The 144,179-nt window shown below is 38.9% G+C and overlaps 1 protein-coding gene and 2 pseudogenes across 4 annotated transcripts; 1 reads left to right on the forward strand and 2 right to left on the reverse strand.

Moving 5' to 3' along the window:
- Positions 1-54,934: 54,934 nt before the first annotated feature.
- SLC16A1 (solute carrier family 16 member 1) lies at positions 54,935-90,951 on the forward strand. Of its 4 annotated transcripts, XM_036923420.2 has the most exons (8): positions 54,935-55,222; positions 60,626-60,663; positions 61,490-61,582; positions 62,364-62,521; positions 77,409-77,669; positions 81,036-81,179; positions 83,454-84,323; positions 86,156-90,951. In XM_036923420.2, the coding sequence occupies exons 5-8, from the start codon at positions 77,453-77,455 to the stop codon at positions 86,431-86,433; spliced, it is 1,509 nt and encodes a 502-aa protein (XP_036779315.1). In that variant the 5' UTR covers positions 54,935-55,222; positions 60,626-60,663; positions 61,490-61,582; positions 62,364-62,521; positions 77,409-77,452; the 3' UTR covers positions 86,434-90,951. The 4 variants fall into 4 exon arrangements, with proteins under 4 accessions (XP_036779315.1, XP_036779313.1, XP_036779316.1 ...); XM_036923418.2 differs by lacking the exon at positions 61,490-61,582; XM_036923421.2 differs by lacking the exons at positions 60,626-60,663; positions 61,490-61,582.
- A 21,578-nt stretch (positions 90,952-112,529) lies between these two features.
- On the reverse strand, positions 112,530-115,099 carry LOC118931193 (WD repeat-containing protein 75-like; annotated as a pseudogene).
- Positions 114,687-115,003, reverse strand: LOC118931194 (60S ribosomal protein L36-like; annotated as a pseudogene).
- Positions 115,100-144,179: the final 29,080 nt, after the last annotated feature.

The raw sequence follows: 144,179 nt of genomic DNA on the forward strand, positions 1-144,179 counted from the left end.
CATAAAAAAGGGCTTCTTTTTAAAGGTAGAGGATTGACCAAACCTGTTTAGTTTAAAGTACCTGCCTATCTAGAGAGCAAGACTGGGGAGCAGAGCAGGATTTCTTTTTAAATTATAAATATTTTATATTACTTTAAGATTACATTCATAAATAAACTTTATCCTCACCCTCCAAATGTTTTTCATGTGGAAAAAATAAGATCTTAAAAACTACAGTCTGAAATCTTCAATGATCCTTAGAAAATTTTGGCATGGATTATTAAGAGATGTTATATAAGCACCTAATGGAATTGACCTTAGTGGCCAACATGGATCCACTAAGGGCAAGTTCATTCGCCCTGTCACACAGCCACTAACTAATGTTATTTCCTTTTTTGAAATGATTGCTAGACAGGTAGATTAAAGAAATACAAAGGCACACTAAATTTGTTTTCACAAGACAACTGATCAAAATGCTTGGGATGAACCATAGTTACCAGTTTCACAACCAATCCAAAATTCACCAACTGCTCCCTATCTTCTGTATCCTCCGTAGATCAGGCCACCATCATCTCTCCCTGGGCCACTGTTCTCACTTATACCTCTTACAATCCATTCCCTATACAGCAGCTGGCATGATCTAAAAATTAAATCATACCATTTGAATTTTTTAAAATCTTTCAGTGGTTTCTCCTTTGTCATGAGTTGGGTTCTTTTCCACAAATATGGAGGCCAAATTTGAGACCTAACACATTTCTTGGGTTCTGACACCTATGAAAGGAAAAGGGAGGAAGTAGGATTGGGCAGAGGAAGAAATCCGTGATGCACATCCTTGGCCGACCTATCGGGGTGCTCTGAAATGAGTACTGTTGGTCAGAATTGTCCAGTACCAGATCAGAATGGTGGACCCTTTATACCTCTGCTCACTTAGTCACAGATGTCTGCCCTAGGAAGGGTGTGTCCTCAGGCAGTAAAGCTCTGCAATTGAGCTCAACCCTGAAAGAGCTGTCAGCTCTAGGCTGTTTGCTGACAATACTCTTCACATCTGAGCATCAAGTCCTTCCTTAGGGGAGATCGGGGTGCTGCATCTCCTTACCCATCTCATTGTTGCATTTAGAATTTTAGGACTTCAAGACCCTAAATAATCTAGCTCCTGTACCTCTCTTCCACTTCCTTCTGCTCACAATTTGCTCTAGGTACACTAGCCTTTCTGTTTCTTGAAGCTTATTCCCTCCTCAGGGCCTTTGCACTTTCTGTTCCCCTGCCTGGAAATGTAATTCTCCCAGTCTTCATGTGGCTAGCTCCTTCTAAAGTTGGCCGCCCCCTCCTCATTACTCCGTATCGTGTTGTCCTGTTTCACTTCCCTCATACACTTAAATGAGTTATTTAAATTATTTAGTTTTTGTTTAAATTTCTCTCATCAACTAGAATGTAAAATCCATCAAGGTGTGGATCTGACCTCTTTTTTTCACTGCTCTATCCCCTGTCAGAACCTGGAACACAGCAGACCGTCAATAAGTGTTTCTTAAATTGAATTGTATGAGGCGAAGAAATTATGTTAAATGATAGCTATAGTTTTAGCTAACTGAATAACTTGCCCAAATAATATTTATTAGTATCAAAGCTCACCTGAAGGGAGATTTCTAGTCACCTGACACAAGTCAGTCTGGTCTTGTTAAATGGGTGAAAGTCAATGATTTGTGTAGACAGAAATAGTGTAATAATCCAAATGTCTAATGACACAAAGCTGGAAGTATTGGTGGCTAATACACTGGATGATGGGTTTCAGATTCAAAAGGACCTGAAAGTCCATAAAAAAATAGAATGGATAATTAATTATGGTATATTATTCATACAATGAGCTGATGTGCAGCAGTGAAATGAGTGTGAACTACTACCACCTGCAACATGAAGAAAATCTATAAAGGTAATGCTGAGGAAAGCAAGCCACATATTCTATTTCCATATATTTCAAAACTAGGCAAACTATTCTGTGGTTCTCTTGAGAAGGAGGAAGGGGGAAGTGGTTGGGAGGGGACATGAGGAAGTCTTTTGAGGTGCTGGTGAAGTCTATTTCTTGACCTGGGTGGTGGTTATATGGATGATTTTACTTTGAATAATTCATTGATCTGTGCACTTAAAATTTGTGCACATCTTTTTATGTGTATTATACATCAGTTTTAAAGTTAAGGGTAAACTAGACCTGGGAGATATATTTAATTAAAAGCTCAATGTATAGTTTCTGATTTTTGAATGAAAGAGTTCTAATATTTTGCCAGTCAGGATTATAATTGCTGTTGATTTGCAGTAAATAATCTTTACTATATTTAAGTAGTTTCTTTTGATCTGTTTCACAGGGGTTTTATTAGAATGGCTGCTGTAATACCTGTTGCTACAGGGATATGGAATAAAGGGTATTTTCATGTGCTGTTGAAATATAGAGTGTTACAGGCTTTTTGGAAGGCAATCGGGCAGCAGCTTGGCCTAGCAATCGCAGTTCTGAGAACCTATCTTACTGAGGAAAAAGCCATTATTTTCAATAAAACTATTGAAGAAAAATAAATCATAGTACATATGCACATGGATATTTGTTAGAGCAGTGTTTTAACTAGCAACACACACACACATGCAAACATATGCACATGCACAAATTGTAAATACTATGCCTGCCCACTGATATGGAAATGGTTGCAAAAATTATAATCCAGTCACATTTTTTTTTTATTTTACTGAATTCATTTATTGTAATATATATGTATTTTTTGGTAGATTCTTTAGGGTCTTCTATATATACTGTTATGTCATATGCACATAATGACTTCCTCACCAATTTGGATTCCTTTTTTTTTCTCCTTTTTATTTTTATTTTATTTTTTAAAATTTATTTATTTATTTATTTTGTTGTCATTAATCTACAATTACATGAAGAATATTATGTTTATTAGGGTCCCCCCCTTCACCAAATCCCCCCCACAAACCCCATTACAGTCACTGTCCATCAGCGTAGTAAGATGCTGTAGAATCACTACTTGTCTTCTCTGTGTTACACAGCCCTCCCCGTGCCCCCTCCACATTATACGTGCTAATCGTAATGTCCCCTTTCTTTTTCCCCACCTTTATTCCTCCCTTCCCTCCCTTTCTCCCCAGTCCCTTTCCCTTTGGCAACTGTTAGTCCATTCTTATGTTCTATGATTCTGTTGCTGTTTTGTTCCTTCAGTCTTTCTTTGTTCCTGTAGTCTTTGGGTTTGAGGTGAGTCTCTTGTAAGCAGCATAGAGATGGGTCTTGCTTTTTTTATCCATTCTATTATTCTGTGTCTTTTGATTGGTGCATTCAGTCCATTTATATTTAGGGATTATTGAAAGATATGTACTTATTGTCATTGCAGGCTTTAGATTCGTGGTTGCCAAAGGTTCAAGGTTAGCTTCTTTAGTATCTTACTGTCTAACTTAACTCACTTATTGAGCTATTTTAAACACTGTCTGGTCATTCTTTATTTTTCTCCCTTCTTATTCCTCCTCCTCTGTTCTTTATATGTTGGTTGTTTTATTCTGTGCTCTTTTGTGCTTCCTTTAACTGCTTTCGTGGGTAGTTGATTTTATTTTTTGCCTTTAGTTAATATTTGGTTGGTCTGCTTTCTTTGCTGTGATTTTATTTTCTCTGGTGACATCTATTTAGTCTTAGAAGTGCTCCCATCTAGAGCAGTCCCTCTAAAATACCCTGTAGAGGTGGTTTGTGGGAGGCAAATTCCCTCAGCTTTTGCTTGTCTAGGAATTGTTTAATCCCTCCTTCACATTTAAATGATAATCGTGCTGGATACAGTATTCTCAGTTCAAGGCCCTTCTCTTTCATAGCATTAATTATATCATGCCATTCTCTTCTGGCCTGTAAGGTTTCTGTTGAGAAGTCTAATGATAGCCTGCCTGATGGGTTTTCCTTTGTAGGTGACCTTTTTCCTCTCTCTAGCTGCCTTTAAAACACTGTCCTTGTCCTTGATCTTTGCCATTTTAATTATTATGTGTCTTGGTATTGTCCTCCTTGGGTCCCTTCTGTGGGGAGTTCTGTGGGCCTCCATGGTCTGAGAGACTATTTCCTCCCCCAGTTTGGGGAAGTTTTCAGCAATTATTTCTTCAAATACTCTTTCTATTCCTTTTTCTCTCTTCTTCTTCTTCTGGTACCCCTATAATGCGGATATTGTTCCTTTTGGATTGGTCACACAGTTCTCTTAATATTGTTTCATTCCTGGAGATCCTTTTATCTCTCTCTGCGTCAGCTTCTATGTGTTCCTGTTCTCTGGTTTCTATTCCATCAATGTCCTCTTGCATCTTAATCCATTCTGTTTATAAATCCTTCCAGAGATTGTTTCATTTCTGTAATCTCCCTCTGGACATCTGTAATCTCCCTTCAGACTTCATCCCTTAGCTCTTGCATATTTCTCTGCAGCTCTATCAACATGGTTATGAGCTTTATTTTTAATTCTTTTTCAGGAAGACTGGTTAGGTCTATCTCCTTCTCAGGGTTTGCCTCTGTGATCTTGGTCTGTATCAATTTCTTCTGCCTTTTCATGGCGATAGATATATTTGTGGGGAGCTGGTGTGTGCATTGGGTAAGAGAAAGTCCCTTCTTGCCAGTTTGTGGCCTTCCTCTCCTGGGAGAACAGTGGCCTCTAGTGGCTTGTGCTGGGCAGCTGCATGCAGACGGGGCTTCTGATCTTGCCCGGTCACTATGGAGTTTAGCTCTGCAGTTGCTGTGGGCGTGGCCTGCCTCAGGCTGCTTCTCCAATATGGCGGAGCCGCATCGGAAGGGGAACAGGCGGGAGGCTGTTTATTATGGTGAGGGGCCTCTGAGCTGCGCTGTGGGGGTTCGGGCACCCAGAGTTCCCCGGGATTCGCAGCTGCTGGGCTAAGTGTCCCAGGGCGCTTCCATCCAGCTGTGGGGTCCCTGTTCCTTTAAGACTTTCAAAAAGCACTCGCTGTTCTTTGTCCCAGGGGCACCGGCTGCAGGGACCCGCTCACAGGTCTTACTGTCCTGTTTTCTAGTTTCCAGCACCCCACGCATGCACTGTGTCTGCGCTCTGGTGCAGATGGCCAGGGCTGGGTGATTAGCAGTCCTGGGCTCCCTCTCCCTCCCCGCTCCGACTCCTCTCCTCCCGCCGGGAGCTGGGTGAGGAGTGCTCGGGTCCCGCCAGGCCGGGGCTTGTATCTTACCCCCTTCGTGAGGCACTGGGTTCTCGTGGGTGTGGATGTAGTCTGGCTGTTGTCCTGTGTCTTCTAATTTCTTTTAGGATTAGTTGTATTTGTTGTATCTTCAAAAATATATATGGTTTTGGGAGGAGATTTCTGCTGCTCTACTCACACCGCCATCTTGGTTCTCTCTCAATCCAGTCACATTTTGAACATCCATTAAAAGGAATGAATTTGTAATCTACCAGTTGATTTTGAAGGATTTTACACAAGAAATTGTTTTAAGTAAAAGTAAGATGTAAAAATGCAGTCCCTTTTTGATGGCAAAAAAAGCTATATTGAATATGAGAATGTTTGTATTTGTCTATACATGGTTATATGAGCATGGAGAAAAATGTTAACAAGGTTGATATAATGATTATGGAAGAGTAAGAGCTGATGAGGTGGTAGAGAAGGAAGGGGACAAGAGATAGTCAAGGGAAAAAGAAAAATAAATTAAGAGCCATAGGGTTTTTTGAAAGCTCTATGAGCCAATAATCTCATATCACAGCTGAAAAATCAAATGCAATCTTAGGGACATTAGTAGATTGTACTGAGTCTGAATCAAAGGATGTAATATCACAGTGTGATTTATGCTTTTCAGATCAAACCTAGCATATTGTATTAATATCTGGACACCACACTAAACACAAAACAAATATTCTCCTCCCCGCAAAAAGAAATAAATTGTTTTTCTTGTTATAAGAGGAATGGTTAAGAATCAGGCAAACCTGGGAACCTGGGTTCTGGTTTCTTTTCCGCCACTTCTTTAGCTGTGTATCCTTGGCAAATGACTTAATCCCTTTATGCCTTAGTTTTTCATCTGTGCAGTGGGGATAATTATAATCCCTATATCTCAGTGTTATTGTAGGATCATTATATATGCATGCCAAGACTGACATCTAGAATAAACCCAATAAAAATAATGGCTGTCACTGCTATAAAAGAAAATATTTATTGTGAAAATTAGAATTTATATATAAATAAGAAAATAAAAACACAGTCATAATCATACCTTCCAGAGTTAACTCTTGTTAACTTGTGAAAGTTTATGCATTACTCAGTGTGATCCGAAAAATCATTATGAGACCTGGTGATAGCTTGGTTGGCCAAATTAGCAGCCACCGAATGTGTGAAGAGTTGTCAAATGGAAAAGAGCGAGACATATTCTGTGAGACTGCAAAGAACCATAGCCAGAAGCAAGAATTATGATGAGAGTTGTATGGCAACAGAATGGACTGTCCTATACCATGGGGAGCTCCTTGTTATAATAAATAACTGAGTCTTGGCTGGCAACCATTTGTCAGAAAAGTTATGGAAGAAATGCCTGTGTTGGAGGAGAGGTCAAGCTAAATGACTTCTAAAAATCTTCCTAACTCTAACATTGTATGTCAAGAAATGCTTGCTGGATGGATACATACACTAGATTCACAGTCCTCATGAGACAATTCATGTAGTTCTTATCAAATACTGGGTGGTTCCAGTTCCCAGTTCATCCCATGACATTTAGTAGGAAATTCCTAGCATAGGCAGTAAAGGATGTGCAATTCCACCAATTAAATTCCATTCAGTATGGAGAAAGAAATCAAAGGGAGGGGTAGGCCTGGAAAAAGTTAAGATCTTATCTTCAGGTACTATTTGTCTGCTTTCTTAATACTCAGGGCCTCTTCCTGGGAAAAAATCCTGATCTGGCAAAAACTCAGTTATTACTCAGGGAAAGGGACAAAGGAAACAGACAAACAAAAAATACATTAATGTGGTTGGGAAAAAGGCCTAAGAACATGGTGTTGAGGGGAGAGAAGACCAAAGGTCTATGTAAGACCCACCCAAAGGCCTTTTGATGTTTGACCAATTATTATCTTATTACTCTTCCTGCTACAGATGCAGCTGCAATTTATGTAACAGGATGTTTAAAAAGATTAAAGAGAAACTGTAGTAGGGTTCTGGAGGTGATAAGAGTCCCTAGAATATGTATTTATGGCCGTTTAGAATATAAGTTCCTGTATATTCTTAGAATAAACCATCTATTTGTTTTGTTTTTTTTAAGAAACAAGTAAAATTTGTATTTCAATATGGCTGCTTCCTGACCACAAGTGATACAGAAATAATAAAGCAAAAAGAGAAAACAAATAACAGAGTGAAGTGGTAGTGGCTCACCTGTGATCCCTCCTGTTTCTTAATCAGCTTTGACTTTTAGCCCCCAATAATTTATCTTTATATTAAGATAAGTGTTGGGAATTTATTTGGATTAAATCTGTTCATCAGAAAATAGATTATTCTTTTGTTCCAGCAGGAGAGTTGTGTGGAATTTTTGACTGCAATGACTCAATCTGAAGATGAAAGTTAAACAATTTTTGGTAGAAGGTTTATGGAATTGAAGTTGAGCTGGGCTGAATTGACTTTGGGTTGGAAGAGTGTTCTATAGGTGTCTCAAACACAGGAAATGACTCACTGGTATTCAAGATCTCTGCTGTGTGGGCTGCTACATTCTTACATCATAAATTGGCATTGGGCACCCAAAAGGGCTTTGAGGCATATTCTCAGAATTTCTGGCATCAACCATGTACAGATCATTCGTTAATTCCAATTATTTCTCCTAGCAACCTAGGCCAATACCTAGTGTGTGTGTTTGTGCATTCCCTCTTTGTATAAAAGATTTATAGCCTTTCCTGAACTTTATCCTGTTTGAGAATAAGTTGTAAATATGATGCCCCTTTCCCTTAAGTGCTTCAGTATGTAGTTCCTAAACACAAGGACACTCTCTTTCATAACCACAGTATAATTATGCACACTAAGAAATTAACATGTATTCAATAATATTACAGAATCTACAGACCTCATAATAATTCCCATTATATAAAAGAAAATTCCAGATCATATATTGCATTCAGTTGCCAAGTATCTTTAGTCTCCTTTAATCTGGACTACATCTTCTACACTTTGCTTTTCATGACCTTGACATATCTGAAGAATTACAGGCCAATTGTTTTGTACAGTGTTTCTTAGGATTAGATTCAAGTTATGCATTCATAGCAGGAATACCACAAAAGTAATGTTGTGACTTTCTCAGTACATAATACTAGGAGTTGCTTTATTCCGTTACTGTTGCAGTTACCATTGATGACTTGGTTAAGGTAGTATCTGCAAGGTTTTCCCACTTTAAAATTACTATTTTTCCTTTTGTCAATACCAGATATCTTGTAGGGACATACTTTGAGACTTAAATATTCTGTCCCTCATCAAATTTTACCCACTAATTTTAGCATCCATTGAAGACTGTTGCCTGAGTCATTATTATTGTGATGACTGCCAAATGGTGTTTTTATAATTCTGACGTTCCTTCTATATTTTTTAGATGGCCTTCTACTGTCAGGAAAAGTTTTCTCTTCTCCCTGGTTTGTTTGGCTATGTATTTACACCAGTATAGACTCATAGATTACTACTTATTAAATGAGTTATAATGTTAACTTTATTATGATACTCAAATTGTCCCTGATTTGGCTAGTGCGAGTCCCTTCAAACTGTCCTGCTGACATGTCCCCCAAATTCTTTGCACTTCCTAACTTTATGACACCACGATATCCCAGGTTTTTCTTGTATTTTTCTAGCACCAGCCCTAAAATCAGCCACTTCTCTAAGAAGCCCTGGTTCCTTTAGTGGAGAATAGTATTTAGAAAGATTTGGGTTGTAGGTGTGCTGATTTGTACATCTGTGTAATTGCCTGTAGGTTCTCTCAGAGGATGGGCACTCTCCCTCATCCTTTCACACACACACACACACACACACACATACACACAGAAAAACAATGTGCTCATATCGATATTTCCCATTCCAGTCTAGCTTTGGTAATCCTTTCTCTTTCCATATTTATTACTCCCTTCTCCAACAATGAGAAATCTATGGAACCACAGTCCACTATATGTAACCACCCCTACATGCACTCTCTTTCCTCTCTGAGTCACTTCAGTGCAATCTGTTATCCTTAAGCCAACCTGTATGGATGGATACCAGGGCTAACGGCCCCTCAAACCAATGATGTCTGTGCTACATCACCAGTGTCCACTGAGGCGCGGTGCACCCCTCCCTGCTTCTTTCAGCCTTCTTTGGCCATTTCAGCCTGTTATACCTGCAAGAGAAATTCCAACCAGCAAAAGAACTCTTCACCCAACTTTTGCTCTACACAGAGGCACAGCCAGTCTGGAAGGGCTGCTATAAGGTCCTGGTGGCCCACAGAGTTTATGGGAAGTACTCTTTGGGGTTTTACATGCTCCCTTTCCCTAGGATTCAAAATGAATCTGGTCTGTGCCTGCAATTACTTCTCTTTCAACCCATGTCTTGTGGTCCTCTCTTCCATTAGAATGAGTTCTTTCTTAATCCTTCACATATATGAAACCTTGGCAGACAGGTCTTCCAGACATGTCTGAATACCAGAATGTGTCAGCTTAAGTTCTCAAAAACACATCACATCATTTGTTCTTCTCTTAAATTATCTGTATTGATTGTTTAATTCAGGAACTCTATGATAGAGGACTATACTATGGAAGCAGCACAGACATGAAAGGACTGCAACCCCATCCCAGGGATCTCATCCAAGGTAAAGAACTCCCTCATGACCCTGGCTAGTGGAGACAGAGGAAGCCTGGAGAGCTTTCAGTTTGAAGACTGCAGTTGCCACATTTGATCACGATGACGTTATTGTCCGGCATGCTTCTTAGAATACCATCAACAGGATGTGGATGTTAAGTTGCATTTCCAACAGTGCTAATAGACACCTAATCAATCATTCCCTGATTTCTCTTGTTTCCAACTGCATGCCTGTGGAGGACTGGCTAGGTTGGCAAAGTATTATGTGGCTGAGACTGAAGGGTAGTAACTAATTTGTGCAAAGAATAAGCCTGAATTGATGACTTTGACATCATTACATCCTTCCCCATCTATTAAGCTAACTAGTCACAGACTGGTTAATTTGAATATTTTATTACTAAACTTGTGTTTAATAACATGCAATTATTTTAACTTGTGTTGAGATAAAATCTCTTGATTATATGAAAGATGTACATGCAAGACAAATAATTCTGAATTAAAGCCAGAGTATATTAAATCTTCAGAATCACAGACATTAACAATAAGATCTCTACTGTGGTTACTGAACTTGTTTCCTTTACCATATATAATGTAAGCTTCAAGAGGGCAGGGAGCTTGGTTTTGTTCATTGTTTTATTCCCAGTATGCCTGACTTATATTAGGGGCTTAGTAAATATTTGTTGAACAAATGGAAGTGTTTGGTCACATAATAGGAGGAAATTACAAATTATCAGACTAAATCTGGAAGGAATTATTGCTCAATTATCAGTATTCCAAACAGTATCAGTAAGAATGCTAAAGCATGGCTACTACTTATGTGGTCTGAGGAATCCATCTGCCCCTCCATCTCCAGTTCAAAGGCTGGATGAGAGTCTTGTCAAGAATTTACCTAAATCCTAAAGGAACATTTAAAAACTTCACATGGTATGGGAGTTGATAGGGGAGTGGCCTATTATGACTTGAAGATACAAGGGGCAAAGTTTAAAAAGAAAGGACACGTTCATGTATCATAGGGTAATTAGGAAAATTTATATCTTCCTCCTTATGGGTTTACTGGTAACTCAAATCCAAATGCTTTCCAAGGACAGGCCAGTATAAGAATGGGTGATGCAGGTGGATGTGTAACAGGGAGAAGTAGAGACCAGGAGAAAATGGGAATTGAAAGCCCCTCCTAAAGACATTAAAAATCACTGGAAGACAGAGGCAACGATACCTGGCTGATCAGACTTGTCTGTGGGGTGAATTAACTTTATAGGCAGTTTGAGAGCTTTAGTTTAGGTTTTAAATTATCTCTGCACTTAACATTTGCCCTTAAAAAGAGTGTATGTGTGTGCGCACTTGTGTTTTAAGAGTTACTGGCTACATAATTTTAAGAACAAAGGCATATTGGCTACTCACAGGGGTGAAAAGGCAAACAGGGATCACACTTATAGGGTCCATGTGCCCACGTGGACAGTTCTGTGGGGCTGAAGCACCAAAGGCCACCATGACTGGTTTGTGGGAGTTGTCTGAAGCATTTGGGCTTTTTTGCCTGATAACTCAACACTTGGAGAATGAACTACTGGGAGCAGCAAGGGACAGTTCTTGGGATGAGACCAACTCCATGGTAATGACAAGAACTTCCCAGAGATAGGTGGGCAGCCACACGGCAGAGGTTAGCAAATTCAGGGCTCTCAGATTTGGTGGTAGGGTAGAAAGATTATAGATTGGTTATCTTACAAGGCAATCTCCTGGGAAAGATATAATGTCTTATTAGATTTCCAGGGACTATCGGAAAGGTTATTTAGCTGGGCTACCATTGAGACACTAAAACTAGGATGTACAAAAAAATACATAACTTGATCAATTAGTGTCACATTTCATTTTGTCCTCCAACTCCTGACTTTCTCTTGTAGTAAGTGGTGGGGAGTAAGGTTACTTAACTTTGCTGGCCTCCCTTCTGTAGTCTTTTGCAGGTTCACTAGGCTGAAATTACAGTGACATGAGAGACTTAAGAGAAGAATATGCATTTCACTCTTGAAGCAGCACATCTATATGGCCATGAGTCAGTCTAAGTTTCTAATTAATGAGATTAATTGGAAGTCTTGATAGAATTTCCAGGAAGGCAACTTAGAGCTTCTACCTATCAAACGCACTGAGTTGTGTAGTTATAGCAGATTTTGAGTTCAGTTCAAATTTTTTTGCCTTGCTACACTGTGATTTCCTTAAGTTACTCCAACTATTCACTAAGTCTAATAGAACTACACTACCTTGTGTGTTGGAGGTATGGCAAATAAAGGGATGAAATTGTAAAGAGAAGTGTGCCCTGCCTCACATTTACTCTTATGCTGCACCCATCATGGGAAACAACATCCCACAAGACAGCTTTGTCCAGGAGTTTGGGGCAAGTGATCTGTAATTGAGTGGTGACCCACGATGGAGCAAATGGCTGGTGAAGAGCCTGCCATTTAGTGGGAACCTGGGAAGAACATCTAATTTCCAACAGTAAAAGGACACTCAGAGGGACATAAACCAATACCCCTCTGTTTTCTCCACTTACACTACATTGAGGAGGTCAGGATGATTCCAGCAGTAATTGTGATAAGCCCTGTTCTTTTGGTGTACCTTAAAATCATACAGGAGATACAATTTATTACCCTGGTAAGCAGCAGTAAGGGGGTGGATGAATGTATGTTCTTCAACAGCCTTCCCTCAGTCTAAAACAGCATATTTTTGATAACAGAGCTTATGAAGCCATAGCAAAAATAATCATATCTTACAAACTGAAAAATTTCTTCATGATCTAAGGAGTAAAAGAGTTCTGAGATAGAATATGTAAAACTTGGGACTTTCCCAGATAATTTAGGACACATGACTGCCACAACTGAACACATAGGTAAACTCATGGATATGTAATTACCTTCACACGCTTGAAATAGTAATTAACTTCTGCCTCTTCTAACTTAGAGGCTTTTTAATGAAGGATTAAGTTTGTTTTTATCTTAGAGGTTAAAAAGTAAGGTTTAAATCAGAGCATGGCTCAGACTGGCTATCTTCTCTTTTTCAGTTCTGGATGGTTTTTATCTGCAGTTTAAGAAAATATAGTGAGATTGATACAGAGCCATGGGAGTGGGAAAGTTCTTGCTACTTTGTTCCATTTGCTTTTTAATCATTAAAGATGACTCAGGAGGTCGTTTGCCAAGTGAAGACCAAGCTGGCTGAAATTTTTTCCCAGCTTCTCCTATACCTAGATAAATGTCCAAGTGAACATAGCATCTTCTAGTTGACTCTCCTAAAGTCAGAGATCAACTTGCAAAATATTCTGAGAGGTGAAGGAGGCTAGCAAGGGTGAACTAAGCCCCTTTCGTTTAAGAGTGCAGGCCATATTCCACTCTCAAATGTTTCTATTGTTTCAGCCTAGTGAACTTTTACCCACAAAAGGCTTTCTTTGAACAGTCTCATCAAAAACAAGGTCTTTAAATTTTTTTTAGTTTGTTTACTTACAGCTAAACCTTTAGACAGGAGGCCAACTCCCAGTGGTCAGTTTCAAATAGGTTAACTTTGTACTGGACTGAAGAGATTCTTTAAAATTCCACAATTTTCAAACAGACATGTGAATGACGCTCGTGTGTTTGACTTTATTTGCTCTTCTGAAGTATTTCCTCTCTCCCAGGGAATACCTCAGGGGAGTACTATGGATTTAAGACAACAATTTAATGGGTAATCTTTGTCTAGTCCTGGCATGAGGAATGCAGTTGATTAAGCCGTGACTCACAGATTTGGGTTAGGTCTGCAGGTAGGAGGAGAAAGAGAAAGGTAGGGAAAGTCAGTACCGCCATGTTACGTGTGCATCCCTGTTCCTTTATTGATATAGAGCCTTCTCCTTATGGATCTTCATGCGAGTTTCATTTATATAGGATCAAGGGTTAGCTAATAAGGGAAAAACAATTACTGACTTAAAAGTCTCATTCTTGTGCTTTAGGAATGTTCCTTTCCTGGGCTTCTTTGAGAAAAGTAATAAAGCTCAGATGTACATTTTGTCCAAGTAGTTCTTCAGTATTTGAGGAACCATAATAGAAGAAAGGGATCTTTTTTAGACAAAATGGGTGGTAGAACAAAAGGAAGAGCCTTTGTAAAATTACTTTTGAAAATAATCATTTTAACTTCAAAGTGCTGGTAAAATTGGCAGATTAACTGATTCTTCTATTTTTATAATGCCACACTTACAGGTAGGTAATGTTTCCAAAACTCCCAAGTATTTGGAACAAAGTCCAGAGACTAGATATAAATGAGTAAATAACCATCAAAAAGCACATGCACTTTGCTCCGTAGGAGGTTTAAGTGCCCTCACACAGTCATTCAATTGTGCATAAAATAAAGGAATCAAATATACAGACCAGAGATACTGACAGCTGACAGCAGTCTGTTCAGATGTTCTAGAAGACTGCAACTGGCTGGATCTATTTAGACTAGACAAAAACCTTGGGGATTATTAACACCAATGATAAAATACCTACCATTTATTGAGTGCTTATTATGGTCTACTGGGTACTAGTACATGTAGTAGGCACACACATTATCCCCACTTACAGTTGAAAAAATGATGACACAAATTAAGTAACTTGATGTGTTGTAATGGACCGAAACAAGTTCAAACTCACCTCTGCCGACTTCAAAACTGAAGTCTTACCTATTTTGTTTTATTGCCCTATATTCCCATCCTGCTTGTTTCCTGATACACTTTTTAAAAGACATCTATATTCCATATTGTCTGATAAAAAGCACAGGGAACTACATAGTAGGTTTTAGGACATTTAAAATCTAGTATGTATAAATTTGTTGGTATTTAAAGAGTAAGGTTCTATTTCTACAAATCTCATTTATATAGAAGAGAAAAAAAAAACCTTCATTTATTCATTAATTGGTTCAATAAAGGCTTAATTGCGTATATTTTGTATCTATCCAATGCCTCAAAGTTTTATTTAAAACTCCCAGGGGGATCAACTCCTTGTGGTTTGCATGGGACTCTTCATAGTTTTAGCATTCTAAGTCCTGCACCCCAAGAAACTCCTCAGTCTTGGGAAAATCAGGATGGTTGGTCACTCTAATTTCAGAACATGTATGGGTACTTTGAGGTTGCTCTTGGATGACAGTGATGATTTTAAGTAAGATCTGATAAGCGTGAATCCTCTTACAGAGGAGAGAAGTTGTTCAGTGTCCATTTCAGCAGGAACACCTCAAGTGATGGGGAAACTTTTTCCTGAAACCTCATTTCGTTTTTTGTCACATACATTTTTTTTTTTTTGCTTTCTGAACTAAAAATCTCTCTCAATGAAGCTTCCAGCCATTTTTCTTATCCTATTCCTGAGTACCATATGGAATGAACTGAATCCTTTCCCCATGTGATCGTACATTAAATATTTAAGGAAATCAGTCATGCCCCACAATGTTATCACCTTCAAACAACACACTTAACCATTCATTTCTCAAATTATTTTACCATCATTTACCCTTTTCTATTTAACCATATCCCTCTTAAATTGTAGTTTCTAGAAATCTACTCAGCAGAGTGAACATGTCACTTCTTTTATCTATGATCTATGCTTTCCTTTAATTCAGCTTAATATCTTAAAATTTTTCTTGACAGTTATTAACTTAGATTAAGTTCCTAGCTACTAAAACTTCCAAGCATTTTTCTCATGTGTTTCTGCTAGGCCATATTGCTTATCCTGTTCATATAGTTATTTTTTTCTAGCTTAAAGTACATGGCCTTACATTTAACTCTGTTAAACTTAATTTTTAATCCCCTTTCATGTTTTTTTAAATCACCAATTCCCAACTTTGTTTGATGAGCATACTTTCACGTCAAGGATAGAATTGTTAAAAAGACAAGGCCTTCATTGACAATCTTTCTTTATGTTTATATTCATCCACAAATTAGTTTTCAATTACAATTATTCAACCCATTTGTAGTTAACCCAATTTACTTGTAACAATATATATTTCCTTTCTTCATCCCATACAAGATCAATATGATAGCAAAGTGACATCAGCAGCAATGCTGACATTGCAATAATGAAGTATTTGCTACTTACATCAAAAAGTAAGTTTTGCTTACTGGAAGATCAAATCTTCTCTTTTTTTTTTTTTTTGAGAGGGCATCTCTCATATTTATTGATCAAATGGTTGGTAACAACAATAAAATTCTGTATAGGGGACTCAATGCACAATCATTAATCAACCCCAAGCCTAATTCTCAACAGTCTCCAATCTTCTGAAGCATAATGAACAAGTTCTTACATGGTGAACAAGTTCTTACATAGTGAATAAGTTCTTACATGGTGAACAGTGCAAGGGCAGTCATATCACAGAAACTTTCGGTTTTGATCATGCATCATGAACTATAAACAATCAAGTCAGATATGATTATTCGTTTGATTTTTATACTTGATTTATATGTGAATCCCACATTTCTCCCTTATTATTATTATTTTTTTAAATATAATGCTGAAGTGGTAGGTAGATGTAAGATAAAGGAAGAAAACATAATTTAGTGCTATAAGAGGGCAAATGTAGATGATCAGGTCTGTGCCTATAGACTAAGTATTAATCCAAGCTAGACATGGGCAACAAAGATCAAATCTTCTCTTAAAGAACAAATATTTGCCCTTGTTGAGGTTCAAAAAGTATCACAGATTTCTAAGGTAAATCCAAAAGAAAAATTCTGAATAGGCTTAGGAAAGAAAAAGTATTCAGTTTTCCAAATTCATTCCTTTAAAGGAGATGATACTTTTTGGAAGTGTATGTTTTGCTGTGTTTGTTAACACATCAGGGACAGTCTAACGTAGTAGTCACACATTAGCTTTGGCCTGGTTCAACTCCCAGGTCTGCCACTTGCCAGCTGTTTGACTTTGGGCAACTATATCAATGCTCAGCATAGTTTCTGGCATCTAGGGAGAGTTCTAAAAATATGAATAACTACTCTCTATCACGCATTTTGTTAGATACAACATGAAGTTCTTAACATGCTGTCTCAATTTTTCCTAACAAGTCTTTGAAGTAGATAATTTTGTTATCCCCAAATCACAGATAAGAAAATTGAGGCACAGAAAGATTATACAATTTGCTGAAGTTAAAAATAGAAGAAAGAGATAGATCAGAGCCAAGGTGGTGGCATGAGTAGGGCAGCAGAAATCTCCTCCCAAAACCATATATATTTTTGAAAATACAACAAACAAAACTAATCCTAAAAGAGAGACTAGAAGATACAGTACAACAGCCAGGCTACATCTACATCTGCGAGAACTCAGCACCTCACGAAGGGGGTAAGATACAAGCCACAGCCCGGTGTAATCCGAGCACTCCCCTCACCCCAGCTCCCCGGCGGGAGGAGAGGAGTTGGAGTGGGGAGGGAGTGGAAGCCCAGGACTGCTAAATACCCAGCCCTAGTCATCCACGCCAGGAGGGCAGACACACATTGCATGGTGTGCTGGATATTAGGGAAATGGAACAGTAAAATCTGCAAGAAGCTCCTCACAGCTGGTGCCCCTGGGACAGAAGAAAAGGAAGTGCTTTTTGAAAGTCTTAAAGGGACAGGGACCCCACAGCTGGACAGAAGCATCCCGGCACACTCAGCCCAGCAGCTGGGAATCCTGGGGAACTCCAGGTGTCCTAACACCCTGGGCAACAGCACAGCTCTGAAGCCCCTCACAGCAATAAACAGCCTCCTATCCATTCCCCCTGTGGCACGGCCCCGTCATAGCAGGGGAGCAGCCTGAGAGTGGCTGTGCCAACCGCAACTGCCCAGAGCCTCCTCCGCAGCTGCCTGGGCCAGACTCAGAGGCACTGCAGGCGCGCAGCAGCCCAGCAGACACAGGAAGCTGGAACAGGGTGCGAAAGGTCACTGTTCTCAGAGAAGAGCATACCGGGCACGCCTGCCTCTCCCCATGGGGCTCTGGGCTGCCCAAACAGCTGCTCCACCCACGGCGGCTCAGGAAAAAAGACTGGAAGCTGCTCCCCATGTGCAGGACGTTGTTCTCCAAGCCGACACACACACACCAACTGCCTACGACAACCTCTATCGCCATGAAAAGGCAGAAAAATTTGATCCAGTCCAGACTTACCCAGACAACCCCTGAGAGGAAGCCTGGAGAGACAGATTTAACCAATCTTCCTGAAAAAGAATTCAAAATAAAGGTCATAACCATGCTGATGCACCTGCAGAGAAATATGCAAGAGCTAAAGGATCAAGTCAGGAGGGAGAATACAGAAATAAAACCATCTCCAGAAGGACTTAAGAGTAGACTGGATGAGGTGCAGGAGGCTGTTAATGGAACAGAAATCAGAAAACAGGAACACAAAGAAGCTGAGACAGAGAGAGACAAAATGATCTCTAGGAATGAAAGAATATTAAGATAACTGTGTGACCAATCCAAATGGAACAATATTCATATTATAGAGGTACCAGAAGAAGAAGAGAGAGAAAAAGGGATAGAAAGTGTCTTTGAAGAAATAATTGCTGAAAATTTCCCCAAACTGGGGGAGGAAATAGTCTCTCAGACCATGGAGGCCCACAGAACTCCCCACAGAAGGGACCCAAGGAGGACAACACCAAGACACATAATAATTAAAATGGCAAAGATCAAGGACAAGGACAGAGTATTAAAGGCAGCCAGAGAGAGGAAAAAGGTCACCTACAAAGGAAAACCCATCAGGCTACCATCAGACTTCTCAACAGAAACCTTACAGGCCAGAACAGAATGGCATGATATATTTAATGCAATGAAACAGAAAGGCCTAGAACCAAGCATACTGTATTGCATGATTATCATTTAAATATGAAGGAGGGATTAAATAATTCCCAGACAAGCAAAAGCTGAGGGAATTTGCCTCCCACAAACCACCCCTACAGGATATTTTAAAGGGACTGCTCTAGATGGAAGCACTCCTAAGGATAAATAGATGTCACCAGAGAAAATAAAATCACAGCAAAGAAAGCAGGCCAACCAAATACTAACTAAAGGCAAAAAATAAAATAAACTACTCACAAAAGCAGTCAAAGGAAACACAAAAGACTACAGAATAAAATACCTAACATATAAAGAATGGAGGAGGAGGAATAAGAGGGGAGAGAAATAAAGAATCATCAGACTGTGTTTATAATAGCTTAATAAGCGAGTTAAATTAGTTAGATAGTAAAGAAGCTACCCTTGAACCTTTGGTAACCATGAATCTAAAGGCTGCAATGGCAATAAGTACATATCTTTCAATAATCACCCTAAATGTAAATGGACTGAATGCACCAATCAAAAGACACAGACTAATAGAATGGATAAAAAAGCAAGACCCATCTATATGCTGCTTACAAGGACGCACCTCAAACCCAAAAACATACACAGACTAAAAGTCAAGAGATGGAAAAAGATATTTCATGCAAACAATAGGGAGAAAAAAGCAGGTGTTGCAGTACTAGTGTCAGACAAAATAGACATCAAAACAAAGAAAGTAATAAGAGATAAAGAAGGGCATTAGATAATGATAAAGGGGTCAGTCCAACAAGAGGATATAACCATTATAAATATATATATGCACCCAATACAGGAGCACCAACATATGTGAAAGAAATACTAACAGAATTAAAGGAGGAAATAGAATGCAATGCATTCATTTTAGGAGACTTCAACACACCACTCACCCCAAAGGACAGATCCACCAGACAGTAAGGACACAGAGGCACTGAACAACACACTCAAACATATGGACCTAATAGTCATCTATAGAACTCTACACCCAAAAGCAACAGGATACACATTCTTCTCAAGTGCGCATGGAACATTCTCCAGAATAGAACGCACACTAGGCCACAAAAACAGCCTCAGTAAATTTAAGAAGATTGAAATCCTACCAACCAACTTCTCAGACCACAAAGGTATAAAAATAGAAACAAATTGTACACAGAAAGCAAAAACGCTCACAAACACATGGAGGCTTAACAACATGCTCCTAAATAATCAATGGATCAATGACCAAATTAAAATGGAGATCAAGCAATATATGGAAACAAATGACAACAACAACAAAAAGTCCCAACTTCTCTGGGACACAGCGAAGGCAGTTCTAAGAGGAAAGTAGATAGCAATCCAGGCCTATTTAAAGAAGGAAGAACAATCACAAATGAATAGTCTAAAGTCACAATTATTAAAATTGGAAAAAGAAGAATAAATGAGGCCCAAAGTCAGTAGAAGGAGGGACATAATAAAGATCAGAGAAGAAATAAATAAAATTGAGAAGACTGAAACAATAGAAAAAAAATCAATGAAACCAAAAGCTGGTACTTTGAGAAAATAAACAAAATAGATAAGCCTCTAGCCAGACTTATTAAGAGAAAAAGAGAATCAACACACATCAACAGAATCAGAAACGAGAAAGGAAAAATCATGACAGATCCCACAGAAATACAAAGAATTATTAGAGAATACTAAGAGAATCTATATGCTGACAAGCTGGAACACCTAGAAGAAATGAACAACTTCCTAGAAAAATACAACCTTCCAAGACTAACCAAGGAAGAAACAGAAAATCTAAACAGACCAATTACCAGCAACAAAATTGAATCAGTAATCAAAAAACTACCCAAGAGGAAAACTCCCAGGCCAGATGGATTTACCGCAGAATTTTATCAGACATACAGAGAAGACGTAATATCCATTCTCTTTAAAGTTTACCAAAAAATAGAAGAGGAGGGAATACTTCCAAACTCATTCTATGAAGCCAGCATCACTCTAATACCAAAACCAGGCAAAGACACCACAAAAAAATTACAGACCAATATCCCTGATGAACACAGATGCAAAAATACTCACCAAAATATTAGCAAAACAAATTCAAAAATACATCAAGAGGATCATACACCATGACCAAGTGGGAATCATCCCAGGGGTGCAAGGATGGTACAACATTAGAAAATCCATCAACATCATCCACCACATCAACAAAAAGAAAGACAAAAATCACATGATCATCTCCATAGATGCTGAAAAAGCATTCGACAAAATTCAACATCCATTCATGATAAAAATTCTCAACAAAATGGGTATACAGCGCAAGTACCTCAACATAATAAAGGCCACATATGATAAACCCACAGCCAACGTCATGCTTAACAGCAAGAAGCTGAAAGCTTTTCCTCTAAGATCGGGAACAATACAGGTGTGCCCACTCTCCCCACTGTTATTCAACATAGTACTGGAGGTCCTAGCCACAACAATCAGACAAAACAAATAAATACAAGGAATCCAGATTGGTAAAGAAGAAGTCAAACTGTCGCTATTTGCAGATGACATGACATTGTACATAAAAAACCCTAAAGACTCCACTCCAAAACTACTAGGACTAATATCTGAATTCAGCAAAGTTGCAGGATAGAAAATTAATACACAGATATCTGTTGCTTTCCTATACACTAATGATGAGCTAAGAGAAAGAAAATCAGAAAAACAATTCCATTCAAAACTGCATCAAAACGAATAAAATACCTAGGAATAAACCTAACCAAGGAAGTGAAAGACCTATACCCTGAAAACTACAAGACACTCTTAAGAGAAATTAAAGAGGACACTAACAAATGGAAACCCATCCTATGTCCATGGCTAGGAAGAATTAATATTGTCAAAATGGCCATCCTGCCTAAAGCTATTTATAGATTCAATGCAATCCCTATCAAAATACCAACAGCATTCTTCAACGAACTGGAACAAATAATTCTAAAATTAATATTGAACCACCAAAGACCCCGAATAGCCAAAGCAATCCTGAGAAGGAAAAATAAAGTGGGGGGGATCTCACTCCCCAACTTCGAGATCTACTTCAAAAGCCACAGTAATCAAGACCATTTGGTACTGGCACAAGAACAGAGCCACAGACCAGTGGAACAGAACAGAGACTCCAGATATTAACCCAAACATATATGGTCAATTAATATATGATAAAGGAGCCATGGACACACAGTGAAAGAAATGACAGCCTCTTCAACAGCTGGTGTTGGCAAAACTGGACAGCTACATGTTAAGAGAATGAAACTGGATCATTGTCTAACCCCATACACAAAAGCAAACTCAAAATGGATTAAAGACTTGAATGTAAGTCATGAAACCATAAAACTCTTAGAAAAAAACATAGGCAAAAATCTCTTGGATATAAACATGAGTGACTTCTTCATGAACGTATCTCCCTGGGCAAGGGAAACAAACCAAAAATGAACACGTGGGACTACGTCAAACTGAAAGGCTTCTGAACTGCAAAGGACACCATCAATAGAACAAAAAGGCATCCTACAGTATGGGAGAATATATTCATAAATGACAGATCCGATAAAGGGTTGACATCCAAAATATATAAAGAGCTCATGCACCTCAACAAACAAAAAGCAAATAATCCAATTAAAAAATGGGCAGAGGATCTGAACTGACACTTCTCCAAAGAAGAAATTCAGATGGCCAACAGACACATGAAAAGATGCTCCACATCGCTAGTCATCAGAGAAATGCAAATTAAACCACAATGAGTTATCACCTCAAACCAGTAAGGATCACCACCATCCAAAAGACAAACAATGACAAATGTTGGTGAGGTTGTAGAGAACGGGGAGCCCTCCTACACTGCTGTTGGGAATGTAAATTAGTTCAACCATTGTGGAAAGCAGTATGGAGATCCCTCAAAAAGCTCAAAATAGAAATACCATTTGACCCAGGAATTCCACTCCTAGGAATTTACCCTAAGAATGTAGCAGCCCAGTTTGAAAAAGATGTATGCACTCCTATATTTATCGCAGCACTATTTACAATAGCCAAGAAATGGAAGCAACCTAAGTGTCCATCAGTAGATGAATGGATAAAGAAGATGTGGTACATATACACAATGGAATATTATTATTCAGCCATAAGAAGAAAACAAATCCTACCATTTGCAACAACATGGATGGAGCTAGAGGGTATTATGCTCAGTGAAATAAGCCAGACAGAGAAAGACAAGTACCAAATGATTTCACTCATATGTGGAGTATAAGAACAAAGAAAAAAACTGAAGGAACAAAACAGCAGCAGACTCACAGAACCCAAGAATAGACTAACAGTTACCAAAGGGAAAGGGACTGGGGAGGATGGGTGGGAAGGGAGGGATAAGGGGGTGTGGGGAAAGAAATTGGGCATTATGATTAGCATGTATAATGGGGGGAGGGCACGGGGAAGGCTGTGCAACACAGAGAAGACTAGTAGTGATTCTACAGCATCTTACTACACTGAAGGACAGTGACTGTAGTGGGGTTTGTGGAGGGGGGTACTTGGTGATGGGGTGAGTCTAGTAAACATAATGTTCCTCATGTAATTGTAGATTAATGATACCAAAATTTTTAAAAAATTGAAGAAAGGATATTTATACCAAGTCCATGGATCCCAAACACAATTCTCTCCTGCCAGTTCCTGAATACAGACAAAACCCCCACTAGTCCTGATAGCTTGAAAAGTCTGAGTATGAAGGATATTGGCCACCAGCCAGCCAGGGAGATTTCAGAGATCCAGAAACACCCTCCATGGCATGGTTCTTACCCTGGTGATTCACCAGCATGAGGTTCTGGTCCTCAGCCCTATAGGCTTGGAAATCCAATCTGTTAACACATAACTTATGGATTCATCTCCTAAAGCAGTCTCAAGCTCCCATACTCAAAACAAGTACATCAGCTTATTCATGATGAAAATTATGAGTAGAAATAGTTAGAAATACAACAGCCACGGGCCAAAGAATTCCTGCCCTGTGACCAGGACTCAGGAATCAGGTGGTAGTAGATTGCTTGCAGAGCCTGGAATCAGAAACAAGGGAGTCTGTTTTATGTACCAATGCGTGATAGACCCAAATTCATCCAACTCTGAAGCAACAATTTACCTGCCTCCAGAACTGAACAGCCCAGTGTAACCTCTCACCTAAAAACACTTTGGATAAACACTACCAGCATTTGCCTCTTAGATATTCCTTCTTCCTAAGTTTTCAGGGCTGACCAGCCCTAACTCTGGTATGTTATTTCTTGAATTTAGGTTAAATTTTTTTTTCAGGTTGCAGCATAATTTTTCTTTTAGTAAGATTTTGAACAACTCTACTTTTACCCATTATGCATCAATTTGAAGGTTTAAATCTAAAAGGGCAATATTAGTTTCAGGTTCTTTGTGGAGAGTCTTCTCACTAAGGCTGGAAAGTACTAACATTGGCAATAGGAGACAAGACCCCTCTGGTTTAAGCTTCCTTCACCTTTCTGAAGGTTTTGCTGGTTGGCTCTCCACCTTCAGAAACAGAGACTGTTGCCATCAATTTTAGCTTATCTACTAAAACCTAAAAGGTAGTAAACTGTTTCTGTAGCTACTGAAGAGACAGACTGCTTGTAGGATATACCTGGCTCTGCAGGCCCTCTGGCTGTGCCTGCTCTGGGGGTGTTAGTGCACATGATGTAAAGTGATATTTTTCTTGGCTCTTTGTTATAGGTCTAGGCAGCACAACAGCAGCAGTTTCTACTACTCTCCTGCAGAGCTTCCAGAATGCCTGGGAGTCTCCTGCTGATAACAGCATGGAATGCCTGGAAGTAGGCAAACAGAAGTCTGGAATCCCTACCAAGCTAGAGACTTAAACTTAAAGGGAGTTTAGGATTACCAGAAGATTAAAGATGGCAGCATGAGAGGTGAGACAGAGGCTAACTCCTAAAACTGCATATAATATGGAAAAATAATTAATACAATTAATCCTGAAAGAGCAACAGGAAAGAGGACTGCACCAAACTGCATACACCTGGAGAAAAGAATAAACCTCATGGAACAGGATTGGGAGCTTTCATGATATTCAGGTCCTCCAGCTCCCTGACTGGCCACACAGCTCCAAGGACCCCCTCCGTGATACAGAGCCTACTGCGCCTTTATCCGGGCCAGTCCCACCTGGCTCGCAAACCAGCAAACCTTACCCTGGCATTAGGCCAGCCAGAGGGAAGACCTGTCTACAACAATTACAAATGCAAAGCATAGAGGCTTATACCTGTGTGGTCAGCCCTCTGGCTCAGGTAGTGGAAACAGGTATGGCAGCTGGAGGGGGTGGGAAACAGCTCTTTCCTCCCCCCAAGCACCAGCACCACTCCCCAGCAACCCCCAACATCACTCTAGGGGCTGAGAAGCTCCAGAGAGTAGAGCTTCTGGGCACTAAAGGGTGCCATATACAAATATGAAATGCCAAAGGAACCTGGTTCAAAGAAAAATTATGAATACAACTCTTGAGAAATATTTAAATGAAATCGACCTCATGAATGTACCCGAAAGAGATTTCAAAATAAATATCATTAACATGCTCATGGAGGTACAGAAAAATATTCAAGAACTCAGGAATGAATTCCAGTTGGAGATCCAGTCGTTGAAGAGCATAATGGAGTTTATTAAAAGCAGATTAGATACAGGGGAGGAAATGATAAATGAAACAGAAACTAGAGAAGAGGAATACAAAGAAGCTGAGGCACAGAGAGGAAATAGGATCTTTAAGAATGTAAGAATATTGAGAGAACTGTGTGACCAATCCAAACGGAAAAATATTCACATTATAGGGGTACCAGAAGAAGAAGAGAGAGAAAAAGGGACAGAAAGTGTCTTTGAAGAAATAATTGCTGAAAATTTCCCCAAACTGGGGGAGGAAATAGTCTCTCAGACCATGGAGGCCCACAGAACTCCCCACAGAAGGGACCCAAGGAAGACAACACCAAGACACATAATAATTAAAATGGCAAAGATCAAGGACAAGGACAGAGTATTAAAGGCAGCCAGAGAGAGGAAAAAGGTCACCTACAAAGGAAAACCCATCAGGCTACCATCAGACTTCTCAACAGAAACCTTACAGGCCAGAACAGAATGGCATGATATATTTAATGCAATGAAACAGAAAGGCCTAGAACCAAGCATACTGTATCGCATGATTATCATTTAAATATGAAGGAGGGATTAAACAATTCCCAGATAAGCAAAAGCTGAGGGAATCTGCCTCCCACAAACCACCCCTACAGGATATTTTAAAGGGACTGCTCTAGATGGAAGCACTCCTAAGGATAAATAGACGTCACCAGAGAAAATAAAATCACAGTAAAGAAAGTAGAACTGCTAATTACTAAGCAAATGCAAAATTAAATGAACTACCCCAAAGTCAATCAAGGGATAGACAAAGAGTACAGAATATGATACCTAATATACAAAGAATGGAGGAGGAAGAAAAAGGAGGAGAAAAAAAAGAACCTTTAGATTGTTTGTAATAGCATATTAGGTGAGTTAAGTTAGACTCCTAGACAGTAAGGAAGTTAACCTTGAACCTTTGGTAACCACGAATCTAAAGCCTGTAATGGCAATAAGTACATACCTATCGATAATCACTCTAAATGTAAATGGACTGAATGTACCAATCAAAAGACACAGAGTCACTTAATGGATGAAAAAACAAGACCCATCTATATGCTGCCTACAAGAGATTCACTTTAAACCCAAATACATACAAAGACTAAAAGTGAAGGGATGGAAAAAGATATTTTGTGCAATTAACCGGGGGTAAAAGCAGGAGGTGCAGTATTCGTATTAGACAAAATAGACTTCAAAACAAAGAAAGTCACAAGAGACAAAGAAGGACATTACACAATGATTAAGGGGCAATCCAACAAGAAGATATAACTGTTATAAATATCTATGTGCCCAACACAGGAGCACTTACATACATGAAGCAAATACTAACAGAATTAAAAGAGGAAATAGAATGCAATGCATTCATTCTAGGAGACTTTAACACTCCACTCACTCTGAAGGACAGATAAAGCAGACAGAAAATAAGTAAGGAGGCAGAGGCACTGAACAACACATTAGAATAGATGGACCTAACAGATATCTACAGAACTCTACACCCAAAAGCAGAAGAAAACACATTCTTCCTAAGTGCACATGGAACATTTTCAAGAATAAATCACATACTAGACCACAAAAAGAGTCTTGGTAAATTAAAAAAGATTGAAATTGTACCAACCAGTTTCTCAGACCACAAAGGTAGGAAACAATAAATAAATTACACAAAGAAAATGAAAAATCCCACAAACACATGGAGGCTACACAACGTGCTCCTAAATAACCAATGGATCAATGACCAAATAAAGACAGAGATCAAGCAATATATGGAGACAAATGACAACAATAATTCAACATTGCAAAATCTGTGGGTCGCAGTGAAGGCCATGCTCAGAGGAAAGTATATTGCAATACAGGCCTACCTCAGGAAAGAAGAACAATCCCATATAAGCAGTCTAAACTCACAATTAATGAAACCAGAAAAAGAAGAACAAATGAGGCCCAATGTCAGTAGAAGGAGGGACATAATGAAGATTAGAGCAGAAATAAATAAAATCCAGAAGAATGAAACAATAGAAAGAATCAATGAAAGCAAGAGCTGGTTCTTTGAGAAAATAAACAAAATAGATAAACCCCTAGCCAGACTTATCAAGAAAAAAAGAGTCTACTTACATAAACAGAATCAGAAATGAGAAAGGAAAAATCACTATGGACATCACAGAAATACAAATAATTATTAGAGAATACTATGAAAAATTATATGTTAACAAACTGGATAAACTAGAAGAAATGGACAACTTTCTAGAAAAATACAACCTTCCAAGGCTGACCCAGGAAGAAACAGAAAATCTGAACAGACCAATTACCAGCAAAGAAATTGAACTGGTAATCAAAAACTACCTAAGAACAAAACCCCTGTACCAGATGGCTTCACCACTGAATTTTATCAAACATTTAGTGAAGACCTAATACCCATCCTCCTTAAAGTTTTCCAAAGAGTAGAAGAGGAAGGAATACTTCCAAGCTCATTCTATGAGGCCAGCATCACTCATATCAAAACCAGGCAAAGACACCACAAAGAAAGAAAATTTCAGACCAATATCACTGATGAATATAGATGCAAAAATACTCACCAAAATATTAGCAAACCAAATTCAAAAATACGTCAAGAGGATCATCCATCATGATCAAGTAGGAATTATTCAAAGGATGCAAGGATGGTACAACATTTGAAAATCCATCAATGTCATCCACCACATCAACAAAAAGGACAAAGACCACATGATCATCTCCATAGATGCTGAAAAAGCATTTGACAAAATTCAACATCCATTCATGATAAAAACTCTCAACAAAATGTGTATAGAGAGCAAGTACCTCAACATAAAAAAGGCCATATATAATAAACCCACAGCCAACATTGTACTTAACAGCCAGAAGCTGAAAGCTTTTCCTTTAAGATCGGAAACAAGACAAGGATGCCCACTTTCCCCACTTCTATTCAACATAGTACTGGAGGTCCTAGTCACGGCAATGAGACAACACAGAGAAATAAAAGGCATCCAAATTGGCAAGGAAGAAGTTAAACTATCCCTGTTTGCAGATGACATGACATTGTACATAAAAAACTCTAAAGAATCCACTCCAAAACTACTAGATCTAATATCTGAATTCAGCAAAGTTGCAGGATACAAAATTAATATGCAGAACTCTATTGCATTCCTATACACTAACAGAGAACTAGCAGAAAGAGAAATCAGGAAAACAATTCCATTCAAAGTTGCATCAAAAGGAATAAAATACCTAGGACTAAACCTAACAAAGGAAGTGAAAGACCTATACTCTGAAAACTACAAGACACTCATGAGAGAAATTAAAGAAGATAACAATAAATGGAAACACATCCCGTGCTCATGGATAGGAAGAATTAATATTGTCAAATGGCCATCCTGCCTAAAGCAATCTATAGATTCAATGAATCCCTATCAAAATACCAATAGCATTCTTCAACGAACTAGAGAAAATCATTCTAAATTTCATATGAAACCACAAAAGACCCTGAATAGCCAAAGCAATCCTGAGAAGGAAGAATAAAGCTGGGGGGATTATGCTCCCCAACTTCAAGCTCTACTACAAAGCCACAGTAATCAAGACAATTTGGTACTGGCACAAGAACAGACCCATAGACCAATGAAACAAACTAGAGAGCCCTAATATAAACCCAACCATATATGGTCCATTAATATATGATAAAGGAGCCATGGACATACAATGGGAAATGACAGCCTCTTCAACACTGGTGTTGGCAAAACTGGACAGCTACGTGCAAGAGAATGAAACTGGATTGTTGTTTAACCCCATACACAAATGTAAACTCAAAATGGATCAAAGACCTGAATGCAAGTCATGAAACAATAAAACTCTTAGAAGACAACATAGGCAAAAATCTCCTGAATATAAGCATGAGCACCTTCTTCCTGAACGCATCTGCTCGAGCAAGGGAAACAAGAGCAAAAATGAACACATGGGACTATATCAAACTAAGAAGTTTATGTACGGCAAAGGACACCATCAACAGAACAAAAAGGCATCCTACAGTATGGGACAATATATTTGTAAATGACATATCCAACAAGGGGTTAACATTCAAAATATATAAAGAACTCACCTGCCTCAACACCCAAAAAGCAAGTAACCCAGTCAAAAAATGGGCGGAGGACATGAAGAGACAGTTATCCACAGAAAAAATTCAGAAGGCCAATAGACACATGAAAAGATACTCCACATCACTAACCATTAGGGAAATGCAAATTAAAACCACAATGAGATATCCAGTAAGGATGGCCAGTATCAAAAACACTAAGAATAACAAATGCCGGCGAGGATGTGGAGAAAGGGGAACCTTCCTACATTGTGGTGGGAATGTAAGCTAGTTCAACCATTGTGGAAAGCAATATGGAGGTTCCTCAAAAAATTAAAAAGAGAAATACCATTTGACCCAGGAATCCCACTCCTTGGAATTTACCCAAAGAATACAGCTTCTCAGATTCAAAAAGAGATATGCACTCCCATGTTTATTGCAGCACTATTTACAATAGCCAAGATATGGAAGCAACCTAAGGGCTCATCAGTAGATGAATGGATAAAGAAGATGTGGTACATATACACAATGGAATATCATTCAGCCATAAGAAAGAAACAAATCCTACCATTTGCAACAACATGGATGGAGCTGGAGGATATTATGCTCAGTGAAATAAGCCAGGCGGAGAAAGACAAGTGCCAAATGATTTCCCTCATTTGTGGAGTATAACAATGAAGCAAAACTGAAGGAACAAAATAGCAGCAGATTCAGAGACTCCAAGAAGGGACTAGTGGTTACCAAAGGGGAGGTGTGTGGGATGGCGGGTGGGAAGGGATGGAGAAGCGGATGGAGGGGTATTATGTTTAGTACACATGGTGTGGGGGATCACGGGGAAAACAGTGTAGCACAGAGAAGGCACATAGTGAATCTGTGACATCTTACTACACTGATGGACAGTGACTGCAATGCAGTATGGGTGGGGACTTGATAATATGGGTAAATGCAGTAACCACATTCTTTTTTCATGTGAAACCTTCATAAGAGTGTACATCAATAATACCTTAATAAAAAATTAAAAAAAAAACTTAAAGGGAGTTTAAACTTAAAGCCTATAGCCAAGACTTAAATGGAGGGCCGTCACCCCCTGAACCTTCAGGCACAGACTAACTACAGAACTTAAAGTGAAGGAACAGGTGCCTCACTGCCTACATGTGATACATGACAGACTCACACAGATAGTAAGGAAAGAATAGTGTAGACAAACTCCTTTCCTCTCCTTCTGCAGGTGAGGGTTTTACACACTTTCAGATACAAAGAAAAGGAGGTGGGTCCTTGGGAAGCAGACTTTTTCTGGCATTATTGGGCTGCCACACTGGGAAAGCACAGAATGAAGCCCCTGCCTTTCAAGGCCTACCATTCCCACTTTCTTTCTGCAGGATGGAAAGAATCTCAGGTGGACCCAGAGCTCATAGTGTCTACGCACAGAACACTGGGTAGACTCACTTATATACAGTCTCTCCCTGGAGTGGTCTCTAAATGAAACTAGGAGACAGGGATGGGGCTGATCAGGGCAGCCAAGTGGCAGTTACTGATTCTCTTCATTTAAGGCCAACCAGGGAATGAGACTGTTAAGGCCACTCACTCAAGATATTGTGATTCATACCATATTCCACTGCTCTTCAACATTCAGACAAAACAAAAAAAACGCTCTCATCAGCATTCAAAGGGTAACTGAGTAGGAAAACTTGGCCCCTTGATTACAGGTTCTTGCAAGAAGTTTGTTTTCTGAACACAGCCCTCTGTGCACTCCCCTGTTGTCTTAATTGGCTCTACCCACTGAGGTAGGTTCCACATCTTCCCCCTGTATCTTTAGATTGGCTCAAACCTCTGACCCATCCACTGTGAAGTCTAAAAGCAGGGAGATGGCCAAAATAGGCAGTCAGGGAAGAGCACAGGCATTCCTATTGCATCTGCTCAGTCTCTCAGCAATCCTCCGTTAAGGGAACCTCTCAGGTTTACAGGCTGGGGCCAGAGAGTCTCCCCTTCCTCACTCACCATGAGAGACATGGTGCAAGGTCTCTGAGGCTGTCTGCTGAGTGCTGAAAGCCATAAATACTCCTGTTGAACGCAGGTGTTCTCCAGCAGCCCTGTTCTGGATGTTATTCCTCAGAGCTGTTCGATGGGTCTGTTTGAGCTAGGGTCTAGATGACTATGCTCCCAGCATGACTCTGCCTCTTCTCTTATTGTCATTGGCTCTCATGAAAGTTGATGTTCATGATTACTATAGGTAACTCCTATTACTATTGTTCTCGTTATTTTTAACATTTAAGCGAGCTGGCACACAAAGCTGAAAGACTTCCACAAAGCCAGGCAATAGTGACAGGCTACCACTTTAGTATGGCTTGTTTTACTGATTAACTCAGAAACATTTGCTGAGTATTGGCATATGCAGTGTACTACATGATGATGTGGAGGAGAACAAAGATGAAAAAGAAAATGGATCCTCTTGGCAAACAGGCTATATTCTAATGGAGACACACAAATTACTATAATAAAAGGTAAGCATAGAAAGGCAGGTCACAGTTACATTCTCCACCCCTGGAAAAGCTGAAGGACAGCATTTTCACCTGCCAGGCCACCAGGCAGACAGATAGCTGTTAACTTCCTGTGGTACTTTGATTCTGTTTTGCCTAAGAAGCCAACACCAAGGTTAATAGTAACACCTTAAGCACCATCAAATAAATACTTTGAAACATTTTATGTGTGTATAACAGGGGCTCAGTATGTTATCACTTTCTTTTATACAGAACTCTTTTAAATTAATGAAGTGGATTGACCACCATTCATTTCCTTTTAATAGCAAGAGAAATAGAAGCTGTACTTCCCTTCCCTGTTCCTCAGGGAACAAACAGGGTTCAGTACCAGGAATAAAGTTGACTCATACTCTTAGGCTCTCTCTCCTTTTAGAACACATTGATTGAAGACTTGGAATGGGATAACATTCATTCTCAAAGGGAAACACATGAAGTCGCCCAGCTAGAAAGGGTAGGAAGAGAACAGGGAAAATGAGGTGAAGGAATGAGAAGACAGTGGCTTTACATGGCTTTTGACAAAGTCTCTTCATCTCAGAAGAAAAGGCTGTTCCAGGAAGATTATATTTCAGACAGAATGATGAGGATGAGTAGAAATAATATATATTCTGGCCCAACATCCTAGTGGAAGAGAGTAAGTCTGTGATAATATGAATAAACACATTTTGTAGCTTGGTACTAGTATAAGGTCCTCAGATCTAGTAACTTAAAAATAAAACCAACAAGAGTATAGGCTCTAACATACAACTAATAGTAAAGGAGATGGACCTTTCCAATGGCAGGAATCTTAGTGGGTACCAGTGAGTAACCACAGATCAAGAGGTGAGAACCTAAAACCTAGGAGGTGGCTCAAGCTACACAAAAATTTGTATGGGCCAAGGACATCCTATCTTTTCTGTAAGCACACTTCAAAATAGTGACATGAAGGAAAACAGGACATGGGGAACTCCTACCCTGAGTTCTTGGCTTTCTAGATACAAAGGAGTAGAAGAAATGATGTCTCATCCTCCAGTGAATTCTTACAGTCATTCTATTATCATTGTCTTTGCTATCTGTTCCACTGTTCATAACTGTCACTTAAGTCTTTACCTGATACTTAAATATCCATGTGTTTGTTTTTACAGAAACTACTTGGGAACATATCTTTACACCTTCAATGGCAACCAGCTCAGTGCCTATTCTTATTAGGTCATTAAGAAATGTTGCTGGATTTGATGTTATAAGAGAACTGAACTTCAAGGGTCAACAGAGGCAAGGGTTGGCAATCCATAGGTCTGGCCAAGAATTTCCATGAGGCAAGGAAACATTTGGCAACTACAAAGGCATTCCAATGAAGCGGAGTGTCAGATTTTGCAATAGCACTGCAAATAAGACAGATTTTCTGGAATGGCTGGGTTCACAGGAAAACATGTGCTGAAAGGCAAAAAGTAATCTGGGTTCTTACATTTATGGAGATCATGCAAGATTTAATTTCTGCCAGATTCAAATAGGAAGGGGTGACATTAGTAAGTTTTCTTAGCACTACAGAGAAATTATGCTAGGTATTGTACATGTAGAATGTTTCTTAAGAGATGTCATTACTACCCTTAAGCTTAAATTCTTAATGAGAAGTCAATGTGTATATACATAAACTAATCAGGAACAGTACAAACACTGAGTTACAAATCAAACATTACAGCTGCTGCTGGAGGTGTCCTAAAAAAGGTGGCCTTTTAAGATGGATCTTGGGAGTTCATTTTTTTTGTAGGTCTTTGTTCCTCTGGAGTTTCACAAAGTCCTCTATCCTGTGGACATTTGAAATATAATAGTTTATTGTTTTAACTATCTCCTCCCTTACTCCACCTCACCCCCACCTATTAGTATTTCAAGATAGCATTTCATATAACTGTGTAATAATAAGCTGTAGCTCTGGGAAGTGGGGGTTCCTAGTTCCATGAAAGTTCACTATGGATTTGGTGAGACCGAATAACGACAACGGAACATTGCGGGCAAAGTGGGGCTCATACCAAGCTTTATACTCACGGCAGTAGGTCAAACGTTGGAATCCGTCTGCCTTGTCTCTCTGCCCCAGCTCAGCCTCTGCTTCCCTCTCTCCTGCATCCCTCTGCCCCTAGCACTGGGCAGAACTCTTCTTATATCAATACTGGCAGTAAGGGCTTATTGCCAATGGGTATACAAGTATGCACCTGTGCAGTGGGCTTACCTCATCACATTTATACAATGGGCAAAATTAGAATCAGGTGAGAATCCTGGCCATGGAATTTCCATTTTCCCTACACATGCTTAGTTCGTAACTTCATATCCCTCTAGGCTTTGCGCTTAAATCTATAACCCTAACTTGTAGATTAGCCTTCACTCCAATTCAAGGACTGCAATTCTTCCTGCAAGAGAACATGAGGAGACTAAGTCATTAGTTCAAAGAGTCAATCTCAAACGTATTAGGTTTTGGGGAGTTCCTGCCTTACATTTCTATTCCCCTGTACTGGATTTCTTGCTGGTAACTTTTCCTCCGATGAATAGAGCTACAGCCTGCAAAACTATCTCCTTGTCACTGAGGCCTCTGGTTTCTATGGCCAGATTTTTTAGATGCCAACTTTTTGCACACCTGAATCTATATGAATTGTCTAATGCATGTTTAGAACGCTGAATCTTGGGTTCATTTCAGCCTTTTAAACCATAAACAACAACTTTCTAGTTTTGGCACTGGAGTCACAGAGAAGGCAACTAGTAGCCTAAGGGTCTTGTATTTCAAATGTCTGCAAGGCAAGAACAGATAGGCTGTGGCTCTGTAGTGGGTTCATGATCATTAACTTGTTTGTCATCCAAACAATAGCCATAGAAGATTTCTGCTTCAAGGTGTGATTTAACAAAAGGGGTATTTCACGAAAAAAAAATTAATACAATATAAAGTGAAATAAATGGAAAGGTGACCATCAAGATACTATATGCCTTAGTATTTACATCAGATCAAATGAGATAAATGCCTGCAAAGTACCCTGCACGGTTCCTGGCACTCAACAAATGTTAGTTCTCTTTCCTCTGCATACAAAGTGCTTTTACATACATTAAATCTCCCCTGGTCAATTAAATATTTCCCCCAGAACAATGACTTGACCCCAAAAGTAGCACATCTGAGAAACTGTAGGGCTGAAGGTCAGACTCAGGTCTGACACCTATACTCCAGATTCTTTTCCCTACATCCTAGACTCTTCTTATTGCACTGTCCCAGACATAAGACTGTGAAGGCTTGGATTAGAGTGCTAACAATGTGATGGAGAACAAAGAGTGATCTGTGAGTTCCTGGGTAGCTGAGTTTCTTGGGGCCTTATTATATATCCCTATTTGTAAAATACCAATATTTCATTTTATTTATTTTAAGACACATACATTTCACATTTTAACATCTCTGAAATAGAGAAAATTGATGGCATTGTTTCCAACTGCTCAGCATTTTCAATGTAGTTGTTATTGTCTGCTCATCCACAAATGTGGTTGTTATTCTGGTAGCATGACTGGACCACTTAAACCCAGACATTTTATCAACAAACCATTTAAGCAACATTTGCATAAAAAATATGAAACCTAGTTTTTCCTGAAAACCTTCCATTGACACCTTTTGGTAAGATCAAGAAAGCTCCAGCATAAAAATTTGCAGAACAGATGTCAAAATCTTGGAAGAAAAATCTCAGGAAAAAATGGTGGAGCCATGCCTAAGGAATGCTGTATCACTTGATGGCCCAGAAGGTAATACTGTATTGAAAAACACAGACATCAATGGTTCAGAGTTGAAAAGTGATTCAGAAGACAGTTTGGACTACCCTAACTGATTTATTTCCCTTTTAATGTGCAAGTGTGATATATGATAAAAATCAATTTAAATAAGCCTAAATGAGCCCTTTAATTTAAAGGGCTGAGGGGTGAGATACCATTGTGCCATAGGTTAACTTGCAGCATTATTTTCTTTCTTAGTGGTATATAAAATAATGGTGTGCCCTATAATCAGTGGTGTCTTAGATTCAATGAGAATGGTCATATTGTATTTGTACAAATGCTTCACAGTTTATACATTAACTCATTTTGGTCATCATAATAACTTTGTGATATTAGGAGCAAATACCAGCCCAATTTTATCTATGCGAAAGATAAGGCAGATTAAATAACTTACTCAAACAGCCATAGAATCAGGATAAGGAATCATCCTAGTTTAGTCCTCTAGAATAAGCCTAAAATCCCTTTTCCCTCTAAAGTTTCAAGGCTTGTAAGAATCTTAGCACTGTTGCTTTTAGGAAAAAAAATCTGGTGAGAATGAATATTGTAGTTCAGGATAAATATTGAACACACCTCCCTTTTGGCAAGGAAAATGAATTGTAAGGGTTTTAACAACAATACATCATTATTACAAATAACCTAGTACTGTGCCTACTTCAAAGTGTGAGGCAACAAAAGGGGTATTTCACGAAAAAACAATTAATACAATATAAAGTGAAATAAATGGAAAGGTGACCATCAAGATACTATATGCCTTAGTATTTACATCAGATCAAATGAGATAAATGCGTGCAAAGTACCCTGCACAGTTCCTGGCACTCAACAAATGTTAGTTCTCTTCCCTCTGCATACAGATTTTATAGTGTACAAAGTGCTTTTACATACATTCTCTTACATGTAGCTGTCTTTACATGAAGAGAAAGGTGTTCAACAAATAATAGATGTTTTATTACTCAGAGTAGTTAATGCTGGCTGTCCCATAGTCAAACTCTGATTTCTTAGTGGCTTAACTAACAAAAATTTCCCTCTCACAGGTCGTACATGTAGCACAGATTGGCAGACCGTAAAGGTTGTATGTTGCTCTACTCCACGCTTTCACTCAGTAGCCAAGATGACTCAGGTTCTTCCATCTTACAGCTGTACCATGTGGAACATGTAACCTCTGAGGTTGCTGTGACAGGGGGAAAATGGGTTAGTGAAGGCTCATCAGCCTATAACTTCCTCAGCTTGAGAGTGATATAAGTCACTTCTTTCACAATCCATTAGCCAGAAGTAAATCATATGATCCCAACCTAACCGAAGGGAAGCTAGGAAAAGCAGAGGAACAATGGAATATTTGTTAAGTACTGTCTATACCACAGTAGTCCTATAATTATTTCCTTGAGGACCAGAATCTTTTATTTACTGATATTTCAAATATCTAGAATAGTGTCTGTTACAGTGCTCACTAATAATCACCAAATGAATAAATGGCATCTGCATCTGGTTTTCCTCATTTCAACTATGAGTTTACTCTAAAAAGTCTCTAGATAGAATTAGATACTCAAGCTCAGATTAATATTTCAGAAACATCTAGTATTAACAAGAAGGTATTTTGGGAAATATTTATTTGAAGTTAACAAACTCATTCTCAAATGTAATTACAGATTATATGAAATATTTTCTATGGGAGTTTAATGATTCTTTAAATTGACTAAAATGTGAGGAAGCACAACACTCAATTCTAAAAACCAGTTTGGATTCTTGGTTTCATTTAGAAATGAACACAGACTCAATATTCCTAGAAATGATTGCTTAGGGAGTTGGGAACAATTTGCCATGATGCTAAAAATTTAGATTGTGGAGATATGAGAAGGCAAGTAGTAGTCAGGCATGGGGAACTGTACACTAAATAGCAGTACTTTTGGCTCTAATTCAATACCTGTTCTTTATATTACCTGCATGATTAGAAAAGCACGGTGAGTTCAATATTGGATTTTCACAAAAGAACCTCAAAGTAATTATAAGATGTAATTTATCAAATACCTAGGAATAAACCTAACCAAGGAAGTGAAAAACCTATACCCTGAAAACTATGGGACACCCTTAATAGAAATTCAAGAGGACACTTATAAATGGAACTTCATCCCATGCTCTTGGCTAGGAAGAATTAACATTGTCAAAATGGCCATCCTGCCTAAAGCAGTCTACAGATTCAATGCAATCCCTATCAAAGCATTCTTCAATGAACTAGAGAAAATAGTTCTAAAATTCATATGGAACCACAAAAGACCCTGAATAGCCAAAGCAATCCTGAGAAGGAAGAATAAAGCTGGGGGGATTACGCTCCCTGACTTCAAGCTCTACTACAAAGCCACAGTAATCAAGACAATTTGGTACTGGCACAAGAACCCAAAGACCAGTGGAATAGACTAGAGAGTCCAGATATAAACCCAAGCATATATGGTCAATTAATATATGATAATGGAGCCATGGATATACAATGGGGAAATGACAGCCTCTTCTACAGCTGGTGTTGGCAAAACTGGACAGCTACATGTAAGAGAATGAAACTGGATTATTGTCTAACCTGATACACAAATGTAAACTCAAAATGAATCAAAGACCTGAATGTAAGTCATAAAACCATAAAACTCTTAGAAAAAAATATAGGCAAAAATCTCTTGGACATAAATATGAGTGACTTCTTCCTGAACATATCTCTCCAGGCAAGGGAAACAAAAGCAAAAATGAACAAGTGAGACTATATCACACTAAAAAGCTTCTGTACAGCAAAGGATACCATCAGCAGAACAAAAAGACATCCTACAGTACGGGAGAATATATTCATAAATGACAGATCCAATAAAGTGTTGACATCCAAAATATATAAAGAGCTTACACACTCAACAAACAAAAAGCAAATAATCCAATTAAAAAATGGGCACAGGATCTGAAAAGACACTTCTCCAAAGAAGAAAGTCACATGGCCAACAGACACATGAAAAGACGCTCCACATCGCTAATCATCAGGGAAATGCACATTAAAACCACAATGAGAAATCATCTCACACCAGTTAGGGTGGCCAACATCCAAAAGACAAACAACAACAAATGTTGGTGAGGATGTGGAGAAAGGGGAACCCTCCTACACTGCTGTTGGGAATGTAAACTAGTTCAACCATTGTGGAGAGCAGTATGGAGGTTCCTAAAAAAACTCAAAATAGAAATACCATTTGACCCAGGAATTCCATTCCTAGGAATTTACCCTAAGAATGTAGCAGCCCAGTTTGAAAAAGACATATGCACTACTATGTTTATTGCAGCACTATTTACAGTAGCCAAGAAATGGAAGCAACCTAAGTGTCCATCAGTAGATGAATGGATAAAGAATATGTGGAATATATACAATGGAATATTATTCAGCCATAAGAAGAAAACAAATCCTACCACTTGCAACAACATGGATGGAGCTAGAGGGTATTATGCTCAGTGAAATAAGCCAGGCGGAAAAAGACAAGTATCAAATGATTTCATTCATCTGTGGAGTATAAGAACAAAGAAAAAACTGAAGGAACAAAACAGAAGCAGACTCACAGAACCCAAGAATGGACTAACAGTTACCAAAGGGAAAGGGACTGGGGAGGATGGGTGGGAAGGGAGGGATGAGGGGGAAAACGGGGCATTACGATTAGCACACGTAATGTAGGGGGGTGGGATATGGGGAAGGCAGTATATACAGAGAAAACAAGTAATGATTCTATAGCATCTTACTACACTGACGGACAGTGACTGTAATGGGGTATGTGGGGGGAACTTGATAATAGGGGAGTCTAGTAACCATAATGTTGCTCAAGTAATTGTACATTGATATCAAAATAAAAAAATTAAAAAATAAAAGATGTAATTCATCATTCATTCAACAAATGTTTATTAAGCACCAAATATGTGCACAGCCTTATGCCTGGTGCTGGAGATTCAGATGCAAAACAATAAGGAGGATTTGGCAATGGAAAAGTGAGGCGAAGAGAATGCCAGATGGAGGGAATAGCTTGTCCTTACAACCTCACTATGAAGTCACACAGGATTATATGCTTAATCTTACAGCTGGGAAAGTAAAATAAAATGACTTGTTCAAAGGACATTGTTTAACAAGTAGCTTAATTAGGACCACAGGCCACATTCCTTACTTGACAGTGCATGGCACACAACTGTCTCTTTAGCAAGTCTCTTGCTAGAAAGTGACAAAACATAGGCTACAATGGAGATTCAAAGAGATTCTTTTCAGACCCAAACAGAAGCTGAGCCAGTCACTCCTGCAGACCATCAGACACATCAATCAGCCATGACCTGGACTAATGTAACAGATACACATTTACAACCTGTTTCACAGCATGCAGGATGAGAACGGAAGAGCCCTAAATGGCTTTCATTCAGGAAGAGGGTGGGGTGTAGCAGCAGAGGAGGAAGCTTGATCTGTGAGAGCCAAGCGCTAAAAGCAGCTGTGTGTGTGACATTTCCGTCAACAGCCTCCCTCCCTCATTGTGTAGGAGATACACATCAGATGTTCTGGTTTATGATTTCAGCTTCAGAGTACATACCTGTGAGATCCAAGTTCATGCATCTCTTCCTGGTATGGTGTCTGCTCACTAACTGGTCTCTAAAGCCTATCTCAGAGTGATAACCAAAGGCTGAGAATATTTGGACCCCTTCTTCGATCCTCAAGGTCTGGAATCTTGTGGAGTGGTTGAGTTATAGGCCCAGGTACCCAGTTACTATACTTGCTAGAACGTGACAAAGAACAGGCTAGCAAAAAGAATCTGTCCAGATGCCAGAACTATATCAGAACACAAGGTCACCTACAGCTGCTGTCTTCTCCTGTTTACATGAGCCCAGAAGACAATCTGTTCTTTTTCCTTTGGAAGATACAGTAGAGGCTAACTCTTGGAGGTCCAAGGTAAGCACCACTTTATCTTTTAGTTACATCAGACCAAGAGAGGACCAAGTCTTTGCCTTTTCATATTGTGTTTACCTCCCCAGGTAAATTAAATAGAAAAGCCTATTATTTACAGGAGATAACAGGAAAGCCCTTATATTTATAGGCTGTTGCTTCTTTGATTCAAGAGCACAGATCTTGATTCACTGAGATGTCAGCAAATGAAAAGATAAGCTTGCATACCAAGTAATGATCTCCAAAAATTTATACGTTTCTGATATTCTGATCTTTTAAAAATATATTAAAGACTTCTGTTAAATATCAATGTTGAAATTTGTTACTTGCTTCCAAAAATGCTGTATCAGATTACCTCTCAGATTACTTTACCAAATTACCTCATGCAACTATGAAAACAACTATAAAATAGACGTCAAAAGGTTTTACTTTCAAAGAACAAAAGTATGATCACAACGTTAGAAACCTGTTCTTGTCTAAATGACAGCAGTCTCTGATTACCAAAGGCTGCTTGCTTTGTCACTGGGTGACATCTAGGTGAGTTTTACATCAGAAATCTTTTCATAACTAGGTGCTAGACTTAATTTTGGGTCATTTGAAAGATGGGTTGGCTTTGGAAGGAGCATGCTAAAATTAATAGTGAGGTTATATCAGGGTTTTTCAGTCTGCATCAATTCTCAACTCCCCTGTGCATGTCTGAGGTAACTACTTAATTTAGGGCAAAGTAGCCCCTAGTAAATTTATTCATTTAGTCTACAAATATTACAAGAAAATCTACTATATTCATTGTAATGATAAGAAATGACTCCTGCCTTATAACATGTAATTTAGCAGAGACCATTATACACTAGTCTGTAAGCTCCAAGGTCAAGGTTTGGGTCTCTTCCAATTACCACTTTATATCCAGGTAGACAGCGTAGCGTTTGTCTTATAGTAGGAGCTCTATAAATATGGCTGATTGTATAAACATATTAACAAACAGATACATGATATTGCCTTTCTAATACAAGTGTGTGTTACATTGGCAACCATACTTTACTTGTTGCTTAAATCTGCATCAAATGTTTCAACATCAACCTTTAATAACTCAGATTTTATCAGGGCCTATGGGAAGTTGATTTTAATTTTTACTTCTTGTGATCAGTCTGTAGCCCTGAGGAAGATTAATAGCACTAGGTGGGAAAAAAGGAGGATGTGATAAAGACGGGGTTATTTAAATCACCAGCATCATGAAGTTGTATTTAGAAGTTTTATTTCAAATAGGCTATTCTGAAGATAACTACAAAGTGTATGTGTATTTCTCTTTTTTTTGGCAAATGATAATTACCATGTTATTTAAGATAGGATTTTTATCTTTATCCTAAAATTTTTCCATTTCTTTTTTCAGACTCAAACAGTTGCCAACTGCAGCATTATATGTAAGTAGAAAGGAAGATTGAGATAAAAATTCTAGAAATAAGAGAATCAAGTTATTGTTTGAATCTTAAACATTATCAGTGTGGCCTTGGGTAAGCCTGGACTTTGTTTTTTCATCTGTACAATAAAGGGAGTTGGACTACAGTATTTCTAACCCATCCTCCAGTTTAAATATTCTCATTTCATCTGACAAGCAACTTCTTCTTTGAAGTATTTGTTGTATGTGGAATACAAAATCTTTTCCAGTTAAAAAAAAAATCACTTACCACAGATACCTAAAATAATTCATTCTCTCTATAGAATGCCTGCCTTTTCTTCCAGGTAGTCATGGCACCATTGAAAAATTTTTAAAAATCCAAATCAAGACATAAAAAAAATAAATACCACCTTGTAATCCCACCACTGAGGATAAACATTATTATCATTTTGAGTTGTAATCTTCTAATACTACTTTTGTGCCCATACTTTTATGCATATTTACTTTAAATAAAAAATTGTGATCACTTTGTATTTAGTGTTTCAAAAACTGCATTCTTTATTTAACACATCATAAGCCTTTCCCCATATTCTTCTAAAGTATGCTTGCTTTTCATGGCTGCATTTGTAACCCATCATTTAGAAATACTACAATTTAACTCATCTATTATTGTTAGACATCTAGATTAGACATCTAGATTACTTATTGCAAACATTGAACAACTTTGCACAAGAACATCCAATTATTTCCTAAGAATAAATTCTCCTAACTAGAATTACTCCTACTAGCAATGTATAAGTGTGCTGGTTTCCAGACATCCCTGAGGGTTATAAAACTGGTTTTATAATTTAAAGAAATCTTTGACAGTATGCCATGTGAAAAACCATTGAGGTCACCAGCTTTATAATTTAGAGAAACTACTCAATATCCATGTCTGATTATTATTGAAGACTTTTTTGTTTTTCTTTGGTCATTTGCTTTTTCTTTTTGGTTAAATGTCTATTCCATTTTTCTACTTGTTCACTTTTCTTTTTGAGACATCTCAAATGCCTCATTATTTTGAATGGGGTAGACTATAAGTTACCCTGTAGATTCAAGAAGACTGGAAAATTATTTAAGATCCAAATCACCATAAACTATGGTCCTAGACCAAAACTTCAATTAATGTCCTTTCTTTTACAGTTTTCCTCTGACTTATAAATTATAACTTTGTTTTGCATTTTGAATCCCAAACCTACCAGTATATCATTTTAGGGCTCTATTCTGGAGCACTTTTTCTATCAATATTTTAATAATGAAATATTTTGAATAAAATTTTAAGACTTCATTAATTTTATACATTGAAACAATAGTAGGCCAATACTGCATAAATTGGCAGAGTGTTATCACATTGTTAAGTATTCAATTTTTGAATGTACAACCTCCTAGAGTATATCAAACTTAGGGCAGCAAAACAAAGGATTTACATTCACATATGTCCTTACAAATTCATCAGATTCTGTGGGTGGACTAGGTAGGTAGATAAAAAGGCAATACCCTGGAAGTGGCTACTTTCACTGGAACTTTTTGAAAAATAAAACAAAAACGCTTTTAGTGGTCCTGACATGCCCCTTAGAGCCTTTAGAAGAAATACTAAGCTAAAAACACTGGAACCCACAGAATCTTTGCTGGGCTCTGACTTAGCAGTAAGTCAGGTAACCTACTCAGGTTATTTTGATTGTCGATCATTCCAAGGAACAATTTGTAGCTGGCCACATATGAAATAGCAAGCACGTCTTCACGTAACTTATTGTCCCTTTTTTCCCCCAAGTCTGGATGTCAAATCTTTTCTGAGCATGTGTTATTACTTGTTTTTCTCTTTTTTAGGGGGAGGCTTGTTGTGTTATGTGTATAACTCTTCTTAGAATTTGTTTTCTAGAAAAGGTAAAAGTTTGTGATGACTTTTTGATTCTGTAACAAACCATTGTCCTTATTGATTTTAAGGAAATCACTTCAGGGTCTTTTCCAAGGCATCCTTTAAGTAACATTTTAATACTGAAATGTGGTTATGATATTGATGTTAATCTAATGTACCAAGAAGGCAGTAAACCTTAGACATTAAGTGAGAAAAGGTGCAGAATACTATATGCAGTGTGCTACCACTGCATACAAAAAATTATGTATTTATCTATATATACACAGGATTTCTACAGAAGGATGTAAAAATAACACATTTTACTGGTAATATTGTTCGAGTCTGGGGAGGTGAGATGAATGGCTGGGGAACTGGGATGCAAGATTTCCTTTTCACTGTATATTCCTTTATACCTTAAAATTCTGTTCCATGCAAAGGATTTAACAATTTAAAAACAGAATTTAATTATAAAAATCTTACACATAGTAGGTATTCAATAAACATGAAATTAATGGATGTTTAAGTAAAATGAATGTCTTAAACCTGCACTTTACTAGAACCTTGTGAAATCCACACTGTACAGCAGTGGTGGTATTATGAATGTGCCAAAACTATAGCAATCTTTAAGGCTCTAAATGGTTAATATTTGTAAATGTCTACAGAAATGGCAGATGTGTGATACAGCTAAGAGATTTGATTTAAAAAATTTATAATTGGTTCTAGCCTGGTGCTTTAAAAATCTTCAGCAAATAAAACCAGATTATCCTCCATTCCCTAAATCTGAGGAAGAATTACTACATTTTGGCAAAACAATTGTGGTCTTAAAGAAAATGCATTAACTATTATTAGAAAAGTCAGGGGTCCCAACCTGGTCTAATGGCAGTTTTATCAACCTTCCTTTCACTGCTAAATAGTAAAATTTCGTAATTGCATGAAACTAGCGGCTTTTTAAGAACAGAAATAAAGTGTGAACTGGGGAAAAAACTATGTAGGATCACTTTGTTAGATTTCTAAATTGAACCAATCCATTACTCCTTATTACATTTTAAGGGATAAGTTTCTCATTTAGATGGTCCCCAACTAACAATGTTAGACTTTGAATTTTTTTTAATGGTGCAGAAGCAATATGCCTTCAGTAGAAATTGTACTTTGAATTTTTATCTTTTCCTGGGCTAGCGATATGTGATCCAATACTCTCTTGTGATGGGGGCAGCAATAGCAAACCATTGCCCCGTCAGCCTCAAAACCACAGCGGTATAACCAACCTGTAAACTTACAACTGGTTTTCATTTTTAGCGGAGTATCCAATTACATGAGATATGCAACACTTTATTATCAAATAGGGTTTGTGTTAGATGATTTTGCCCCAATGTAGGCTAACCTAGGTGTCCTGAGCACATTTAAGGTAGGCTAGGCTATGATTTTCGGTAGGTTTGGTGTATTAAATGTACTTTCAACCTACGATATTTTCAACTTACAATGGACTTATCAGGACGTAACCCTATTTTAAATTGAGGAAGATCTGTATATGTATGTGGCTACATTTTCTGAAAAATGATGAAAGGTAAAGCAAGCAGACTCCAAATCAACATTTTTATTGTATCTCTTATTAGTTTTACTAGTAATCAAGGGTTTACACTAGGTGCAAGCTTTAGGTTTTGTTTACTGCCTTATGTCCTAAGATAAGCAAAGCAGCTCTACCTGTTGTGTGTTCAGGTGAAGCCTCAGGGTAAGTGTGGATGTAAAAGTGAAGTTTCTTGGAGTCAAAATAATAGAAGACACTGGAATTCTAGTTATTCTTGTTAGGGAGGTGAAGGCTGAATTGTGGAATTTACTGTTGCACAGATTCTCAAAGAGTTTTGCCAGAAAAATAGACAACCAGATTAGTGACTTTACACTGAGCAACTCTATGTAAAATGTGTGTAGCAGTGCCTGGCACAGGGACATGCTGTATAAATGCTAGCTGCCATTTATCATCATTACATTGACACTCAGCATTTTGAAATAATCAACAATTTTTTATTAGCCATAAGTAGGTCTATACAAAGCAGTATATGTAATACCAAGAGAAGAAATAGCCCCTGTACATAAGAAGTTTATAGTGATAGATTTTGAAGAAGACAAGATAGAAAGTTTCCTTGAGGCAATGTCCTTTGCTAGTTCAGCTCGAGTCTTGCATCAAAGGTTAAGAAAAGTTCATAACCTATTCTCCAAATAAAGTAAAAACAGAGATGACAAATACTTAAAATAAATAGGAACAGATTACATGGCAATAATTTATTGCTTTTTAACAATTCTGGTGTCATAAAATTTAACTAAACTCATTGAATATCTTAAATACAAGAATCAAAATTCCCAGAGAAGTTAAGGTACTTGAGTGGGGGCCTATGGAGTAATTTTTTTTTTTTCCTGATAAGGGTAGTATGCCAAGAGCAAAAGACCAGGAGGAAAACTGCCTAGAAATCTGGACATAGGGAATGTCCTTCATCTATATATGCCTCCATTTCTGAACACTTATATGTATTTTTGGATGTTTGTCTATGAAAACAAAGGAAGGATAAAAGAAACTACTACTATTGTATTGGATACTCAAAAAGTGGAAAATGTTCTTCAGTGAGTTAGAATTGTCTTGTAATCTCTTTGAAAAGGAGTAGGCAAAAATGTTTTTGAAAAGTCTAATTTCTAGCAGACATTATCTTAGATAGGTTAACTTTTCAAGTTGACAAGATGTCAAACTAAACACTAACACATAATTTAAACTCCAATTTACAGACAGAAAATCTACCCTTGGGGTATTAGGCCTTTCTTATATACCTTAAAATATACCCCTTCTGTCCCTCAGCTTTCTCTCCTTATATGCAAATAAAGGAGAAATTTAATCTGCTTTGCTTTTGCTAACCTGAGAAAAACTTTTCTATATGAAGAATGTATAAATTAGATCAGAAAATGCTGATATGGCTATCCAATACTCTTTTAGGAAAATTTCTGAATTCTATGAATAGGAATTTAGAGTGCCTGCATTTTAAAGTACAAAACTGCATGCATTTTTGCATGAGGTCCTTAATACTTCAGGAGATACACTGACAGCCTGGAAGAGCCCTTCTAAGAGATTAGTAAGTCTTTTGCATATGCAATGTTAAGAGAAAGAGAGATCTAGGTCTTCCAGAGGAGGTAGAGCCAGATATGGAATTTAATTTTCAAACCAATGTTTTTCCCAAAATAACATCTTCCTCCATTAAATAGGAAATGAAACATATTAAATTTGTATATGGTGAAGGCTTTCCTAAGCAATTTATTGAAGTATAAACAACAGTTATATAGAAAGAACCTGGTTAGTTAATATGACAATCATGAAACCTTATTAATTCACATTAATTAGTAGGGAAGCTAAATTGCATTATGAAGAGGCTTTAATTATATGAGAATTACTAAATACTGCTCCCTTGTTAAGTCTGTCTCCCTTTCATTTCCATGTTATTCTGTACACCAGGCAAAAGGAAGAAGTGCTTTCTGTGAAGATACAGCATGTACAAAGGTTGGAGGCTCAGGGTTGGGACTATGAAACAGCCTTTATTTCCTGCCTCTTACCCTCCTCACCCCCTCCTTCTGCATCTCAGGATTTTGAACAAAATAAATGAATAAAAATAGCCCAGTATTTAGGAGCATAGGCTCCAAGTTAAGCAGGACTTAGTTTAAATCTGTTTTATAGTACTTACAAGCTAAGTATTATATAATTCATGACCAAGTATAAGAATAACTTAGTGAATACCTATAAGTTTGGGAAGCAGAGTGGGACTTCTTTGGGTTCTTGGTGCAAAGGCCTTTGTTTAGGAGCATGTTCGCAGTAACTGGGAGTTCCTCCAGTAATTCCTGGAAACCATACCTCAGCCCACTGGATTCTGTATGTGGGTTCGGTCACTCAACACAGCTGGAATTATGTACTCCCGTGTTACAGTTGAAGCCCATTTGGGCTGTTTCATTGATGATGTGGCCTCACTTGGGTTGGTCAAAGGAATGAATAGATATACAGAGGGGATATACATAATGGAGTTAGGGTCTCTCAGATTACCTTTTCATTGTAAACAGGAGCAAAAACCCACCATCTAGCCTGTCTGGGCCTGAAGGAACATGAGACAAAGGTCAAGTGTAATCCTCTAGTTAGGTGGCTATCTGGATGTGTGTTGCCTGTTGGCAGTTTATGGTTTTGTGCCTCTTGTATGGCAGATAACCTCTCCAGATTCTAGTTCCCACTGATGTGGCTATGGCAAGTATACATGAGGTAAAATAATGAGGTATGTGTGCATGGCAGGAGAAGGTTGCTGATGAAAACAATGGCTGCAGTGGAATGATATATTCTGAGCTTGGTAAGTTACTATACTTTTTGGCTTTGGGACACTGAGTAGACCAGCTGTCTTGGAAGTAGGTAACATAGAACCAAGGGTATTCTTCTACTGTAAGATTTTCCTGTTTCTTTCTTACTACTAGATTAGAGGTGATGAACAGTGAGAGGTACATGTACATGTAGAAAATTTAGAGGGCTCTCCCAAAGCAGGATAAGATTAAAGCCGTTAGTCTGAGCCCATGATCTTAAAGACACTAGAAAGAGCTTGTCTGTAAGCAACTGGCTTGGAGTCTTGAAGGCTGTCCATTGCCAAGGATGAAGTGAGCCATTTCAGTCACTAAGGCCACATTTACCAAAATGGAACGATGGACCCAGGTTAAGAAAATTGGGGATAAAGTTGTAAAAAAAATCTACTGGGTCTCTACTGGAATCCTGATTTGCTAAAGGTGACAATGGAAGAATCTTCATATAGGGAAGGAACTGCCAAATTTTGTTACTAAGACCCATGTTTTGACATTCAACTTCTCAGGGATCTTTCATAAATCACTACTGACACCATGAAGAGGACTTGGGGAGGAAGCACTCCCCTTTTTGCCTGCTTCTTAAATATCTCAGCAGAGACTAAGGTAGAATAGACTAGCCTGCTGTAATATTTGCTTGCTCCACCTCCTATCTGCCTACCCATTCATTTTCTAACCCATACTATTTTCTGTCATTGTTGTTTTTCCCTTTATGTTGATTAAAAATAAAGAGCTTAAAGAATTCAATTTTCTTTTGAATTAATGACTAATATGTAGAAATATCAAGCAAACTTACATGTAGTTAGTGCTATTGGGAAGTTCTTAAGATACAGTACATTTGAACTTGGATCCCTTTTACCATACTCATCATTCCTTATTATCTTATACTGGGCTTATTAACTTTTCTTAGTCCTTGAAGGCTTTTCTAAATCCTTGATTTAAGCTTCACTAAAGTTCAGGGATAAGTAGGGTGATGAACTAATAAAGAAATTTACAAAACATGAATATTTATCTTCAGTTTTGGGATTCCAGGGAAGCCTCTCTGCCTGGCTCCTATCAGGCAATTTTGTGGCACAGGCCATTTTCTCCATACAGGGAGAATTCATTGATTCTAAATTCAAACCTAAATTCAAACCCTAAAAGGGTAAATCCAGAAGTGCTACCTTCCACCTCTTCCATGTTATAAGTTTTTCTGCACGAGGATTCTCTTCTTTGAATGTTTGATAATGAGAACATCTACCTCATTTAGGGAAACCTTTATATCCTACCCAAAGTGATATGGCCTTATTCTATGAAACCAATAATCAATATATCAATCAAAAAATAATCCAGATTACAATAGGCTTAACTCATGAACTCATGATTTGTGCAAAAAGGTAAAGTGTGGGTGTGGGTATGGGAGGCTCCACACTATAATACACAGCTCAGAAGTGGGTTTGGTGCTCCCTGGACCTTACTTAGGTAAGGGTGTCACAGGTACTGAGTGGCACAGGGCATTGTGGCAGATTCAGGGTTCTCAGAAGTCACTACAGATTGAGTTCTGTTTTAAGCTCCTGTTCACCAGTGCAGCGGCATGAAGGTCCAGTTAGAACTGGCTGGCTCCTCAGGCATTTGGATATACAAAACTAGTCATTAATATCTTAAGAAGTCTCCTTCACTGCAGGCACCCCTCTCCTGAGTCACCCCAGGCTTGAGGTGCAGCTGTTCCAGAGTTCTAACTGCCTGCTGCTGCTACTGGGTAAGGGCCATAAGATCCAAGTTCTCACACTGAAAGATCTCAGAGCATGGAATACAGGTGCCAGGACAGCCAGAACTCCCTAGGGTATAGGCGATCTTAAAATCAAGCTGTTGAAAAAAAACATGTCCCAGTATCTCCACTCCAATTAAGCTGCCTAAAGGCAGCTGATCCCAAATAGAAGCAATTATCCCAAATTCAGGTAAGTAGGGAGTAGTTCCCTGCAGTGCACTTTCTGGTTTCAAAGGCAGCTTTCATGGCCAACAGCTTTCATAATGATTGCTTAGCTCTATCAGGGGTAGAGGGAATCCAGAACAGGGTCTTCCTAAGTTAAGATGGCCTTAGTCTCCTATGGTATTAATAGTTATAAATGACAATTTCTACTCATGCATTTTGGTGACTACTTCCTGATAATTGCAGAGAATATGGATTATGTGACCTTGGGTAAGTTATTTAACCCCTCTGTATTTGTATCTACCTATAAAATGGGGATTATAATAGTGCCTAGTTTATGGCAATTTTATTAGTAAATGAGTTCATGCAAGTGCTCAGATCAATGCCTCACATACAGTAGGTACTCCCTAAATCCTAGCATTCATCAATTTAACATTATTATTTCCAACCCCCACACTACCTGTCTAGAATATTTTACTAAAAACAGGAAAATGAGGGAGGAAAAAAGAGAGTAAGGGAGTTAAAAAAAAAAGGAAGGAGCTCAAGGTTAGCTAGGGTCAGGGAGGTAGGTATATCTGGTGAACACTCAGGACCACTCCCAGAAGGAATGCTTGCTATAAAGGTTTCTAAACAGTGATGTAGGCTACAAAGAGCATTAAGCCAAAACTGACCCTATGCTGGCAGAGACAAAGAGCCGGAGACCAGCCATATCAGATAAATGGAGTGAGGTGTATAGGAATTGCAGCCACAGATAATGAGGAGCCTCACGGAATTTGATTGAAAACAAATTGAATTAGGGGCTAAACAGGTCAAAAAGGAATATTCTTGTTACCCATATGGACTGTGCTGCAACCTTTAAGTAATCTTAATTCTTAAGATTACTGCTAGTTTATCATAATTTTTTAGGGCTCCTCCCCAGACTTTTGTGCTTCTTAATCTAACTTAATTTCACACTATTAAAAAAACAGTATGAACATTCCTTACTATCAAAACATTTGCAGATATTTAAAAATGTTAAACAGTATGCACAATATGATTCCTTGAAAAACAGATATTTGTGTACAAAAAAATTCTCAAAGACCAAAAGTTAATCAAACCCTTGGCCACCAAAATTAAGAAACACACAGAAAGCTAGTGACTAGGAACAGTTTTTAATTATCTGTTGTGTTGAGGAAATTTTTATTGCAACCAGTTTGTGTCCTACCAAACTGTTTTGACTAAATCATCTCCTGCCAGCAGAGAGCCAGAGAAGCCAGCTGATTAGGATGCCAGACTGCAGGCTGGTGAGATAGATAAGTGAAGGGTCAAAACAGAGCAAGAGCCAAGAAGAAATGAGGAGAAGTTGGAGTGCATCTTATCAACACAGAGTTAGCCTTCCTTCAAAAGTGTGGTAATTTCATCTTAGACCTAGACTCAGCCCTTGGGAAGCACCAGGACTACACTCGACATAGAACATACAACTAGAGGAAGAAGATGCTCTGAATGACAGAGTTCTCTTTTTAATGAAAGAATGTTTAGGACTAGCATTATCTCCTTTACACTAGGTATTTGCTTAACATGCCTTTTTTCATACATGGTAGAAAAAGCAAATTTGATTTTCCATATTCCTGAATGAATTACTATATATAAAACAAATGGGGGAGTGTTCTTAATCAGCTAAGTAGTATTGTGTTTTAAAAGAATCTTTTCCCGCTTTGTTTGGTACTGGTGAGATGGGGATAATGGCACCTTCCTAATTCACAGAAATGATGGAATATTTGAAGGAATGTAAGTGAAGTCGTTGAATTCCAGAGAACACACACTGTAACTTTATTCTTCCTTCTCAGATAAAGCAACTGAAAACACTTACTTAGCTTAAACAGTAACTGTTAGGAATTTTCAGATTTTGTATTTCCATTTCTCATCCCATTACTAATTTCTGAAATTATAACTCTTTTGCCTTGAAATCTTCAGTTTTGCTCATTTAACAAATTTGCAAACAGACTACCCATGAATCACCCAGTCTATTATGCTTTAAAAAAGAAAAGTCAATCTGGGGAATTTTGTGATAAAGTCAAAGGTACTAGTAACATCGTGTCTTCTTTGGTTTTGATCGAATGATTGTAAAAGACACCACTGATGAAATGCTTTTGTTTTAAAGATTATACTTGGTACAGTAAGAACCTGGAGCCTGGAGAGCTGGTTCTGCTGGTGATGCCATGTATTAGATGGGTGGCTTTGGAAAAGTCTTTTAGCTTCTCTGGGCCTTAATTTCCATTTCTATAAAATAGGGAGTTGGGGTTGTGCAAGGTGATCTTCAACCTCCCCTCAGCTCTAAATTTCTAATCCTACACTTACTAGTTATTTTGCTCAGTGTCTCATGGATTAATCAGGAAGAAAACCTGGCAGAAAATTAAGAATTTTACCTGAATCATTTCATCATCTTTGCCAGCTCACAGTTTTTCTACTTTTTCAGCTAAGAACCCTGGAGTTGCTTTTGCTCTTTCCCTCTTATGCACTTCACAAACTAAAATATTAATTCATACACACTTGTAGAGAGTTCTTTCCAAGTTTTATCAATCACTTTTGCAAATACTCTCTTGATTATCACAGCAGCTCAGGCTGGCAGATATTATCTTCAATTTACCTAGTAAGGAAAGAGTAAGGCCTAGAAGTTTGGTGAGTTAACTGCCCAACACAGATAGTCAGTTAGGAGAACAGGCCTGATTCCAAAGTCAATACTCTTTTCACAACACTACAGTTCCTACTAGGGGCTGACCCAGGCTCTGTGGGGCCTGAGGTATATACGATTTTGGTGGGTATCTTCAAGAAAAACAATGAAAAGTTACAATTAAACACTCACTCTGATCCTGTGAACACATTGTTAGGGCCCCTCTCAGGGCCTTGGAAAGGATCAGTTCAACCTCAGGGTTATCATTTAGGATGCAATTTCATGGTTTTCCACAGCTATACATTTATTTAGTGCTTACTATATGCCAGACACTTAAGTAAATACGAATTTTATTATCATAACAACTCTATGAAGTAGGTACTATCCTTGTTTTACAGAGCAGAGAATGAGGCTTGGAGAGGAAAAGTGATTTGCCTAAGTGAACAGAGCTAGTAAGCGCCAAGGACCAAAACTGGAACTCAGATCTGACTCCAAGGTCCATATTGTGAACCTATGACTCTCTGTTCCTCTATAAGCCTTCTTTTGAAATTTCCTGAGAACCATCTTACTCTACCACTTCCCATTACATTACATAGTTTGGGCCCTCATAAGTTCGTGTTTGAACCAGTCCTATTCTTCCTCCCTAATCCAACTCTAGCATCTACCCTGAATGCTATCAGCCTAACAATCCCAAAGCACTGCTGTTCTAAAATCCTGGCAACCCCAATGACCGGGTGTGTCTTCCTTTTCTGCATTTACCAAAGGTAAAAAGCAGTTATTACTCATAAGCAGTTCTTGACCATGGATTCTATGCTGTCTTCTACTAATACGTATAACTATTATTGAAAACTGCTGTGAAAGAGGCAGAGTGAGTGACAGGTAAACACACAGGGCCTGTGTCTCTCAATCCTGATCCCTCAATCCCCACTCCCATCAGTCTCAGGTTCTTCATTTGCAAAACAAAACCTAAGGCCAACCTCACTGGGTAGTGAGAAGAGGGGGAGGGCAGGGTTGGGTTGTGCAGAAAATGCTCATCAAATGTTGGTGGATTTCTGCCTGAGGGAATCTCTCCAAAGAACTGCTAAGCTCTTTGAAGGCAAGGGCCTTGACCTCATGCATTTTTGGTATTTCTCAAAAGTCAACAGAGACATTTCATGATTATTCAATTTGATCAGTTCAACAGATACACTTCAGTATCTGGACTTTCTCAAGAACCTACAAGGGCTCTTAAAACAAAATCAGGCTCTGGAGTCAGGCTTCACATTTTGGCCACTGCTTCTGTGACTTCTGGAAAGCTATTTAACCTCTCTGTGCCTGAGGTCCCGTATTTGTAAAATGTTAATAATAGGACCTACTTCATAGGGTTGTGAGGATAATTAAGGTGAACTGCTAAGTATATAATCAGCCGTTCAAAACTGTTAGCTATAATTATGATGTCCTGTCCCGAATATAAAGTGTCCACAAAAATTTGGCCTCTGCGTTCTCATTTTTCCATGTTTCCGACATACATACCCTCCCTCTTGGGAACCGTCTCGCTACCCTCTGACCTGCTCTTCTTTCCCGACTTCTGTGTTTAGTATCCACCATTCTTCAAATGCCACAGGCCAGGCTCCGTAGCGAGAAAGTTCCGTAAATTCTCTCATCAGAACCACCAAAGCGCCTGTGAGGTCGGTTCTATTACCGTTGCCATTTTAGAAAACAGGAAACAGGCCCTGAAGGTTTGAGTGCCTTCCCCGAGGTCACTGAACTCAAGTGGCGGGGCCACAGCGCGCGCTCCTAACCGCCAGCCCCGGGGCCCCTTCCCCTCTGCCCGGGCCCGAGGCGCGCCCGCGTCCGTTCAAACCCTGCCCAGTGCCTCCTCTTCCAGTCGCTTCCCGGCTGCTCCGCGCGCCCAAAGCCCCGACACCTGAGTCCGGCCCCTGGGGCGCGCCCTGCCGCACTCGGCGACTTCTCCCTTTTCTCCGCCAGAGGCTGAGGGTGAGGCCCACGTTGGTGTCCCGCGCGCGTGTAGGTCACCGCGAGCTCCTCGCACAGCGGGGCCGAGGCGCGAGTTCCGCAGAGAAGCGCTGCGGCTCCTTCGGCGCCGCGTGGCGGGGCAGCAGAGCGCGGGTCTTGCCGGGCTGCCGGTCACGTGGCGGGGAGGGGGCGCCGGTGCGCGCGAGCAGGAGAGCGGGGGCGCGCGCCTGAGAGCGTGTGGAGGCGCAAGTCGCTGTTCGGGTGTCTGTTTGGGGGGGAGGGGGCGGCGGCCGGGAAGGCCGACTCCGTCCCCTGTGCGCATGCTCCGGCGTCGGCGGGTTATAAGGCAGCCCCGCGGCCACGGCTCGACAAAGTGCTGGCGAGCTGCGACGTGAGTATCCTGGCGCGTGGGTGCCCTAGCGAGCAAACAAGGCAGCCGGAGGAGGACGCGACCGGGACCCTGAGCCCCGCGGAACTCCAGCCGTGCCGCCGCGTCACGCACACGCTCGGCGCCGCGAGCCGCGCATAACGGTTAGTTGGGTAACGGCCGGAGGCTGCTCTCGGCGCGGACCCCGCGGTGCCCTAGTTTCCTTGGTGGGTCCAAGGGAGCCCCGGGGGAGCGGAGACCTTGGTCTCCGCGGGAGGGAGGCGGCCCGGCAGGGACCTCGTGGCCGCCGGCAGCCGCGTGGCTCCGGAGCGCAGCGTTGGTGAAGGAGACCTTGAGACGCGGGGACAGCGCCTCTCCCAGCCTAGCTGCGGCCCCGTGGTCAGGTGCTGGCCACCGGCCTGGCTGAGGAGTTGGGTGCTGGTGCCGGTGACCTTGGGGAAGTCTCTTCTCCCCTAAATAATGAAGAGATGCTTTTGGTCTGGAAAAGGGACGACGTGTGGCTGATTAACGTGGTTCCTGCGGACTCTCCTGGCCGCCCTCTGCTGCGCGTTAAGGGACCTCGGGGCGGGAGTTATTTTGGATTCGTGGCATGCCCGCCCCGATCTTCTCAGCCAGGCAGTCCTGGTCCCACCTGGTGACTTGCCGTAGTGGTTTGGGGAGCTGCAGGGTTCGAATAGACTTTGCCGAAGTGACATGCCGCTTGGCCGACTCCCGGGACTGGTGCTGACGGGAACTCTTTGTCATTCAACCTGTGGCTGCAAAACGTACGCCGCAGCGCCCTGGCGCTCTGGGTCTTTACGGCAGCCCTGTTGAGAGGAATCTGAAGGATAGCGTTACACTTGGTCAGATGCACGCTTTAAGTACATCCTTTTTTTCCACGTGCGTTTTAACATTTCATTTCTTTGTCATTATTTAATTGGTGCGAGAAGTATTTGTCAAAATTAGTTTGTAATTCGTCTTGACCAAGAAACAAACGTATTACTCCTTAGCTTAGTTTCCAGTTGTCTTCTTATAAACTCGGCGTCTACTGATAACAGTAAATGTTTACAAGCTACTTTGCTTGCCATAACTGGTTTTGAATATTTTTTTTCAAAAGTTCTGGTTTTGAAGTAAAATGTGTACACGTCATTGCCCTGCTAAAGCAAATGTACCGGAATGTCGTGATAGGGTGAACTCTAAATTGTGAGAGAGCTTGGAGAGTGTGAGTAGGAATTAAGCCATTAGTAAACAATTTCCATGTCAGCTACCAGCCCAGTGGAGTGAAGCAGAGACGTATCTTTAGCCTTTTAGTAAAGCATTAAATAGTACCCATAAATCCAAGTCTCCTACTTTGGTGTATAACTTTGCCTTCAAGTTGTCATAGAAATGATACAAGAATTCAAGACACCTAGCTTTTAAAAAATATTAAACAAAAGTTGAACGTTCTTCAGTAATTCAGAGTTTAGATAGATGTTTCATCATATTGCAGTGACCCTTGTTAAATATGCACATTAATGATCTGGGGAGCATTTTGTGAGGTTTTTATAGCTGAATGGATTTAAAGGTTTAGTTGTGAGTTTAACATAATAGGCTATAACATCCTGAAACAGATTAAAAAGGAAAAAAGGTCATCCACCATACAATGAAACCAACTGATTAGTATTGAAATAATTTACGTATCTTTTGACTTTTAAATCTCAATTGACCAGCTAGTCAGGTTCCCTTATATTAAGGATTAGGAAACTGAGGAGAGGTTAAGTGTATCATTTTAGGTCTGAAAACTTATTAATGGTTGGGTGAAAATGATGTGTTTCACTCTTTGAGCTTTCTTTAAAATTGCAACTATGGACATGAATTATCTCATACTGAAAGTAGATATTTTGAATAATAACTTTTCCCAACTTACTGTGTTTTCAGTCTACTTCATAATATGTATTCCTATGCAGGGTTTAGGTCACTGTAAATGCCTACATGGCCATTCTGTTTTTGTTGCACCTGAGAACTGGGAAGGTGGGACTTGGATATGAGAAAAACAGTTGAGAAATTTGTGAATTTTATTTGTTAAGCAATTTGTTATCGGCTATACAAGGCATTTCGAGAGACTTGGGATTCAGCAGTGAACAAATTTCAGCCCTATCCCTCAGGAGTTTATGGTCTTAACTAGAAAACGGATAAATACACAATAGTCACAGTAAGTATTGTGTGTTATGATAAAGGAACAACAGGTTCCTATGGAAACTATATTATGTAGATGTGAAAAGACAACCAGTTTAGAATAGAAGCATTCTGGGTAGGCTTCTCTGAGTAAATGCTATTTAACTTTTAGACTTGAAGGTTAGGACCTAGTAGGAGCAAAGTAGTCTCCTACTTTGGTGTATAACTTTGCCTTCAAGTTGTCATAGAAATGGTACAAGAATTCAAGACACCTAGCTTTTAAAAAATATAAAACAAAAGTTGAACGTTCTTCAGTAATTCAGTTTGCTAAGCCAGGGAATCATAGTGGGAAGAGCATTCCAGACAAGAGTACTGAAGCCACAGGAACAGGGTGGATGGGTAAAACTGAAAAATTTTCACCAAAGCTATAGCATAAAGAGGAAGAGAGGGAGAAATGGAAGTTGAGAGAGGTAAATAATAGAAGGCCTTAGAAGTCACTTAAGGAGTGAGGGAAGGGACTAGGTAAAAAAGTTTAGGGAGGCACTCTTGTCTGGAAGCTAACTGAAAGCAGTTTTAAGAGTTTTAAGTGGGCTAGGGATAGCATGATCAGATTTTGCATTTTAGAAACATCACTCTGGATACAACGTGGAGAACAGGGAGGCTATTGGTTAATGGTATCTCCCAGGTGTCTAACTTAGCAAATACGAGTTTATAAAAGTAATATTTGTCTCCATGTAACCAGTGGGGACATTAAGAGGTTGTGTGACTAGCCCAGGGCTGCTCAGGTTATAAGACTTAGAAACAAAACTTCAAATCCATTCCTGTCTTCTCTGTGCTTTTGTTTGTGTTATCAATAGTGATCTTTTTATTTTTTCCCTTCTAAACAATTTATTATGGAACATTTCAAACACCACCGAGAGCCATTACTGTTTCATCTGTATGTTCCCCCACTTAACCCACCCACCCATCACCACTAGATTATTAAGAAGCAAATCCTAGATATATTATTTCATCTGTAACCAGTTAAGTGAATCTCTAAAAGAGATGCCTCTTAAAAAATCATAACCATCATACCATTATCCCACTTTAAAAAAATTAACCAAATAACCAAGAAATATTCAAAATTTCCTGTATTGTTTCAAAATAATTGGTTTGTTTGATTTGGGATCCAAATAAAGTCACATGTTACATTTGGTTGGTATGTCTTTTAATCTACTGTTTCCCCAGTCCTCATTTTCCTTGTAATTTTATTGAAGGAACCAGGTTTTCTTCATTCTGTGTTTTGTTGAATGTGTCCTGCTGGTATAGTTTTAGCATGTCCTAGTTCAACTTGTCCCTGTATTCCCTGTAAATTGGTAGCTAGATTGAAGATTTTGCACAATGTCTATTAGTTCAGGTTTGACTTCTGAGAGTAGGGATGGTGTGGGGGAGAGGGCAAATATAATTCATAGGTGGTGATAATGTATGGAGGCATATGATGTTTGATTGTCCCTCATTCTGCTATATTAACAGCCTAGTTCTATTATTGCATTAGTGGTTTGCAAATGGCAGTATTTTAACTGTGCATTTAACATTCCTTCTTAATTGAGAACTAGAATATCTGTATTAAAGAGAAATACGTTTTTTTCAGTTTTGCTGAGATAAAATTAACATACATCACTGTTTAAGGTGTGCAACATAATGGTTTGACTGAAATATACTGTGAGATGCTTACTGCAGTAAGTTTAGTTAGCATCCATCATCTCATATAAATATAATAAAAGTAAAAATGAGAAAAATTTCCTTATGATGAGAACTCTTAGTATTTACTCTATAATCCTAAGTGTTAACTATAGTCATCATGTTGTACATTACACCCCTAGTACTTATTTATCTCATACCTGAAGTTTGTACCTTTGACCACTTTCCTTCAAATAGTTTGAATAGGAAGGGAAAATTTAAGTTTGTGTGTTTAATACAGTATCACATATGATTGAGACACTATCTTTTTGGAGGAGTACATTTAATATGTCCATCTATGTCCTCTTTAAAAGCCAGTATTTTGTTAAAATGTTTTTAGTGCCATGTTAATGTTTCAAATGGCTTTTAGTATTTGGAATGTTTAGAATTTCTGTTCTTAAGCTGCTGGGGTTTGGTCTTCTCTGTTCTTTCTTGAAGATTTTGTATATTCCTATAACTTTTGAAGAATTTCTGATAGAATCACTACCAAATCTGAACCTCTAGTTGTAACCAAATTACAGATTGTAAATTCCTTGAGAATGGGGATTGATTACTTTTAATCAATCATCTACTATTCCAGTTACCTTTTATGCATTTCAAACTTAATGTGTTGCTTAAAATTTATTATCTCTGCCTGTTTCTCAAATTTCCTTCTTTCTCCAAACCTAGTCTTTTCTTTTGACTACCAAAATCTCCAAGTTTAAAACTCTGAGTCATCTTAATATTTCTCTGTGGATCCCTGCCCTACCAAATGCAATTAAATGCCAAACCCTTATCCCATTTGTTATCTCTTGTGCCCATCCTTCCTCCACTGACTCATTCTTAACTACTGCTACCTAATTTAGGCTGCTGCTATGATTGGTGCTCTCACTGCATTCCTCTTCAATCTGTCCTATGATGTGTTGCCAATTCTGGTTATGTCATTTCCCTAATCAACCTTCTCATGGTTTTCTCTAGTACCTAGCAGATTTAGGATTTGGATAGATGTAAGTCTTCTACAGTATCTGGCTCCAGTTTGCCTTTTAAATTGTGTATGTTCTTTAATTTTCCCTGATGAACTGAAATTTTCCTCTATGCTTTTTTCCCTGTAAATTTTTTTTTCTCCTTTTTTTTTTGGTTGTAGGATCTATTTTGTAATGGATCTGTATGGCAGGAAGACTAGCACTGGTGACCCTGCATCATATAGAGAAGTAATTAAAACAGCAATAAGTATCTTAAGAAAATGGTGATTTTTCTTCTAGGGTCACAGTGTATACAGTGACACTGAGTTCACATCCGCCACGAGAGTGAGACACTGCAAGGGCTGAGCCACTGAGGAGTGACATTGACTATTTATGCAGAAGCAGCAGAACCCAGCTCTGTTGGTTGTCCCACTACCCTTTTGCTAATCACAACTCATATTGTTGAATCTGATTTGATTATAATGACTTAGCCTTTGCATAAATCAAAATATATGAGCATGTAAGCTGCTTATGATACATGATATTTGATTAAAAAATATTTCTTCCTTATGTTTTTGTTCTTCCTATCTAAATCCTCTGAATATTATTGAATGAATGGAAGCCTCAAGATTCTGCTCTGGTGTGTTGGACTGTTTTGGATAATAACAGGGCTTTTGTACATTGTCTGATTGAATTTTAAGAACCAAAACTAAGCTTTTACTTTAATAGCTTTTTCTTCTGTTCTTCTATTAGGGGTGTTTAACCTGGGATCTGCAGATTGATCCTCCATGGTGAGTGGAATCCAGGGAGTCTGTGAACTTAGTTGGAAAAAAAAATTAACATCTTTTCATTACTCTTTAAGTAAAATTTAGAATTTATTTCAACTATGAATGTAGGCAACAAACCATAAGAGCATTAGTAGTACCAGTGACTTTGTCACCAGTAGAAATCACATATTTTCATGTCATAATACTGTGGTTGCAGCCTTCTTAAAATTGTTTAAATGTATCACTACTTTAAAATTACTGTGGTTACTAGACCCATTAATCTTACCTAATTTGTAATTTTAAAGGCACATTATTATACCCAGTTAAAAATATTTTGACAAGTACATCTTTGTATTTTATTTTATGCACTTAAAAACATTATTCTGACAAGGACTCCATAGGTTTTACCAAACTGTCAAAGGAATCTGTTGCACCAGTCTCCTGGCTCTTAACTCCTGTACTTCTGTCAGATGAGAGTGGTTAGCCAGAACCTGATACAACACAACTCACAAATCATGATGTCACAGATTCTGTACATTCTTTGACCATTGACTTTTGTGTATTAAATCATCATAAATTCTGATCACACAGATGTGAAGGAACAAAATGCTTGTGTGTATACTAAAGGTGAATAAATGATTTTCACAAATTCAGGAAGGATAATTTTCCTCTGTGTTCAGAAAGTGTATGTTTTTTTAATAACTTAAAATTACTGTTCCCAGAGGCATTCTATTTTAAGTGCCGTTAGTTAAATGGAACTTTAGGTGTCTTCATTGACTTGGATTTTCTTGCTCTCTTTGCAAGCATCAGCAAATGTGCTTGAAATTGCTTCAAATCTTATCTTTGACAGCTCACTGTATAAGATGAAGGCTTTTATTTTGCTCAACTCGGGGAACACCTACAGAGATCAGTGAACCTCAGGTTTGAAATACCTGCTTAGTAGGTTAGAAATATATATCCTTATGGCATTCTATTGTTACTGTATAATATGTTTGTGTTTCCTCTATCACCTTGAAAACTTCTTGATGGAGTGTATAGAATGAAGAGGAGTGGTTTAATTACTGTAGTTTCCAGGAAAATAAAACACTTATTTGGGAATTGTATATTTCTAATAAAGAAACTGTTATTATCTTAATAACAGTATAAGATTTCTTTTGTCTGCAATTAAAAAGTCTATTTAACTGTAGTGTGTCTTAAGGTAACACTGACTTCTTTTTGGTGTATCTTTAGTAGCTGTGAACATCTAAAAAAGCTGTTGCAAATATTTGAGGATGGTGGCTATTGCTTTAATGCCAAGCAGTTTTCAATTTTAATGCTTTTTTGTGGCTTGTCAATAATAAAACAAGAAAACAAAACAACTTAGTTCTTTATTTCAGCTGATGAGGGTCAAAGGTAGCACAAAAATTAAGTTCAGATTTATTCAAGGGAAGTTTATTAAACAATTACATGTGTAAGAAATTAATAGAAATGGATGAAGAAATATGTATTTTAAAATACGATTTGAGAACTTTTAGAATGAGACTAATGATTTAAAATGAAATGTTACTGTATCACTATGTTGTCTCCAGTCCTCAAAACTTAAGATATTTTTTATGGGAAACTAAGTGCAGTGTTAATTATTTCTGTGAGTGAATAGTTCAACTCAGTTTTTTGCAAGAAATGGGAAAGCTTTCTTTGTTGCTTATCTTTTAATGAATTTTAATCCACTTATTCTCCCCATTTAGTCTTCAGAATACTGGAGGTGAAGTAGATTCCAGCAAAAATGCCAGCTTTTATGCTCAGATACTCATTTATATTCAAAGTAATAAAGTGACACAAGCCTGACAACACATCTATTTATAATTTTAATCCAGCCAGAAATTTCTTCATATTCTGGAACAAGGTAGGTCATTAGTAAATTGAAATGGCCACTTAGATGTTGATTTCTTGAATATGTTTTTGGGTCATTGAAGAAAACAAAACACATACAGGTATTCCAGAATATAACCTGGAATTTTGCCAAGCAGAATCTGCTGTTGAAAGATATAGCCTCCAACTTCCCTTTTTTTACTACTGCTTACATTCTTATATTTTATAAAATGTGAAATGGGTCTATATTTAGAAACTCTTGCTCAAGCAAGAAATAAATTAACATGAGAAAGGAACAGCACAGAGAAGACAAGTAGTGATTTTACAGCATCTTATTACGCTGATGGACAGTGACTGTGAAGGGGTATGTGGGGGGGGGACTTGGTGAAGGGGGGAGCCTAGTAAACATAATGTCCTTCATGTAATTGTAGATTAATTATACCAAATAAATACATAAATAAAAAAGGCGCCCCTGGGACAAAGAAAAGCCAGAGAAAGGAACAGGACTTGGTCTCAACATGGACAAATGGCCAGTTTTTCAGTCTGTGAGAAGCAGGTAAAAATGAAGCTTAAAGAAGGCAAAATCTGCTGGTGTAGTAATAACCCAGAAAGTGAGACCAATAAGTTGTGTGTGCCAAAAGTTGTATTCAGTAATTTTTTTCTTTATTTAAAAAAAAAAAGTTTTCTGTCTCTTTGACTGTAGAGGGCACTAGGCCCAGAAAGCATGACATTGTTGGAGGGGTTTTTTTGTTTGAGAGGGCATCTCATATTTATTGATCAAATGGTTGTTAACAACAATAAAATTCTGTATAGGGGACTCAATGCACAATCATTAATCAACCCCAAGCCTAATTCTCAACAGTCTCCAATCTTCTGAAGCATAACGAACAAGTTCTTACATGGTGAACAAGTTCTTATATAGTGAATAAGTTCTTACATGGTGAACAGTGCAAGGGCAGTCATATCACAGAAACTTTCGGTTTTGATCACACATTGTGAACTATAAACAATCAAGTCAGATATGATTATTCATTGGATTTTTATACTTGACTTATATGTGAATCCCACATTTCTCCCTTATTTTTTTTTATTTTTTTAATAAAATGCTGAAGTGGTAGGTAGATGCAAGATAAAGGTAGAAAACATAATTTAGTGCTATAAGAGGGCAACTGTAGATGATCAGGTCTATGCCTATAGACTAAGTATTAATCCAAGCTAGACAAGGGCAACAAAACATCCACAGATGTAGAAGATTTCTCTCAAAACAGAGGGGGTGAGGTTCTAAGCCTCACCTCTGTTGATCCCCAATTTCTCACCTGATGGACCCCCTGCGTGTTGGAGGGGTTTTTATGGTTTCATATTTTCCCAACTCAAAAACTGGGAAAATCAGATTCCTTGAAGTTCATCTAATGCTAACATTTGGTCATAGGGGAGGTTTTAATTTTTTTTAAGTGGAAAGAATAATTTCTACTGTCCTTCATAATTTATGATCTCAAAGCATACACCCAAATTAACTAGGGAAACAGTTACTTAGTTTTAGTTTTTAGAATTCAGAATTAATTTAGTTTTAGTTTCAGAATGTTATCCAAGAAGCACTGAGTAAGATATAGTGGAGGAAATTAACTTCATGTGGCAAGGTGTATTCAGAAAAACAATAAGGAGGTATTGGTAGCTGGAGTAAAATTTTAGTGCTCAATAAAATTAGAATGGTGGAAATTGTTAGTTAATGAAAACTAATTTCACTTTTGCAAATTACTAAATGCTGTATCACATCAATATGTGAATGTGTAACAAAACTATCTTGTTGTCTTTTTATGTTTCTGACTTGGTCTTTAAGACTAAGGTATCCTAAAGCACTGGTGCCACTTGATGGTCGGCATGTCCTTTTCTCCCTGGGGAATCATGTAGTTGACTGTCTCTTCCCTTCTTGCTCATTCACAACTTAGATTGCCTGAAGCATGATTCCATAATGGACTATGAACACAAACTTTAAAGTCCCTTAACCTACCCTCCTCTACTTGTAACTCACTTGTAAGCCTTATCAAAGTCTCTCTTATTTTTCCCTTTCCTCCTTTCCTCTCTGGTTTATGAGACAAAAGAACCTCTATCTTTGCTAATAGGTGTGAGAAGTACTAATCATACAACAGTATCAAGACAAGGAAACTTGTAAGTATGTATTTTAATTATGGCTGATGTAATAAAGAAGCAGTTCTACTAACTTCTCTTTAACTTTGAAATATCCAAAGAAGTTATTTCCTAGTCTTTGGATATCCTCATCCCTAAAGAGGGCTACTGTAAATTGATCTCATGGTTTTTGTTTTAGTTAATTATGCTTTTGTTTTCTAAAATATATTACAGACATACAGTACTTTAGCTTTTCTATGATGTGACTCTGAGAAGGAGTCTAGGTGCCTAACTACATTGAGGTGGGAAAGTACTGTGGAAGTTAGGAATTTGCAGTGAAAAATAAAAATGAATTTTGTACTTTTTTTGACTAGATGGCCAACTTTTATCCAAGAATCTTAATGCTCAGCCCTAAATAACCCACAGACCTGTTACATTGGAGAGCCAGCTGCTTTTTATTCATCTGATACTAAATACCCCATGAACTTTTAATGTAGAAAAAATGTAGGTGGTGGTTATTGTCTGTCTTGAAATAAACTTTACCACTGTTGGCAAATACTAACAATATTGGTGCTCTTAAGTTTTAAAGTATGGTACATCTGTAGAGTACAATACCACTATTCAAAAATAATAATGTAGAATTAGACACATATCAACAAGAGTTTCTGATATTGAATGAAAAGAGCAGGCTATAAAGCAGCATACAAATACAATCCCATGCTTGTATGCTCTTGTATGACTCTCCTGGAAGTACGTTTAAGATAATGTACATCAAAATGTGAATAACTTAAATGAGGGTAGTAGAATAACAGGTAAATTCTGTTTTCTCTTCACAGTTGTATCTTTTAATTTTTAAATAATGAGCACATAGAACTTGTCATCTTTTATTTTTTTAATTTAGAATCTTTAAATTCTTTTTTAATTAAAAACTTTTATTGAAATATAGTTGATATACAGTATTATATTGGTTTCAAGTATACAACATAGTGATTTGGCAGTTATCTACATTATTAGATGCTCACTCCAACTAGTATAGTTACTATCTGTCAACAAAGAAAGGTGTTAGAGAATTATTGACGATTCTCTATGCTGTGCTTTCATCCCCATATCTAGTTTATATGATGATTGAGATTTGTGCCTCTTTATCACTAATTTGTCGTCTTTCAAACCTTTGCTACTTTGTGTTTCTTTAATATGTCTTTGAAACAAATGAAACAACACAGGTGTATGGAAAGAGGATAGTGTCTCCCTAACCTCCAAACAATGTTGTTTTATACTTAACAAAATATATTTATGTAGTTTACTTAATTTGTTTACATGTTTGCTTGCTTTCTTCCCTAGAATCTAAGCTCCATGAGGGCAGGGACCATGTCTGTTTTGTTTACTGCTTTCGCTCCAGGAACTCAAATTTTGTGTGAATGGCAAAAAAGTTTGGTGTGTATTCTGATACAGTGTTTTAAATGATTATACAGTTCTATGATGTGTAATATTTAAACTCTTAATTATAAAAACAATCATGGAATTTAGGACATTCACAATTGATCCTCTCTGGGTCTCATGACCCTAAAAGTCTGCCTTCGTATGAAGGCATTATTAGTTAACAAAATATGCCTCTTTTTTTATTGCACTGATAAAAACTAACCCTTATTCTTTGGTATTGTAGAGTTAGTAAAGAAAGTTACACCGCAGTTTGTGCTTAGATAGTAGAAAGGAAGAGTGAAGTGTCCAAGTAATACAGTTAGGAAATTGTTTATAGACAAGTAGAGAATTAATCTGCTACTATAAAAGTACTACTTTTTACCTTGGATGGGGTATTTAATAGCTAATGGGCTTCATTTTTTTCTTTTTGAAGTAGTAACTCAGAGCTTTATGTTTTTCATGCCATGTCTGCTTAAGAGAAGTCTACTTTTAAAATTGGGAGCCAGAAACCTAGTAATGAAAGATGCTAAGTTGGATCTCATTGAACTTTGTTCTCATGTTCTGCTATTTATCAGCTAAAGTAAAAATAGTTTTTAGTTTCTTGAAACCTTTTTATAATAAACATTTTAACTATTTCACGATATTTCATGAGTCCTTAAAGTTGAACTACTAAAGGGAGAAATATTTTTATTGGAATTAGTTTATAGTTTGCAAATCAGACTTAAAACTTAAAAAGTAAGTCATTTTTCTTTCCCTTATTTTGAAAACTATTTTCAAATTAAAATGCATACTAATTAATGTATACCAATACTATCTATTCTGTAAGTCTATAAATAGATTACTTACTTTTGAAAGAAGTTGAACTGGTGTTGAGAGAAGAAAGAAATAAAATTAACCTTCAACAGGGACACTGGAACCCAAGTTGAGTTTATACATGTTTTCGGGACCATATTTCTTCCACCTAGCTCCTTGGATAAAATCATGCTTATTTGGATGAATAGATGCTCAATATTATCTTACAAGGATAATTAAAAATGTTTGTTACACATTCAGATTATTGAACCTGACATTGGCTGAGGCTAATAAAAGGATTAAATAAATAAGTACACCATATTAGTTTTCCCACTTGTAGATATGATCACCTTTATTAGTTCTCTATACTACTTCCAAAAAGTCAATCCTCATTTTTAAAACAGCTACAAGAAAATTAGGATTGACAGTTTTTAAATGGGGATCACTGTAACAATGTCATAAGACTCTTCCAGAGTATTAAAGTCAAGATAAGTTAATTGGAATTGTGAATCAATATAGGCACAGTCAAGCAGACATACAGATGAAGTTGATTTTTATTACTATTAAGTAAATATTGGGCATTCGGTATTTTCTTAGGAAATTTGGTTGAAGTTGAAAATAGCCAAAATTTCCCATGTGTATCATTCTTTGAATAGTTTGCCCAGCTTTGTTCATGGTATAACAAAAGTATTTCTAATTGCTGCTGTATAGAATATTGATATAAAAGGTGATACACTAATTGGCAGAAGGACTTGTAGGAACACTTAAATAGAATTCATTAAACAAGTCCAGAATATTTACAATGCATGTCATTTGGTGGTGGCACTAAATTCCATTCTCTGGAAATCTTCCTCAGTGCTGGGTCTTTAAGTCCCACTGGCTGGGACTTCATGGCAAATTTGCGTTTCTGCCTTTTCAAAAAATTTCAGACTTGAAGCTTTGCTCAGCTGAGCAAAAGGTAGCTGACTAACATTTGCTGAAGATCCTTCAGAGAAAACTATCATTCACAAGGTCATACTTGAACAATATGTACATAAGATTCCAGTGGACAGAGAGGTGGCAAAAGGCTGGAAATTAAAGGTGTTCATTTTTTATGTTGGAGAAACCTCTCTCCCTCACCCTCTGACACCCCCTTCTGTCTTATTAAGAAAGAAAATTCTGAGTTATTTTGCCATATAATAACAAGAATGATTGCATGTTTTTCTCTTTGACTAAAAATTTGATATCCTTGATCAAAATTATTTTAATAAGAGAGTATATAAATGTTTACAATTTTTATCAAGACATTCAATACACATATAGTTTAAATAGACTTATGACTTAAAACAACCATTCTCAAAGTGTTCATGGATCCCTAAAGGACCTCATGACTCAAGGGTAGAGTCCTTAGATTTCACATTATAATTAGTCATTAAGAAACTATCACTTACTAAGCTTTGGTGTAGTACCACGAAAGAATATCCGCAGTTACCTGAAAAGGCTATTAAAATATTTGCTTTATCCAGCGCATTTGCATAAGTTTGCTTTAGATCAAGAACTTTGAGATCTGTTGTCTGAAATACACTTTATATTTATTGGATGGTAGGGTGGTCTGACCATGTCAGTAATCAAAAATCTGAAGATTATTAGTAGCTAAAATATTGATATTTTTAGAGTTATAAATAAGAGTTAAATAAAAGCAATACCTAGAATCAATTTTCATATATTCTGAAAGATAGACCCCAAATCCTTCTTTAAGCATTCTAATTAGCAAATTGTTCATTTATCTTCAAGGAGATCATATTTAACTCTAATGTGGGTTGGATTTGCCTTGAATGATAAAGATCAGGAATGATAAAGATACTGAAAGTTTGCAGAGCCAGATTTACATTTTCTTTATATGTGCATTGATTAAAATCATGCTTTTCACAACTGCTGAGTGTGCAGCTACCCAGCTGCCGTAGTTCTATTCGTCCTCTCATCAGAGATTTCCATTTGTTTTTTTTTTATTGTTTTGTTTTCTTCATTCTATTCAGTTTCAAACAGAAAAGGAAGCAAAAGAAGATGAGGTTTCTTAGATCTTGAATCTTGGGATTTACCTTGGGACAGGTGGTTCTGTAAACTCAAACTCTAGACTAGGGCCACTTATAAGGAGCAGTAAATTAGCTACTTAGCAGCAGTAGCTTCAGTAAATCAGCCTTCTTGATTGAATGTTTCCATGTGAATTTGAAGCCTAATACTGGTCTCCACTTAATAACAAATTCTTTTAAGATTATTGATTTTAGATATTTTCTGCCTCTTGTAAATTCACAAACTGGCCATTGTCATTTTAGGAAATGACAGTGGCTTTGTTTTCAGTGTTGATGGAGAAAGTGTAGAGAACATAGTGATATTTCCAAGGGCTTTTGTAATTCTTCTCTCCTGGAGTGGAGGCAGAGTGTGTTTGTGTTGTGGGGGTATGGGGCACAACTTTGGTTTTCCAGCCTAGTTTGCTTGCACATTCCTGAGAGTTCTGAGAAAAGGGGAGAGATCAGAAAACCTAGGAAGTAGTTCTTGTCACCACCATCATTGCCAAGAAAAGTTAAGAGTTATTAATTCCCACTGTCCTTTACAAGGCAAATTGTTGAACTTTCTCATCATTATATCACTTTTTTAAAGAACTGCCATTTGTCAAATGCTGGTAGAATTATGTACAATCCAAGTCTGTGTTTTTTGAAGTGTTCTTTTTTTGAAAATTTGGATACTGATACTTATTTCCTTCTGAATCTTTTTAAAGCTTGAAGTTTTAAATTTAATCTTGACACTATGGAATAAGGTCTTATTAACTTGATGAGACAAGTCTTAGTGACTAAAAATCATAACTGCTTTAAATAAGTGAGACAAATCATAGCTGGCAGCTAAGCTCAAAGTTTAATCACGCCCAGCACGTATTAGTTGTTCGAGTCAGAGCTTGATGTGTTAAATAGCTTTACCGTCTGTGTGTAAACATTCTGAGGTGAATTAATCTTTTTAGTAGTTCTTTGATTTAGAAATTTTAAGTGCTTTTCTCTTTTTTCATACTTAGATGAAGGAAAAAACTCATAAAATTAATGCCTGGAGCAGTTCTATATAACATATTTTAGAATTGAGACTTTTTTTAGTAGAACTGGGCTGTTAAATAGCTCTTCATTATATTCATTCCAGTAGAAATTTTAGGAAGCTTCGGCTTGTAAATATTTTTATCCCATCTGAATTATAGGTAAGTGAAATGCCCTAGGACAAAGATCTTTAATCTTTAAACTGGGTTATAGTTTTAGGGGAGTTACTCTTCAGATTCTCAGATTAAGTTGTACCCTTAACTAAAAATCTCTCCTGAGAGTGGATGCCTAAGGTCTTCTACTTCTCCTCTTTTGGTTTGCTTTATCTAACAGTCGTTACCCCCACTGCAAAAGAAAGGTATAGCTGTCATTTATCCTAGTTCTTATTGTGGTTCATTACCCCAGGCTAGAAAGTTCTCTGGGACCTCCACAGAAGAGAAAATTTCAGAATGCATAGTCCCAGAGAGAATCCCATTACAGAAATCTGAAGAGGGGTTAGGTCAGAAATATTGGAGGAGGCAGGACCTTATTGCATCAGGACAACAAATTCTGTCCTCTATTTTCTAAGCTAGAATTGATTTAGAAACCAATAGATATCACAGGGGTTTGTATCAACACATTTCAATTAAAAGGAGGTATGACTCTGACAAATCTGTTTTGCTTGATTGGTTTAGTAAATGGACTGGCCAATTAGATTATATGGTGAGTATTCTCTGTAAATTGGGCTAAATCTTTAGTGCCCAAGTTTTGATTTACTTAAGTCATGTACAACACAACATATAGTATGCCAGAAATTACATTCTTTGTAACTATTAAGCTTAATAACAAATTTTAGATGTCAAATTAATATATAAGAGGGTACATTTTCTGTCTATGCAAAAACCTACACATGGAAGTTTATAGCAGCTTCATTCATAATTGCCAAAACTTGGAACAACGAAGATGTCCTTCACTAGGTGAATGGATAAATAAGCTGTGGTACATCCAGGCAATGAAATGTTATGTAGCATTAAAAATAAATGTTATCAAGCCGTAAAAAGACATGGAGGAAACTTAATGCATATTAAGCCAATCTGAAAAGGCTATATACTGTATGATTCCAACTATATGACATTCTGGAAAAAGGCAAATCTATGGAGACATGAAAAAGATCATTGGTTGCCAGGGGTTAAAAAGGAGAGAGGGATAAATAGCGAGAGCACAAAGGATTATTTTTAGGGCTGTGAACCTACTCATTATGATACTATAATGGTGGATACATGTCATTATATATTTGTCCAGACCCATAGAATGTACAACGCCAGAATGAACCCTAAGGTTAACTGTGGACTCTGGGTAATGATGTGTCATATAATGATGTGCATACTAAGGGTAAAACTTAAAGACTACAGTTCCAAGGAAAAGAATATTATTTTGGGATCTGAAACTTTTCACATAGCCTACATGCTAGGGATTCTCAGGCCAAGTGCCTGAAATCAGGATAAGCCAGTAATTCCGGCTGTGCAAACAGTATTCTTTGACAAAGGAGAATTATGCTTCAGGAGATTAGGACCTATCTGCAACTCTGCTGAGATTGGCAATAACTGGAAAATGACTCCTCATACTGACTAAACTGTAAAGGAAATGAGAGTGTGTTCTCTGTTCCCCTGAGGACTTTATCTTTTCAGCAACCATGTGTGCCCCATCAATGAACAAGAATAGATTAAGAATTAAGTTTCTATATGGAACAGTCTGACCCATCTTGATGAGATAATCAAGGGAACTACGGACAGGAACAAATTTATAGCTGCTCTGATGGCCTCCAGTCCACATTTGATCCCATCAGTCTTGGCTAGAACGTCCTCTTGGGAAGTTCCATTTCCAGAGGATATGGGGAGATGCTCTTGCCTAGCATTCTTTACCCATTTCTCCCAGATACTTCTAAAGGAGCACTACTTAGTATGGCCCATGGATCAGTGCTGGTCGTCTGAGTATTACTAGTCTTGATCAGATAAGTACAAACACTGACAGCATTTAGAAACTAGCAATTTATTTTTCATTTTATATATATCCAGTATAACTCTTGTCATAGTATCAATATATACTCTTGATAAAGGTGTGTGTGTGTGTGTGTGTGTGTGGTAAACAATGCACTATTTTGCATGATTTAAAACTATATAAATTGTATACTGCATGTACCTGGTAGATTTTGGAAGTGGTGTTCAACATCCATTACATCCTCTTTTCTAATGTATTTTGCTGTATTGTGGAGGCTTTAAAGCTAAAAAAAAACACTTTCCCAGGGTCCTGGCACTGTTATTTATGGATTTGATTTAAATTCTGCCAGTCAGATGCATTCATGTGGCATTTGTAAGGCAGAGTTACAACCAAAGTGACTGGCTTTGAGATTTTGAGAAGCAGGACCTGTGGGATCCATTTTGATGGTGCTGTCATAGGTGCATATTGTTTTGGAGCTAATAGCCTCTAATTATGTTGATTACCTGATTTTTCAGCTTCTTTCATGCTGGCTTCCTATTGGTGGCAGGAGTGCTATACTTATGGAGTCTGGCTTTCTGGTTATAGGAGCAGCAACTCTCCTGATGGTCTAAATGGTGCTTTGGAAAGCCTCAAGTGTCCAAGTAAACTAAAGTTGGAGTCTAGGACCCACTAAGAGTGAGAGCTCTGGTAAAATCCTGCTCTTTTGGGTTGGAATCCTAAAGGGGTTGCAACGTAGAATGGATTGGATGGTGAATTGGAGGTAAACCAGTCTTCAGATGAATTGCAGCCTAATTTGAAGTTATCTGGTTGGATAAAACATCTCAATCATGGAAATAATTCTTAAAAGAGATTTTGGATATATATAGTCTTATGTAAATGAAAATCTTCTCTGAGAAAGATAATATTCTAGGACTCAAATTCTTAGTACAGAGAGACAAAAGTATGGAAAACACAGAAGAGAGAAGAGAGTATATACCATGGGAAGGTCCAGCCCCCATCCAGTTGTACTCTCAGGAGTCTAAGGAGGGAATGGGAAGGAACCATAATTTGAAGACATAGTGGCTAAGAGTTTTTCAAAACTGAAGAGAATTCTGTTTTGTCAATGTGATTATCTCTTAGTTGTGTAATCTGTATTTTTTCAATAGTTTTTTAAAGATTTTTCTCTTACTGGGTTTCCTTAAAATTTGGGTTCGTATCAACTCTGGAATATTTTTGGCCAATTAACCTTGAAAAAAGACCTCTTTCCCACTCTCTATTCTCTTCAAAAGTCCTATTAGATGTATGCCAGATCCTCCCATTCTAAATTCCATGTTTCTAAACCATTCTGTCATAGCTTTAGAAAAAAGTTTTCCCCTGAGTTCTCTTTTCTTCAAACCTGTTCTCTGTGTTCACTGTCTCTCTTTCCAGCTATGTTCAGTCTGTTGGCTAGCCTGTTACTAATTTCATTGAGTATAATTTTCATTTCTAAAAGTTCTGTTTCAAATCAACTAGTCTTTTTATAGTATTTTGTGTTTTATTTTTTAGAGTTTTTAATGCATTATTTCATGCTTTTAATCATTTTAAATATCCATATCCAGTGTCTATAGTTTTTGAATGTCTAATTGGATTAACTTTACTACACCCAATTGATTCTTCATGGGTTTTGAAATTTATATTGTTAGCTCTGTTGGGCAGGGCATTGTCTCTGGGAAACCTTTGCCAGCAAAATCAAATATAACATATCTGTAAAAGGACAACAGAGGTTTCCCACAGACATTGCCCTGCCAAGCATAAGCTCACCAGGCCTGTAACTGAATTCTCTCTTCTATTCTTTCTCCTCTTTCTTTTCCACTTCTTTCTTTTAACTACTCAGATAGCCAAGACAGAGAAATTTGTCATTTCCTTTTGCTCATCTGTATTGTCTCCCTGTGCCACTTAACAGATTTCATCCTCCTCTTCACTGTCCCTGATCTTTTTGGTTTTGGTCAGCTTTACTGAGGTATGATTTACATTCAAAAAGATTTGCCAGTGTTTAATATGAGTAATGAGATCCCTCAGTAACGCCTTTCCAGTTCCAGGATCTTATTACAGTGTTCATGTGTGGTGTGGTGTGGTGCTGTCTGGTGGTGTGGTGTGGTGTTGTGTTGTGTGACTTCCCAGGCATGTCTTGAACACTAACTAGCAGGGTGTACGAGAATTCAACTTAATTCTGACACTGTCTGCCTGAAGACAGTACCAAATTCCCCAGGTTAAGGACTCTGTCCTACAAGACTGTCATCTTCCCCCCACCTACCCCTAGACACCTGTCACAAGCCCCAGGCTGTTACCTGTCATTCTGACCAACTGGCTACAGACTAGAGGTTCCTACAACCTCCCTTAGGTTCATTTAATTTGCTGGAGTAGGTCATGGAACTCAGGAAAACACTGACACCAGTTTTAATAAGGGATACCATAAAGGATAAAGTTAACCATCAGATGGAGAGGTATATAGGGCAAGGTCCCAAATAAAGGAGCTTCTTTCCTTGTGGAGCTTGGGGCTGGTTGAGTAGCACATGGAAGCATTCTTGTTTTCCAAACGTGGAAGCTCTCCAAAAGAGAAGCAGGATGCAGAAAGAGAGGTATGCTCTCATGGGTTTTTGGGGCCTTCATTGCATAGTCATGATTGACTAAATCAGTTGTCATTAGATTCAACCTCTAGCCTTCCCCCTTGGGTGGGTCCAAAAGTCTCATTAACATGACAAGACACCCATTTCACCTTTAAGTCTCTGAAGTGTTTTCAGGAACTGGCAGATGCAGACCAAATATATACTTGGGAAATCTATATTTGGTTATCTGAATGACCAAATATGTATTTCTTATAACCCACTATATAGCAAGTAACTACTGCCACAATCATAATAATAGAGCATTTCCATGACCCAAAACAGTTCTCTCATGCCCTTTCCAATCATCCTCCTCTCCCCAACTACTGACTGTTGTCTATTACTAGAATTTTTACTTTTCTAGAACTTAATATAAATGTAATTGTTCAGAATACAGTCTCACATCTTGCTTTTTTTTCATTTACCATAATGCTTTTACAATTCACCCATGTTGCTGTATGCATCAGTAGTTTGTTCCTTTTCATTGCTGAGTAGTATTCCATTATATGGCCATCCCATAATTTATCCATTCACTTGTTGATAAACATTTAGGTTTTCAGTTTGTGGCTATTACATATAAAGCTACTAGAGGACTCTTAAGTCTTTGTGAAGGTGTATGTTTCCATTTTGCTTGGTGTAATGGCTGTGTCATATGTTAAATGTATGTTTAACTTTATAAGGAACTGCCAAAATGTTTTTCAGTATGGCTGTACCATTTTGCTTTACCACAAGTAATAGGAGAGTTCTGTTTGCTTCATATCCTCACCAACTCTTGGAACCATCAGTCTTAATTTTAGTCATGATAGTAGGTAGGTATTAGTATCTCATTGTGATTTCAATTTGCATTTCATAAATGACTGAAGAATTCTGAGCACTTTTTCATGTACTTCTTTGTCATCCGTGTCTCTCTGATAAAAGTATCTATTCAAATCTTTTGCCAGTTTTTTAATTGGTTTGTTTGTCTTCTTGATATTGAGCCATAAAAGTTCTGTGCATTTGGTTATGTGTTTTATATATTTTTTCTCCCTATCTGTAGCTTGAAATCCAAGTTATACGTTTTTTAATAAAAGTGCTATTATGTGCCTTCAAAAGTTTTTGCCTAATTTAAATATTGAGTCTTTCAAACCATGAACATGTCATCTGTTTTTTTTCATTTGCATGTTTTTTTTTTATTCAAGCATCATTGATATACAATTTATATTGGTTTCAAATATACAACACTGGTTCAACAGTTACCATATTATTAAATTCCTACCCCCACTAATGCAGTTACTATCTGTCAACATAGGAAGATTTACAGAATCATTGGGTATATTCTCCATGCTTACTGCTACCCCTATGGGGGTCATCTATGTAGTTTAATTTCCTTGTAATATTTGTAGTTTTCAGTGTATACGTCTTATTCATTTGTCAGATTTATTCCTAATCAGTTGTTTGATGCTATTATAAGTGCTGTTTTTAAACTTTACAATTCTAATTGTTTATTGCTGGTTTATAGAAAGTGTTGATTTCTGTTTATTGATCTTACATCCTGAGACCTAGGTAAATTCACTTTTAGTTCTAGTACCTTTTTTGTGTATTCTTAAGCATTGCCTATATAGACAGTTAAGTCATCCTGTGAATAAAGGCAACTTCATTTCTTCCTTTCTAGTCTTTATGCCTTTTCTTTTTCTTGACTGCATGCACTGCACTGGCTAGAACCTCTAGTACAAAGTTGAGCAGAAGTGATGAAACCTGTATCCTTGCTTTAAAGAAAGCTTCCCTTTTTGGTTATTTTCTTCCTACCCCTACAATGTCCATTGTCTTAAACTATATTTGAAGTGTTCAGGTAGGTTGGAAGGAACAATATTTAGGGGTTGACTGCTACTACACTATAAAGCTAGGATTTATGTTGTAGATCAAATAATGTTGTAGCCAAGAGTAAGTTTGTCATCTATTACCTGTATTTATTGCTGTAATATGGTCTCAGTAGAAATAATTTGAAATGGACATGCTAGCATACTATTGCAGGATGAGTTAGAATATAAGGTGGCAGTTGGCTTTAAATTAATTAAAGGAGAACTTCCTGAGAAAACAGGCAAGCCTACCATCAAACACTCACTCTTATTTTCTTGTTATTCATAATCTAATAGAAGTTTCATTTTCTAACAATGCTACTCATTAGTACTAGGTGACTTCAAGAAAAAGGCGTAATCTTTGTAGCTACCATCTTTTGACATAGTTCAATTTGTGAGTTTAACTTTTGACTAGCTTGTTTAGGAGTTTTTCTTGTCCTATAATGGGGAAAAAAATACCTTGAGTCAAAGCAATAAATAGATGAAAAGAAACTTCTGAGATACTATTCTAGCCCATTAAATGAAGTTCTTGTGAGTGAGTTCAGAATGATCTTCGAGTTTGTAAATTGCTACATATCTAGTGAGTCAGGTACCCACTTCCTAATATTTTGTCAGCATATAAATAAGAGAAAGTAAAAAAAGTAAGTATGAAAATGTATTTTAGGAAATGGGAAAACTTATAAAGCCTATATATTTAAACCTGTAATTTTTGTAGTTATGTGTTATTTGCAGACAGAAAAGTTAAACAAGGCATATAGTTATTACCAATAATTTGAGGAATTACATTAACTGCTAAAACAAGTAGGATTATTTCAAGTGCAAAGTCTACATGTATTGAAAAAGATACATTTCAATTATGGTTTCTTAATGGTGAAGGGCTATTTTCCTTTAAGCTACTACTAAAAACTGGGCAAAACCATGGCTCTCAGATTCTTTTTCTGATAATATCCTTAGCAAATAATGTATTGAACAAGTAGCAATGAAAAACAATTCAGTTACTTGAGAGCTAGGTGTAAAGGGTGAAAGTGCTTTGTTTTGGGGGGTTCAGCTGGGAGTGTCTCCTTACTAACAGACTATTTTAATTTTGTGTCCTTCAGATATTTGGATTTGAACTGCATTTTGGAATTTATCTACATTTAAAATGCCACCAGCAATTGGAGGTCCAGTTGGATACACTCCCCCAGATGGAGGCTGGGGGTGGGCGGTGGTAGTTGGAGCTTTCATTTCCATTGGCTTCTCTTATGCATTTCCCAAATCCATTACTGTGTTCTTCAAAGAAATTGAAGGTATATTCAATGCCACCACCAGTGAAGTTTCATGGATATCCTCCATCATGTTGGCTGTCATGTATGGTGGAGGTAAGTACCCACTAAGGCCTGCTGTTTTAATTTTCATTAAGCAGCCAAAGGTTCTCTTTTAGGTAATATATTTTTTTAGGTTTTATTCAGTGTTGTGTTTTGAAATGTTATTTCTTGAAACTTTGTATTTAGAGTCCTACTTTTCATTCCTATTAACAATGACAACTCTTGCTGTGTTTATTTCACGGTGGTATTCTGCAGCAGAAATGCCAAATTGTGAAGAGCCCTAATTTATTCCAACTCGGTATCATTGAGCTTAAAAAAACTCTCAGAAGAATGAAATGTGCACAAATGATTGTTCTTACTGCTCTCTGCTGGACTCTTGAAATGCAAACAAAGATTTTTTTTTTAATGATGTTGGGAGAATTAAAGTAAATCAGGCTAAGCTGAATAACACAGTTCATAGTCTCAAGTAAAATCTGTTAATGGTATTAGAATTAAAGAACTAAATCTCCCCCTTGTTTCTTGTTATGCTATTAGTACTAAAAACTTTTCAGCTGCACTTCAATCTCAAGTTTTATCATTATTTTATTTTCCCCTTCTGTTTTTTTTTTGGCATGCTGTGAAGAGTAAGTTGCTCAGTTAACATAATTTAAAATGCCATTTGTTTCACCTTGGAATATCAAATCCCCATTTAACTTGTAAAAGTCAAAACTACCATAATACTTAAAATCTCTATAGTTGCTTAGTAAAGATTCTGAAGCCACGTGTATTTATTTACTAGAATTGACAGTGTCTCCTGTTGCTTATTTATATAGCCAAGCTTTCTCTTCTGTTAATCTTACTTTATGGTGGCACTTTAGTACCTCAGATTATTTTCACCTGTACCTCTTTAATAGCCCATAGAAAGATTCTTTATTTCAATTGTAAAATCTTAGCCTTAGGCTTCTAACCTGGTGGCACAGTCAACCAATATTTATTAAGTCTTATGCACATATATAGCCCAGGGTGGAATGAGTAATAGAGAACTGTTGATCCTGATCCCTGACTTTGTGAAGTTTGTAATCCTATTGAGACAATAACATGATGAACTCATTTAATAAGGAGAAGCAGTTGAAGTCATTAAGCACATAATTCATTGCACAGAAAACACAGGTAACCTGGTTGCCTTAGAGAGAGATTTGGGTGATTGGGTACACAGGACTGGGGAAGACTTATTTTTTCTGTGTCTTTTTTTGTGCCTTTTAATTTTTGAGTGTATGCTTGTTTTGTCTATTAAGTACTTTTTGAAAGAACATAAATGCTAAATTGTAGTACTTAGTTTTTTTCATAAGTTTGGAAATTAAAAGGGACTTTGGACATTTCCTAGCTTCTGAGAGCAAATCGTTTTTGGAGGCTTTGAACTCCATCTGCCAGGATTTCTAATCAGGTTTTGACTATGATGGCTTGAAAAAATTGGTATAAGTATTATTCAGAGATACTCCACTCAACGTTATCATTGAGCTGACTGCAGACCAGGGAGAGGCTCCCATTTACAGTTCCGAGCTGCCAGAGAGCTTGAGCCGCTTGAATTTTGCATCAAAACTAAGTCATGTCAGTTGTGCTAATTGCACGTGACACTTTTTTGGGGGGAAACAGTTCCTCCTTTGTCTTCACTCAGAAATAACTAGCACATTTCTCTGAATTTGTGTAATAATAGGCCTATAAACTGTAACCCTATTTTTAATAACAGCTAATTGGGGCCATCCTTCCTGAAATAACTCTGAAAGACAAATTGCCTATTTATGAGCGTTGTGTCAGAATTTTTACTAAATGGGTTATTTTGTTTTGATTGGCTCCTAATAAGAATTATCATCACTTTGACAACTGTAATTCTTTAACTTATGCATTTGGGCCACACCCACCACACTAATAGGTTTTGAGCTGTGAGTGGTTTAGTGTTCTTTTTTTATTAGTGCTTCGGTTCAAAGGTACATACTGAGGCTTCTTACTATGTAAGTGTATTTTTTAGGGGGGACATCTTAGTTGCCTACTGGTTATTTGAGCTTTTCTTTATAAACATTAAAATGTAAATTTATATATTTTCAGTTCCACTGTCAAGTCATCTTAATATCCCTAGCTTAGAATTTATAATACTGCAAACTTAAAAAAGACTTCAAACTACTATGAAGTATTAACTTCAACTTCACCGAGTTAACAGTGGCAATATTTTAATCATTACAATTCTTCCTGTACAAAATCTGTTACATGACTAATTTATGTGGACATATTTCATGAATATTCTTTCAGTATTTAATTCTTTCATCTTATATAGGCTATAAATAAAATTATTTCCAAACCAGCAGTGGTCAGATATTTTTATGAAGTGACTTAGAAGGTCAATGGAAGCTTCTTTATACATATCCTTGGTTGAGCCTGAAGTCTCACCTGGCAGCCAGTCCTTGATCCAGCCCCTTAGAGAGACTCTGTTATATGTGTGTATATATATGCATACATACCATAGTTTGAATTTGGGTTCCCAGAATATATGTAAAAGGGAGAATATGGACTGCTTTTGAAACTTCTCACTGGCTTTGTGACTTTGCAAGTTCATCAGGTTGTTTCCTTGTGTCCTCTTTCCTTCTGACACATTGCAGTGACCCTTTCCTGTTGGCAGTCATCTGCCTTAACCAGGCAGACAAGTTGTGGTATCATTTAAACAAAGTTGGCATTTCCACAAGTCCATATCCATGAAGTGGAGACATAAGTATTCTTATAAATACACGAAATTCAAGTAATGTCATTCAGTTTGTAATCAGCAACTATTGTTAGTCTACTTAAGAGTTTTGTTACATCTTTGAAAACATTGCTTGCTTTGGATAAGACTTTCTTATAATTAAGACTTTAAAATTTGGAATGGGGAAATTACAGATTATACCTGTTTGAAGTAAGTAAGGAGAGGCCATTTGACATTATTATTAAAAAGCCATTACATGAAATACATAAAATCTTTCTTCCTGATCCTTATACTTCACTTATTTGGTTCCTTCTCATTTGGTGCTTGTCCAAAAATTAAAACAGAGCAAACTTGCTAAATATATGTTGATTGTATCCTAGATGTATCAGGAAGCCTGTGACCATCTACTACCCAAGTATTTTCAGCCCGTTCTGCCTTATAAGAGCAAGATTGAGGATAGACTAGAGTCTTTTACATCTTATTAAAATTCCATCCAATATTTCTAGATATAGAAGATACACAATGATTTTTAACATCTTTATTTTCCAATACACATACTTAGGCTCTGAAATAATATAGAAAACAATATTCTTACCATTGCCTTTTGTTGTATTTTAGAGGTCTTGTCATTTAGTGTCATTAATGCCTGTGTAGATGTGAGGGGGTAGGTTCCTTTTTTCTCTACATCTAAATTTTTTGTTCTTTCCTAGGTCCTATCAGCAGTATCCTGGTGAATAAATATGGCAGTCGTCCAATCATGATTATTGGCGGCTGCCTGTCAGGCTGTGGCTTGATTGCAGCTTCTTTCTGTAACACTGTGCAGGAACTTTACTTGTGTGTTGGGTTCATAGGAGGTGAGTTGCTGTTGATTGATTTTCAAGCATTAATTAATTACTGACTAATTGGTATTCATCTGTATTTGTCTTTCAGGTCTTTTGAGTGAAATTCCTTCCTTATAGAAATTACTTCATTATCATTTTTAAGAACTATATGTACATTGAGTACTACAAAAGCAAACTCAAGAAATTGCTATCATACATTAGACTTTAATTGTTGAATGAAGAAAGAATGAATTGAAAGAGATGATTACATCCCTTATCCTAAGAATAGTTGGTGGTTGTAGATAAAATGTGCAGGAGTAGTCATTAGTTATTATTTTCTCATATTGCCTCTTCCTTCCATGGACATTAGTCTTCTGTTGGTGCATGAGAGGGCATTAAACACAAAGCCCGAATTATCCAGCAGAATGTCCAGACACATTTCTGAGGTATAAAGAATCTACTTGATAATCCCTCATCCCTTTTTTTGGCCGAATTAAGATAATGAACTGCTGATGAGTGTAATTAATAAAAATTATTCATAATTTCACAACCCAGAAAATATGACTAATTACCATTTTGATGTATATCCTTTCAAACTTTTTTCTGTGCACAAATATGTAACTTTTTTTAGAAGAATAAAGGATCAGGTTACAGAGGTTTTGTAACCAGTTTCTTAACGATACGTCATGAACATCTTTCCATGTCATTAAATATTCTGATAATCTTTATTATTCTGTTAAGTAGACATATACCATAATTTTATTTGATCAGTCTTTTTGTTTCATTTTTACAGTTTTTTAGTATTAGTAAACAGTACTGTGTTACAGTCCTGTGAGAATATAAATGTTTTTTTAGGATTAACTTGTAAAAGTAGGACTGCTGTGTTTTTTTAAATATATAAAAGCTAAATTGCCCTCCAGAAAGGTTATACTCATTTACAGTTCCACCACAATATATGAGAGAGGATATACCTTTGACAACAAAGGTATATTATCTTTTTAAATCATTGCCAGTTAAACAGGTAAGCAGTATCTCCTGGTTTTAATTTGTATCGCTTTATTAGGAAAGTAAATGTTTTTTATGTTTGTGACTATGCATTTTTTTTTTTTTTTACAAAATGCCACTTTTGTGTATTATTTAAGAATAATGTGTAATAATTTTACACATTAAGTTTTTATCTCTTTGCATGAGACACCATTATTTTTCCAAATTAATTTTTAAAGTATTTAATTGTGGCAAAATATACATGACTTAAAATTTATCTTCTTAACCATTTTTTAAGTGTTCAGCTCAGTGGTATTCAGTGTGTTCACATTATTGCATATTTATATATAAACAAGTGTGTATATATTGTGTATATATTTCAGGTATGTTCCTGGACTTTCCGTTTTATTGATTAGTTTTTATCTATTCCTGAGTCAGAGCCATACTGTTCCAATGATTGTGGCTTTTATAAGTCCATTTAAATATTTGTTGAGTGTTTAGTCCCACTCCTTCAACCTGCACGCCAAAAATTTCCTAGTTGACTCACATACATTCTCTAAGTATGTTTTAGAGTTATTTTACCTCACTCCAAAATGACATTTTCATTGAAATCACATTAAATTAATGCATTCATTTGGGGATTACTGACATCTTGACAATGTTGTGTTCTGTTATCCAAAAACTTTGTATATGTGTGTGTGATTTTTAAATTAACTGACCCTTGAGGAAAGTTACACAATTGTAGCCATTATATATTGAATTTATTTTTGGTGCTATTGTAAAAGGAATAATTTTGTGTTGTATTTTCTATTGTAAAACTATTCTGTCTCTATTTGCTAACTGTCTACTTAATGAACTTCCGTGGTTACAATGATCCTTCAGATAGATGATTTTGTTAGATTTGATAAGTAGACAGTTATTCACCTTCAAATAATATAAACAATAATAAAAGTAACTGACATTTAAGAAAACAACAACAAAAACAAAAAGTAACATTTATTGAGTGCTTACTACATGCCGGGCAATGTTCTATCATACCTATGTTGTATGCCTGATTTACATATTAGTAATCAGTTGTAGGAGGAGCAACATGTCTGACCTTACACAGCCAGTTAGTGTTGATGCTGAGATTTTCACTCATGTAGACTTAATTTTAGAGCCCAACTTTAAACCACTATCTAATATGTCCTCTAATACTGAGGATTTTTGTTTCCTTACCATTACTTATACCTCTTCTTTTAATTTCTCTTCCTGGTTAAGCAATTCCAGGTATGTTTTGACACTTTTTTAGGGTATGTGATTCTCTTTTCACTTCGTCCCTAGGTCTTGGGCTTGCCTTCAACTTGAATCCTGCTCTGACCATGATTGGCAAGTATTTCTACAAGAGGCGACCATTGGCAAATGGACTGGCCATGGCAGGCAGCCCTGTGTTTCTGTCTACCCTGGCCCCTCTCAATCAGGCTTTCTTTGGTATCTTTGGCTGGAGAGGAAGCTTCCTAATTCTTGGGGGCTTCCTGCTAAACTGCTGCGTAGCTGGAGCTTTAATGCGACCAATAGGGCCCAAGCCAACCAAAGCAGGGAAGAAAGATAGGTCTAAAGAATCCCTTCAGGTAGCTGGAAAATCTGATGCAATAAAAGGGGCCAGTGATGCAAATACAGATCTTATTGGAGGAAACCCCAAAGAAAAAAAACGATCAGTCTTCCAAACAGTAAATAAATTTCTGGACTTAACTCTGTTCACACACAGAGGCTTTTTGCTATACCTCTCCGGAAATGTGCTCATGTTTTTTGGACTATTTACTCCTCTGGTCTTTCTTAGTAATTATGGCAAGAGTCAGCATTATTCTAGTGAGAAGTCTGCCTTCCTTCTTTCCATTCTGGCTTTTGTTGACATGGTAGCCAGACCTTCTATGGGACTTGTAGCCAACACAAAGTGGATAAGACCTCGAGTGCAGTATTTTTTTGCTGCTTCTATTATTGCAAATGGAGTGTGTCATCTGCTAGCACCTTTGTCCTCCAGCTATGTTGGGTTCTGTGTCTATGCGGGAGTCTTTGGATTTGCATTTGGGTGGCTCAGCTCTGTATTGTTTGAAACACTGATGGACCTCGTTGGACCCCAGAGGTTCTCCAGCGCTGTGGGACTGGTGACCATTGTGGAATGCTGTCCTGTCCTCCTGGGGCCACCTCTCTTAGGTATAGTATGTCACCCTATTTCCATGTTTCTGTTAACATAAAACAGACGCAGAAGATTGGGAAGGTGATAGAAAAGAAAGCAGGGTTCAGTGAATTGCTTGATGGCGGAGACCAAGTCTTTATTTCTGAGCCCTCAGTGCTGGAGCAATGGTTGGCACATCGTAATTAGCTGATATACCTAACAGAAATTCAAGTAAAAGTGAACCATCAAGCTGAAAGAGTCAAATATTTTTATGAAATATATTTTCTCTTCAAAAAACTTACATGTGAATTACAGCTCCGCCTCTAATACATTGGTGGTGATTGCATTTTAATGATGGAGTTTATTCAGTAGTGATAATTAACAATAATAGTTACCACTTAAGCTCATAGTGCACCAGGGACTGTCCTAACCATTTTCCCTATCTTATATTTCACAAGCCTATGAGATAGGACTAGTATAGTTTCTACTTCATAATAAGGCTTTGAAGAAAAATAGAGGTTTTGAAAGGTGAAATCGTTTGCCTTACATTACACAGCTAGTAGGTGAGTATATATAGTGGGAACTATTTCTAAGTTACTAAATGCTTCATCTTTTAAATCAGTACCTCAATAGGTAATACATAGTGAAAAAATAGTTTGGCCCTCCTTTTGGATGTTACTCTTAGTTTTGGAGAAGTATGATTTGGAGAGGGAGTGAGTGAGGATACATAAAAGAAGATCTACAGTTGTCTCTTGATACTGCTTTTGCTCTATCCAGTGAGTTGCCAATTCTTGTCAATATTCACTTTTGAAATCTCTTAATCGACCCACTTTCCCATCACAACACCACCCTTAGCCACATCTCCTGTCTCCCCATATGGGCTCTTCTACTAGCCTCCTAATTGGTCTACCCATATCAGCTCTACTAGGCTTCAATCTGTTTGTTACTCTTCAGGCAAAATTATCTTTGCAAATGCAGATCTGATATTCCAGCTAATTAGAACTTGCCAATTACTTCCCACTCTTCTTGTGAAGATCAAATTCCCTAGCATGGCTAGGCTAGCATAGGCTACAAGGCCCACGTGGCCTGGCACATCCATCTCCCAGCCCCATGGCCTGTCTCTTGCCTTTCACTCTCTGTTCCAGCAGCCCTGTTCCTTCGTCCCCTCACCTCACACCCTATGCTTCCTACCCACCACCTGTGTTTGCTCTTGCTGTCCTCCACCTGGACCCTTTCCCATCCCCTTTCTCCTAGATAACACCTTTCCTCCTGGAAGTCTCAGCTTAGTTTACACTTTAGGAGACACCTTCCTGACCCTTCTTGCTGGTGCGAATCCTGTTCTCTGCGTCCATCCCTCCTTGGAGCCCTTGTCACGGTCCATGTAGCTATTTGATTAACATTTCTCCTCTGCTGAGCTGTGGATGTTCTGTCCTTTGCTTACCCTTATCCTCAGGGCCTGGCAGACCCCAGTGCCTGGTTCGTGTGTAGAGGCTCAACAAATACTGCTGAGCAAGTGCTGCCCTGAGTTAGAAAGGCAGATGGAGTCATATTTGAATTAGTTGTATTAAGTCCTTCACAGGTTTAGGGTTTTCATAGTTCAGTTCTTTGAATAACACATTTTCCATCATGTGCTGAGAGAACAGATTCTAGATGATCTCCAGGCCTCTCCCCAATTTGCCAAGATTTAGAATTATTTTCACATTGCTCAGAGTAACATGCAAAGCCATCCAGAATCAGGTATGACATCATAAACAAAGGATCAGATCATTTTTAGCAGCTCCTTTTCAGACATCTTTGTCCTGTGGTGGTGGGGAAAGGGTAACCTTGTTTACTTCTACCCATGGAACTTATTTGTTTGGCACATCTTTAGGTCGTCTCAACGATGTATATGGAGACTACAAATACACGTACTGGGCCTGTGGCATAATCCTTATTATTGCGGGTATCTATCTCTTCATCGGCATGGGCATTAATTATCGACTTGTGGCAAAAGAACAGAAAGCGGAGAAGCAGCAGAAAAAGGAAAGTAAAGAGGAGGAGACCAGTGTAGATGTTGCAGAGATGCCAAAAGAAGTTGCAGATGCAGCGGAATCTTCAGAGCAGAAAGGCACAGAGGGAAGCCCCAAAGAGGAGGAGAGTCCAGTCTAAACTCATGAAGCTGAAGAGTAAATGGAGCAGGTCATGACCCAAGATATCTGAAAATATTCTGCAGGCCTGTAATCTATCAGTGGTGCTTGATGCAAATTAGTGGACATTTGTGTGGACACCATACCAGGTATTCATTGATGGAATTTTTGTTTCACTCCTTACAAGTGGCCTGAATTTAAAATGCCATACTTTTGGAGAGGGAGTAAGTGGCAAAGAATGAGGGAAGGAAGTTGTTTTTCTGTTTGTTTTTTTAATCTTAGCCTTTACAGTGTCATGAAGATTATAACATGTGCCTTAAGTTTTAGTCTTTAGAACTCTTTAGATAGCCTTAACTTTTAAAACCATTCTCCTGAATTCATATATTTTAGGTGTTGTGTTACAAGGAAAAATGACTAGTTTTAGACATCTAAAATTTTTAATTAATTTTGCTTCGTTATTATTTGTAATATGTCAGACATTGTCACTAGAAGATTTATGAATAGAAATATTGGTTCAAGGTTGGGGGTTTTATAAAATCCTGACTAAATTATTTTCTTAACATCAATAGTTGCCTGGTATATGTGCCTGCTAGTTATATATTTAGGAAACTTAAGGCATAAAACTTTGGAAATATCTTGGCTGTTCTAGACACATTGTACCATCAACACCCCTCTGGTATCTTTTTTCTTGGAATGCTTAGCAGAAACCCAGTGCTTGAGAGTTGATTTCATTATATTACTATTTTTTGTTCCCCTTTTCAATGACACAGTTTGGTTATAGGTCTTTGCCCCTTTTGAGATCATTTAGTGTTATTTTCACTGTATAAGTTAATATTAAAATATACAAAACTATATACTTGTGCCTCCTTAGTAAATACAACATATCTAATTAAATGTAGGCATATATCAAACAGCAGCTGAATTCAGCTTAGGTTTTTCCAAAACCTCAGCTAAAGTATAAGACTTAGAATTTTTTTTGTTGTTTTTTTCTGGAATTTTCCCCCATTGATCCATACTGGTTCCATTAATATCTGCTCTAACTTAGAGCTGTATATGAGATAGTCACTCTTTGTTTAGTTTTTTTTTTTTAATGTTTGCTCATTAGAGCAAGCCAGAGAGAGTTGGCCCCAAGCAAACCAATAATGATAAGATTGGGAGGAACCTTGCTAAGTGCGCTTAGTTTCGATAAATAACATCTTTTCTTTTTTCTGAGAAGGACTTAAAATTATGTTTTGCTTAGAATTATTGGACATATTCTTACTCTCCACACAAACTTAAAAATTTTATGATTCTACTTACTTACCTGAAAAGTAAAGAAATGGGTTTAGTATAGGATAAGAGAATGGACCAGAATGAAAACTGTAAATATTTTTTAACCTAATATCTTTTAAATTGAGGCAGGAAGATAATAGACATTCAATGAATTATATTCAATGCATTAAAAAATGAAGTTGTAATTGACACAGTGAAAGTATAGATACAAACCTTGTGTAAAAGGCTGACTTTTCCAAATAAACTTTTTTTTTCTTAATGTTTCAGCCTCCAAATGTTTATTTTCTTGAGGAAAATCTTTTCTGTCTTCATTCTCATTATCAAGATACAATTTGGCCCTTGCTAATATTAAATCATTCAGCTTATATGCTTTGCGAGTTGTGTATATGGCTTATTTTATTTTGATTTTTCTTCCTAAGATAAGCAGGAGGGGAATTTTGAAACCACCTCTGAAAGCAGAGAAATTAACTTTTAGAATGAAACTCCCTTCCTTTCTATGCCCGAGTGTCACAATAAATGGAGGAATTTTAGGGGAGAAGCCTTCTGTGATTGTTGGCAGGCTTGGCTTCATTTTGGACTCTGTTATTTTCCATGTACTCAAGTCTTTAACTTGTATGTGCCTCTGTCTTGCCAATGGGTTTCAGCCCCAGGCAATTTCACTATGGATTCAATGAGACCAGGGAATGACAATGGAACGTTCTTGGGGTGAAAGTGTTTATACCAACTTTATTCTTATGGTGGCGGGTCAATCACTAGAATCCCGTCCACTCAGAGCGAGTCTGCATGCAGCAAGCTGGTGTCTGCCTCTCGGCCTCTCTGTCCCCGCAGCCATCTCAGTTTCTATCCTCGACACTGCCACCACTCCAGTCAGCTCTCCTGCAGCCATGCAGCTGAGCAGCTATGCCACCATGTCACCCAGAGCACTGGGCAGAGCTCTTTATATAGAGTCTATAACAACGTATTGCCCACATGTATGTAGTGAGCTAGCCAACCAGGGCCAGGTAAGAATCCTGGCCATAGGAACCTTCACTTTATCCACAGCTTCTTTCACTGTCAGTGAGGTAATATAGGTAAAGGAAATGTAGGGAGAAGGGGCCAAAAGTAGAGCTGATACATGGGATTATTTTCCCCTATGGGGAGACCTTTTCCCTTCTTCCCTTCCAGGTTCTTTGGATGACCAAATAATTAAGCTGATGTAACAGGAGGAAAAACAGGATTACCTACATCTGGGAGCCTCCTCACATAGACATGAGAGGGTCAAAGATGTCAGACAGTTGAGGCTTATATGGAGAAAGGGAGTTGGGGTCTGAGGCTTCAAAAGGAGAATTCATAGGAAGATGGAAGGAGCAATGTTTGCCATCCCTTGTAGAAAAGTTTTCCTTATGTAAAAGAAGTTATCTTTGGCAATAATTCTCTTGCTGGTATAGGCTCCCTATCTAAATTCCTTTAGGCAGTTAAGGGGGTGGGGAAAAAAGCTTCTTGCATCAGTAGATTGCCTTTAGCTCAAATAATTAACATGCCAAAATGACGCCTTCTGGGGTGGCCTGTCCTTGTGGGGAAGTTGGGTTCCTATGGCCAGGATCCTCACTGAACTGAAACCACTTGATGATGTTAACTGGCCTGTTGCTAGGCTACTGCTTCCACACCCATAGGCAATAAGCAATTATTGCACTATATAGAAAGCTAGGCCCAGTACTTGGGCGGAGGCAGGGATGGTAGTGCGCGACCTACTGCCAGGAGGACAAGCCGGGTAATAAACCCTTTCACCCCAAGAACCTGCTACTCTCATTTCTTTGGTCACATTGAGTCCATAGTGAATTTGCCTGAGGCTGAAACACATTGGCAAGGCAGTCCTGAGCCCCATCACCTCACCCCAATTGTTCAGCTCATCCACAGAGAAGACCCTGTTTAGTCTTGGTTCAATTGTTCAGTCTTGTTAGAGAAGTTAGGGGTATGTAGTACAGATTCCTCACCACTTAGGAGGGGTTCTAAAACTGCTGCATTCAGAGGCAAGGGTTAACTGGTTCAGATCTGAAACAGCCTTTAATCACTCAGTCCAAACCTTTTTCCCACTGAAGAGACAGGTTTAAGGTATTTAGTCAAGATGAATTTTGTTACTAGCCAACACTAATATCCAATTTAGGCCTACCCTGTGCCTTCTATTCCTTGTTAACAATCAGCTAATCCTCTTTGTGTTGCAGTGTTGTGTTCAATACTGGAAGCAGCTGGTCTTTCTAATCCAGTCTGTTGTCCCTTAATCCATGTGAAGACTAAGTTTTATTTCAGCTCACAGTTTCAATGGCTCTTTAGGAAAAATAGATGTGTGTCCATAGTACCTGCCTATCTTTGCTTTTCTCTGTCCCACACTATTAAGTCACAGCACATGTTGAGGTCTCAGGTAGTTTTAGTGCCCAAAGAAGTCACTGTTCAAGGGTACACCCTGAAACAAGTCAAAGCTGGAAAACTATTTTACAAGCTGATAGATCGGACTTTTACAGATGATTATGGTAATAAACAAGACCATATTATGTTATACTCAAGTCTATTGAGAATTTGAATTAACTAGCCAGGTATGGGGAAAATGGAAGCTCCTTTGGCCAGGATCCTCACCTGACCCTGAACTGCTTATGTAATTGGCCTACTGCTGGGCTACTGCTTCCGCATCTGTAGGCAATAAACTTAGTGACTGAGTCACCATATAAAGAGCTCCACCCAGTGCTCTTGGTGGAGGCAGAGATGAGGTGGGTTGTGGATCTGCAGATTGCTGAATGCAGATGTGATTCTAGTGCTCAACCTACATAAGAATAAAGCTGGGTATAGACCCTTTTACCCCAAGGACATTAAGTTGTCATTTCTTGGTCTCACCTAATCCATAGTGAACTTGCCTGAGGCTGAAACCCTGGGCAAGATACCAAAATAAATGAGTAATTTCTACAAAAAGTATTCAGGAATGGATGATGGTAAAACAAATTATGGAAAATTCAAGGTATTTATCCCTGGCTTAATCACATTTATGAATGAACCTCTGGATTCTTGGGTCATCGGAATTTAGTAGTTTCCGTTTTCACCGTACATGAATATGTCAATGTTAATCCTGTATCTTAAAAAGGAAAAAAATGTTAAAATCTGTTTAATATTTTTGTATGAACCAGTATTTTATTGTATTGAATGTCAGATTGATACATTTGTTATTGTTTATATGAAAAACCTAAATGGGTTTTACCTTCCCTGGCAAAAGATTAAGAGTATAATAAACTTAATAATTAGATGTGCCCCTCCCCTGACACTTTTGTTTGGAAAGATTAGGAAGTAAAATGTTCCACCTTTGGAAACTGGATTTTTTAATAATCAGGTGGGGCACTTGCCTAGAAGACATGGAGAAAGGTTAATGATAGACTTACGTCGCTATTGAAAACTCTTTCAGTATTTGGCAGGAAGTGGTAGTCCAGACTTGCCTGGATTGCCCAAATGTGAGCAATTAAGCCAGGTTGCTTCAGAATTTAGAAGCATTGAGACAGGGACCATGGGCTTAAGAGTAGAGTGAGGGCCTGCGGAAAAAGCAAGGCAAGATATTTACAGTCAAAACAATGTAACAATGTAAAGTCCGTATTGAAACTCTGTGTTCAGCATTATGCAAAGGCAAGGTTACACTTATTCTCTAGGGTAAAGATACCAGACTAGGAATATAGACATCTTCAGTGAGATCAGTTAGAGGTCAAAAGGCCAGGAGCAACTTGGCCTGGAATGTTTGAGTGTTCTGCAAGGGTGTCTCAGCATAACCTGTGACTTCACTGTAAACAGCACTAGCAAACAGACAATAACCCAGCCCACCTTGAGGGCAGGGCAAATGGTACAAGGCCACACCCTAAGCCCTCAGTTCCCAAAAATCCTCAAATGCTGATAAATCCCCTGGACAAACGCACCACCCTGGGTTCTCTTGTCCCCTCCTGGCTTGAGCCAGGAGTTCTTTCCTCTCACTTTATCTCTAAATAAAAGCCTGTATGTACCTTGCTCTCCTACCTTGAGTGTTTGTGAAGCTCATTCTTCAACTTCGTGAACAAGAACCCCAGCTGGCATCAGCATCTAAGGTGATTTCAAATACATTGTTCCTAAAATGTGTTCTAACTTTAGGGTTTTAGTCAGTCAACCTTTCCTCCTTCAGTCTGGTGCATAGTGACAAAATTATTCATTCAAATGAGTGATTGGAAAGAGTAGTATGTATATAAGTATCTTTTTCCTCAGCTGAACAGTACTCGTTTACTTATATTTTGTTGGATTTTACTATAGCTTGCCTAGAGGAGGCTGGGATAGCCAGCAAAGGAATCACTGCCTACTGGTTGCTTAACATTATAGGCTGTCTGGGTTCAAATGGAGGCTGTGTGACCTTGAACAGTTCCTTAGTCCCCCTAAGCATCAGGCTTTTTCTTCTGTAAAGTGTTAATACTAATTAATACCAGCCCCCCAGAGATGTCATAAGGTTAGTTGGTATGTAACAGCTCATGGTAAGCTCATGTTAATAAGTGTTACCACCTGACTATTAAAAAAAAAAATCAAAGAAAATTAATACTTAGGAAAAAAATTGAGCTCTTCTGCTTTCTGGTGGATCCTTACCTGCGAAGAATAGTTTGGGAGTAACTCTTACGGATATTCTCTAAGTGCTCAAATAATCCTTTTTGATCAGATCCTCCTTTTAGTCTTAACAAATGTAACAAAATAGTCTTTCTTTGGTAAATGAATGGATGAAACTAACAACTCAAGAGGTTGGTGTGTATATGTATGTCCAGCTCTCTAAGGTGAATTTGAATCCCAAAGCCTTTGCTCCTTTTCCAACAGTACACTATCTCCACAAGATTAGTAGCCCATAAACTTTACCCCCAGTATTTGTAATGATTTTTAAGAAGAAATTTAAGTCAATCATGATTAAAATTCTCTGTCCTTAACAATGTTTTTAAGTGCAAAATGAAAGATTGATGAGGCTTTAATTTTCCCTACTACATCTATAACGTGATTGAAATGGTGTAACATTGGCAAAACAGTTTCATAATATATGTTAAGTACCATGAGTTCACATCTTTTCCCTAAGAATTTCAGTTTGAAATTTATGTAAGAAAATTGTCTGAAATTATCGATATCTTTAAGAAATCCTTAAAACATATATCAAATGGGTAGTTATGAAGTCCTTCTGACATAAATATGGCACAATGTTAAACAAAAAGGCAGAGAATACAATTACCATGACACATCTATATATAAACATGTTCACATGCATGGGGGGAAGGACACACAAACATGCTAATCATTTTGTGAGCATGGTAAAATAGGTGACTTTTTCCTCTTTTTTCCATATTCTAAATTCTTTTAATGTGATTACTTTTATACTAAAAACATTTAATGTAGCACATACTGACAGTTTACATTTGATCTGGAAGGGTTCTGGCAAGAGGCACATGACTCCTAAGAACATGAAGCTGATGATTACTTCAAGCAGGTTATGTTTCTCTGCTTCAAGAGCTGCACCTGCTGAAAGGGAGGTGAATGAGACATTGAAGTCAAGAGCATAATGGTCTCAAGTTATGATTTTGGCTGGTGCTGGACCAAAGCTGTGGAGTGCTACACCAGCCACCATGCCTCCTTCCTGGAGACTGTGTTCTTGGAGATAGCCTGAAGTTTCCTTTCTGACCATTATCCAGCTGCAAGTGACTGCTTAACTCAGAAAGTCAGAACATTCAGCACTTACCCAAGTCATAGTGTTGCAGTCTTAAACAGTCCACTGAAATCAGCATCAGAAAAAAATACACTGATGTCACAAAAAGACAGGAGTAGAATTTGTCTACACATTTATTTATCAACAGGTGGAATTCATTGGAACTTCAGTATGTCCCAACCATTGTTCTAGGCTTTGAGAACCCAGACATGAACAAAACATATTTTCCTATGCATCTTACATTCTACTAGGGAAAGATAGACTGTGAACAGTAAGTTGTAAGGAAAAGAGCAGTTCTTAGAGCAATGGATAGGTCAGCCTTCATTCATTCATATAAACAGCATTATTTGGAGCAACTGCTATGTGCCTATTTGCTGGTAGAGGGGATATAATAGTGGACAAAATCCAGTTTCTGGAACCCACAGCTTCTAGTCCAGTGGGGAAGACAAAGCAGTAAGTGTGGTGGAACAGTAGACGGAGAAGTCCCTAACCCAATCTCAGAAGGGTCTAAAAAGGACAAAAAGTACATTTGTGAGCAAGTACATTTCCCTAAGCCTCTTTGGTAAAATAAACATGAAAATATTGAGACAATTAAGTTTGAAAGTACACAGCATACTGTTGAGTGCATAGTAATATATTAAGTACATAGTGTTAAATAGCAAATATCGGTTGTCATGAACAAAAACAGCTGATAATACTTGCATAGTTCATCATAGTTTACAAAGGCCTTTCAAGTACATTCTATCATCTGATTCTTGCAAAATCATGGGGAAGTGGATTAATGAAATATACTGACCCTTTAGCTGGGCCTTTATCCTAGCAGGGCATCTCTCCTGCTGTGTGAAGGACACACAGTAAGATTGCCGACAGCTTAGCAGCTAAAGCAAAGGTTGTATTGGAGGGAAGTTTGGAAGCAAGCACAAAAGAATGGAAGAGGCCAAACACTGGGTAATTTTTTTTATTAAGGTATTATTAATATACACTCTTATGGAGGTTTCACATGAAAAAACAATGTGGTTACTACATTTACCCATATTATCAAGTCCCCACCCATACCCCAATGCAGTCACTGTACATCAGTGTAGTAAGATGTCACAGATTCACTGTTTGCCTTCTCTGTGCTACACTGTTTACTCCTTGACCCCCCACCATGTGTACTAAACATAATACTCCTCCATCCACTTCTCCCTCCCTCCCCACCCGCCATCCCACACCCCTCCCCTTTGGTAACCACTAGTCCCTTCTTGGAGTCTGTGAGTCTGCAACTATTTTGTTCCTTCAGTTTGGCTTCGTTGTTATACTTCACAAATGAGGGAAATCATTTGACACTTGTCTTTCTCCACCTGGCTTATTTCACTGAGCATAATATCCTCCACCTCCATCCATGTTGTTGCAAATGGTAGGATTTGTTTCTTTCTATGGTGAGTAGTATTCCATTGTGGATATGTACCACATTTTCTTTATCCATTCATCTACTGATGGACACTTAGGCTGCTTCCATATCTTGGCTATTGTAAATAGTGCTGCAATAATCATAGATGTGCATATGTCTTTTTGAGTCTGAGAAGTTGTGTTCTTTGGGTAAATTCCAAGGAGTGGGATTTCCGGGTCAAATGGTATTTCTATTTTTAGTTTTTTGAGGAACCTCCATATTGCTTTCCACAATGGTTGAACTAGCTTACATTCCCACCAGCAGCATAGGAGGGTTCCCCTTTCTCCACATCCTCACCAGCATTTGTTCTTAGTCTTTTCGATGCTAGCCATCCTTACTGGTGTGAGGTGATATTGTGGTTTTAATTTGCAATTCCCTGATGATTAGTGATGTGGAGAATCTTTTCATGTGTCTGTTGGCCATCTAAATTTCTTCTTTGGAGAATTGTCTTTTCATATCCTCTGTCCATTTTTTAATTGGTTTATTTGCTTTTTGGGTGTTGAGGCAGGTGAGTTCTTTATATATTTTGGATGTTAACCCCTTGTCAGATATGTCATTTACAAATATATTCTCCCATACTATAGGATGTCTTTTTGTTCTGTTGATGGTGTCCTTTGCCGCACAGAAACTTTTTAATTTTATGTAGTCCCATATGTTCATTTTTGCTTTTGTTTCCCTTGCTCAAGCAGATGTGTTCAGGAAGAAGGTGCTCATGCTTATATTCAGGAGATTTTTTGCCTATGTTGTCTTCTAAGAGTTTTATGGTTTCATGACTTACATTCAGGTCATTGATCCATTTCGAGTTTACTTTGTGTATGGGGTTAAACAATAATCCAGTTTCATTCTCTTGCATGTAGCTGTCCAGTTTTGCTAACACCAGTTCTTGAAGAGGCTGTCATTTCCCCATTGTATATCCATGACTCCTTTATCATATATTAATTGATCATATATAGTTGGGTTTATATCAGGGCTCTCTAGTCTGTTCCATTGGACTATGGGTCTGTTCTTGTGCCAGTACCAAATTGTCTTGATTACTGTGGCTTTGTAGTAGAGCTTGAAGTTGGGGAGCATAATCCCCCCAGCTTTATTCTTCCTTCTCAGGATTGCTTTGCCTATTCAGAGTCTTTTGTGGTTCCATAGGAATTTTAGGAGGATTTGCTATAGTTCATTGAAGAATGCTGTTGGTATTTTGATAGGAATTGCATTGAATCCATAGATTGCTTTAGGTAAGATGGCCATTTTGACAATATTAATTCTTCCTATCCATGAGCACGGGTTGTGTTTCCATTTATTGGTATCTTCTTTAATTTCTCTCATGAGTGTCTTGTAGTTTTCAGTGTATAGGTCTTTCACTTCCTTGGTTAGGTTTATACCTAACTATTTTATTGTGTTTGATGCAACTGTGCATGGAATTGTTTTCCTGATTTCTCTTTCCGCTAGTTCATCATTAGTGTATAGGAATGCAACAGATTTCTGTGTATTAATTTTGTATCCTGCAACTTTGCTGAATTCAGATATTATATCTTGTAGTTCTGGAGTGGATTCTTTAGGGTTTTTTATGTACAATATTGTCATCTGCAAGCAGGGACAGTTTAACTTCTTCCTTGCCAATCTGGATGCCTTTTACTTCTTTGTGTTGTCTGCCATGGCTAGGACCTCTGGTATTATGTTGAATAGCAGTGGGGAGAGTAGGCATCCTTGTCTTGTTTCAGATCTTAAAGGAAAGGGTTTCAGCTTCTCGCTGTTAAGTATAATGTTGGCTGTGGGTTTGTCATATATGGCCTTTATTATGTTGAGGTACTTGCCCTCTATACCCATTTTGTTGAGAGTTTTTATCATGAATGGATGTTGAATTTTGTCAAATGCTTTTTCAGCATCTATGGAGATGATCATGTGGTTTTTGTCTTTCTTTTTGTTGATGTGGTGGATGATGTTGATGGATATTTGAATGTTGTACCATCCTTGCATCCCTGGAATAAATCCTGCTTGATCGTGATGGATGATCTTTTTAATGTATATTTGAATTCAGTTTGCTAATATTTTGTTGAGTATTTTTGCATCTATGTTCATCAGAGATATTGGTCTTTAATATTCTTTGTGGTGTCTTTGCCTGGTTTTTGTATTAGAATGATGCTGGCCTCATAGAATGAGTTTGGAAGTATTTCCTCTTCTTCTACTCTTTGGAAAACTTTAAGGAGGATGGGAGTTATGTCTTCACTAAATGTTTAATAAAATTCACCGGTGAAGCCATCTGGTTCAGGCGTTTTGTTCTTAGGTTGTTTTTTGATTACCAATTCAATTTCGTTGCTGATAATTGGTCTGTTCAGATTTTCTGTTTCTGGGTCAGCCTTGGAAGGTTGTATTTTTCTAGAAAGTTGTCCATTTCTTCTAGGTTATCCAGTTTGTTGGTATATAATTTTTCATAGTATTCTCTAATAATTCTTTGTATTTCTGTGATGTCTGTAGTGATTTTTCCTTTCTCATTACTGATTCTGTTTATGTGCGCAGACTCTCTTTTTTTCTTGGTAAGTCTGGCTAGGGGTTTATCTATTTTGTTTACTTTCTTGAAGAACCAGCTCTTGCTTTCATTGATTCTTTCTACTGCTTTATTCTTCTCGGTTTTATTTATTTATGCTCTAATCTTTATTATGTCCCTCCTTCTACTGACTTTGGGCCTCATTTGTTCTTCTTTTTCTAGTTTTGTTAATTTTGCATTTAGAGTGTTTGTATGGGATTGTTCTTCTTTCCTGAGGTAGGCCTGTATTGCAATATACTTTCCTCTTAGCACGGTCTTGGCTACGTCCCACAGATTTTGCAGTGTTGAATTATTGTTGTCATTTGTCTCCATATATTGCTTGATCTCTGTCTTTATTTGGTCATTGGTCCATTCGTTATTTAGGAGCATGTTGTGAAGCCTCCATGTGTTTGTGAGATTTTTTGTTTTCTTTGTGTAATTTATTTCTAGTTTCATACCCTTGTTGTCTGAGAAACTGGTTGGTACAATTTCAATCATTTTTAATTTACTGAGGCTCTTTTTGTGGCCTAGTATATGATCTATTCTTGAAAATGTTCCATGTGCACTTGAGAAGAATGGTATCCTGCTTCTTTTGCGTGTAGAGTTCCGTAGATGTCTGTTAGGTTAATCTGTTCTAATGTGTTGTTCAGTGCCTCTGTCTTCCTACTTATTTTCTGTCTGGTTGATCTGTCCTTTGGAGTGAGTGGAATGTTGAAGTGTCCTAGAATGAATGCATTGCCTTCTATTTCCTCTTCTAATTCTGTTAGTATTTGTTTCAGATATGTAGATGCTCCTGATTGTTGGGTGCATAGATATTTATAATGGTTATATCTTCTTGATGGATTGACCCCTTAATCATTATGTAATGTCCTTCTTTGTCTCTTGAGACTTTCTTTGTTTTGAAGTCTATTTTGTCTGATATAAGTACTGCAACTCCTGCTTTTTTCTCCCTATTAGTTGTATGAAAAATCTTTTCCATCTCTTCACTTTTAGTCTTTGTATGTATTTGGATTTAAAGTGAGTCTCTTGTAGGTAGCATATAGATGGGTCTTGTTTTTTCATCCATTAAGTGACTCTGTGTCTTTTTGATTGGTGCATTCAGTCCATTTACATTTAGGGTGATTATTGATAGGTATGTACTTATTGCCATTTCAGGCTTTATATTTGTGGTTACCAAGGGTTCAAGGTTAACTTCCTTACTGTCTAAGAGTCTAACATAACTCACTTAATATGCTATTACAAACACATCTAAAGGTTCTTTTTTTCTCCTCCTTTTTCTTCCTCCTCCATTCTTTATATATTAGGTATCATATTGTGTACTCTTTGTCTATCCCTTTATTGACTTTGGGGTAGTTTATTTAATTTTGCATTTTCTTAGTAATTAACTGTTCTACTTTCTTTTCTGTGGTTTTATTGCCTCTGGTGACAGCTATTAAACCTTAGGAACACTTCCATCTATAGCAGTCCCTCCAAAATACACTGTAGAGATGGTTTGTGGGTGGTAACTTCTCTCGGCTTTTACTTATCTGGGAATTGTTTAACCCCTCCTTCAAATTTAAATGATAATCTTGCTGGGTAGAGTATTCTTGGTTCGAGGCCCTTCTGCTTCATTTCATTAAATACATCATGGCACTCCCTTCTGGCCTAAGGTTTCTGTTGAGAAGTCTGATGTTAGCCTGATGGGATTTCCTTTGTGTGTGATCTTATTTGTCTCTCTGGCTGCTTTTAATAGTCTGTCCTTATCCTTGAGTTGTCATTTTAATTACTACATGTCTTAGTGTTATCTTCCTTGGGTCCCTTGTGTTGGGAGATTTGTGGATCTCCATGGCCTGAGAGACTTATCTCCTTCCCCAGATTGGGGAAGTTTTCAGCAGTTTGTTCCTCAAAGACCCTTTCTATTCCTTTTTCTCTCTGTTCTTCTTCTGGTACCCCTATAATGTGAATACAGTTCCGTTTGGATTGATCACACAGTTCTCTCAATATTTTTTAATGTTAGAGATCCTTTTTTCTCTCTGTGCCTCAGCTTCTTTGTATTCCTCTTCTCTAATTTCTATTTCATTTATCATCTCCTCCACTGTATCTAATCTGCTTTTAATACCCTCCATTGTGCTCTTCAATGATTGGATCTCTAACCAAAATTCATTCCTGAGTTCTTGAATATTTTTCTGTACCTCCATGAGCATGTTACTGATTTTTATTTTGAAATCCCTTTCAGGAAGATTCATGAGGTCGATGTCATTTGAGTCTTTCTCAGGAGTTGTATTAATAATTTTGCTTTGAACCAGGTTTCTTTGGCATTTCATATTTGTATATGGCGCCCTCTAGTGCCCAGAAACTCTACTCTTTGGAGCTGTTCAGCCCCTGGAGTAATGTCAGGGGTCACAGGGAATTGGTGCTGGCATCTGTGGGGAGGAAAGAGCTGTTTCCTGCTTCCCGGCTGGTATGCCTGCCTCCATTGCCAGAACCAGTGGGCCGCACACACAGGTATAAGTCTCTATGCTTTGCGTTTGTAGTTGCTGTAGACAGATCTTCCCTCTGGCTGGCCTAATGCCAGGGTAGGGTTTGCCGGTTTGCGAGCCAGGTGGATCTGGTCAGGAGAAAGGCACAGTAGGCTGTGTATCATGGAGGGTGTCCCTGGAGCTGTGTAGCCAGCCATGGAGCTGGAGCGCCCTATTCCATGAGGTTTATTCTTTTCTCCAGGTGTATGCAGTTTGGCACAGCCCTGTTTCCTGTTGCTCTTTCATGATTAGTCGTATTAAGTATATTTTCATATTATATGTGGTTTTAGAAGGAAGCCTCTGTCTCACCTCTCATGCCGCCATCTTTAATCCTCTGATGATTGCTGGGTAATCTTGAAGGGTTAACAGTGACCAAATAAATCACTAGGGTCCCACACCTAAAATGAGTAAAATGGTCCTATCCCTAGGAAATGCACAATCTAATTTACAATCCTTTTCCTTGGCTTTGGGATTCACAATATGATTTCTTCGCTTGTGGATGTCCTTTCCTAATATGCTTTACTGATTCCAGAATTAAAAGTTTGCATTTCCTGAGCTTACCCTGGCCAGTTCCCAAGAGGAAGTGGCCAGCAGACATTAAGAAGCCAGGAGGGGAAGTGGGCCAGGATTAAAAATCACCTGATGTGCTGACAATCTGTGCATCCATAATATCAAGAGGTTTATAAGGGTTCTTGTCATTGTAATTTATCTTTCTTTTGCTTTCTCCTGATTGCTTTTTATTTTTTTCCCTGAGGCCAAAAGAAAAGGACCTGGTGCTTTTGTATCAGGCCCTATTTATTTATATATGTTTTTCCTAGTAGTAATTTTAGAGATTTTTTGATAACAACCCTTTTCCTCTTAAATTCCAAGTACTACCTTGTTTCTCAAATGCTAAGAATGACCAAGAATAGACCTGCAATGGGGGTTAAATGAGTGAGGCACTTTGGAAGGCCCTTAACCTTCTCCCCATGCCCAGCCCTTCCTCTCCCCACCTTGCTGGTTGCCCAAGCCTGTAGATTGGATTGCATTACTGTTTCTCCTTCCATCCCCTCCTTTTCTTTTGCCCTGTCATAGGCTTGGCTTCTAACACTTTTACCAGCTCCAATCCAGCCTCAACACTGCTGCCAAAATCATTTTCTAAATAGGCCAAATCTCAGCTGCTTTTATAACTTTAACTTAAAGCAATAAAGATAGAAGTAATAAAATTCACCTAATCATGTCACTCCTCTGCTTAAAATCCTATAGTTTGAGGATAAAGTCCAAACTCCTTAGCTTGATCCACAGGGCTCTTTTTGATCAGCTCCCGCATACTCTTCAGTCTTAACTTCTTGCCAGTCCTTGACCCAACACCCTGCTCTCCAGTCCAACTTAATTTCTTGGTTCCTGAAGTACAGGGCCTTGTTTCCTACCTCCCTGCCTTCCTGCATGCTGTGCCTGGAAACCCCTCCCTCCTTTCTTCTCTGTGCCAACTCACTCATCCTTTGAAAATTGGTTCATATGTTCTCTTACAAGAGTCCTCACCTGATTCCCCAACCTGTTTCTTTTTCCCCCACTCTGTTTTTAATTGCCCTTGTGTCTACAGTGCAGTTAGAGTATGAATCTTTGTGTCAAATCCCAGGTCTCCAGGTACAAATTCCAGATTGGCCACTTCCTAACACCAAGTCCTTGAGTAAGTTACTTAACCTCTAGGCCTCTATTTCTACTGTAAAATGGGGCTAATAATCAAACTTACTTTACAGGGTCACCATGAGGATTAAATATGGCAACATCTATAAAACCCTTGCCATTATACCTACATAGAATAAATGCTCAATAAGTATAATCACTATCTCTGTCACAGATAGTTCTTACCACTATTAAAGGATAATTTTCAAAATGATAAAATCATGACTAATACAGATACAAAATGAACATATGCTTATCTAACTCATTAAGGAGGGAACCATAAAGATTTTACAACTGTTTCAAATGAGAATTGGACTTAATGGAGATTTATTCTCTACCTGGCAAGCTTCATTTCCATTGCCATGAGCAGGAGCAATTTGCATCACACATCAGATAGGATATATCTGCACTACCATGAGCCTTCTACAAGTTAACTTCCATCTCTGCAGACTTACAAAGTAGCCCAGCAAAAGACAGTCAAATGTACAGATACTATACAATGAGACAGCCTGGAACCCTTGACAACTTAGCATTCCATTGAAAGAACACCCAGTAATTGTCTTTCCATTTTAAAGTCTTCTGCAATTTTTCCTAGCACCACAATACATTTTACTCATTAGTTTGCTTTTCTAAACCCCTGCCAGATGGTGATCTTGAGACTAGAAGGAACAACAAGCAAAACTGTGATCCCTTTGATTTGGGGGCTGGGAAAGCTTCTGCCGAAAGTGACATTTGAGCTGGGTAGAGAATGGGAAGTCTCTGTTTCTCCTAGAGAAGAGCTTCCAGAGAGAGCTATGGGGCCACTACAGAAATGAGTAGAAGCATGTGTTAAAACACAGACTATGTGCCAGGCCATGGGCTAGGCTAGGCTAGGAAGATAGATGAAGGAGGTCTGGTCTCTGTTTTCAAGAAGCTCTCAGTCTTTTGGGGACAATAAATGGAAATCAATTATTACAACACAGTGTGATGAGGGTCCTAGATATCCAGAAGCTGAATCTCAGGAACTCAAGTGAATTGCTGGCAGTATTTCCTAAGCCCACGTTTGATGAAGGGCCAAGGACAGAGGTGATCTCTGTGAGACTGTGGGTGGCCTTGGAGAAATGAATGAAAAAATATGTGTGTTTATACATATTTTCTCCCATTGTCAGACTTCCTCCCCTCCCTGCCTTCTGGCTGGACTTTTGATGACAGACAGGTAGTAGTGGCAATCTCTGTGTTGCCTCAGATCTCTGGGAATGGACGTCCTTACTGTAGGCAGAGGCACCCTAGCAGCACTCCAGAAGTCCCACATAGGCAACTAGCATACTCAGAGTCATGGCAAAGCAAGTGGTGTTCACCTGCTGAAGGCAGTATGGTGAAAGGGAGACAGATCAACAAATAAACAGAAAAAGGTGTTCTCCCTTCAAATGTAAGCTCTGTGAGGCAGGGAGTCTCTGAGTATGCTTGCCATGTGATAGCTCTCCTTTGTGGTAGGGAGGGAGGGGACTCCAGAGGACCATCTCTCCCGGGAGAGGGCACTAGCCCACTGGCTGCCCTGTTCAGTGCCCTCAGAGGTACTTAGCTGGAGGCTGGTGGCCTTTCATACTTGAAGCAGCAACCAGCTCCTTGGATTTACTTTTCTTTGCACTAGACAACCGTTTGGCCTTCCCTATACTTCTAGCTGCCCAATAGGAAAGAAATTGCTCAGCACACTGTCAGGAGCATTTAATTTGACTGCCCACCATACTCTCCCTTTAAATTCTGGTATACACAGGAGCCTCCTGGGCTCCACTCAACCCTGAACACTGATGAGACCAAACCACTGTAAGCTCACCAAGGGGACACCACCCAGTCTGGCCTCCTCCCCACAGACTGATGACACCTCCACATCACCATCCACCTCTTTTGATGCCACACTGATCAATGAAGAATTTTTAAAATGCTATTGATCTGCTCCAACCACAGGAGGTGACAGACATGGTCCCCAGAGAGCTTGCTCTCTCAATAGCCTCACTGCCTCTCACATCCCAGCTGGGTCAGCCCCAGCCTCTGGGACAGTCTGCAGGATCCCGAGCTGCTTGTGTTTCTCAGGAAGGGGCAGACACCTTGGGAACCCACCCAGGACCTGCCACGGGGATCAGTGCAGCCACTGGCTGGAAGCCTGCCTAGCCGACTCCCACCCCTGGCACACCTCAACACATCCTCACCGAGGCCAGATGGGGTAGTGGGCTCTGGGTCAGAAAGACCTGGGCTCAGAACCGGGCTCTCCCACTCACTGGCTATATGGTTCTGGGAAGGTCACTGTGCCTCCATGTCCATGTCTATAAAAGAAGGACAGTAATAGTTATCAGCCAGAGTTCAGTGTAGGGAATAGGAACCACTGAAGGTAATTTGAGCAGAAAGGGATTTGATACAGGGGGTTAGGTGCTTTGGGGATGGTTGGGGTGACTGCATGGGGGAGGGGAAGAGGTAAGACTGAGTCTCTAGGGGACCTGCTCCCTCGACCTGGGCAGTAAGGGAGGTGGGCATCCGGAGGTCGCCACTGACACTCCCGAGTGCCGGCATACACTGGAGTGGCTGTGATCCAGGGAGCAGGGAGACGAGGCTCCCACTGCTGCCACCAAGGGTGGGGCCACACCCTAGACACAGCTGCAGGAAAAGATACACCTCTGCAGGGCCCTGCCAGCCAGAAGGGAGCTGCCACAGCAGCAGGAAGGCAGCCCCTGGCACTGTTCCACATGCCAAACCCCATGCGAGGGTCCAAGCATGGGATCGCAGTATGTGTCTGCCACGCTCCAGGAGCCAGGCTGAGAGGTGCAGCTTTAACTCTGCCTCTGAAGGACGGGAAATAGGGGAACGGGTCTGGGTGCTAGTCTGCCGCATGAGGATTAGCTGCGTTGCTGCCTGGAGAGCACTCTGCTCCGGGCACCCGGCGCGTGGGGCATGAAGGTGGGCTCTGCAGAGCATCACAAAGGTCATGATACACTCTGGCCACGTGCCAGCACCGGACCAGGCAGAGGAGACACAACAGACATGACAGTCCCCGGCCCTGAAGGGATGAGGACACTCCAGGGCAGCACAAAGTGCAACATAAAGCAAAGTGGTCAATGTAACAGGGTCACGACAGCCCAGGGGCACAGGTTGCTGGGAGCAGAGAGGGGACACCGTGGCCAGTTGTGGGTGGGATGGGGAAGGTAAGTGCCTGCCATCTAGTAGTAGTGGACTCTAACATGAGGCTTGAAGAGAGCTAGAAATTTAACAAATCAAGCAGGAAGAAACAAGGTGTCTGTATGTGCATCATAATGCTAATTTCTACCTACATGGAGAACATACATATACATGTGACCCTTGAACAATGCGGGGAGATTCAGGGTGCTGACTCCTGTGCAGCCAAAAATCTGCATATCATTTTTGACTCCCAAAAAACTTAACTAGTAACAGCCTCCTATTGACTGGAAGCCTTACAGATAACATAAGCAGTCAACAGACATTCACTTTGCATGTGGTATTCATTATATACTGTATTCTTAGAATAAAGCAAGCTAGAGGAAAAAAATGTTTTTTCAAATTGTCTCTGAAAGGGTATCTCACCACGACCCTCCTTACCCCAGAATGACTCAGGAGACACGGGCCCACGCAAGAGATTTTATTATCTGAAGGAGAAAATGGCTGACCCCAGAGAGGGAGCAGCAGCTCGTGGGTGAGGAAGCGTGTTTTTAAGGAGTAGGGGTACGGTGTGTTCTGCGTTGGTGACTGGATCTTAAGGGTAGGTGACCATCTGGTCGGTGGTGATTGGATCTTAAGGGGTGGGGGTCTCAGCGTGCCAGAATTTGCCTTCAGTCTCAAATCTCCAAAAAATTTTCCAATACATTTACTGAAAAATAACCAAGTATAAGTGGACCATGCATTTCAAACCTGTGTTGTTCAAGGATCAACTGTACAAATCCTTGGAAGATGGAGGCTGCTTGGCATTTTCTGTGAGTGCACAATTCAGTGTGACTAGGACTCAGCGTGATGGGTAGGGGTGGTGTGTAAAAATGAAAGGGGAGAGTAAAGCAGAGTCCTGGAAATATGATGAGGCTTTACATGTCATTTTGAAGAACTTGAGTTTTATCCTGTGGGCAATGGAGGGCCATGGTAGGTGTTTAAGCAGGGAGAAAAATCATCCCCATTCAGTTTAAGAAATAATCACCTTGATGCAATTTGTGCAATAAGCTGGAAGGTGTCAAGACTGAAAGTGAGGATTTCAGTTAATGACACTGCAGTGGTCAGGGCTAGAAATAATGGGTGCCTAGAAAAGGCCAAGGGAAAAGGCAGAGCAGATTCAAGGGAGTTTAGGAGGAGGCAGAGTGAACACATAGGGAGTGGGAGTAGGGGCAGGGAGCAACCTGGGGTGGCTGCCAGGTTTCAAAGGCAGGCACACCCAGAAGGGTAGGGTCCCCATCAACTGGCACCTGATCCTGGGGTGGTGCCCAACCACAGGCTCCCTGCCTGTGGACTGAGTTAACAAAAAGCCCCCTCCCTCCCATCAACCATATGACCTAAATGCAATTCAGGTCCACCATCGTTTATTAAACCGCTATTATGTGCCAGGGTGAGGCAGGGAAAAGCAGGGAGGCTTCGCCCTACCTCACCAAAGGGAATTTAACTGGATGACTGAAGGTTCCAGAGCAGAGCTGGATGGCTGAGGTGGGCAGGGAGAAGGGACAAGCTGTGCACACATAGTCTACCTTCAGAACCTGGCTCCTCCCCCAGTGCTGGAGGAACGTGACCCCTGACCTCTCATCCCCATAACAGAAAGGTACCAGGGACATCAGCATGGCCTTACGCAAAGCCCCTGACCCACAATCTCTGTTGGGACAGGCAGCCACCCCACCTCTTTCTGCTCTGAAAGGTCAGTGTTCTTTCTGCTGTGAGATCCCAGATGAAAGGAGACCCATCTGCACTTTTGCCCACAGGACTTGGCTCCATCCAATGGACTCCTTAGAATCAAGGCATTTTCTCAGAGGCTTTTGTCAACAGGGACACATTAACCCATTGCTGCCTAGGTAACATATTAACTTCTTACTGACTCACTATCACAGTAGTGCAGGTAAATTACAATTGACCCTTGAACAACACGGGCTTGAACTGTGTGAGTTCACTTATACATGGATTTTTAAAAAATAAATATGTTGGGAAAAATTTTTGGAGATTTGCAACAATTTGAAAAAGTAGACAACAAATGGAACCTAGACATATTGAAAAAAAGTTTAAAAAGATTTGTCATGAATGCATAAAATATATGTAGTACTAGTCTATTTTATCAATCACTACCATAATATCAACAGTAGAAGATTACAAATTAAATCTGGGAGGAGTCAAAAGTTATACTAGGATTTTCAGCTGCACAGGAGGGTCAATACCCTTAGCTCCCACGTTGTTCAAGGGTCAACTGTATAGAATTGCATGGGTCTGAACCCAGAAGAGAGGCCCGCTATTTACACAGGTGAGAGGACTGGAGCCACCCTGTGGGGGTTTGGGCATGATAGTAAAAGCCTTTACTGTTGCTCAAGTACTTTACATTCCTACTTTCTAAATTTGTATAACTCTCCAAGATAATTATTGTTCCCATTCAATGGATGATAAACCAAGTTTCAGTAAGGCAAAAATAATTTGCTCATTTCGGGATACATGGCTACTAGGTGGCTGAACTGGAATTCTAACCAACCCAAGCCTGATATTAATGCCTGCCTTCTTCTTAATGACTACACAGTCATTAAGCCTTGCTTCCTGGAACCCCTGCTCCCTGCCAGGTCCTTCTACTCCCTAGAGCAATCCCATCCCAGAAGGATGCTGCTCTCTCTCATCCTTCTCATGGTTGACTGGGCCTAGGAATCAAAGATCCTGGGAAAAATGGAAGTGTACAGAGGTAAGGGCCAGGCGGCTGAGGGGAAGGTCTGCTGGGGACAAGTCTGGATAGTGACAAGAGGGTCAACCAGATCCCTGTGAAGCTCTGTTTTCATTCTCCCCTCCCCAGCAGGGGTCTCCAAAGCACTCAATGTCCCGCTATGGTCCCCACTGTGTTTCAGGACCGCAGAAATTCTGGGGCTTGTTATTCCTCCTCCTGGTCTGGCTCTGATAATCCTCAGGACTTCCTCTCCCTCTGCTCTGGGACAGGGCCTCAGCCTACTGGCCTGAGGCTCCCACCCCAGGCTTACTTTCCACCAATCCTTAATGCTCTCTGATTCTCCTGCTGAGATGCCAGGACAGGGTACAGCCTGCAGGGCTTATTCATGTGCATTAGCTGCACAGAGACTGTGGTGAGAGGGAGCAGAAGCTTCTAGGTCCCTGGGAGCTGTCCCCTCTGTAGAGGAGGGAAAATAATTTTCCTCTACTCTTCCGAGTTCTTGGCTGAGACCTGTGTAAGACTAATGAGAGGAAAACAAACAGACGTTTATTCACATGCATATCTACTGTGTATATTCGAGATACCCACAGAAAAATGAGTTAATTCTCCAGGTGGCCTAAGACACCACTCAAATACCTTCTTCAGCTCGACAAAAGAAAGGGGGAGTCTGGGGGAGGCCTACTCAGGAAGTTATCAGGAAAAACAGGGTAAACGAAGGGAAGGTTTGTTAGATTTAAGTTGTGGCTTCTCCATTGATAAGATTCTCTTGGATTTAGTCATCTTTTCTTTCTAGTACAGAGAGGGTGACACACTTACTAATGGACATTTCCTTTATAAATATAGGCTTCCCTTTCCAAAAAGTAATTTCTACTCTGCTTCAGAGCTCCTTTGTCTGTTGTTTCTCAAAATAATCAGCTCAAAATAATCCTATGCCCAAGAGGCATATATTTGAAGGGTGCCTATTCTGCTACCCTTTGCCCCCCTCCGCAAACCTGGGCTCCATGCCACCATCCCAGGCAGCTTTCAGTAGGAAAAAATGTTTTGATCCAAATTGAGACCAGTGGTGCTTCATGGGTCACAAGAACTCTGCTGGGCTGTGCCCAGGGCACATCTTTGTGACCTCAGGTCACTGAGCTACAGACTGGGCAGGCTCCAGGGCCTGGCAGCCTAGCATTTGCTCCGTGATGAACCACCGCTAGAAGACGTGGGGGTCCCGCAGACCCAGAAGGAAGCCCCCAATATCCAGTCCTGGGCCAGGGGGAGGGAGGTGACCTCCACTGCCAGCAGCTAGGCTGAAGGCAAGGGTTTATTGCTCTTCTTGCACACCCAGCTTTCCTGTCATGGGGAAACCATTGCTTTGGGCTCAGTCCACTGGAGCTGGATCTTGCTTCATCTTGCTCCAGGTTACCAGCCCCAGCCCTGAGGAAGCAAGAACTACCCCTCCCCGTTCCCCCCTCCCTCACTCCCTGTATCCTTGGAGAAAGCCACAAACCCACACCCAACCACCTACACGCAGTCACTCCCAACAGCACATGCGTACCGCACACACTTCAATAAACAAACATTCCTGAGCCCCACGCAGGCGGCCCTGACAGACACATGCATGAATTCCTCAGGGCCTGAAAGCCGGCTGTGTTTCCAATTGCCAGAGGGACCTCACACAGACCTTCTCAAGGCCTCCTCACACCAGGGACTTGGAGAAAAGGGCCAGGCTGCGGGCAGACAGAAGGCCTGCTTCCTCGCTTCTCTCCCTTCCAGGACCCGCGCTGGAGGTGGCGGCGTACGGCGCCCTCGTGTGGGCCAGAGCAGCCCTGCAGCCCTGCAGCCCTGCAGCCGGGTGGCCCTCCGCTCCTCCTCCTGCGCCTGCGCTCTCTGTCGTGGCGTCGCGGCTAAGCGCCGGCCTGTGCTCTCTGTTCCAGTGGCCTTCCTCCAAGCTGGGTTCCGTCCTGCTTTACCACTGTTTTCTCGCTTATATTTTAAAATATAGTGTTTCGTGCTACAAAGACAATTTAACAAATGTGACATACTTAACATCTTAACATCTGTGAGCCTGCCACCAGTCAAGAGAGCTGAAACATCGCGTGGTAACTGGCGTCTTCCTCGCTGTTCCTCTTATCCTCTCCTTCCTGTCTCCCGCAACAAGTAACCACTGTCATAAATTACAAGTTTTCCCTTTGTTTCTTTTCATTCGTTTCACTTTATTTTTAAAGCAATTTTTTATTGTGGTAAAATACACATAAAATGTACAGCTCTGTAGTATTAAATGCATTTATACTGTATTTTTAAGGGTACAGTTCAGTGGTATTAAATATATGAAGGATGTTGTATAACCGTCACCACTTTCCAGCTCCATAACTCTTTATCTTGTAAAACAAATTCTATACCCATTAAACAACTCCCCCAGTACCTGGCAGCCACCGTTCTACTTTCTGTCTGCACAAATTTGACTCTTCTAAATATCTAACATATGCATCATAATGCAGTTTTTGTATTTTTCTGACTGGCTTATTTCACTTAGCATAATGTCCTCAAGGTTCATCCATGCTGTAACATGTGTCAGAATTTCCTTCCTTATACATTACATTTTGCTTATCCATTCATCCATCAGTGAACATTTGGGTTCTTCCGTGATTTAGCTATTCTGAATAATGCTTCTGTGAACACAGGTGTACCAATATCTGAGACTATGCTTTCAATATTTTTGGTATATATCCAGAAATGGTATTGCTGATGATATGGTAATTCTGTTTTTAACTTTTTGAGGAATCACCGTACTGTCTTCCACAACGGCTATGTTCTTCCCCTCTGGTTCTCCCACAATGCATACGTTGACCTGTTGACCAAGTTGATGTATCCCGCAGGTCACTTACACTCTGCTCACTTTTCATCAACCGTTTTTCTTTCTGCTCCTCAGACCTCCCTCCCCCACAACACAATTTTCATTGTCTTGTCTTCAAGTTTGCTGATTCTTCTGCCTGCACAAATCTGCACTTGAATCTCTCTAGTGAATTTTTCATTTCAGTAATTATAATTCTAAGCTCCAGAATTTCTAGGTCTCTATTGTTTTTAGGGTCTCTATGTCTTTACTGACATTTCTATTTTGCTCCATTGTCTTGACTTTCCACACATCTTTCTTTAGTTCTCTGGGAAACTTTAAGACAGTTGTTTTAAAGTCTTTGTCTAGTATATGTGCCATTATGTATTCCTACTCAGCCTCTTTCCAGTATCCCTTCCCTTGCTTTTCTGCAACCATTTATTTCATCAAACAACTAAATATGCCTAAATTATATATTTGTATAGGATTGCTTATTTTGGGGCTTTTTTAGAAGTGATATGCTTGATAAAGTCTTCTGGGTTTTCTTTTTGCACTGACATTGTTTTTAAATTTGGCTCTGTTGTGACATGCAGTCAGTGCTCATTATTTTCATTGCTACATAATATTCCATAGTATGTGTACCAGTTACCTATTGTCTCTGGAGTCCCAACCCACCCTTCTAAATTCTGGACTGTGATCCTGTGACTCTGCAAGTCACATTTTTTCATTTCCTACTGGTATCCTTTAAGGTTCTGTCAATAGGGTACACTGAAGAGAGATTGGAGGTTGGAGGGGGAGAAAGGGTTTGCCTTCATTTTTATCTCTATTTATCCATGTTCCTTTCAGTGAAGCTCCAGCAGTGTCACTTATCTCCAGCCTCCCCAGCTCTTTTCTCACTCTCAGAACCAACTTTTGCTTCTTATAGAGGCACGAGCAGCAGTGGGTGGTATCCCCTCCTCAGAAGCTGAAGCCCTACTTCCTTAAAGCCCTTCTTCCAAGCTTCTGGGTCTATAAAACCCTCTTCTTCCCTTGTGTTTCCTTATCCTTGAAGGGTAGTTTCTTCCCGCCTTCTTATTTGAGGATTAGCTTAGTACTACCTCTGTCTTCTTCAGCCCTTCAGTGGCTGTGCTAGTAATACCCTGTATTAAATCCCCTCTACTTAAAATACTTAGTGTGGCTTCTGCCTTCCAGATTGGATCCCTACTGATAGTGTGAATATGCCATAATTATTAGTTTTGGAGTGCTTTGTTACATAACATTGGATAAGTAATAAAATCATCATTTCCATTTCCTACACACACCCTGTACTTTTATGTTTCTAATTTGGAATGCCCCCACTGTGGCCCTGTTTTCTGATGAAGACTATTTGGTTTACCAAAGCTTAGACAAGTTCCTGAAACTTTTCCTAGGTCCATCTGTGCATGTGTTTGTAAAATCCAGTTTTAAAAAGAATCCTGCTAGGTTAGTTTAGCAAGAATACCCCATCCTCCATATGTAAACACTCTCAGCCTCTAATAGGTTTCCTCATTCTCCATAAATCCTCCAGGTGGTGCCTGATCACCTTAGCCTGTCCTGAGCAAAAGTCCTGTTAGGTGTGTTTAGCCAGAACCCCTCTTATCCCTGATGTTTCTTAGTTTTTTTCTATCCACTGACCTATTGCAATGGTCCTGAATAAAGCCTGTCTTACCATGATGAAACAAGTGTTATTCAATAATTTTCCTTTAACAGTTATGGTGCTGTGACTTGGATGGGATCAGCTCCATCATTGGACCCTGGACCTCTCATGCAGGACCTTACTGTCCACCTTTGAAGCCTTTGTCTTCACTCCTGAATGAATGATTGGTGGTCCATTGGTCAGTGAGTCAGACTCCTGAACCATTATTCCAGTATCTGTTGAAGCTGGCAAGGACAGATTTTGGTTCTTAAGATTCTGAAGCTGGTTATGGTCCCAGGATATATATTTTTGAATCTATATTGAAAATTTTATTGTCACTATGTACATATGACTTGCTTTGCCACAAAGCAGAAACATATTTGTATTGTCAATCTTCATATTCTTATTTTCTATCCTTGTGTCTCAAATGTACAGATGGGTTTGACAGCTAATTAAAGTGCAGGCTGAAAGAAAGTAAAACAAAGAGGGAGCCAGCACAAGAGCAAAACTGGGTTACATGTAAACTTAGTCTTCAGCCATGACTTCATTAGAATTATGCTGTAAACAACTGCACCAAGTAACCACAGACAATATTCACTATGTCAAGTAAATGTAGGCAGAGAGTCTTGTTTTAGAAGCTACTAAATAAATAACTTGACCCCAGTTGTACTGTAAAGAGCTTTCATTAGTTTTAATGTTATTTAATGGGTCAAAATTTTACATTGTATAACTGCTTATCGTGCTGGAGAGAATAAAACTGCAAATAGCCAGGTTTTCCACTCAAAACCAAAGCTTTAGTTCTTGGACCAGTCATCAAACCAGTAAAGATATTGCTGTCTTTCACTAGGCCTTGGATTACTGCAGATGCCTCAAGGTTTCACTGAATAACTATTAACTTGGTATCAGAGTGAGAAGTACAGAACAGATCCTCTGCTGGTGAGACTGAGATGTGTTTAATAGTAGCTCCTAAATGGGGGAGGAACTCCTTATTTTTCTCTGTTGCATCAAGCCACTCTACAAGGACAGACTTAAGACCACCACTCAGCAGACTGGTGCCTGTCTGCAAAAAAGCCAAATCCATAACCATACCATGGTGCCAATGTAAACATGTGTTCGTATATTTCTTATCATCATCAAAATTCTTACAAAGATGAATTTTGCCATCCCTGTGACCAGTTGCTGTGCAGTGTTTCTTTGGGTGACATACTACAAATGTAAAATTGTTTTTAGCATGTTTCTTATTTCTTTATGATGATAAAGTAAACCTTGATGTTGTTTTTTTATTTGAAAAAATAAAACAGTCAAGTAAAAGTCCCATACTGCAGCAACACATTCTCCCTCATTTCCAAAGGCAATGCATTTGGGTGACTGGTTTATATAATCCAGAACAAAGGACAACTCCTTAGCTTCTACTTCCTGACTTGAAGATTTTGGCAGTTTCACTGAAACCAGCTGAAATATTTCTGAAAGACAGAATCCTCAGCATGGGCAAGAGTAAAGAGGGCATGAAGTTTATGTCTAACTATGGAAGTCTTTATCAAAATGCCAACTATATAGTCCCACAGTTTAATTGTGCCATCAAAGGAACAAGGATATAGCTGTAGATGATTGTTGGGGTTGAGTTGGATTCCAGTCACCAGATTTCTGTGTCCTTGCAATATGTATGCACGTTCTTCTGGCACTGTGCTATGAACTTTAACAAAATCTCCAGAAACACGGAAGATGTGTTTAGAATCCGCTGAGAACACTGTTCTCCTGAAGGTCAGCTCGCTGCCACCACAACGAACCACACGGAGACTCGCCTTCACCACCATCTTCTCACAGTCGCAGGAACTCACCGATGAGCCCGAGATTCTTTAAAAGTCTCCTGTCCTGGAAGGACTTCTTCCTGGCTTCTCAGTGGGGATTATTCCCTGATTCCATGGACAGGAAAGTTCTTCCTGGCTCTCTCTGAAACCTCTGTGTTTTCTCTATTGGGTCCTACTTCTCCCACAGGAACTTCATAGTTGACTGTAACCCCCTTATTTAATCCATTCTGGCTACATGTACTGCCAACTCTACCCACCTCCTTGTTGGCACGATTTTGCAGAGGATAGTGTGGAACTTCACTGGCTTTTTTCGGAAACTTAAGCTCTCCTCAAACTGGCTCCTCCAAGACCTCTTTCTTCCCACTGCTTCTCTTCCTCCCTTGAATCCTTCACACCTCTACTTCCTGCACCCCTCTGCCCGCCCCTGCCTGACCTTGACTTTTCCCATTCCAGCCCATCAGTCATTTGAACTTAAGGTCTCCTTCCCTCCATTTGGGGCTCAAAGGACTCAGAAACCCCTGAAAGGAACCACCTGAGGCTGAGAAGAGAAGAAGAGTGATCTGGAAACACTCTTTTTTTGGATGTTTTGCCCACTCATGTAGACTTTGAGGTATCCAGGCAGCTGCTATGTGTCTCCTCAGTCATTTGCCTAAAACATAGCACACACCATCCATAAGATTACATCTCAGGGCAAAAGAAAATCTTAACAGTCTTCTCCATAAACATGAGTGAAAAGCATTAGCCTTCTTACTGAGTAGGTAATCTCAATTTTTCCACTTTTGTCAGACACGATTTGGGTAAAAATACAAAGTGATGAAAAGACAGAAACTATTTTATATCAAACACTAAGTCTGTAATACTATGTTTTACCGACTCAGCTAAAATTTAGAACAGAAGCTGTAAGATGTTTGCATCTGTTTGTATGCTTATGGCTATGTGTATGTATGTATGTTATGTATGTGTGATATTTTTCTACCTCTGAATGGTATTACCAAATTAATTTTTTTTCTGAAAGGTTTTATTATGCACGGAGGTGTGGGGGTTCAGTCCTTCTAGGCTGCTGCTTTCCTCAAGGCCGCCAGGAGGCTGCTGAGCTCCTCTCTCTTCCTCTTAGCATGTATGTGTCCCCACCCTGTCCTTGATGAACTTGAGGGCCAGCTTGTCCTTGGAGATCTTGTGCAGCTCTGTGGCACACTGCTTATAAGGGTTAAGACACACACCTCTTGGATCATGTCCCACATAACTTGGTGTGCTTGGTCAGGCGCACACAGTGGCAGCAGCTATACCTTGGCTCACTCACGTTTTTGGCCACCCTGTCACCCTTGCTGATGCCCGTGGCTGTGGGGCAGTGCGGAGCCATGGCCACTGCTCTTCAGTGGCTACTGTGGCAGAAGGCTTGCCAATTAATTTATTACATCCCCTAAAGACTTCGTATTCAAATTGGCTTAGAGATAATTAAGCACTTACAGAAAGTAAATAAAAACATAAATTGAATACAATAGTCTTAAAACTCCCAAAGGTGTGGGAATTAACCCAAATCCTTTGCAAGTTGACATGAGTTCATAAAATAGTTTATAAATAAAATTAGTTTAATACAACTATGGCTTCTGAGTTGTCCATATTAAGCATAATATGAGCATGTATTTTATATTTTTATTGCATTTGGGTTTACTAGTCGAATAGGCTAGTACTATATCTACTGGATATTCAAGATTATAAAAATGATAAATTCAAACAGAGAACAAATGTATAAGTAAAGATGCAGTAAACATTAATTACTTGATATCCATCACTTCATGTATGTCAAACATAGTAGTAAAACAGAAGACCCATGTATTTAACTTTTCAGGATTTTTGCTATTTTGATGTTTGCCTCACATGCATGTGCTGTAAAATAGTTAACCAGGAAATACGTTGAGCTGATGGATAGCTTTGCTTGGTGTTATGGATAGCTATGTTTGCTTAAGATAAAAATCTACATCATTTTAAGTAAGGTAAATACATTATATAGATAACTGAGATAGTTTTGCCACATTGAAAAATTACACTATCAGGAAACACGTGCCCCTATACATTGTGCAATAGTGCATTCATAAATTTGATAGTTGGTTATAGAACCCTGATATGTGACAGGTAATTCACAATTATCTACTTTCTAGTTTTCTCTGTAGAAGAAAAGTTACCGATGGTTAAATATTATAATCAATATACATAGTAAAACTAGTAAAATTAATAAGGGAAACAATTTTTAATGCAAATTATGTGAGGAAAATAGGACATGGTTTTGGTTTCTCTTCTTTTTATTGAGGTACATACAATAAAATGCAGAAATCCTAGGGTACAGCTCAATTAATTTTGACATGTGTATACTTATGTACCCATCGCCCAGGTCAAGATATGGAACATTATCACTAATTTTTCCGCCTTCACCTATTTTACCCATGTCCACCACCCTCCTGCCCTTAGGGTGGGTTTTTGATAAGGAAAAGTATACAAGGCAAGAACAATGGATTTGTCTATTTGACAAATCCAGAAGAAGACATAACTAGAAAGAGAAAGTTTTCTTGGATTATTGGTCTACCCTTAGCAAGGAATTGTAAGAAATCTTTTTCTTTTTTTAAACAGAGATTGTATGAATGATACAGATTTGTCATTACCCTTCCTGTTGATGGTATGTCTGGCATAATGTTATCAATAATAATTCTGGTTTTATGTTAAAATGTATGCCATAGAAATGGAATAAATTTCCTTATCAAGTGAATTCTTATCAGATCATTAACCACGGCTATTTTTAAGTCTTTTGTCATTTATAGACAGTTATTGTTTTACTCCAATTCTTCTTTGTAAACCTTTACCATAAGCTACAGGCAAATGCTCTATGATGGCACCACTCAACTAACTTTGAGATCGTATCATTGGATTAAGTGAGAATTTCCACAATTCAAGTGGAGACACTATGGATTCATAAAATTGCTAACCCAAGATCAAGCACAGCAAGAATTAATTACACAAGACCAATGAAATGATAAAGAGTGATGACTATTTTTGTTCGTAACATTGTTGCTTCTTTAATGTTCTACTTTCTGGATATAAGGAATGCCTTTCCTATTTGGCTTAAATTGTATATAATTTACAGTAGTTTAGTAGATTATACTTTTGTAAACAGAAATGAAACATTTATTTTTTCTCTCTGAGCCCTCCAAAGTTTGGAAACTCATTAAATATTCTTATTTCCACTGGAATCAATATAGCAATTTGCATATGTTCAATAAGTGTCTGTTCTCCTTATAACAGGATACAATTTGAAACATTGGTTATATTACCATGGCTTTGACTAGAATGTCATATTTGAGAATGATGCATAGTATCAGATATGGCTAGATGGTTTAAGGAACTAAGGTTGGCTTTGTGGAGTGAATGCCTGCAATTCCTATCGGGAAAAAAACACAACTTGCCTGGTACCTGGCTTACAGGGCTCCTGACCTTACAGGTGAGTAGGAAAGGCCATTTTCCGGGAGGAGCTAGACTTAAAATTTCTTGAGAATTGCAAGAGCAAAAGAATTCATCAAAATATATAAGTCCTGGTAACAAAGTCTGGTGACAAGTTCTTGGAATGTCATCTAGCTTTGAGAGACTTTTAGAAGTCTCATCTGAGATTCCTTATGAAAAGTTCCAGCAAAGCAACAGTTGAAACAAAAAAAGCCATGTGGTCAATTACCATTCTTGCTACACTTATGTAAATAATCAGGCCAAGCTGAATTAGCCTAGACTTATTTTGCAAACAAATTAGTCTTATTTTGATTATCTTTGATAGAAACAGGGGTGACGGTATAGAGAAAAAGTGTATTTCAATGAAAAACTAGTACACTCTGTGAAGTATTAGATTCTGTGCCTGTCCATCATCTTTCAGAGTTTGTTATCTGCCTATAAATGAGATGGATCCTCCTCAATTTTTCTAGATTCCTCCAATATATGGTTAAAACGTCCAAATTAACATTTTCAGTTTCTTCCACACACTGACTTGGAGTCACTGAGAACTGAAACTGCCCTTTTCCTGAAGCCCTGGACACTGACACTGGAAGACTTGATACAAATTTCAGTGACAACACAAGAGATCATTTATAGACAGCCTTCATGTTCCTGTGTGGGCCACTCAGAAAGTTCACCAGAGCACCCAGTGACATCCCCAGAGACATTCAAACTGCAAACCAGAAAAATCATCAGATTCCCATCCTCACTCCACCGTCTGAAGATGCTTGGAGCCCAACATCCAGAAGCTTTCTTTACTAACTTCCCTCTAGACTCAGAAGGTGGGTTTCCAGCCATTACTACTTTCTCTTTTATTTTCATAGACACTCCCCTCATTAAATGCTGACTGCTAGCACCATCCAGCAAATATCCTATCATACTAAGTCCTAAGAGACGGTGATTCAGGTGGTCCTTAATGAGCAAAAGGCAACCAAATAAGAAATGGACGTAGATTATTCAGAGGAAAGAAGAATGTCTCTTGCTTCCTTGAACAACAGAGGGAACTGGCGAAGATTCTTTCCTTGCCCAAACATGCGTCAGGCTCCTGAAACTTCTCCAAGGTCCACTTATATATATTCTTGTAAAATCCAGTTTTAGCAAGAACCCTGCTAAATCAGTGTAATTTAGCAAGAAGCTCCCGCAGCACCCTCAATATCTAATTGGGTTCCTCTTCCTCCACCTCCCCCAGGTGACATCTGATCATCCCAGCATGTCTTCAGCAAGAGTCCTGTTTTCTCCATTTAGCCAGAAACCCCCTTACCCTTGATGTTTCTCTTGGTAATTTTGCATCCACTGATCCCCACCCTACTCCTTGGCAATAAATTCTCAGTTGCCTCTGCTGTATTTAGAGTTGAGTCCAATCTCTCCTCCACTGCAGAATCTCATTACAGTGGTTCCCATGGCAAGTGCCGATCATGATGGTCCTGAATGAAGTCTGCCTTACTGTGCTTTAACAAGTGTCATTGGATAATTCTTTAATGCTCTACATATTCAATGACACATATATCTCAAGGCCTAGACCAAAGAACCCCTCCTCTAGGCAGCAACCTCAATTTCTTCAGAAAAGATATCTTCCTTCCTCGAATTCCCCCAGCCCTTCCTCTGTACCCCCCTCATCATGTCAATGCCCTTCTCTCTTGCGTTGCAGGTAGTCATGGATATCTGATATACTCACTGAATAGTGGGCTCTTTGAGGGGAGAGGCTCTGTTCCTCCCCTCAGGAGCACGTACAATGTGCCAGGTACATTTTCAGTAAAGTCATGGATAATACAAGTTCCCAACCCCATGGAGTGACATTTCCCTTTGGAAAGACAGATAGAAGATACACAAATGAACAACAAAGAATCAAATAGGACCAAGTACTATGCCTACCATTAAAACAGAGTGATGTTATTTCAAGCGATTAGGTAGATTCTTAACTTGGGTGTTCATAGGAGGCATCTCTGAAGATGTGACATTTAAGCTGAAATCTGAAAGTCAAAGAAATGCCAAGATGCAAATTCAAGTTAACGGCATTCCAGGTAACATGAGCAGTTAGAGCAAAGGGACAGAAAGAAGTAAGGGAAATCTAACACCTTAATTTAATGGGATGTTACATGTCAAATGTATTTCAATTATTTTAAAAAAAGAGAAATAAAGGAGAATCTGGAAGAGAAGGGGGTTGTCCCTGGAGCTAATGAAGTGTAAGCTTCCAGGGACCCTCAGAGATGCCTATAAAATCCTCTACTGATTGTCATTTTATCTCATTTGCCTAATCTAAGCCCCGATTGCCCACAGCCTATATAAGCTTCAGGTCCCCAAACTCAGGTCTGACCCTGGGCTGGAACATAGGGGAGGATAGAGGTTGAGGATGTGTTCAGAGAAGAATGCAGGGACCAGGCCTCAGAGTACATTGTGAACAAGGAAGCCTAAAGAGTTTGGATTTTATTCTAAGAGTAATTTGAATCCATTAGCAAGGTTATAGCTTAAGTGAGATATAACTGAAAAGAATTCTTCAAATCTGACTCTGACTTTTCTATGGAGAATGGACTGTAAGGAAGCAAGTGTATAAGCAGTGAGACTACTAGGAGGCCACTAGGAGAGATGATGGTGGCATGGACTAGTAGAAAGCACTGAAAATAATGAAAAGTGGTCAGAAGTGAAATGAAAACCTATGTCCACACAACCATCTACATGAATGTTTATGAGGACTTTGATTGTAATTGTCAAACCGGAAACAACTCAAGTGTCCCTCATCTGGGAAATGGATAAGCACGTGACAGCACATCCATTCAATGAAATACTACTCAGTAATAAAAAGGAACAAATTACTGGAATTTGAAATAAAATGGATGAATCTCAAATGCATTAAGTTAAATGAGGGAACTAAAAAGACTAAATAGCTTTTGCTTTTATGATTCCATTTATATGACTTTCTTGCATAGACAAAACTATAAGGACAGAAAACAGATTGGTGTTTGCCAGGGGCTGGGGATGGGAATGTGGTATGGGGGTAGTTTTTGGATCAGTGGGACTGCTCTCAATCTACTTTTTAAAATTTTATCAAATGTACATCACAGTGGCTCAACAGTCCCCTTCCCCCTGCCACCTGCCCCTTCCTACTCCCCTTCCCCTTGGTAACCACTAGTCACTTCTCAGCATCTATGAGTCTAATGCTGTTTTGTTCTGTTCGTTTTGCTTCTATATTCTACAGATAAGTGAAGTTATAGGGTATTTGTCTTTCTCCTGGCTTATCTCAATGAGCATAATACCCTCTAGATCCATCCATGTTGCTGCAAATGGGAGGATTTTTTTATGGCTCAATAATATTCCATTGTGTATATGTACCACCTGTTCCTTATCCATTCATCTATTGATGGACACTTAAATTGCTTCCATATCTTGGCTATTGTAAACAGTGTGGTGATAAACATAGGGTTACATATATGTCTTTGAATCAGGGATTTTGTTTTCTTTGGATAAATTCCTAGGAGTGGAATTCCTGGGTCAAGTGGTATTTCCATTTTTAGTTTTTTGAGGAACCTCCATATTGCTTCCCATAATGGTTGAATTAATTTACATTTACATCAACAGTGTAGGAGAGGCCCTCTTTCTCCACACCCTCACCAGCATTTGTTGTTCCTTGTCTTTTAGACGTTGGCCATTCTAACTGGTGTGAGGTGATATCTCATTGTGGTTTTAATTTGCATTTCCCTGATGATTAGTGATGTGGAGCATCTTTTCATGTGCCTGTTGGCCATCTGAATTTCTTCTTTGGAGAAGTGTCTGTTCAGGTCATCTGTGCATTTTTTGATCGAGTTATTTGTTTTTTGGGTGTTGAGGCATATGAGTTCTTTATGTATTTTGGATGTTAACCCCTTATCAGATGAGTTGTTTATGAATATATTCTCCCATTGTGTAGGATGTCTTTTTTTTTCTGCTGATGGTGTCCTTTGCTTACAGATGCTTTTTAGTTTGATATAATCCCACTGGTTCACTTTTTATTTAGTTTCCCTTGCCCAAGGAGAAATGTTCAGGAAAAGTTGCTCATCTTTAAGTTCAAGAGATTTTTGCTCCTGTTTTCCTCTATGAGTTTTATGGTTTCATGACTTACATTCAGGTCTTTAATCCATTTCGAGTTTACTTTTGTGTATGGGGTTAGACAGTGATCCAGTTTCATTCTCTTATGCATAGCTGTCCAGTTTTGCCAACACCAGTTGTTAAAGAAGCTGTCTTTTCTCCATTGTATATTCATGGCTTCTTTATCATATATTAACTGACCACATATGCTTGGGTTTATATCTGGGCTCTCTATTTTGTTCCATTGCTCTATGGGTCTGTTCTTATGTCAGTACCAAATAGTTTTGATTACTGTAGCTTTGTAGTAGAGCTTGAAGCCAGGGAGGATAATCCCTCCAGCTTTGTTCTTCTTTCTCAGGATTGTTTTGGCTATTTGGGGTCTTTTGTTGTTCCATATGAATTTTAGAACTATTTGTTCTAATTCATTGAAGAATGCAGTTAGAGTTTTGATAGCAATTGCACTGAATCCTTAGATTGCTTTAGGCAGGATGGCCATTTTGACAATATTGATTCTTCCTAAACATGAGCACAGGATATATTTCCACTTATTGGTGTGTTCTTTACTTTCACTCATGAGTGTCTTATAGTTTTCAGGATATAGGTCTTTCACATCCTTGGTTAGGTTTACTCCTAGGTATTTTATTCTTTTTCATGCAATTGTAAATGAAGTTATTTTCCTGATTTCTCTTTCCTCTAGTTTATCGTTAGTATATAGGAATGCAACAGATTTCTATGTATTAATTTTGTATCCTGCAACTTTGCTGAATTAAGTTATTAGTTCTAATAGTTTTTTTTGGTGGATTCCTGTGGGTTTTCTATATATAATATTATTTCATCTGCAAATAGGGACAATTTAACTTCTTCCTTACCAATTTGGATGTCTTTTATATCTGAGTTATCTGAATGCTGTGGCTAATACTCTGCAGTACTATATTGAATGAAAGTGGTAATAGTCAGCATCCTTGTCTTGTTACTGAATTCAGAGGAAAAGCTTTCAGCTTTTCCCTATTAAGTATGATGTTGGCCATGGGCTTGTCATATGTGGTCTTTATTATGTTGAGGTACATACCCTCTGTACACATTTTGTTGAGAGTGTTTATCATGAATGGATATTGAGTTTTGTCAAATGCTTTTTCAGCATCTATCTAATGTGGTTTTTATCCCTCTTTATGTTAATGTGGTATATGATATTGATGGATTTATGAATATTGTACCATCCTTGCATCCCTGGAATAAATCCTACTTGATCATGATGGACGATCTTTTTAATGTATTTTTGGTTTTGGTTTGCTAATATTCTGCTGAGGGTTTTGCATCTATGCTCATCAGGGATATTAGTCTGTAATTTTCTTTTTTTGTGGTGTTTTTGGTTTTGGTGTTAGAGGGGTGCTGACCTCATAGAATGAGTTTGGAAATATTCCCTCCTCTTCTACATTTTGGAATGCTTTAAGAAGGATGTGTACTAGCTCTTCTTTAAATGTTTAGTTGAATTACAGCTGTGAAGCCATCTGAACCTGGTATTTCTTGGGGGGGGATTCTTAATTACCAATGTGATTTTGTTGCTGGTAATTGCTCTGTTCTATTTTCTGTCTCTTCCTGGGTCAATGTTGGAAGGTTATATTTTTGTAGGAAGTTGTCCATCTCTTCTAAGTTGTCCAATTTATTGACATATAATTTTTCATATTATTCTGTAATAATTCTTTTTAATTCTGTGGTATCCATTGTGATTATTCCTTTTCATTTCTGATTCTGTTTGTGGGTGTATATTCTCTTTTTTCTTGATAAGTCTGGATAGGATTTATCTATTTTGTTTATTTTTCAAGGAACCACCTCATGATTTCATTGATTTTTTTCAGTTGTTTTAATCTTTTCTATTTTATTTCTGCTCTGATCTTTATTATGTCCCTCCTCTTACTGACTTTGGATTCATTTATTCTTCTTTTTCTAGTTTCTTTAATTGATTTTAGACTGTTTATTTGGGATTGTTTTTGGTTCTTGAGGTAAGCCTGTATTCCTATGGTACTTTCCTCTTAGTACTTCCTTTGCTGCCTCCCACGGATTTTGGGTTGTTGTGTTTTTGTTTTCATTTGTCTCCATGTATTGCTTGGTTACTGTTTTAATTTGTTTATTGATCCATTGATTATTCAGAAACATGTTGTTGAGCCTCCACGTGTTTATGTCTTTTTGTTTCCTTTGTGTAATTTATTTCTACTTTCATACCATTGTGATCTGAGAAGCTGCTTGATACAATTTCAATATTTTTAAATTTATTGAGGTTCTTCTTGTAGCCTAGTATATGATCTATTCTGGAGAATGTTCCATGTACACTTGAGGAAAATGTGTACCCTGCTGCTTTTGGACTGAGTGTTCCGTAGATATCTGTTAAGTTCACCTGATCTAATGTAGTGTTCAGTGCCTCTGTTTCTTTCTTTCTTTTCTGTCTTGTTGATCTGTCTATTGATGTGAATGGTGTGTTTGAGTCTCCTAAAATGAATGTGTTGCAATTTATTTCCCCCTTTAATTCTGTTAGTATTTGTTTACACATTTAGGTGCTCCTAAGTTGGGTACATACATATTTATAATTGTTATATCCTCTTGTTGGACTGATCCCTTTATCATTACATAATGTACTTCTTTGTTTCTTGTTACATCCTTTGTTTTGAAATCAATTATGTCTGATATAAGTACTGCTACTCCTACTTTTTTCTCCCTATTATTTACATGCAATATCTTTTTCCATCCCTTCACTTTTAGTCTGTGTATGTCTTTGGGTCTGAAATGAGTCTCTTGTAGGCAATGTATAGATGGGTCTTGTTTCCTTATCCATTCTTCCACTCTATATCTTTTGATTGGTGCATTCAGTCCATTTACATTTAAGGTTTATTGATAGATATGTACTTACTGACATTTTATGAACTGTTTTCTGATGTTTTTTATATCTCCTTTTTGTTCCTTTCTTCCTTTCTTTTATTATTCTCTTGTTATTGATGGATTTCTTTAGTGTTGTAATTGGATTTCTCTCTCTTTTTAAAATTTAAGTATTTTTTTTGTGTGTTTTTATTGTAGGCTTCGTTTTATGGTTACCAATGGTTCAAGGGTAGCTTCTTTACTATACAATAGCCTATCCTATATTGCTGATTACTCAATTTCAAACACAATCTAAATGTACTTTTTTCCCCTTCTTCTACCTCCTCCACATTTCTCATACTGGATGTCATAAACTGCACTTTTTGTGTTTCCCTTGACTGATTTTCTGTATAGTTGATTTTGTTTCTTTTGTTTTAATTTCATACTTGCTTGGCAGTTAGTTGGTCTACTAGATTTACTGTGGATTTATTTTCACTGGGGAAAGCTATTTAGCCTTAGGGTCATTTTCATCTACAGCAATCCTTTAACATATCAAGTAAGTCTGGTTTACTGGTGGTGAATTCCTTAAACTTTTGTTAATCTGGAAATTGCTTAATCCATGCTTCAAATTTAAATGATAATACAGCTTGGTAAAGGATTCTTGGTTGGAGGTCCTTCTGTTTCAGTACATTAAATGTATCATGCCACTTCTTTCTGGCCTGTAGAATTTCTGTTGAGAAGTCTTCTGATGTCATTTCATTTATAACTAACCTTTTTCTCTCTCTGGCTGCTTTCAATACTCTCTCCTTATTCTTGATCTTTGCCATTTTAACTATTATATGTCTTTGTGTTGTCTTGCTGGGGTTCCTTTTGTCAGGGGATCTCTGTATTGCCATGACATGAGTGTCTATTTCCTTCCCAGATTGGGGAAATTTTCAACAATTATTTCCTTAAAGAAAAGAGACTTTCTACCCCTTTGTCTTTCTATTTTCCTTCTGGTACCCCTATAATGCAAATATTGTTTCATTTGGGTTGGTCACATAGCTCTTTTGTCATTCTCTCTTTCCTAGAGGTCCTTTTTTCTCTCTGTTCCTCAGCTTCTTTGTTTTCCTGTTCTCTAATTTCTGTTTCATTTATTGTCTACTTCACATGTTCTAATCTACTTTTAAATCCTTCCATTGAAAGTTTCATTTCAGATACTGTGTTCTTCAGCTCTAAGTGGCTCTTTTTCAGATTTTCTATCACTCTGTTGAAGTCCTTTCTGAGATCCATGAACATGTTTATAACTTTTATTTTGACATATTTATCAAGAAGATTGGTGATCTCTGTTTCATTTAGCCCTCTTTCTTGGGTTCTATTTTGTAGTTTTCAGTGATCAGATTCCTCTGCCTGCTCATTTTGTCAGGGATTCTGTTGGCTTCTTCCTTTGTGTTAGATGTCTGTGCTATGGTTTCTGGTCCAAAGAGTAATAGCTTTATGAAGAAGTGTGCTATGGTGCCCAGAAGCTCAAGATTCTTTACTCTCTAGTGCCTGGTTCTCTTTTTCAGGGGCCCCATTTGTTGGTGTGCTGTGGGTAGGCCACCTTTCTGTCTGGCTTCTGTAGTGGTCTAAGGCTGGGTGGGAAGTTTGCTTGACCTGCTGCCTTTGTGATCAGGTCAGGAATCTCTGCTGAGCTCACTGTAGGCAGTGATACCCTCTTCCTGGCCTGCATCAATGGTGGGGCTGCAGGGTGAATGGGGTGGGCAGACCAATGTGCCACAGCTGGATGCACAGCACTGGGTTTGGACACCTGCAGGGAGGAGGGAGCCCTTGGGTCTGGCTCCTCCAGGCACCTCTCTGGTTGGGCTGAAATGGGGCCAAGTTCCTTTTGAATTGGTCACACAGTTCTCTTAATACTGTTTCATTCCTGGAGATCCTTGTATCTCTCTCTGTGTCAGCTTCTATGTGTTCCTGTTCTCTGATTTTTATTCCATCAATGGCCTCTTGCATATTATCCATTTTGCTTATAAATCCTTCCAGAGTTTGTTTCACTTCTGTAATCTCCCTCTGGACATCTGTAATCTCCCTCCAGACTTCATCCCTTAGCTCTTTCATATTTTTCTGCAGCTGTGTCAGCATGTTTATGATTTTTATTTTGAATTCTTTTTCAGGGAGACTGGTTAGGTCTGCCTCTGCAGATCCTTTCTCAGGTGTTGTTTGAAGTATCTTGGACTGGACCAAATTTTTTTGCCTTTTCATGGTGATAGCAGTGTCTGTAGGCAGGTTGTGGGTGTGTCAGCTGGGAGAAGAAAGTCCTTTCCTGCTTGCTGGATGCCTTGCCCTTCTCCACTGCCTGTGACGGTTACCCGCACTCCTGGAGCAGCCACCAGGTTAGTCTCCTAAGCTGCTGTGGGCGGCGTGTCCGTCAGAGCAGCACAGAGCCCTGCAGCGAGTGGCAGGCACACCAGGTGTGCTCCTCCATGCTAACGGTGACCCTGCCAGGCAGCTCTGTGCCAGCAGCAGCCTTTGGGTCTGGCCCGGGTGGCTGTGCATTGGGCTGGAATTCTGGTCGGCTGCTGGGAGTGCGCCTGCTCCCTTTGGCTCTGCTGCAGGTGCGCGCAGGCCTCTACCTGGCTCCTCTGGCTCCCCTGCTGCCAGTGCGCGCAAGCCACGCCCGGGCTGTCCGGTCGCACTGCTGCAGGTTCACACAAGCCTCTCCTGGTCTCCTCTGGTGCCGTTGGCGCACAGATCTGTTCTCGGTCCCTTTTGGTGCCGCTGTCCCCGGCACGCGCTGCCACTCTCCCACTACTGGGCCGGTGTGTCGGGGTCCGTGCCAGTTGGAGGAATGACTGGCAGGCTGCTTAGTGCCGTGAGGGGCTTCAGAGCTGCACTGCCTCCCCGGGGTTTAGGGCGCCTAATTTTCCCCAAGATTCCGAGCTGCTAGCTATGTGTGCCACAAGAACTTCGTCCAGCTATGGGGTCCCTGTCTCTTTAAGATTTGCAGAAAGCACCCGCTTTTCTTTTGTCTCAGGGGCGCTGGTTGCGGTGACCTGCCCACAGGTTTTGCTTTTCCGTTTCTCTAATATCCAGCACCCCGTGCACCTTGTGTCTGCGTTCCGGGTGCGGATTTCTAGAGCTGGTTGTTTAGCAGTCCTGGGCTTTCACTCCCTCCCCGTTCCGACTCCTTTCTTCCCACCGGGTTTTGGGGTGGGGGAGCATTCAAGTCCTACCTGGCCACAGCTTGTATCTTACCCCCTTCGTGTGATGCTGAGTTCTCACAGATGTGGATGTATCCTGGTTGTTGTACTGCATCCACTGGTGTCTCTTTTAGGAATAGTTGTATTTATTGTATTTTCATAAATATATATGTTTTGGGGAGGAGATTCCCTCTGAACTACTCATGCCGCCATCTTCCCGTGATCCCCCAGAAAATGTATTTCTTTTAATTAAATGCCATCACACTTGAGAAAAAAATTCTTAAAGATTAAGATTTCCCCTTCTGCTTATGTTTAGTAGTCTACTCTTTTCATTTTCTATGTGTTACTAGTCTCTTCTTATTCCTTGCCTATCTATTGAGGGTCTATTTTAGTCATAACTTCGAATAAGGTATTTGTGTAGTATAGATTTTAACCCTTTGGAGCCTGTTAAAAATATGTGTTATTTAATATTTCCCAAGCAGGTCCATTGTTTTTTTTCCCACTAATATGGGACTCCAAGCTAATACACACACAGGCACACACACACACACACACACACACATATGTTCTATGTAAATAACATTATTAGTAACAGCTATCATGTATTAAAACCCTATTCTGTGCTGGACAGGAAGTTGTTGATATACAATACTTCTAAACAATTCATTTTATAAAGGGAAAAACTTGTCTGTGAAAAGTTAGGCAACTTGCAAGGGGTTTTATCACATAGTCATACTTTGAATGCAGGTCTTTCTAACTCTAAATTCTATGTTCAATTTATCTAACTTCTATGTTCAATTCCCCCATGATCCACTCTGTTTTTCTAATTAATTGCTTTTTTGTCAATATCTTTTTTCTGTATTTACTGTGCTGGTCATATGATTCCTCTCCTTTTTCACATTAATATTTTTTAAAGATTTATAATGACTATGAATATGATAGAAAAAATGATAATTACAAAATCAAATTTAAACATTCCATTATGGTTTAATTAATTGGCATAAATGGGCTAGCTGCAGAAGAAAGTATACAGAACTTTAAAGACTTAAAAAACAAAATTTAAGTTCTCTGAGGTGGATTAGTGGGGGCTTTCATCCATCCAGTGATTCAGAGTTTCTTTACCTCAATATGTTTCTACTTTTAATCTTTCAGTTCTTTCCTCTTTCCTAATGTTCCAAGATTCCTTCTTTTATCACTTTCTTTCTGTTTAGAGAATTTTCTTTAGCTTTTCTTTTAAGGTAGGTCTTCTAGACAAAACCTCTTCATTTCCTTCCTCTGAGGACACCTTGATTTCTCCTTCATTCCTGAAGGATGTTTGCTCTCTGTTGAAATCTGAGTTGACAGCCCTTTCCTTTCACCAGTTGAGAAGTATAGTGCCATCTCCTCTTAACCTCCGTGGTTTTTGATGGGAAAACCTGCTATTGTTCAAATTGTTTATCACTATACATCATGTATCTTTTCTGTTTTGCTGCTTTCAAGATTTCTCTTTCTTTCCTCTTCCTTCCTTCCTTCTTTTTCTTCCTTCCTTCCTCCCTTCCTTCCTTCCATCCTTTTTTTCTTCCTTCCTTCCTTTCTTTCTGTTTTTCTTTCTCTCTCTTTTTCTTTATTTTTCTTCCTCCTTCCTTCCTTCCTTTCTTTGAGTAAATGAACTTTTTAAAGGGGTTACTTATGGATGAGCTATTGATGACATTTGGGACAAGATTTCTTCTTTTAGTTTTCAGACACTTGACTGTGATGTGCCTGAGCATGGATACCTTTGGGTTTGTGCTATTTTGAATTCATTTTCTTTTTTATATTATTAAGGTATCATTGATATACAATCTTATGAAAGTTTCACATAAGCAACATTGTGCTTACTACATTCCCCCTGTTATCAAGTCCCCACAACATACCCTATTACAGTCACTGTCCATCAGCATATTAAGAGGGTATAGAGTCACTACTTGTGTTCTTTGTGTTAGACTGCCCTCCCTGTGCCCCCCCTACATTATGTGTGCTAATCATAATGCCCCTTAATCTCCTCCTCCCTCCCTTCATGCCTGCCCTCCCCACTCTCTTTCCCTTTGGTAACCACTAGTCCCTTCTTGGAGTCTGTGAGTCTGCTGTTTTCTTCCTTCAGGTTTTGCTTTGTTGTTATACTCCACAAATGAGTGAAATCATTTGGTACTTGTCTTTCTTCACCTGGCTTATTTCATTTGGCAGATTACCCTCTAACACCATCTGTGTTGTTGCAAATGGTAGGATTTGTTTTCTTCTTATGGCTGAATAATATGCATTGTGTATTTGTTCTTTATCCATTCATCTACTGATGGACACTTAGATTGCTTCCATGTCTTGGATATTGTAAATAGTGCTCTGATAAACATAGGGGTGCATATGTCTTTTTGAAACTGGGATCTTGTTTTCTTCAGGTAAATTCCTAGGAGTGGAATTCCTGGGTCAAATGGTATTTCTATTTTAATTTTTTTAGGAACCTGCATATTGCTTTCCACAATAGTTGAACTAATTTACATTCCCATCAGCAGTGTAGGAGGGTTCCTCTTTCTCCACATCCTCACCAACATTTGTTGTTGTTTGTCTTTTGGATGGTGGCCATCCTAACTGCTGTAAGGTGATATCTCATTGTGTTTTTAATTTGCATTTCTCTGATGATTAGCCATGTGGAGCATCTTTTCATGAGCCTGTTAGTCATCTGAATTTCTTCTTTGGAGAAGTGTCCGTTCAGATCCTCGGCCCATTTTTTAATTGGGTTATTTGCTTTTTGGGTGTTGAGGCATATAAGCTTTTTATATACGTTGGATGTTAACCCCTTATTGGATATGTTGTTCATGAATATATTCTCCCATATTGTAGGATATCTTTTTGTTCTGCTGATGGTAGCCTTTGCTTCTTTGATGTAGTCCCTTTGTTCATTTTTTCTCTTGTTTCCCTTGCCCAAGGAAATGTGTTCAGGAAAAAGTTGCCCATGTTTATATTCAAGAGATTTTTGCCTATGTTTTCTTCTAAGGGTTTTATGGTTTCATGACTTACATTCAGGTCTTTTATCCATTTCGAGTTAACTTTTATGAATGGAGTTAGACAGTAATCCAGTCTTATTCTCTTACATGTGGCTGTGCAGTTTGCCAAACTCCAGTTATTGAAGAGGCTGCCTTTTCCTCACTGTATATTCATGGTTCCTTTACTATATATTAATTGGCCATATGTGCATGGGTTTATGTCTGGGCTCTCTATTCTGATCCACTGACCTATGGGTCTTTTGTGCTAGTACCATACTGTTTTAATTACCATAGCTTCATAGCTTGAATTTAGGGAGCATAATACCCCCAGCTTTGTTCCCCTTTCTCAGGATTGCTTTGGCTATTTGGGGTCTTTTGTACTTCCATATGAATTTTAGGGTGATTTGCTCTAGTCCATTGAAAAATGCCATTGACATTTTGATAGGGATTGCACTGAATCTATAAATTTCTTTGGGCAGGATGGCCATTTAAAAATATTAATTCTTTCTGTCAATGAGCACAGGATAGATTTCCACTTTTTTGTGGAAATCTTCTTTAATTTCTCTCATGAGTGTCTTGTAGTTTTCAAAGTTCAGGTCTTTCACCTTATTGGTTTGGTTTATTCCCAGACATTTTTTTTCTTTTTGATGCAGCTGTAAAGGGGATTGTTTTCCTGGTTTCTCTTTCTGCTGGTTCATTGTTAATATGTGGGAATGCAACAGTTTTCTATGTATTAATTTTGTATCCTGCAACTTTGCTGAATTCAGTTATTCTAGGATTTTTGGGGGTGGATTCTTTAGATTTTTTATGCAAAATATCATGTCATCTGTAAACAGTGACAGTTTAACTTCTTCCTTGCCAATCTGGATGCCTTTTATTTCTTTGTATTGTCTTATTGCCTTGGTTTGGCCTCCACTACTATGTTGAATAAAAGTGGTGAGAGTGGACATCTTGTCTTGTTCTTGATCTTAGAGGAAAAGCTTTCAAGTTTTCACCATTGAGTGTCATGTTATCTGTGAGTTTGATGTATATGGTCTTCATTATGTTGAGGTATGTACACTGTGTATCCATTTGATTGAGAGTTTTTATCATGAATGAACATTAAATTTTGTCAAATGCTTTTTCAGCATCTATTGAGATGATCATGTGGTTTTATCCTTCTTTTTATTAATGTGGTGTATCACATTGATTGATTTAAAAATATTACACCAGCCTTGCATCCCTGTAATAAGTCCCAATTGATTATGATGGATGCAACTTTTGATGTAATTTTTAATTCAATCTGCTAATATTTGTTGAGGATTTTTGCATCTATATTTATCAGGGATATTGGTCTTTGCTTTTCTTTTTTATGTGTGTCTTTGCCTGGTTTTGGTATTAGAGCAATGCCGGCCTCATAAAATGGGTTTGTAAGTGTCCCTTCCTCTTCTGTTTTTTGAAATACTTTCAGAAGGGTGGCTATTAGCTCTTCTTTAAACGTTTGGTGGAATTCAGCGGTGACACCATCTTTCCTGGAATTTTGTTTGGTGGGAGCTTTTTTATTAGCAATTCTATTTCATTGCTGGTAATTGGTCTGTTCAGATTTTCTGTTTCCTCCTGGGTCAGTTTTGAAAAGTTGTATTTTTCTAGGAATTTGTCCATTTCTTCTAGATTGTCCAGTTTATAGGCATATAATTTTTCATAGAATTATCTAATAAGTCTTTGTATTGCTGTGGTAACTGTTGTGACTTCTATGTTTCTGATTTTATTTGCATACTCTCTTTTTCTTGATAAGTGTGGCTGCGGGTTTATCTTTTTTGTTTTATTTTCTCAAAAACTAGTTTTTGATTTCATTGATTTTTTTCTATTGTTTTATTTTTCTCTATTTTGTCTATTTCTACTCTATCTTTATTATGTCCCTCCTTCTTCTAACTTTAGGTTTCATTTGTTCTTCTTTTTCTGATTCCTTTAGTTGTGAGTCTAAACTGTTCATTTGGAATTGTTGTTTCTAGAGGTAGGCCTGTAATGCTATGATGTACTTCCCTCTTAGAGCTGCTTTTGCAGTGTTCCACAGATTTTGAACTGTTGAGTTTTTTGTTTTTATTTGTTCCCATGTATTGCTTGGCTTCTAATTTGTTCATTGATCCACTGATTATTTACAAGCATGCTATTTAGCCTCCAAGTGTTTGTGGGCTTTTTTTTTTGGTGTATGCAATTTATTTCTAGTTTCATACCATTGTTGTCTGAGAAGCTGCTTGATACAATTTTAATCTTTTTTAATTTATTAAGGCTCTTTTTGTGGCCTAGTATGTGATCTATTCTGGAGAATGATCCATCTACACTTGAGAAGAATATGTATCCTGCTGCTTTTGGATGGAATGTTCTGTAGATATCTGTTAAGTCCATGTGATCTAATGTGTTGTTCAGTGCCCCTGTTTCTTTATTTTCTTTCTGGTTGATCTGTCTAATGATGTGAGTGGTGTGTAAAATATTCCTAAAATGAAGGTGTTACAATCTATTTCACCCTTTAATTCTGTTAGTATTTGTTTTACATATGTAGGTGCTCCTATGTTGAGTGCATGGATATTTATAATAGTTATATCCTACTGTTGTACTGACCCTTTATCATTATATAATATCCTTCTTTTTCTCTTATTACTTTCTTTGTTTTGAAATCTATTTTGTCTGCTATAAGTGCTGATACTCCAGCTTTTTTCCTCCCTATTATTTGCATTAAATATCTTTTCTATCCCTTCACTTTTAGTCTGTGTATGTCTTTGGGTCTGAAATAAGTCTCTTATAGGCAGCATATAGATCAGTCTTGTTTCTTTATCCATTCTGCCACTCTGTGTCTTGATTGGTGCATTCAGTCCATTTATGTTTAAGGTAATTATTGATAGGTATGTACTTACTGTCATTTTAGTTTTCTGGTTGATTCATAGTTCCTCTCTGTTCCTTTCTTCCTCTCTTATACTTTTGTTATATAATCATTTTCTTTAGTGTTGTGACTGGATTTCCCTTAAAAATTTTTTTTGTTTATATTTGTAGGCTTCAGATTTGGGGTTATCATAAGATACATTTATAGTTTCTGAACTGTATAACAGTCCGTGTTAAGTGGATGATTGCTCTATTTCAAACAAACACAATATAGAAGTACTTATTTTTATTCTCTCCCTACTCTACTCTTTATGTATCATAATCTGCATTTTTGTGAGTGTCCTTTGACTGAGTTTGTGTATAGTTGGTTTTACTACTTTTGTCTGTTTTTTTAATTTCATACTACTTTGGTATGTAATTGGTCTCTTACCTTTACTGTGGGTTTATTTTCACTGATTAAAACTATTTAGCCTTAGCAATTTTTCCATCTAATACACTCCTTTTACTATGTCCTGTAATACTGGTTTAGTGGTTGCAAATCACTTTAGTGTTTTAGTGGTTTGTTATCTGGGAATTGTTTCCTTTCTCCTTCAAATTTAAATGATAATCTTGCTGGGTAGAAGATTCTCGGTTGAAAATCCTTCTATTTCAACATATTAAATATTTCATGCCACTCCCTTCTGACCTGTAAAGTTTTTACTGAGAAGTACGCTGATGGCCTGTATGGTTTCCCTTTTAAGTAATCTTTTTTTCTTTCTCTGGCTGCTTTCAATACTCTCTCCTTATCCTTAATCCTTGTCACTATAATTATTATATGTTTTGGTGTTGTGTTCTTGGGGTTCCAAGAGAGTTAGGAGCTCTCTGTGCTTCCATGACCTGAATGTCTATTTCCTTTCCCAGAATGGAGAAGTTTTCAGTTATTTCCTCAAAGAGACTTTCTATCCCTTTGTCTCTCTCTGGTACTCTTTCTGGTTCTCTTTCTTGTACTCTTATTATGTGAATATTGTTTCATTTGGATTGGCTACGTAGCTCTCTTAGCATTCTTTCATTCCTAGAAATTCTTTTCTCTCTCTGTTCCTCAGCTTTGTTGTGTTCCTGTTTTCTAATTTCCATCTCATTGATTGTCTCTTCTGCTTCAGCAATCTATTGTTCATTTCCTTCATTGTGCATTTCATTTCAATTACTGTATTCTTTAGCTTTGAGTGGCACTTTTTCAGCTCTTGTATCCTTTCATTGAAATCCTCCCTGAGATCTTCAATACTTCTCTGCAGATCTGTGACCATATTCGCTACTTTTACTTTGAAATCTCTATCAAGAAGATTGGTAATCTCCATTTCATCCAGCCCTCTTTCTGGTGTCTTATCCTGTAGTTTAGTTTGGAACATATTTTCTGCCTCCTCATTTTATCAGGGTTTCTGTGTTTCTTCCTTTGTATTAGATGGGTCTGCTATGCTTCCTGGTCTAAAGAGTAATGACTTTATGAAGAAGGTGTCCTATTGTGCCAAAAGTGCAAGACTCTTTCTTCTCCAGTGGCTGGTCCTCTGGTGCTGTGGAGGCTCAATCGCAGTTACTGGTTAATGGACAGGGATATACCTTTCTGTCTGCCTGCTGGGAGTGGTCTCAATCTGCTGTGGTGGGCAGTTTTCCTCAGCCAGCTCTTTGTGATCAAATCAGTGGCTTTTGCTGGCATTGCTATTGTCTAGGCTGCCCTCTGCCTGCCTTGTAGTGATGGTGGGGCTGCAGGATTAATGGGGTGGGGAGGACAGTTGCTCAGCTCTGGGCCAGGGTGGGACTTGGCAAGTCTCACAGGGCTGGGAGCACTGTGGCAGCAAGTTGTGTGGGTGCCCACTGGCAGTGGTGAGGCATGCAGCACCAGGCTTAGCCATCAGCAGGGAGGAAGGAGCTCTCATAGATGGCTTCTGCAGGCACCTCCACAGTTGGGATGAGACAGGGCCAAGAAAGCTGGGAGAGCCTCCCTCTGTTTGCCAGGCAGCAAAGTCTGATGGTGCTCAGACAGGTGAGCTGGCCTGCTGGTGATGTGCAGAGGAGCGCCTTGGGGTTGAGCCACTAGCAAGGTGGATGGTGTATCTAGGGTTCCCAAGAGTTCCCAACCTGTTGGGCCAAGGAAGGGCTGGGGAAGTATTGTCCTCCTGCCCTTTCTCTTGCAGAGAGTGCTCCATCCAACCCTTTCCTCTCTGGCTCCCATTGCTTCACTAGCAAATCTTTCAAACTGCCACCTCTGCTTTGGGTCTCAGGGGGACTGGTAGAGCATACCTGTCCTCTACAACTGGCTGGAGTCTCAGCCTCCCAGGGTGCTCCAACAGTCCCTGAGGTCCAGCCCCACTAATCACCAGAACTCAATGCAATGTGGACTTGTGCTCCAACAGCAGATCTCTAGGGCCAGGTGTGCATTTCCTGAGTGCTCATCCCTCTCTGCTCCATTCCTCTTCCTCCTGCCTGTGGGTTGGGATGGGGAAAGGGCCTGGTCCTACTCTATTGCAGCTCTGCCACTTTACTCTTTTCTGCGTGGTCCTCTCTTCTTCACCAGGTGTAGGTGGTATGTTCTGCAGTCTTTAGGTCATTTTCAGGTTTAGTTGTATTTGCTGTGGTTGCTCCCTTGGTGTGTGTGTGGGAGGAGGTTTCTGCCTTGCCTTCCTACACTGCCATCTTATTTCTGTCTCTCCTTTGCTCATTTTTTAATTGGGTTGTTTGTTGAGTTGTTCCTTATGTAACCCTTTTCAGATATATGATTTGTAAATATCTTTTCTCATTCTGTGGGAGAAAACCCCACTCACTTTTGCCTTCTTTAAACTCTAATTACAAGAGAGAGCTCCATTTCAGATAGCTACCTCCAGATGTGATGGTCTCATGTTGTTACGAAGTAGTTCTATTTGTGCCTGTCATGACTTTTCAGCTGGCATGTAGACTATGGCTATGATCTCCACTTTCCCCCTCTCCACCCAAACAACAACACTTAGCACAGTTCTAGGATAGGTAGTACCCAGAGACACAGCCTCTCAGAACTAGGAGGATCCTAGAATTCATCCAATCCACCTGCCTCTTTGAAGTTCAGAGACCCACAGCTAGTTAGCAGTGGAAACAAGACCCAGTCCCAGAATATGAAATTCACTTGCCTGTTTCTCCATTTTTCTTTATATCCTTTCATATTCCACCCTCCAGGCATAGTGAGTTGTGCATATTCCACATGCACACCATGTCAGTTCTCTCAGTAGAGCAGATATAGATTGTCTGAGGTCAAATACCTGCTCCACCTCTTCCTAGCTTTGTGATCTTGGGAAAGTTATTAAATCTCCCTGTGCCTCAATTTCCACACTTATAAAATTGGTACAATATTAGTACCTACATCATTGTGATAATTCATTTAGAGATTATATACATACAGCCCTTGATCCATAGTAAATACACAATACTTGTTAGCTATTACCATTATTACTTTTAGCCCTTTGAACAGCTTAGATTACCTTATCGTACATGTCACCTCTTACTATAAATGCCTTCACCTAACTCTGCTGTCTCCTCTAGGAAGTCTTCCCTGATTCCCCTAGAATGGGTTGGATTAAGTGTACCTTCTCTGTATTCCTAATATATCTCACTAAAATACTCATTCGTGCTGTATATTAGGTATTATTGTAGGCACTGGGGTTACAACAATAGACAAAAGAGAAAAAAAAGCCTTATCCTCAGGGAGATAAAATTCTAGTAAACAAAAGGCACATAGTAAGATAAATATATAGTATCTTAGATAGTGATAAGTTCACTGGAGAATAATAAAGCAAGAAAAGAGATCTAAATGGTTATGGATTGCAATTTTAAATAGGGTTACCAAGGAAGGTCCCCTACTATGGAAGTCACACTTGGGTAAAGACCTGAGGAAGTGTTTCAGTCAGGGTTCAATCAGAAAAAACCCTATTTAGTGCTTGATTGAATAATGGGGGTCTATATCCTAGCCAACAGACACATAAAAGAGACCTTCACAGGATGTGAATGAGCTGGGCATGCAAATATCTGGGGGGATTACTCTCATTAGAGGGAATCCTGTTGTAATACCCTGGATTAGAACCACTGTATTCCAAGTATTCCAAGAACTGTAAACATGCCACTGTGTCTTTAAGTGTCAAAAGTTAAGAAGAGAGTAGCAGAAAATGACGTCAGAGAGAAAGTGAGGAGCCAGATCATGTATGGCTTTGTAGGCCATTATGATGACGTTTCCAATCCATAGGCCTTTATAAACACTGGACAATAGTTTTAGTTTTTAATAGTATTGAGATAAAATGGACAATAAACTGCACATATCTAAGTGTATAATGTATGTTTTGGTATATGTATACTCCAGGGGAACCATCACCACATTCAAGATAGTGAAACATGTCCATCCTACTCACGAGTTCCTTTGCCCTTTTGTAATTCCCTCTGCTGCTCACCATCACTTGTCTCCTCTTTTCCCAGTTAACTACTAATCTAGTTTCTGTCACTGCAGATTGGTTCATATTTTCTAGAATTTTATATAAATGGAATCATACAAAATGCTTATGTTTTTGTCTGTCTTCATTCAGCTCGTAATTATGTTGATATTCATGCATGTTGTTGTGTATATCAGTACTTCATCACTTTTAATTGCTGGGTAGCCTACCATCTTATGGCTATCCCACAGTTTGTTTATACATTCATGTTGATGGAAATTTGTTTGTGATGATTAGTTTTATATGTCAACTTGACTGGGCTAAGGGGATGCCCAGATAGCTGGTAAAGCATTATTTATGAGTGTGTCTATAAGGATGTCTCTGGAACAAATCAGCATTTGAATTAGTAGACAGAGTAAAGAAGATCACCCCTTGCCCATGTGAGTGGGCATCATTTAATCTGTTAAGGGCATGCGTAGAACAAAAAGGCAGAGGAAGGACAAAGTGCTCTTGCTTGAGCTGAGACATCCATCTTCTCCTGTCCTTGGACATCCATTGCTCCTGGTCCTCAAGCTTTTGGACTCAGACTGGAACTTACACCATTGGCACTCCCCTCGCCCCATATCCCCTCCCATTCTCAGGCCTTTGGGCTCAAACTGAATTACACTACTAGCTTCCAGCTTTCCTGGTTCTCTAGCTGGTCCCACCTGTGACAATAATAACAAGATCATAATTCTAACATAATACAAAATCTTGATAATCATAGATCATGAGACTTCTTGGCCTCCATAACCATGTGAGCCAATTTCTATAATAAGTCTATATTTATATGTCTACATCTATATCTGTATCTTATTGGTTCTATTTCTCTGGAGAACTCCAATACACAGCATTGTTTCTGGTTTGTGGCTATTAAAAATAAAAATAAAGTTGCCATGAATATTTGTATATATGCTTGCATATGGACATATGCTTTGATTACTTAGGGATGGAAAAAGAAATTTTAAAGTTGTAGGTTTTATATTTAGGTATATGATCCATTTTGAGTTGATTTTTGTATGATGTAAGATAGGGATTGAAGTTTTGATTTGTGTGTGTATTTTCAAGGTCCCAGAACCATTTATTGAACTGGCTCCTTCTTCCATAGAATTGCCTTTACACCTTTGTTAAAAATTAATTGTATGAATATGTTTCTGGGTTCTCTTTTTGTTTCACTGACTGGTTTAGGTATCTTTACCATCAGCACCACACTATCCCAATTACCATAGCTTTGTAAGTTTTATAATCAGGTAGTTAACTTCAACAACTTTGTTCATACATTCCTCAAGTAATTTTGACTGTTCTAAAGTGTTTTTTTGCATTTCATATTAATTTCATTAAACAGCTTATAAGTTTCTGCAAAATTTTTTAGAAGAATTTTATTGGGATTGATGGACTCCATCAATCAATTTTGGGAGAATTACATTCTTCTTTTTTTTTTTTGCTTATTTATTTGTTAAAATCTTTTGTATTTTTTTTTTTGAGAGGGCATCTCTCATATTTATTGATCAAATGGTTGGTAACAACAATAAAATTCTGTATAGGGGACTCAATGCACAATCATTAATCAACCCCAAGCCTAATTCTCAACAGTCTCCAATCTTCTGAAGCATAACAAACAAGTTCTTACATGGTGAACAAGTTCTTACATAGTGAGTAAGTTCTTACATGGTGAACAGTGCAAGGGCGGTCATATCACAGAAACTTTTGGTTTTGATCACACATCATGAACTATAAACAATCAAGTCAGATATGATTATTCATTTGATTTTTATATTTGATTTATATGTGAATCCCACATTTCTCCCTTATTATTATTATTATTTTTATTTTTATTAAAATGCTGAAGTGGTAGGTAGATGCAAGATAAAGGTAGAAAACATAATTTAATGCTGTAAGAGGGCAAATGTAGATGATCAGGTCTGTGCCTATAGACTAAGTATTAATCCAAGCTAGACAAGGGCAACAAAACATCCACGGATGAGAAGATTTCTCTCAAAACAGGGGGGGTGAGGTTCTAAGCCTCACCTCTGTTGATCCCCAATTTCTCACCTGATGGCCCCCCTGTGACTGTGCCTGTCTTAGGTTGTTCCTCCCTTGGAATCTTACCTGTCTCTGGCTAACCAGTCATCTTCTGGGGCCATACAGGGAAATGTAAAGTTGGTAAGTGAGAGAGAAGCAATGAGAATTATATTCTTAATGCATTTAATTTTTTAATCAATAGACATCATACATCTCTCCATTTATTTAGGTCTTTGGTTTCTCTAACGTTTCACAGTTGTAAGGGTACAGGCCTTACATTCTTTTGTAACATTTATTCCTGTTTTAAATATGTTTTGGTATTATTGAAAATAGTATTGCTTTAAAAAATTTCTATTTCGAAATGTCCAGTGCCAATTCTATATGAAATAGAATTGATTTTTGTATATTGATCTTGTATCTTGCAACTTGCTGTGGGGTGAATTAAAGTTTTCACCCAGAGTTTCCTGCCTGGCTTTCATAGTGGTGTGCAGATAAAGGCCTATTTGCATATCAATGGGTCACAGTAGAGCCACATCTGGGGTAAGCAGTGAGGAGAAAATGGCCATTCCTCCCCTCCGTTCCTGGTACGTAATTGGTCTGGTGCCCACCAGTCACCCACCCCACCCATGGAGTTCCTCCCAAAAGGGGTAGCCAGGGAGGAGCATGCAGCTGCAGCAGGAGGGAAGGTCAGAGCAGTATTGGTCAGCCTAGCTGAGTGAGAGGGGGCAGAAAGTGCCCAGGGGAAGACTGAGTTGTGAGCAGTAAAACCGTTTATCTCAACTTGCCCTTTCCCTTGTCTTCCTTCTTTTGTCAGATTCATTAGGACCTTGCACCAGGTGGGAAACCCCTTTCTTTGCAGAGCAACACCTGCTAAACTCAATTTTTAGTTTTAGTAGTCTTTTTTTTTTTTAGGTCCCAAAGGATTTTCTGTAAAGATGACCATGTCATCTGTAAATAAAGATAATTTTACTTCTTTTCCAATCTTGATGCCTTTATATTATTTTATTGTCTCATTGCACTTTTCATAACATCCATTAAAATCTTGAATCCAAGTGCTGAGGGTGCACATCCTTGCCTTCTTCCTGATCCTAGAGCACAAATATTTAATCCAAAGTATGATGTTAATTGGTAGTTTTTCACAGATGCGTTTTACCAGGTTGAGGAAGTTCCTTTCTGGTTCTATCCTCCTGACAGTTTTGTCAGTGACGGATTTTGGATTTTGTCAAATGTATTTTCTGTTCCTGTTGTAATTGTGGATTTTAATCTTTAATCTGTTAATATAATGAATTACATTGATTTTTGAATGTTAAACCAACTTTGTATTCTGGAATTAAACCCCACTTGGTCATGATATATGATCTTTTTTCTGTCTTATTGTATTTGATTCACAAAATTTTTAAGTTTTATTGCATTTATATCATGAGGAATATTGGTCTGCAATTACCTTTTCTTATTATGCCTTTGTTTTTGGTATCAGTGTATTTCTGGTTTTATAAAATGAGTTGTGAAGTATATCCTAGTGTTCAATTTTCTGGAAGAGTTTGTATATAACTGGTATTATTTCTTCCTCAAATGTTCAGTAGAATGTACCAGTGAAGCCATCTGGGCCTTGGTTTTTCTTTGTAGGAAGCATTTTAACTATAAACTGAATTATAGAGCTACCAAGGTTACCTACTCTTTTCTTGGAGTGAGCTTTGGTAATTTATGTCTTAAAGAGATTTATCTTTTTTTTATCAAGTTGTCAAATGCGTTTCATAAAATTTTCATACTAGTGTCTTATTAGCTCTTTCATATCTGTAGGATCTGCTGTGATATCCTCTCTCATTATTGATATTGGTCATTTTTGTCTTATCTCCTTTTTCTGATAAGTCTGGAGAAAGATTTACCAATTTTAAGAATCTTCTCACATTGGAGGGTGTTGAACAGAGGAGTGGCATATGAATAATATTTAGCACTATATTCTTGAGTTTCTTATTGATAGGGAAATATTTACAAGGTCAGCAATCTAGCCCAGGTGGCTCCCTTCTGCTTCTCTTCTTAGCAAAGTCATCAGAAAAAAAAAAAACTCCTGGTTCTCCTTCCCCTTCCCTCCTTGCTCCATCAGTCACTCACTCCCCAAACTCACTCTTCTTTGCTTGCTGCCTACTTGCTGTGCATGTAGAAATGTTGCAGATATGGAAGCAGAAATATATATATTGCTCCCTTGGGAGATTACTCCCCTCTGAGCCTGCTGGTGTAAAATAAAACCTCAATGCTCCAAGACCTCCGAGTGCCACTTAGTTCTTTTGTCAGCAATTCAGTACAGGTTTTCCAGTTTTTTCCTGTAACATTTGGTTGCCTGACCAGGAATCCCAACTGTGCTGGCCCATTGTTGCCACTGGTTTGGGGCAATGGCAGGGTGGTGATGGAACAGGCGACCACAACGGAGAAGGCATGCCTTGCCTGATCTCTCGGCAGTCTCCCACCCCGTCATCCTGGGCCAGCCCCGCTCAGCTATTCCCGCCAGACTCAAGGAGGCTTGGCAGGTGAGGACCTGTTAATGACATTGAATCCAGTAAGGCCCTGGGGCCCCTGACCCAGCCAGTTCCCACCCACTGGGGTGGAAGGAGAGCCTGAGCACCTCCCGGAGACTTCTTCGAAGTCTCACAGGTAGACATTCCCAGAGGGGAATGTTTAAACTCTGGTGTGTGTGTGTGTGTGTGTGTGTGTGTGTGTGTGTGTGTGTGTGTGTGTGCAGGGTGGCTGAAGCCATTCAGTATGCACTGAATCTGTGATTCCACAAACTGTGCTACAGAATCTGAGTGGGCCCTTCACTGTATTCATGGTCAGCTGCCACGACATAATGGTTACTCAGCTTTGGCCCAGGACTTATAAAGGTGCACCTTAATCAAGGCTGCCAAAGTCTCCGAGAGGAGCGTGAACAGACAGGCATCTGACTGGTCTCCTCTCTAGAGGAGGCACCCCTCCCTTGTCCCTTGTCGTGGCACTGTTACATGGACACATCATGGGGTCAGGACACAGTAAACCCACAGTTCTTGACACCATGATCAAAACTTTCAGGAAGGGATTTTCAGGAGACTACGGAGTAAAATTAACTTCCAGCAGGTTGAAAACCCTGTGTGAATCCAAATGGCCTACCTTTAGTGTAGGGTGGCCTCTAGAAGGGACACTAGATGTCCCAAAAGTCTGCCAGGTCTGGAGGATCATCACTGGAGATCCAGGTCATCCTGACCAGTTCTCATATATTGACTCCTGGTTAGGAATCGCCCAGATACTCCCCCCTTGGGTGAAATTCACTTGCAACAGGCAGGGACAGGGCAATGTTTTAGTTGCCTCAACAAAGAAGCCTACAAGGGATCAACAGAAGCATGAGCCTCTGCAAATTCTTGCTGGTGACCCAGAGGAAGAGCTAATACTGCCCCCACCTTATACACCCCCAAGGTTATCAGCACCCAGCCCCTGGTCCTGGACAGTCCCCCGGTGTCTGACTCCCTGCCATCTCCAGAACCAGCAGACCCACTCTCCCCTGGACCAGTAGCCAGACTGCACCCTATGCTGGGAGAAGGCACCTTTCAGATGACACTGAGACAGACACGGGAGCCTGACAGGCGTGATGAAGATGGGACCATCCAGCCTGGCCAGTCCATGCTTTACTATCAACCGTTGTCCACGACTGACCTCCTCAATTGGAAACACAACACCCTGTACTCAGAGAAGCCACAAGCTTTAGTTGATCTCATGGAATCCCTCTTCCAAATCCATCGGCCAACGTTAGAAGACTGCCAACAGTCTCTGCACCTTATTCAACACAGAGGAGAGAAGGCGGATTATAAAAGGGGCCCACCAATACCTGGAAGAGCATGCACCAGCTTGGGTCCTTGATCGAGGTGCATGGTCTGAAATCACTGTTTCCAAGGAGCGCCCGGAGTGGGACTTCACCACCCCTGAGAGACAGCATCAGATCTGCCAATATCAGAGCACTCTCCTCCAGGGGATCAAAGGCGGGTCCAAAAAGCCTATGAACATGACCATAGTTTCTTCAGTCACTCAATAACCAGGAGAGTCTCCTGGGGCCTATTATGAAAGACTGTGTGAAGCTTATTGCATCTACACCCCCTTCAATCCTGAGTCACCAGGGAGCCAACAAATGGTCAACACCTCATTCATGGCCCAAGCTGCCCCAGACGTCAGACAAAAGCTCCAAAACCTTGAAGGCTTTGCCAGTATAAATATCACTCAACTGAAATTGCCAACAAAGTATAACTAAACAGGGAAGTTCAGTCTGACAGAGAGGCTGAAAGAATAATGAAGAAAAAGGCCAGCCTCCTGGAAGCTGCCCTAAAAGAAAGAGATGACCAAAAAGCAGAGAAAAGCTGGCCTCCAAGAGGGGGTAAGCCTAAGACCCCCTAGCCAACGACCAGTGAGCTTACTGTGAAGAGAAGGGGCATTGGAAGAATGAATGCTCCAACCGAGGCAAAGCCCCGAAGTCCAGTCACTGCCGGGAGGAGCCCCAGGGGGAAAGGCTCACTGGCCTGGCAGGGACAGACTCAGACTGACAAGGACGGGCTCTCTCACTCTCGGACCCCATGAGC

This window comes from Manis pentadactyla, chromosome 4, assembly GCF_030020395.1.
Source record: "Manis pentadactyla isolate mManPen7 chromosome 4, mManPen7.hap1, whole genome shotgun sequence".
NCBI classification, from domain to species: domain Eukaryota; kingdom Metazoa; phylum Chordata; class Mammalia; order Pholidota; family Manidae; genus Manis; species Manis pentadactyla.

Excerpts from the sequence above, each read along its gene's own strand:
- SLC16A1 (XM_036923420.2), top strand. The coding sequence starts at position 77,453 with ATGCCACCAGCAATTGGAGGTCCAGTTGGATACACTCCCCCAGATGGA. Across the intron at positions 77,670-81,035 it reads GGCTGTCATGTATGGTGGAG|GTCCTATCAGCAGTATCCTG; the intron begins GTAAGTACCCAC and ends GTTCTTTCCTAG. Across the intron at positions 84,324-86,155 it reads CCTGGGGCCACCTCTCTTAG|GTCGTCTCAACGATGTATAT; the intron begins GTATAGTATGTC and ends GCACATCTTTAG.